Source organism: Rhineura floridana, chromosome 18, assembly GCF_030035675.1.
Source record: "Rhineura floridana isolate rRhiFlo1 chromosome 18, rRhiFlo1.hap2, whole genome shotgun sequence".
NCBI lineage: Eukaryota > Metazoa > Chordata > Lepidosauria > Squamata > Rhineuridae > Rhineura > Rhineura floridana.
In genome coordinates this window covers 7,033,079-7,147,355 of record NC_084497.1, presented here as the reverse complement: position 1 = coordinate 7,147,355, position 114,277 = coordinate 7,033,079, and the positions used below count along the sequence as shown (strand labels likewise).

General features: G+C 49.2%; 3 protein-coding genes and 1 long non-coding RNA gene across 6 annotated transcripts; 1 reads left to right on the top strand and 3 right to left on the bottom strand.

Moving 5' to 3' along the window:
* Positions 1-18,751: 18,751 nt before the first annotated feature.
* On the bottom strand, positions 18,752-30,573 carry LOC133372773 (proteoglycan 4-like). Its single transcript, XM_061601836.1, has 4 exons — positions 30,545-30,573; positions 29,019-29,120; positions 27,051-27,532; positions 18,752-21,638 (listed from the first exon to the last, which is right to left on the bottom strand). The coding sequence occupies exons 1-4, from the start codon at positions 30,571-30,573 to the stop codon at positions 19,012-19,014; spliced, it is 3,240 nt and encodes a 1,079-aa protein (XP_061457820.1). The 3' UTR covers positions 18,752-19,011.
* Positions 30,574-38,599: 8,026 nt separating this feature from the next.
* LOC133372355 (uncharacterized) lies at positions 38,600-41,369 on the top strand. Its single transcript, XR_009759479.1, has 3 exons — positions 38,600-38,715; positions 40,165-40,211; positions 40,817-41,369. It is a non-coding gene; the product is annotated as an uncharacterized LOC133372355 (long non-coding RNA).
* Positions 41,370-51,701: 10,332 nt separating this feature from the next.
* On the bottom strand, positions 51,702-92,704 carry REXO1 (RNA exonuclease 1 homolog). Of its 3 annotated transcripts, none has more exons than XM_061600920.1 (16): positions 92,237-92,702; positions 78,692-80,427; positions 76,683-76,787; positions 73,946-74,174; positions 70,988-71,145; positions 67,710-67,847; positions 66,075-66,198; positions 63,837-63,950; positions 62,282-62,419; positions 60,706-60,819; positions 59,905-59,978; positions 58,510-58,620; positions 57,394-57,509; positions 56,070-56,208; positions 55,618-55,738; positions 51,702-54,386 (listed from the first exon to the last, which is right to left on the bottom strand). In XM_061600920.1, exons 1-16 carry the CDS (start codon positions 92,433-92,435, stop codon positions 54,298-54,300), a joined length of 3,705 nt encoding a protein of 1,234 aa, XP_061456904.1. In that variant the 5' UTR covers positions 92,436-92,702; the 3' UTR covers positions 51,702-54,297. The 3 variants fall into 3 exon arrangements, with proteins under 3 accessions (XP_061456904.1, XP_061456907.1, XP_061456906.1); XM_061600923.1 differs by lacking the exon at positions 92,237-92,702 and adding an exon at positions 86,419-86,517; XM_061600922.1 differs by having other exon boundaries at positions 54,294-54,807; positions 92,237-92,704.
* A 1,844-nt stretch (positions 92,705-94,548) lies between these two features.
* KLF16 (KLF transcription factor 16) lies at positions 94,549-110,700 on the bottom strand. Its single transcript, XM_061601835.1, has 3 exons — positions 110,599-110,700; positions 105,575-106,184; positions 94,549-98,522 (listed from the first exon to the last, which is right to left on the bottom strand). Exons 1-3 carry the CDS (start codon positions 110,698-110,700, stop codon positions 98,257-98,259), a joined length of 978 nt encoding a protein of 325 aa, XP_061457819.1. The 3' UTR covers positions 94,549-98,256.
* Between the last annotated feature and the right edge of the window lie 3,577 nt (positions 110,701-114,277).

The following is a 114,277-nucleotide window of genomic DNA, read 5'->3' as shown; positions in this document are numbered from 1 at the left end:
GCAGGCCTGACTAGTCTGAAGGTCATTGATATCAATGGGTTAACTGCAAGTCTGGCTCTCCAGTGCAATCCTAGGAACGACAACTCAGGAGGAGTGCAGAGGGCTTACTCCAGGTAAGAAGGGTTAGGATTGCAGTCTCAGCCGGGTTACAATCCCTTGTTTCTGATATGGGATTCTTCCACTGCTTTGCCTTTTTCTGGATTTTAAGCAGGATGCTATGTGTTTGATTAAATTTACATCCCCCTATTCCTCCCCAAAGGAGCCCAGAGCGGCAAACACAGAAAGGATAAAACAATTTAAACATCGAAAATGTTTCTAACAAGTGATTCCAATATAGATTCAGACTGGAAATTTTTTTTACTCAAAAGGCATTATCATAGAATCATAGAATAGTAGAGTTGGAAGGGGCCTATAAGGCCATCAAGTCCAACCCCCTGCTCAATGCAGGAATACAAATCATCATCATGTCCTGCTCTAATTTCTTTCTCCCTGATTTTATAGAGGATTCTATGTCTTACATTATTATGATGTGTCCAATGTTAGGCCTACTCAGAGTAGACCCATTGAAAGTAATGGACACATCCAGCTTAGGCCTGCTAATTTCAATCGGTCTACTCTAAGTCAAACTTAATTGGATACAACGTATCATCATCTTGTTCTGCTCTCATTCCCCCCCTAATTTTCCTTCCTCCTCCAAAAGCTGCCCAGGGCTGCTCTCAATAGTAAAACTAAAACAATGCAAAACAGCCCTCTAAGCCACGCTAAAAGGCGGCAGTTAATGATACCGCCATGTGGAGTGTATGTGTAATTTGCCATAGCTTACAATATGCCCAGCCCACTTTTTTCTTTCTGTCAATGATGCAGAAATGAGAATTGTCAAAGCATCCCTCCCCAAAAAGCAATCTTGATATGATTGCAGCACTTAAGACTGCGGGTTTCCAGACAGGAGAGGGTTAATGGAGCAGAAGACTCCCATAGGCAGACAATGCCAAAGGTGCCAGGCACAGCCAGTGGTCCCCAATGTAATATAGCCCAGCCTCTGCTGATGCAGGCCATAGCTACTAACAGGATCCCTGATAGGTTGGACACCCAGCTTCTGCTTAAAAACATCTAAGGAACAAGAGTCCCTTGCTTTCCAAAGCAGCCTCCTTCAATGTTGAATAGCTCTATTCCATCAGGTTGTTCTTTCCTAATTTTCAGTCAAAATCCTTTTTCTCTTAAGTTGAACCAGTGGCTTCAAGTCCCACCCTATCGAGCAACAGAGAATAAATTTGCTCCATCACCTACGGGGCCAGGTCTTCAAATACTTGAAGGTGGCTGTCAGACTTGCATCTTCCCCAGGCTAAGGATCCCCCTGGTGAGGTCTGGCTAAAGCAGAATAGAGTGGCACCATTACTTGTTGCAACATGGACTCTGTACTGCCACTATGAGTGCAGAATGACAGTAGCTCATAGAATTATAGAACAGTAGAGTTGGAAGGAGCCTATAAGGCCATCAAGTCCAACCCCCCCTGCTCAATGCAGGAATCCAAATCAAAGCATTCCTGACACATGGCTGTCCAGCTGCCTCTTGAAGGCCTCCAGTGTCGGAGAGCCCACTACCTCTTCAGGTAATTGGTTCCATTGTCGTATGGCTCTAACAGTTAGGAAGTTTTTCCTGATGTCCAGTCGAAATCTGGCTTCCTGCAACTTGAGCCCATTATTCTGTGTCCTGCACTCTGGGACGATCGAGAAGAGATCTCAGTGGCACAGCATCTACTTTGCTTGTGGAAGGTCCCAAGTTCATGCCCCAGGATCTCGAGGTGTGCTTCTATTTTAATGGCAGACTCCAACCCCCCCCTACCTATATGTTTCCGGGCCAGATTCAAAGTGTTGGTTTTAACCTATAAAGCCTTATACAGCGCGGGACCACAATACCTCCTGGAATGCCTCTCCCGATATGAACCTGCCCGTACACTACGTTCAACATCGAAGGCCCTCCTCCGAGTTCCGACTCATAGAGAGGCTCGGAGGATGGTTACAAGAACCAGGGCCTTCTCAGTGGTGGCCCCCGAATTGTGGAATAGTCTTCCCGTTGAGGTGTGCTTGGCGCCGACATTGCTATCTTTTCGGCGCCAAGTTAAAACCTTTCTCTTTGCTCAGGCATTTTAGTTTAATATGTTCAAATTGGTTTTAGATTTGTGGATTTATATATATATATGTTTTTGTACCGATTTATGTGATTTTATTGTATATACTTTTTGTTGTACACCGCCCAGAGAGCTATGCTAGTGGGGCGGTATAAAAATTTAACAAATAAATAAATAAATAAAGATGACAGAAAATGAAGCCATGTTCCTCGCTGTAGCTGTCAAAACTAGGGGCTGCCCCAACTAAATCCTGCTCAGAGTAAACTCAGTGATTTTCGTGTCACGTCCTTGCATTCCAATGAGGCTAGTCTACAGATGGGTGAGAAATCCAATTCAGGTCACATTTCAAGGCGAATCTATCCAATGCGCACTTTCCAAAACAATATAAATCAAATAATAAATAAATAATAATATGAAGACAGAAACACAGCCATCCTTTGAAATTCTCACTTATTTGAATTCGGCAGTGCAGTTTGCCAACCAGATGGTGTTTACAAAAATGCATAGGTTAGGGAAAGGGTGCGTCAAAAGGAACATACGAGTGAAAAGAGCATACAAAAAAGGCCATCTGTGACAAGGAATTGCTTGTGTTATATTAGGAGAAATGGCTTGCAAAAAAGTGTACATTAGTCAAAACGGCCTGCAAAAAAATGTGTGTATTAGAGGAGAAATTCTCATTAAAACGCTGGAGAATTCTCATGAGGATTTTTTAAAAATATCTCAAATAGCTGCAGGCATGTGGAGAACTGAATTTAAGATTGGAAGAATGGAAAACTGACAGAATTGAAATTGACAGATCTTTCCATCATTAACATGACTAAGGCTGGATACAACCCCCAGACACTCAGTAAAGGGAGATGAATTTGAAGTCACACTTGTCTGCGGGTTACAGAATTCAGAGCCATTTCATGGAGGCTTGGGACATTAATCTGGGCTTCCTGCTTTGCAGATTGAAATAGCTCCAGATGATGTTTTGAAAAGAGGGGGTATCAATTCCAGTTTAGGGACAGGGAAACATTTTGGAACCCAAGGGCCGCATTTCCTTCTGAGCAAGCTTACGAGGGCCACATGCCTGGACAGCAACTGCTAATCAATCCTCAAGGTTTCAGGCAGGGGACATTACATGCCCTATCTGGAGTTGCTAGGGTTTGAACCTGGGACCTGAGCTACAGCCCTATCTGTAGACAGCACGGTCTAAAGTCGAGTGGCTGAGCACCGCAGGTCATAAACAGACAAGTCCTGAGATCCCAGCAGACAGACACCCAGCCAATAAGATTGCAAGGGCAAAGTGGACCCACACCTCAGCCCCACATCCTGCCTCCTCCTGGTCTCTCTCTGCAGTGATGGGGCGTCTAGGGAGAGAGCCCCAGATGCTGTAGGAGTGTCCCCCAGGAGACATCGTAGAGGGGGTTCCGCGCGGCCCTCGGTCACGGAGACGACATGCCGTTTTTTTCCCAGCGTGGTGCTCTTCGATGCAGGCCACATCCAGGGCATTTCCAAATGGTGCTGGTCTACTGATGCTCCTCCTCCTTCTCCCCCAAGAGCCCCAGAGGGGTCAGTTCTGGAGGGCCTCTTCGGCAGGCCACGCTGGCTGTTACGGAATTTGGCTCGCCGGTTTTTGAACCATACCTGCAGGTCAGGGAAAGGAATGAGATCCACAGTTTAAGACTAGAAGGGTTGAAGAAAAGTGGTACAGTCCTCCTTGGGACTGTACTATCCGTGAACGCAGGCCACCAGCAACCATCCCTGTCTTATAGAAAGCTAGCAGCTCAAGAAGTAGTGTAGACCACAGACATTTCCCTGGCATGCAATGTGTGTTGCTTTTTTTTTAAACAAGAAAAGTCTGCATTCTCTTTGGTGTCTGTGCTAAAGTGAATCACTTTCCTGATTATTAAGTGATTTAGGTTGCAATCCAGTACACGCTTAACTCCCATTGAACTCAATGGAGCTTACTTCTGAGTAGACACGTATTGAATTTCAGCCTTAGTTCTTATTTGACAGCAATTCCATGGCCCCTCACAACCTGGGGTCTCTGAGCGGCTTATAGCACGTGTTAAAATTCTGCACGAAGACGGCGAAAATAAAAATGCAACATAAAAACAAATGACAGCAGATTTCCCCCCCCCTATTAAATCAATGGACAGAATAAAACTTGCAATGCACAGACAGAACTTAAAACTGCTCTTGTGATAACTTTATTGTCTATTTTAGTTTTGTTATGTTATGCCCAGCGCTGAGATTTATTTTAACGAAAAGCGGCTTATAAATTACTTCTATAAAACAAAGAGTTTATGTTAAAACAGGGGTGGGGAAGGCTGTTCACCTTCAACTCTCAGCAGCCAGCATGCCCAATAGTCAGAGATAATGATGGGAATTGGGGACCAACAACATCTGGAGGAGCACAGATGTTCCCATCCCTAATCTAAGAAGAACGTCAGGAAAAACTTCACTATGGGACGATTGAGAACTCACTTTTATTCTCATCGCATTGACTTGCTTGTACACTGCTTAGGGACAATTGTAATCAAGTGTTCAAAATAAATAAGGAGAAGTGAGCTTTGGTAAAGGCTCTGTACAAAACCAGAAAATGTAACAATGGAGGATTATTAGTAGGTAAAGTGGTAATCGAGAACTCCAGAACCCTCACAGAAATCTGGATGAGGACTACAGGTGCATTCCTGCTTCAGGAAGAAGAGTCCTTATGTCAGGGCGAGAGGGTAGATGCATCATGCATCTCATTGCGCATGAGTGCATATGCCCGTGGGCGCAAAACACAGTGGGCTGTTGCACGACCCTCTTCAGAACTTCTTTCTCCAGCTTGCCAGACATTTTGTTTGCTTGTTTTGTGTCAGAGAGATGCAACCAGATCTGTCAGGAGATTAAACATTCTTGAGCGTAACAGAAGCATGAACTAGTATAGCCAGTGGAATAATACTCCTTTGCTGATGCTGGACTAGCCGCCCCAGGGCAAACAAAAAACGACAGATGAAGAGACCTTTGGAGATGTGCCAGATGAGGGCACCTGGTGTAGTTTTGCCTATACTATCAGGGTCTTACACATGGATACCGGAATGCCCCTATTATAAACTGGGAGGAATGCAGACGGAATGGCACAAGCCTTCCATTAGAGTGTTTTTTTAACAACTTGAACCCTTTAATCAAGCAATTTCTCCTTCTCTCTCTGGGCATGGTATGCCAGCCATGTTGCTGCAGGCAAGTGCTCAAGTTATGGGGTGGAGGGTGAGGGACAGGGAGAGGTCAGGGGCTGACCTCACCGAAATCTGTCCCATGCTAGACCATCGTGCAAAACGTCTAGCTCCTCAACAAACCGGTTGCGTTGCTCGTTGCTGGCAAGGCATTCAAACACAAGCCAGTGGAGCAGGTCTACATTGCAGTTCGATGCACACTTGCCCATAAGCAAGTCCCATCACCAGGGCTTACTTCTGAGTAAGCACAAAGACGATCAGGCCAAAAAGAGGACGGTGCATCAACAGAAGGTGGAAGCATTTGGGGTTCAATGCATCAGCAGTCTAATACCCAGCTTTTCCATCTGGGTTGCAGGAGGCACCCCAAATGTCATGGTGCAGAGAGCCAGTCTCCCTCTGCCACGAAGCTCACTGTGTGTCCTTGGGCCAGTCACTGCCTCTCAGCCTCATGAAAACCCTATTCATAGGGTCGCCATAACTCGAAATCGACTTGAAGGCAGTACACATTTTCCAAAACACGATGAGAATTGAAACACAGCCCTCCTTTGAAATTCGCACTTATCTGAATTTTGTGATGCAATTCTCCCACCACGCAGTGTTCACAAAAATGCATATATTGGAGGGAAAGGTGCATAAAAATGAATATATTCGTGGGAATAACATAGTAAAATGCATTATGTTTGGGGAAACTGTTTGCAAAGGTGGGTACATTAGTTAACATTGAAGACGAACATGTGTTTATTCAGAGAAATTTGCACTAAAATGCTGAAGAATTTTCGTGAGGATTTTTTTTTTAAATTCTGCAGAAATGTAGAGAACTGAATTTAAGATTGGGAAAATGAGAAGCTGAGAGGACCAGAGGACATTGAACTTGTCAAGGACTATCAATACCTTGGCACAGTCATTACCCAATAGTCAAGAAATCAGAAGAAGGCTAGGACTGGGGAGGACCGCTACGAGAGAACTAGAAAAGGTCCTCAAATGCAAAGATATATCACTGAACACTAAAGTCAGGCTCATTCAGACCATGGTATTCCCGATCTCTATGTATGGATGTGAGAGTTGGACAGTGAAAAAGGCAGATAAGAGAAAAATCAACTCGTTTGAAATGTGGTGTTGGAGGAAACCTTTGCAGACAAATCATTGGGTGTCAGAACAAATTAAAGCAGAACTATCACTAGAAGCTAAAATGATGAAACGGAGGTTCTCATACTTTGGACACATAATGAGAAGACATGATTCATTGGAAAAGACAATAATGCTGGGAAAAACAGAAGGGAGTAGAAAAAGAGGAAGGCCAAACAAGAGATGGATTGATTCTATAACGGAAGCCACATACTGAACTTACAAGATCTGAACAGGGTGGTTTATAACAGATGCTATTGGAGGTCGCTGACTCATAGGGTCGCCATAAGTCAAAGTTGACTTGAAGGCACATAACAACAACAACAGTCTCTGCTGAATTTTGTTAATTTCAGCCCACTTTCTTGTTCTCTGATGGGCATTTTGATTATTATTCAAAATCACTGCTTAGAGATCTTTTTATATATTAAGCGGTATAGAAAAAGTCTAAATAAATATTGTTCCTGTCTTCTGGATTTGACTCCTGCCTTCCTCCCAGTATTGTGCCATCCACAAATTTGGTAAGTTTTCCCACCAGCTCTTCATTTGAGTCAGGGCTCTCATGCGATGCATTTTCGACTGTTATTTCCAGTTAAGATACGCATTCCTCTACACACTTTAGCTAAGCAGATGAGTTTTGGTATGCCTAGCTGGAGAACCACCTTTCCAAATGTGTGGAAGTACAAATGGCTTTCAAGAAGTGTAAATTTGGAAGGATGGCTGTGTTGTGGGTCTCGTATGGTTTCGAGAAGTGCCAGTTAGGTGGGCTGGCCTTCAAAAGCCAACTGAATATGAATTTCTCTACCTTTCGTTGTCATTACACAGTCTGCCAAAGCGCTATGATTAACCTGGAAGCTTGCTTCGTTTGTCCCGTAGTTGGTCTTCACAAGCACCCCCAAATTTTATCCTGCTGTTACTTTGAGATTTCCCCCCCTTCCTAATAGACTGGCACATAAAGGTACGGCTTGAGAAATGTCAGACGGCACTGAGCACTTCGAAGTATGCAACTCAAGGCTCTCGCTTTGAGACCCCTTCTGGGAAAACAGGCCAAGTTCTTTTTCATCCCCCAGCTCCTGATAAGAGACAATAGGGGCTGATCCCTGATTACCTGCACCCGAGCCTCGGGCAGATTGACGAATACGGCCAGCCGCTCCCGGGTGCCCACATCCGGGTAATGGGTCTGTTCAAAAGTGCTCTCCAGCACCTCCAGCTGTTGTTCGGTGAACGCCGTTCGGCTCCGCTGCCTCCTCTGCGGGAGACCATAGCTCAGGTCCAGAAAGATTTCTGAACATGTGTAGAGGGGTTTGTGGGCGTGGCACAGGACAGGCATGGAAGGAAGGAAAGGCAGGATTGAGCCATCATCGGAACATTGAAACGGCTGTCTACAGAGTCAGACCGTTGGGTCCATCTAGCTCAGTATTGTCTACACTGACTGGCAGCATCTCTGCAAGGTTTCAGGCAGGGGACATTCCCGGCCCTACTTGGAGATGCTGAGGCTCAAACCTGATAACTTCTGCATGCAAAGGGGTGCTTCACCACTGAGCTACAGCTTTTCTCCATCTGGGTGATGCAGAAAGGAATGGTTTGAGCAGGGGGGTTGGACTTGATGGCCTTATAGGCCCCTTCCAATTCTACCATTCTATGATTTGAAATTTTCTCCAAACCTCCAGGAAACTCCATCGGCTCCCAATTCCACACGCAACTCTTATTTATTTATTTATTATATCTTACAAATTACGGCAGCGTGGGAGGGATTGATCACTTATTTCAAGTCTGCAACCAGGTTTAAGGGAGATCTCAGCCAAACGGGCCATTTTCTACCACAGTTGGGACCCACCCCCTCCACACCTCCAAGCAGGTTTTCCCGGGAGCGAGCAAAAACAGCACTCCAATGGCGTTCCATTTTTATTTCCCACAATGCTCTGGAACGACAGGGAACCAGGGGCGTTCTGGGAAATCAAAATGGCCACTGAGCGCCTACTGGCATTCAGAAGGGAGGAAAAAAGTTTGAACACTTGGACCCTGACAGGTGGCTGAAGTTGTTGCCTGAGGTCACAGCACCTGATCTTTGAAGTTTTAAGAGCATTTGAATCCCTGCTTGTCCAAGCTGACATGCCCTCCCGCTGTGACACAACCACTCTCTGTTTATTGCAGGGATGGAGAAATCCGTGCCCTCCCCCAATATTGCTGGACTCTGACTCCCATAAATGAGGGGTTGGAGTCCAGCAACATCTGGTGCAGCCTTTCCCAACCAGTGTGCCTCCAGATGTTGTTGGACCACAATTCCCATCTTTCCTGACCATGCTGGCTGAGGCTGATGGGAGTTGTGGTCCAACAACATCGGGAGGCACACTGGTTGGGAAAGGCTGATCTGGTGGGTCACAGGCCCCTCATCCCTTATCCAGCATGCAAACAATGGAGGAATGCCTCTATTTCTAATTTTATTTATTCATTTAGGTTATTTATTTCGGTCATAATACCCACCAAAGCTGTTTGCTGAGGGGTGGGATCCACCAAAATCATAAAGCAGGCCTATGAAAATTCATCAATATTTTCGTGCAACTCTCTCCTAACAAACACAAACATTTTTTTCCTGCATGCAGTTTTGAGCAATCTACCTTTGTTCAGGCGTTTTCCCCTAACATCAATGCGCTTTGGGCAACCGTGAAATGGACGCGTGCATTTCTGTGCATCCCCTCACGTATGCACCTCTTGTGCACATTTGGATGGAGAACCGCGCCGCAAAGTTTGGAGAAGAGGGAATTTTGATGGAGGGCTGTGTTTCAGTTTGTGTGTAGGCTTGAAAAGCACGAATTAAGGAATGCCTCGTTAAAATGCAAACACAATCAAAATTGCCCCCCCCTCTACATCAGCATGCTCAGGGATGATGGGGTTATAGACCGCCACAAATGAGCCCCCCCCCAGTTCTATCACAATAATAGCCCATCCTGCAGGGCGGTCCTCTGTCTTCCCCTGCCCAGCGCACCATTCCGCCTACCTGCCAGGTGATCCATTGCAGGGAGAGAGCCGAAAGGCGAAGCCTGAATTGTGGGGGCCGAGGGCAGGGAGCAACACCCCAGCGCCTGTCGCGGAGGCTGCACAGCATACACCAGCGACGGAGAAGGGAGGAGCGGATAAGCCATGCCCCCACTGAGATGGTACATGGCGATGACTCCCTTTGCCTGGAAGAAGGTGAGAAAACAAGAGATATAAGCAAAGCCGCCTAACATAGGCAGCTTAAAGCTGGCGCAAAACTGCCTGTGCAAATCCTGTCAGGGACAAAGACCTTTGCATCTGACCGACGGCCGAAGCTCAGTGGTCAGAGCACCTGCTTTGCACATGGACGGTCCTCGCCCCTCTACCAACACTGATAGGTCACCCCATCCAACCTCCCGGCCACTGCACGAAATCTGCTGTTACAGCATCCCTGATAGGTTGGGCCATCCAGCGGCATCTTAGAATCCTCCAGCGAAGGAGAATCTGCCTGGCAGGCCCAGGTGAACAGCTCATAGCATCAGAAAGCATCTGCCTAACCTCTGCTCAAAATCCTTTTTTGGGGGGGGCAGGCACTGATTTATTTAGTTTTGCAACAAAATGGAGAATGTCAGAAAATCATCCGAATTTGGCATCTTCCAAAGCAGCCCTTTGCACGATGCTTAATCCCTGTTTCGAGAATCCCCCCCAAATTACTCACCAGCTCCAAGATGTCTCTCTGCTTTACCCACGCGTCTTCGTGACTCTAACTCTCTGCTTCTGCTGTCCTCTGATATTTAAGAGCTTGGGGATTGAGGGTGGGTGGGGACATGTCAAACTCTCACCCTCATTTCATGCCCCCCCCAAAATAGGAATTTAGCCAAAGCTCAGCCAGATTATTATGTTTCTCTTTGCCCTCTAGGGGGAACTGAAAAGAGTTAAGCTGATCTGATTGTTGGGGTGTGCGTGTGTCCATTTTCCCCCATTCAGAGCATGGATTAACTTTCAGCAGGGGTAAAAGAATGCTAGAGGCTGAAAGGACACAGGAGCACACAGGCGACATGATAGAAGTGTACGAAACAATGCGTGGCACAGAGAAAGTGGGAAGAGGAACATTTTTCTTCCTCTCTCATAACTCTCAAGAACTCGTGGACCCCCGATGAAGCTGAACGTTGGACGATTCAGGACACGCACAGAAAGAAAGGAGCTCTCCACACAGCGCCAAGCTAAACGACGGCCTAAACGAGGCACAACTTGGATGGCTTTTAAAAAAGGATTAGATGAACTCATGGAGGAAAAGGCGTTCGATGGCTGCTAGCCAGGCTGCACAGTCGGAGGCAGCATGCTTCCAAAAACCAGTTGCCGGAAGCCACAGGAGGGGAGAGTTGCTCTTGTGCTCAGGTCCTGCTTGTGGGCTTCCCAGAAGAGGCATCTAGTTGACCGCTATAAGAACAGGATGCTGGACCAAATGGGCCACTGGCCTGACCCAGTAGGCTCTTCTGATGGTTCTTCTGTGCATTCTTCAGCCCACCCAAAAGCCGATTTGGCAGGCTGAGGGGAAGGCGATGGCAACGGCAAGGAAGGGGTGCAGGAAGAAATCAAGCACCCTGCAGCCCCCCAAACCGCTGTTCCCCGAGATTAGGGGAGCAAGCAGTGATTGCCCAGGATTTCAGAGTAGGAGTCTCTCCCAGTCCTAGCTGGACATGCCAGGGATTGGACGGGGGCCCTTCTGCATGCCAAACAGTTGCTCTGCTACTGAGCGATGGTCCTTATCCTTGGCATAAGTGCGGTAGTGTAGTGACAACTTCAGACGTGCAGGGTCCCTTCATGATCGTCCCACAATGCCCCCTCATAGCCACATCCCGTCGTTCACTTGCTGTCCGTCATCATCTCTGCACTTCTCAGTCTTTCCCACATGCACCTTCTCCCAGAACAACAGCTATCCATAGGAGATATTATGCAAGAAGAGTGTATTAGCTACTGTGAAGAGTCTTCTCCTTTTACTCTGATTGGCAGGAAAGGACAAGGAACCATGTAAGAAGATTCTTCTCAGTGGCTAACACACTCTCCTTTCATGATGGTTAGCTCATAGGATGCTGGAGACATAGAGACCCTGCTGGGACCCTGCTCCCAAAAAAGTAAGGGGTCTAAGACCCCCCTCCCGAGACCCTGGACCACTACACACCTGCTTAAATGGAGGACCACAATTTGCCAGGCAGCAAAACATTTTGGGCCAACCCCGTGCATACTTTTCCTTCCCTCCTTGTGTCAACTGGCAGAGTCCTAACATTGTGTTCCTATTCTGGAAACTGTCGCATGCAGGGGTGGTGTAATCAAGGCAATGATCTTTGGGCAGTTAACATGCACTTCCTTTCAGAACGATGCCTGAAAAATGTGTATTTTTAGAGGGTTGCCCAAATGAAGAGTGACTCATACAGAGATACAACAGACAGCCTCCACAGCAGGTGAATCAAATCTGCACAGGGAGTGACTGACTGCTTCAGTGGCGCCCACTGTCTGAATTCTCCACCTCCCCAGAGGAAGGATGACTGGAAGGAGGCAAAGTCAGAGTGGGATATCCTACAGAGATACAACAGTGATTCTCTGAGCTCACAGAAGCCTTTAAACAGAGCAATCCTGAGCATGCTTACTCAGAAGAAAGCCCCAGCCTTGGGCTGCAAACACTGGGCTTTCCAAGGGGTAAAGCTCTCCGAGGGCATAAAATAATCATCATATATGTAATATACCTGCATTCGTCCCCCGAAAATATTTGGGTTTGGCAGTGTTCAGGCAATGCTCAGGCAAAGTCAGCCTCTCTCGCTCACTCTCTGCCTCCCTGCTCTCCATTTAAAGAACATCTCCCCCCAACTAATCCTCCTGGGTAGATAGCAAAGCCTCCAGGCCCCTAATCCTAGCTCACCCCCTTGGCCAACGGGATTTTGCATGGGGGGGGAGGAGAGGAGAAAAAGGAATGACTTATTTGCTGAGGATGTTAACAAGGTATGACAAGCATACAGAGGGCTTAGGGGGAGGACTTCCTCTGAAGCCAGCATGGGGTGGTCAGAGTGTGAATTCATTGGGGTGAGGTGCAGAGACACCTGGCTGTACCAGACGTGCAAGCAGCTGTGAAGACTCACCCTGGTTTGGCCGAGGGTGACTCAAGGGCGCCCTTGTCTTGTTGGAAGGTGCTCTGTATACCTAGACAGATCAGGGCTTCCCAAACCGTGAGCCATACTTCACCAGACATCCGCGAGCTTCCTTCAGGTGGCCCATGCCGCGTCGGCCGATTTGTGGTAGGAGCCCACACACCCATCGCCTTAAATATTCACGTTGGTTCCCACGTGTGTTGCATACGGCTTCTGCCATTCCTCAGGTTTTGCATTTTCCCATTTGAATTCGGCGGACTTCAAATCGTAATGCAACAGAAAAGAAACAGCAGCAACAGAAATCCAGTGTCAAATAGCACCTAGGAGAGGGCACGGCGATTGCTACCAGAGGCAGAAACATCGTTCGGCCATCTGCCAAGGTTATCAGCGATTGCCGTGGTCTGGGGTGAAAGAAGTTTGGGGATCACACACACACAAACACACTCACACAGACACACACACGCAGAGAGAGAGAGAGAGGGTGGATGGGAGGGCAGGAAGAGAAGGAGACAGAGGGAATGAACCCATAGATTATGCAGGGGGCATCTCTCTTATATTTAGAACTGTTTGCTGTAAACAGATTCCACGTACTATAAACAGAACTCTTCTATTTCTTGAACTACAACTCAAAGAACTCATACTCGAGCGTGCTTTTCTCATCCTCCCTCCCCATCCCTTTTTCCTCATGTGCCATGTCTTTTTAAAAAAAGAAAGAAAAAGATTGTGAGACTGAGGACAGGGACCTCAGAACTGATTTTTGGTTTTGGTAAGTGCCTTTTTTGACTACAGGGAGGAGGTATAATAATAATAATAATAATAATAAACAAGCAAAAATGTGTAAAATGCCTGTGTAAAAATAAAGGAAGCTACAGAACTGAATTTACAAGATCTGAACAGGGTGGTTTACGACAGATGCTCTTGGAGGTCACTGATTCATAGGGTCACCATAAGTCATAATCGACTTGAAGGCACATAACAACAACAACAAAATCATACAGCACTCAGAAATCAAGCAAGGGATATTCACATGCAAACAAGTGTCTGGATGGAAGAGAGTCTGCCTGAAAATTTGTAAAATTTTTGGTGCTTTTTTCTCCCCGGATTTATATCTTTGCACGTGGTTTTGGGCCAGTAGAAGCACTCGCTGTGCCCTTTCCTTACTTCTTCACAGAGGATCTGGATTTTGGCACACGTCTTTGATTCAGGAGGCACAAATTGGGAAAGTTCACATTGAAATGAACAAATATCATCCCTGTCTCTTTTGGGGTGCAAAAAAACAAACAGAGAGCAGATGTGCCCAGAGATGGCACCAATCAATGGCCGTGTTGTTGGGTGTCGCTCTCTAAAGGGCTTACCTCCGTCTTCTAAACAGTCTTGATTCCTGATCTATGCTCGCTAAAGCCCCTTTCTCATGCCGCACATGTTTGGCCAAATAGGTCCCCCTCTCCATTTGCCTTGGCTGTCGCAGGAGAAAACAAAGCTATATATATGAAAGGTTGCCTTTCAAAAAAGGCAGGATCGATCATTCCTGATCACCCCTGACCCCAAGAGTCTCACGGCTGTATGGAGAGGGGTTAAGCTGCACAGACGCCCCATGAATGCCTCGCGGCGGGGTCCCTCAGCCTCACGCTGGGATGGCACTCCTCAGGAGGTCCCAGGCCAGAGAAGGATCCCTCTCCCTTCTCTCTCCAACTGCCTTCTTCTGATGCAACAGCCTCCCCTAAGTTATGGGTCAAAGGAAGGGCGATCAACATGATTGAGGGGCTGGAGCAACCCCCCTGCGCGGAGCAGTTGCAACATTTGGGGCTTTTCAGTTTAAGAAGGGAGCGAGTCAAAGGGGACACGATCAGGGAATGGAAAGATCTGTCAATTTCAGTTCTTACAGTTTCTCCTTTTCCAATCTTAATTCAGTTCACCTTTCTGCAGCCATTTACGAATTATTCTCAGAAAAACTCTCCAGCGTATTAGCTCTGATTTCTCGCAACACACTGTTTGGTTTGCAGTTTTGGCCAAAGAACACGTTTTTGCAAACAGTTTCTTGTCATATAATGCACCTTGGGATGTTCTTTCCACTCATATATTCATTTTTTTGTGCACTTTCCCCTAATCTATGCCTTCTTGTAGACATTGCTTGGTTGGCGAACCGCGTTGCAAAATCTGAATTAAGCACCAGTTTCGAAGGACGGCTGTGTTTTGGTCTTCATATTGTTTCAGAAAGTGCTGATGTGATAGCTTTGGCTTGAAATGCAAACTGAATAAAAAATGCTCACCCCTGCCTAGACAGGATAGAGGTGTATCAAATGCTTCCTGGTTCAGAGAAGACAGACGGGGAAGTTTTTCTCCCTTTCATATTGGAAGATTCTGCACAGACAAAAGAAAAGGACTTCACACGGTGCAGAGTTAAACCGTGGAACTCACTCCCACAAGAGGCAGCGATGGCCACCTTGGGCTCCTGCTGGGAGGAAGGGCAGGATTAGTGGCTGCTAGCCATTAGGGCTACATTCTCACTCCACCAGCAGAGGTGTGTGCCTCTGAATCCCAGCTGCTCGGACTTGGAAGTGGGGACAGTTGCCGTTGTGCTCAGTTCCAGCTTGTGCGCTCCCCATCAGGGCATCTGGTTGGCCACTGTGAAAACAGGAGGCTGCCCTAGATGGTATTAAGACTTATGCTCTTGAGGTCATGTGGAGATTATAGAATATTAGAGTTGGAAGGGGCCTATAAGGCTATCAAGTCTGACCCCCTGCTTAACGCAGGAATCCAGATCTGCTGGCAAGTCCTGTTCCTCTTTCTCCTCTGAGATCCCAGATCTGAGTAGTTCTGAGTCCTGACACAGAGCGCCTCTCCCTCGCCCCCCAAAAAAACTAATTGGAAAGAGGCAAACTTGAGCTGTGAACTCAGTCAGAGACACACAGTACTTAAAGGCCAACTCCACCTGATCGGAGGCTTGTGTCCGGACTTTGTGGCCTCAGACAACAAACTTAAATGTAATTCTAGCAAACCAGCCTGCCATTTTATGGTATAGATGTGAGTTTGGCCACTAAAGGATTTATATAGATGTTGAATAATAGGGGTGCAAGAATGCACCCCTGTTTGACACCCTTAAAAGTAGAAATTCGTTTTGTTAAGTGGCCTTGATTATTACAACGAATCTGCAGGGAAGTGTTATGATATAAGCCCTGTATCAAGGTTAAAAGACGCCTATCAATTCCCAAATTTTGCATTTTGAGCCAAAGTCTTGATCTGGATATAGAATCAAAGGCCGCTCTTAGATCTACAAAGGCCGTATATAGAGCATGGCCGTTGGTTTTACTATATTTGGTGATAAGGTGCTGAAGAACCAGGACATGGTCAGACGATGATCGTCCTACCCGGAAGCCAGCTTGTTCAGGTGCTAGCAAATCAGTTTGGTTGACCCAGTCTAATAATTTCCTATAGAGGTAAGTGGTGTATAACTTACTTATTATATTAAGCAAACTTATCGGTCTATAGTTTGCTGGGTTCAACCGAGAACCTTTCTTATATATTGGAATTATTATAGCAGCGCCCCATCCTTGTGGTATAACCATGGAAGAGTTGATATTGGTAAATAGCGCAGCCAAGGTGGGGGCCCACCACTTTGCATTTGCTTTAAAGACCTATGGAGGGATATTGTCTGGCCCTGGTGCCTTGTTTGATTTAAGGGTGGCTATAAGATCTAAGACTTCAGCAGAGGTAACAGGTGACCATACAGGGAATTCTATAGAAGGGTCTGCTAGGGGATCATCCATAATATAATTTCCCTGATATAGAGTAGTATAATAGTTTTCCCAAATGGCTGGGGCAATGGCACATTCTAGTTGGAAATTAGATTTAGGCCACTGTTGGGCTATTATGTGCCAGAACATAGTCGAATCCTTTAGTTTAGAAGCCTGGAGGAGATTTTGCCACGTTTGTCTTAGGGCAATAATCTTCTTCTGTTTGATTAACTGTTTAAACATTTTCCTAGCTGCCCTAAATTTTCCTAGATGTTCATGAGATCTATGCAAGTTAAATGCTTGATGTAGGGATTTGACTTGTGTTCTTGCCTCATAACATTCAGAATCAAACCAAAGATTCACCTTATCGGTAGGCCTTCTCATTATCTCCCTAGGATCTCGTCTTATCAAATCTTGGATTTTATTTATTAGATGATATAAGTGATGGTAATTTACGGAACTATAACTGGCTGTTATAATTTGGTTTTTAATGGTCTGTAATTCAAAGGAATTTAGACCTTCAGCGATCTTTTCCTGAAGTTTAGGGATCCACTTAATCTGCGCTGGACGTACCTCAACATCCGTCACAGCGAATGTTCGTTGTTCTAAAAAAGGGGATTTATTTGTACCATGGACAATAGAAGTTATCGGAAAATGATCGCTTTCAGGACGTGCCAAGACTCTGCAGCATTTAATTTGAGCAAAAAGTTCCAGCGAGACAAAGATCATATAAATAACAGATACTCCCCTGGGCCCTAAATAGGTTAACTCTCCCTCAAGGTCACCTCTTATACGGCTATTGTGGAGGGATAGATTTAGTTTTGCAGACATAAGCATTAGACACAGACCCGCATAATTCATACCTCTGTCCCTAGATTGCCTTAAAGGGATACTTGGTGGATCATCTATCAACGGAGGTTCTAGGTGATATTTCGAATATAGGTCGTTATCTGATGCGCCCATTCTGGCATTGAAATCCCCCGCTAGGATTAAATTGGCTTCAGGAAAAGAGTCTGTCAAGGTTGACAGATAAGACTCTAACTTCCTAAATTGTTTTTTGATAGAGTTTTTTCTTTTGCTAGGGGGAATATAAACATTTACTATGATGTAAACAAAAGCTGAAAATTTTAACAATTTAAAATTTAGCGATCACAGTGATGGACTAAGACCAGGGAGACCCAGTTTCAAACCTCCCAACGTCCATGTAGCTCACCAGGTGTTCCTGGGCCAGTCACAACCTCTTCGCTTAGCCTACCTTACAGGGTTGTTGTGAGGATAATATGGGGAGGGCAAAGAACTAATATTTGCTGCCCTGAGCTTCTTGGGGAAAGGATGGGTTGATTTTTCCCCCCAAATGGTTTATTTGGTAAGTGAATCCACTAGTTTAGTTGATTAATTGATGGATGAGGACAAAACTTAATAGGGGAGGGTGCTAGTTAAGGGTGGGCTGATTTGTTGTTAGCCTGTTTTGATTCTGGCAAAAAAAAAAAAAAGGAGAGGGCAACCAGGCTACACTATAGTGGCATGTGTTCAGCTGCAAACGTAGTTTTACCTGGATGGTGTGAAATGTTTTGACCTGATTGCAGCAGAGGCTGGTCCACCATGATGCATGGGGCACTGCTCCACCAACCTCAGTCTGCCCTCAGCCAGTCCCCACTTGCCTGCTTTCTTACTGACAACCAATCAGAGGGTGGCGCTGCCTGCCATCGGCCTCCCTGCCTCCCGCCCTGCCAGTCCTAATGGGTACGAGTGTGCTCGTGACTTAACTCCAAGCAAGCTTTCGCCTGGGGATATTTAATAAGTGCTTTTTCCTGTTGGTTATTTTCTGTAAAACGTACAGTGTACCCATACATGCATATGGCGTGGTGAAGAAATCTTTTAGGGTTGTAGTTAGGGATGGGAGAAAAAGGAGATTCAGTTCTCATCTAAACGTGAGCCTACCCAATTCAAGCTTTCCAAAACAAGATAAAGCAAATATCTATATTGTCAAATCGATAACTATGTGAATGAAAACGCAGCCGTCCTTCAAAATCCCTCCGCCTTTTGAAATGCAGTTCTCCAGCCAAGGAATGTGTACAAAAATGGCTAGACGAGGGTAAAGTGGGCATAAAAATGCACATATTACTGAAAATGGCATTCAAACATGCAGTATATTGGGGGGGAATGTGCAAAAATGTGTATATTAGGCAGAACTGCATACAAAAATGTGTAAGGAGAAAATTGTACTGAAATGCTGGAGGATTTTCATTAGGACTTCCCCTAAAATAGATTCGTCACAAATTGTTCTGGAATTGTGGAGAGCTGAACTTAAGAATGGAAGAATGAGCGAGTGGGAGAAACCAACATGGACAGATTTGCCCATTCCCAGTTGTAACGCACACCTTGACAGAGCCTCAAATACAACATATTTATTTTTATAATATGAAAAATCCCCTCCCCTCTTCTGTAATATTATGCCTTGATTTGCAGCAAGGGGGCAGCCTCTATCGAGTCATCTAAGGTTCCCCAGCAAAGCGGTAGATTGGGAGAGGGGGCAACCACTCATTTGCTGGCAAGGAACCACACTGTCTTTGGTGTCTTGGGCGATGCCCTTTTGGTCCGGGGACCTCCTGCTATCCTGGTGGTCGCAGGGAAACCTTTCTTGGTGTGGACCGTTCCTGTTTTCTTTGTACTCTGGAAGGATGTGGGAAGAACAACTTGCTTCATCGGGGCCATCCCTGCATTCCTGGGGGGTAGCGGAGGGGGGGTTGGGTTGACAGTAAGCCCTGATTTCTGGGGTCCAGCAAATGCAGGAGTGGTTGGGTAGGCTCCCGGCTTCCCGGGGCTTCCTCTATGAAGAGAGGAACGTCAAGCTTGGAGAAGGCTTGTTTGGGAGGCTTTGCAGAGGTTGCTGAAGCTGCACACGTGGACATGCTGGAACATCTGTAGGAGGAAGCCATGGTTGACGGAGGCCCCGGTTTTCTACAAGGGCCAGCCACAGCCGGCTTGTCGGCATGCTGGCCTGCGTTCTCCTTGATGCCTCGGATCCGGGTCCAGGCTTGCTTCATGACGCGCAGCATCCTTTTCATGGGATTTCTGGTTGGCTTTCCCGTAGAGGGCCATCGTTCGGGGCACTTGGCCCAACGACCCCTTGCTCCTGGTGGCACCTGCTGGGGTTGGTGCTGCATGCTGGATGGTACGGGGCCCTTACAGTTGCCCGCTGGCTTCTTTTGAACACTCAGCTGGACTGAGGAGGCGGTGGCCTGGATTTTGGTCCCCACGTGACGATGATGCACCATCAGTCTGGAAGACTCATGAGGGGCCCTGGAGGCCAGATCGGTGGGGACACTGGGTTTCACGATGCTGACGCATCGCTCTGGAGGTTGTTCCTGCACCTTGTCACCCTCCACAGTTTCCACCAGCCCCCATTTCTTGGCGTGGGTCCTCTTGATTTTCAGGTGGAAACCCAGGCCCATATGCACGTGCCCGTCACGTACGGTCAGCCGTGGGTAGACATGGAGGAGAGGGTCTTGCTGAGTGCGGGGGTGAGGACACCTCGCACTGCAGCTGCCGCACAGCCGGCACACGGGGTACTCTGCCCTCAGCTCTCCGTGGCCCATTTCCAGTGCTTGCACTAGACTCAGCCGGAGGTCCTCCACAGTTTGCTCCACGCTTAGGGAGGTGAGGATGGAGCGAATCAGCTGCAGGCGGGAGGGAGGTTCAGGGGATCCCTGGAAGCTTGGGGGAAGCTTGGCCACGATGTCCCTGCTATGGTCACCTGGCATCTGCGGCACTGCTTGCGAAGATGCAATCTGTCTTGCTGGCTGGGGGCTAGCCAGTGTCTTTTGACCTGGCCTGAATTCCCTCCCAACCCCGGCACTGCCCATTGGTGTGGTTAGGACTGTGCTTTCCTTTTTACCGGAAATGGGGGGTGTTGCTCGGGGAACCTCCTCCCCTGCAGTTGGGAGTGCAGATCCCGGTGAGGGGGCCTTTGTGTGCTCTGACATCCTACCCTCCTCCTCAGAGGTCATGAGTGGTATAGCAAGGGATGGTTCCTCTTCTATGTGTCGTGAGGCATCTTGACTTTCACGCCAAGGAGCCATGGGGGGAAGAGGCTTAGGCAAGGTGGGCTGCTCCTTTGGCACACTTTCTACTGTCAACATTGTCATCTCCAGAAGCTTGGCCTTGGTTTTCACGCTGCTTTGGTGGGCACTCGTTGGCTCAGGCTGTCTTCTCCCCTCCTTCTCAGCCCTCTCTGGGGGGCTTGGGGTGGGGACTGGGGAAGGGGAGTAGGGAGCCTGGCATTCCATCTTGGCCAGCGACTGAGTCAAGGGGGTGGGCTCCCCCCAGACCTCTGGGATCTGTTTCCTCTTCCCATTGAAATCCAGGCATTCTGCGGTGTCCGGGCCTACTGCTTTGTAGGGACCACGATGGGGGTGGTGGGCCATGGGGGGAAGAGGCTTAGGCAAGGTGGGCTGCTCCTTTGGCACACTTTCTCCTGTCAGCATTGTCATCTCCAGAAGCTTGGCCTTGGTTTTCACGCTGCTTTGGTGGGCGCTCGTTGGCTCAGGCTGTCTTCTCCCCTCCTTCTCAGCCCTCTCTGGGGGGCTTGGGGTGGGGACTGGGGAAGGGGAGTAGGGAGCCTGGCATTCCATCTTGGCTAGCGACTGAGTCAAGGGGGTGGGCTCCCCCCAGAGCTCTGGGATCTGTTTCCTCTTCCCATTGAAATCCAGGCATTCTGCGGTGTCCGGGCCTACTGCTTTGTAGGGACCACGATGGGGGTGGTGGGCCATGGGGGGAAGAGGCTTAGGCAAGGTGGGCTGCTCCTTTGGCACACTTTCTCCTGTCAGCATTGTCATCTCCAGAAGCTTGGCCTTGGTTTTCACGCTGCTTTGGTGGGCGCTCGTTGGCTCAGGCTGTCTTCTCCCCTCCTTCTCAGCCCTCTCTGGGGGGCTTGGGGTGGGGACTGGGGAAGGGGAGTAGGGAGCCTGGCATTCCATCTTGGCCAGCGACTGAGTCAAGGGGGTGGGCTCCCCCCAGAGCTCTGGGATCTGTTTCCTCTTCACGTTGAAGTCCAAGCGCTGTGCGGTATCCGGTCCTATGGCCGTGCAGGGTCTACGGCAAGGATGCAGAGCCCTCTTGAAGGGGAGCTTGTGCAAGACGGGCTGCTCCTCCGGGGAAGTCATTCCCTTTGACATCATCATGTCCTCCAGAAGCAGGGCCCTGATTTTCACATGAGTTTGGCTGGTCTTCAGTGACGGCAAGAGCCTGCCCTGCATGCTGCTGGTTTCAGGAGGAGTTAAGGGATGAGCAGAAGGTTCCCAGGAGGTTGGAAGATTGCAGGTGGGACCTGAGAGAGGGGGGGGAGAGAGAGAGAGAGAGAGAGAGAATCTGGCTGAGTCTTTCACCAGGATGGCACAGCACCTCAGATAGATTGACACGGTGAGGGTCCAGGAATCAGAGTAATCCTGACCTGCAGGGGTGTTGCTAGAGATAGGTCCAGCAGCAGTCAGCAAGGAGGGGTGTCATTGCTACCTGACCTCCTGTCACCAGCATCGCTGCAGATTACTGGGAAGGAGAAGGGAGCGAGCAAGACAGTGGGGAGTGTGGTGCAGTGCAAACATATTGACAGGAGTGCCAGATTAGCTCTGCCAATGTGTTTGCACCACACCAATTTCCCCAGCTTGTCGTCGTCTCACCCCTCCCCCTCTACCTCCCAGTAATCCACAGCAATGCTGGTAACAGGAGGTCAGATAAGCAGTGCTGTCTCTCCCTGCTGGCTGTGACTGCGTAGGTTTATGGGGTACAGGTCCCTTTTTTTTTTCTGATTGCCCAAATTGTTTCTGGGTGGGTAATGAAGTTTGGGGAAATGGAATGGGGGCGTGATCTGGGTTTATTGGGTAGGATGTTAATTTGGGGGTAAAATTGATTTCAAATGGCTTTTAGAGATTAGTTGGGGGTAATGAATGGAGGGAAGTGAAGGAGAATGGAATTGCTGGGAAATGAAGCACAGGCAAATAAATGAAAGAGGAACTTATTTTGGGTGGAATAGGGTGCAAATTAACTGACGAATTTATCTGGGATGATTTGGATGGGAAGTTAGTTGCCTTGCCGTCTGTGACATTTACATTCAAAATTTGAACCTACACATTTTAAATAGCTTCAAGATGTTTCATAGGAATCAGTTCACAAATGGAATGCTATCAATAAATCAGCAAGTGCAAATTTTATGCCGATTTGTGCCTATAGTCACCCACCAAATGTTTTAATCACCTAGCAGCAGCCTTGCTGACTTTGGTCCTGACCTTATCCCTAAACTCCAATGTGTTATTATTTATTTAATTCCATGTATGAATTGCTTCCTGTAAAATATCTGGAGCCGATTTCACAATAAAACAATCCCGCAAATCCATATATAAAAACAATTAAACATTAAAAAAAATCACTTTCTCATGTAGAAACAATTTAAAACAATTTCAGATCTAGTACAGACGCAGAGTGGGATAAAGATCTGAACTTAAAAGACTTGTTGAAAAAGGAAGGGCTTCAAAAGATGCCAAAAAGACAACAGAGTTGTCACTCGTCTGACATGTAATGGGTGTTCCAAAGGGTAGGTTCAACCACACTAAAGGCCCAATTTCTATATTGTACAGAACGGACCTCCTGATGAGATGGTATCTGCAAGAGGCCCTCTCCTGCAGTAGGGTTGCCAGGTCTCCGTTTTTTGGCCGGAGTTTCAGGGAAAAAGGGGCCGTCTCCGGCCTCCGGCAATACTTTGCTTAAACTGGATGATCTCCGGCTTTTCATTGGCCGCCTTCCCGCCCTTTGTCATTGAAGCAGGGAGAGCTGGTGCCGCCGCCGGGGCCAGGCTCTGTCTTCCCAGGCAGCAGCCTGTCTTGGACAGGGGCGGGCAGGAGCGGCAACGAGGGGCTGGCCCTGGGCGCACGAGGCGGGCGCTGCTTAAAAGGCCAGTCGGGCAAGCGCGGCGCTGTCATTCTCCCTCCTGCTGTGGGTGCCGCTGGGCGGGAGTGGCCGCGATGGAGCTCGGCAGTGGCGGCGGCGGCGGCGTCTCTGGCTGGGGAGCGCATCGCGGCCGCTGCTGCCCAGCGGCGCCCACAGCACAAGGGGTGAAGCGGCGGCTAAGAAGGAGCTGGCCCCGTCCGGCGTCCACTGCTGCTGTGGGTAGCAGGCTGGAGAGAGAGAGAGAAAGAGAGAGAGGCTGGAGAAAGAGAGAGAGGCTGGAGAAAGAGAGATAAAGAGAGAGAGGCTGGAGAAAGAGAGAGATGCTGGAGAGAGAGAAAGAGAGAGATGCTGGAGAAAGAGAGAGATGCTGGAGAGAGAGAAAGAGAGAGAGGCTGGAGAAAGAGAGAGATGCTGGAGAGAGAGAAAGAGAGAGAGGCTGGAGAAAGAGAGAGATGCTGGAGAGAGAGAAAGAGAGAGATGCTGGAGAAAGAGAGAGATGCTGGAGAAAGAGAGCGATGCTGGAGAGAGAGAGAGAGAGAAAGAGAGCGATGCTGGAGAAAGAGAGAGATGCTGGAGAAAGAGAGAGATGCTGAGAGAGAGAGAGAAAGAGAGAGATGCTGGAGAGAGAGAGAGAGAGAAAGAGAGCGATGCTGGAGAAAGAGAGAGACAGAAAGAGAGAGAGAGAGAGAGATGCTGGAGAGAGAGAGAGAGAGAGAGAGAGAGAGAGAGAGAGATGCTGGAGAGAGAGAGAGAGAGAGATGCTGGAGAGAGAGAGAGAGGCTGGAGAGAGAGAAAGAGAGAGAGGCTGGAGAGAGAAAGAGAGAGTTTGGCCCTACTCCTCAGTTTCTTACTATTTCCTCTGGATAATTGCACTGCTGGAAACGGACAGAATCATCATGTAATTGTCTTTTCTTGACAGGATGTGGGAGTGAGATTGAAATGACAACAAATAGGAATGTGTGCCATTGTTCCATTTTTCTGCACATTTCCCATCTCCCCAAAGCAGCCTTCCCCAACCTGGTGCCTTCCAGATATCTTTGGGCATACAGCTGCCACCAGCTAACATCTGGAGGGCACCAAGCTGGGGAAGTCTGCCCTAAATTGTCAGCTGCTTCAGGTCTATCAGATCTAAGCATATGGTCACCCTGTTGTGGGAAAGTTCCCATTAAACTGACTCGTGTTGTCTCATTAAGTCTCTAATGTGGCAATTTAAGCGAACAGACCTGATCTTGTTCTGGGTTTTGGACTTCCAGCAGGGGCTTAGACTAGAAGGACTAAAAGGCCCCTTCTAGCTCTGTGATTCTATGCTACATGTAAGTGTGTGTGTGTGTGTGTTACACACAAACGCACAGGCACACACACAAGCATACTTTTTTTCTTTGATCAATTTTGCTTAGAAAAAAAGTGTCTTGTTCTTGTCAGTTGACTTCCTTTTTTATTCTTTGTATGTACTTAAACAAGCTGGTCTGTTTTAAAAGAAAAGCTTGGAGGTGTTTGTGAGAGCCCACGAAAGAGCAATTTCAGGTAACTGCCACAGCCAAATGGTTAAGAATTGGCCTTATGACATAATGTGTACTGGCTGGTCTCTACAGAATTCCAAACACCATTTCAGACTTAAGGCTGCCATCTATTATCCCAAAGGCAGCCAAAGTAGCATCCTCCAGATATTGTACTAAAACTCCCATGAGCCCTATCCTGCTTGGCCAGCAATCACAATAAAGTCCAAAAACTTGACTGCATCTGTTTAATTATATGCATGGAAATGGAAATGGACTGCCTTCAAGTTGATTCCGACTTATGGCTACCCTATGAATAGGGATTTCATGGTAAGCAGTATTCAGAGGCGGTTTACCATCTAAGGCTAGTACTCCCCACCTGGCTAGGGCCTGCTCAGCTTGCCACAGCTGCACAAGCCAGTCCCTTCCTTGTCCGCAACTGCCAGCTGGGGGAAACGGCTCCTTGCGACTATGCACCTTGCCCACAGGTGGCAGGGCACATAATCCCTGAGCCACTCACTGTGGGGGTGATCTTTAGCTGGCCCTTGACATCCAGGAGACACGAGCGGGGATTTAAACTCATAGACTCTGGACTCCCAGCCAGGCTCTCCTCCCCACTGTGCTATACCATCTGTTGCATGAGCATACAGTTAACATACAACTGACTTCATAGCACCATGCAGATAACAACTGGCTCATTCTGCATTAGCATAGCTGCTGCAAGCACTCTTAGTTCATTTTTACAAGATAGTTCAACATGCTATCTTGTTCATTAAAAAATGCATTCATTCCTGACTTTACCTCTTACCACTTCTCCAGGCTGTAAAAAATAAAATAAAACACCTTCCACTTTCCTTTTTTGTATCTTTAATTCAGTTGTTGTTGTTAATGTGCCTTCAAGTCAATTTCAACTTATGGTGACCCTATGAATCAGCGACCCCAATAGCATCTGTCATGAACCGCCCTGTTCAGATCTTGCAAGTTCAGGTCTGTGGCTTCCTTTATGGAATCAATCCATCTCTTGTTTGGTCTTCCTCTTTTTCTACTCCCTTCTGTTTTCCCCAGTATTATTGTCTTTTCTAATGAATCATGTCTTCTCATTATGTGTCCAAAGTATATGTGTCCAAAGTCAGAGGAAGGCAATGGTAAACCACCTCTGAATACCTCTTACCATGAAAACCCTATTCATAGGGTCACCAAAAGTTGGGATCGACTTGAAGGCATTCCATTTCCATTTTCCATCCATACTCCCTAAGATGGTGAGAAGGAATGACCTTGTCACTTCAGCTGGACCTCTTTTAGGTAAGATTTCTATTTTAATTTCCAATCAGAAATTTTTTTTTGAATGGTATGCTGCACGCAAGCGTGGTTGATACAATGTATCATGCTTCATGACGTCACTAGGGCCCGCCCCATGATGTCACTAGGGCCCGCCCCATGACATCACTAGGGCCTGCCCTGTGACGTCACTAGGGCCCACCCCGTGATGTCACTAGGGCCCACCCCGTGACGTCACTAGGGCCCGCCCCCATTTTCTCTGGTTTTTGGATGGTTCCGACCTGGCAACCCTATCCTGCAGAGTGCAGCGATTGGTTGGGTATATAAGGGGTGAGCTGATCTTCCATTTTGAAGAAGCCCCATATGTTCAAGGAACAGACTCATGGCCCATTTGGGGAACCCAAGACTTGGCGAGGCTCTCTGTTTGCTCACCTGGTGGTCGGGTTCAAAAATACAGGCAACAGAGGCTGGCGGACGTGGGCATTTTAAGTTGCTGCTCCCAAAAAGATAACACTGATTGTACAGTCCTTATGATCAAGGGTAGAAGCAGATGTTCCCAGGGGAAAAGGTTTCCCAGCCCACATCTCCCTTACTGCGCCGCTACTGCAGGGGATGGGCTCTGTGCAGTGGAGACTTGTTGAGAGGGAAGGGCTTCACACTGGATGCAGCACAGGGACGCTCATCCTCTGAGGCCCTTCTAGGGGAAGTGTGGAGGACAAGCAACATTTGAATGGGACTTTTTGGTGATGGCTCCCTCACTGTGGCATGCTCTTTAGAGAGATGCGCCTAGCCCCATCATTATGAAACCTATAAGCGCCAGGCAAAGATTTTCCTGTTTACCCATGCGTTGGGGTCTTAACTGGGATCGTATGGTATGAGTGTTCATCTTTTAGTAAGGTGGGGTAGGATTCATCCTCGTTCCATGCACATAGAAAGCTAAGACAGCTGGAAGACGGGTACACTTCAACCCTTCTCCCTCATTGCATTCAGTGAGACTGGGGGGAGAACAGGGGCCTGTTACTCACAGCTCAAGGGCCTGGACACGGCGGAGATCATTTCTGAGGAGCTGCTTTGCTGCGGGTCCTCCTGGGCCCTCTGGGGCGGACGCCTCTCCTCCTCACTCAAGGCCTCCCCTCCGCTGCTGGTGCTGGTGTCAGCCTCGCTGGTGCCCCGGGACGCTTGCTGGAGGTTGGGTGCCTCCGGGATCAGGTCGGTCAGGGAGTCCAAGTGGGGAGTGAGGCCTCCCCACAGCTCCTCCAGCAGCTTTCGGCGGATGTTGAACTGGACCGGGCGGCGGGACGCGGGCTCTCTGCGGGGTCGCTTGAGGCCAGCGGCAAGGGGCCTGGGAAAAGGCAGAGAGTACCAGCCATCTTCCTCTGGGGCTGACGGCAGTGGGGAGACGGCTGTGTCCAGGAGGCTTATGTCCTCACTGGAGGAGGACAGAGACCAGCTGCTGCTGATGGAGGTGAGGGAGTCCAAGGAGGTGCTGGACAGGCTGGACAGGACTCTGGGGGGGGGCATAAAGACATAATTGGCATGAGACTCATGGCTTGGTGGGATACATCAAGGCCTCACCTGCACTATACCTTTAGAGCGGTATCATGCCACTTTAAACCATCATGGCTCCTCCCAAAGGATTCTGGGAACTGTAGAAGGTGCTGAGAGTTGTTAGGAGATCCCTTGCTCTCCTTGCAGAGCTGCAGTGCTCAGAGTGGTTTAACCATCAGTCCCTCTTCCCGGGAAACTGAGCATTATAGCTCTGCGAGGGGAATTCTCAGCTCTCCGTTCCCTTAGCAAATGACAGTTTTCGGGAATCAGGTTTGACCCCTAGCATCTCCAGGCCATGCAGGCCTGAGAAGGTTGAGATCAGAGCGGGGAGGGGGCCTGCAAGGCGCGAAAAGTGACGAAGCTTCGGGAATATGATTGCATCAGAAGCCCCCTGATTGGCTGATTCATCCTGAACTGTTGCTGGGATTTTCCCCTTAAGTATAGGGGATGAGACCCATAGCCTTTGTTCCCCGGGACGTTCCTTGAGCGTTCCCCTGGATTCCATCTGGAAGGGTGGTTGTCCATGTGGGGTTCCACTGCTTCTTACTATCCTGATGTTATCTCTCTGAGGAGAGATGAGATTTGCCAACAACTACCTCTTCAGTAAGTAGAATAGGCTAGTTAGTTTATCATTTTCCGGTTGTGTTTGAACTCTCTTATGTTATACCTGAACCCCTGGTTGGGTGTGGTTTTGAGGAACTGCATTGCCGCTATTAATTGTGCACTTACATTTTATTAATAAAGTTACTTCTTATTACTTATGTGTGTTCATTGAGTGAGACCAATTTGGTTCTGAATCCAGCACCTTGACCACTGACCACAAACTACCGAACAAGAGTGCATTTTGGTGTTACCAAAGGCTTCTGGACAAGGAGTGCCTGTTTGGCTCTTGTCTTTAAGAATCTTTGGTTTACCTATATCTGGGCTCTGGGTCTCCCCTAACTCAGAGTGGAACCAGTTGAAGGAGTGGTGGCAGCCTATCTTCTACCTTGCAGGGTTGGCGTTGATTGCATAACCTTGGCAAAGGGGGTATTGGGTTCCAGATCAATTGCCCAGGTGGGGAATTTGGTCTGAAGCATGCATTTGGCACCTGCGGGGGTCAAGAGCGTGACGTGGCCTTGACTGGGACTGTCCTGTGATCTGGAGCCCCGGAGAGCTGCTGCGGTCAGTGTAGATAATATTGAGCTAGATAGACCTATGGTCTGACTTCGTGTAAGGCATCTTCTGGGCTCCTATAGGACTTCATTTTGGGGAGTGCTGCAGCTCAGTGGTAGAGCGTCTGCCTTGCATGCAAAACGCCCCGGGTTCGATCCCCAGGTAGGGCTGGGAGAGAACCCTGCCTGAAACCCTGGAGAGCCACTGCCAGTCAGTGTAGGTATTACTGAGCTAGATGGACCAACAGGCTGACTCAATGTAAGGCACCGTCCTGTGTTCCTAGGACTTACGAGTCAACATCCCTGTCCAGCTCCTTGGGTTGTGGTCGAACGGTCACACTGGTGCAGCTCAGTCTATGCTCCAAGGTCAGGATCTCTGGTGGCTCTGGAAGCCTGGTGGGAAGAGGACAACCTGGTCAGGCCTCCTTTGCAGTTCTGTGTGGCAGCTGACTCTGCTGACAAGACCTGATGGGGACTGCACATGGCCAGACCAGAATAACAGGAGCCTAGCATCAGGGCCAGAGCCTGGAGCAGCATCCTGCAGGGCAGGTAGAAGGTAGCTCTTTGGGTGATTTTCAGTAGATCAGCAAAGGGTTCTGACTTCCAGTTGTTATAGCAACAACTGCAAGGCGTCCCCCCTCCCAATACAGTGGATCAGGGGGTGGAGCTTAAGAACATAAGAACATAAGAAGAGCCTGCTGGATCAGGCCAGTGGCCCATCTAGTCCAGCATCCTGTTCTCACAGTGGCCAACCAGGTGCCTGGGGGAAGCCCGCAAGCAGGACCGGAGTGCAAGAACACTCTCCCCTCCTGAGGCTTCCGGCAACTGGTTTTCAGAAGCATGCTGCCTCTGACTAGGGTGGCACAGCACAGCCATCACAGCTAGTAGCCATTGATAGCCCTGTCCTCCATGAATTTGTCTAATCTTCTTTTAAAGCCATCCAAGCTGGTGGCCATTACTGCATCTTGTGGGAGCAAATTCCATAGTTTAACTATGCGCTGAGTAAAGAAGTACTTCCTTTTGTCTGTCCTGAATCTTCCAACATTCAGCTTCTTTGAATGTCCACGAGTTCTAGTATTATGAGAGAGGGAGAAGAACTTTTCTCTATCCACTTTCTCAATGCCATGCATAATTTTATACACTTCTATCATGTCTCCTCTGACCCGCCGTTTCTCTAAACTAAAAAGCCCCAAATGCTGCAACCTTTCCTCGTAAGGGAGTCGCTCCATCCCCTTGATCATTCTGGTTGCCCTCTTCTGAACCTTTTCCAACTCCATAATATCCTTTTTGAGATGAGGCGACCAGAACTGTACACAGTATTCCAAATGCGGCCATACCATAGATTTATACAACGGCATTATGATATCGGCTGTTTTATTTTCAATACCTTTCCTAATTATTGCTAGCATGGAATTTGCCTTTTTCACAGCTGCCGCACACTGGGTCGACATTTTCATCGTGCTGTCCACTACAACCCCGAGGTCTCTCTCCTGGTCGGTCACCGCCAGTTCAGACCCCATGAGCGTATATGTGAAATTAAGATTTTTTGCTCCAATATGCATAATTTTACACTTGTTTATATTGAATTGCATTAGCTTAATGGTTTGGGGCAGCAGAGGGGCGGTTGTGGTCCTCTGAGTACAGTGGAAAGGGGTCTCTCGACTACCACTTACTTCTTTACAGATGTTCCTTTGTGTTCTCTATGAAAGAAGCCGTAGCATGCTGTAAGAAAGGGACACAAGGGGGTTGTGAAAGTCAAGAACCCAAGAACTGTCTATCTGCCCCCAAGGTCCCAAAGTAAGAGACTAGCTCCTCACCAATCCATGTCTCCTGCATCTTCAACCATCTGGTCCTGGGACCATCAGCCTGTAGCATAAAAAGTAAAAAGAATAAAGCATTGGCTAGGTCTACGCACAAAGACCCTCAGCTGCTTCCTTTTCTGTACACCTGAGATCACAGCCACTCCCACAGGCTCTGCCTCCTGATATGCTAAGCCCCACCCCTTAGGCTCCCAGACTCCACCCCCCATATGTCAGGCCCAGACCCTCAGTAGACCTTGTTACTTGAGTCAAAAGTGACCTCAAGTGACATGGGGTGCCCCTCTACCAGCTCTGGCTCTGACCTTCTCTGAATGGGGATAGCATGGCTTCAGTTGTCCATGCTCTAGTAACCTTCAAGATAGACTACTATAATGTGTAGTAGGCAGGGCTTCCTTTGAAGAGGGTTTGGAATGCACAGCTAGAGCAGAATGTGGTGGCTAGGTTGTTAACTGGGACAAGCAGTTGCGAACATATAACACCAGTTCTGGCCTGTCCAGGCCCAAATTAAAGTGCTGGTTTTGACCTGTGAAGCCTTACATAGCTCAAGACTTATAATTACAGGACTGGCTTTCCTCATATGAACCGGTCTGGACTTTGAGGTTGTCATCTGAGGGCCTTTTCTGCATGCCACATCCAAGGGAGGTCCAGAGGGTGGCAACAATTTTAAAAAAAGGCCTTCTCAGTGGTGGCTCCCCATCTATTAAATGCTCTCCTCAGGGAGGCCTGTCTGGCACCAAATTTGTCATTGTTTCAGCCCCGGGCAAAGGATGTTTTTGTTTTCCTGGGCATTTGGGCAGCAACAGTGCATAGATGTTTGAATATGTTCACATATTTTTATTCTTGTGTTTTATGCTTGTAAATCACTTTGTAGAAAGCGATCCATACATTCAATAAACCAAAACCCAGACCTGGAAAACCCACTGAATGGACATTCTGGATGCTCTGATCCGCCACGGCAATTCTGACTTTCCCAGATAGACTGCCTGACTGGGCAGGATCACGTCACCCTCCTCGTATGAGCCACTTTCAGACCTACCGCAGGGACCGTGAGGCCAGGCTGGGGCTCATCTGTGCTCCTCCACTGGGGACGATCTCTTACCCACAAGGCTGCAGCCACCCAGAAGACCCAGACAGTGATGAAGGCCAGGAAAGGCAGCAGCTCAAAGCACCAGTTGCACCAGTTCATTTCCAGCAGGAATATGAAGCTGCCTTTTGAGCTGGAGAGCAAGAGCTGCTTGGGCAGTTTCTGGGCCCAGCCTGGCCTCTTCCTCCTAGAGTCACTCCCACATCACAAAGGCCTTTTTTCACCTCAGCCCTCCTTGGCCCAGAGTGGTGGTGTTGTGCTCTGGGAACACTGACCAGACATCACAATGCGGCTGAGTTGAGTTGAGTTTATTTACAGTCAGATTGACCCTTCAATACAAAATAATATTACAGTATAAACAAGTATAAATGGGATCATTTTGATTTAACAGCAGAAAAATATATACTCAGGTAAAAACAGTATACAGAAAGAAAACATTAAAACTAAATTATTGCACCTTTATTTTCCTACGTTTAATAGCAGCAGCACTAAATTTGGCAACAGCAAGTGTCACCTCCGGTTTATAATCACCTAATAAATAATCTAGGTAGAAAGAATCCGTTTTAGCTGGAAAAGGCGACAAAATAGGCGCAATTAATTCATTTATTTTATTTATTTTATTTATTTTATTTATTTTATTTAATTTATATACCGCCCTAAGCCAAAAAGGCTCTCTGGGCGGTGTACATAGAGGATATCTTATATCATGGTAAAATATACAACGAAGAAGAAGATGTTCATTCGATTCAATTTCTCCATCAGCACAGGGGCAGATTCTCTCAGAATATGGGGTTTTGTTATATCTGCCAGACAATACAGCAGATGGGAGTAATTAGGGTAAAAGCCCTTCTATAGTTGGGGAGTTCCAGAGTCGAGAGGTATGACATTAAGGTGAAAAACTTTGGATTATGTCTTTGTTTCCTCACAAGGAGTAAGTGATGCTGGAAATCGATGTCTCTAAGTCGTGTTTGATTATCACACGAGCAGAATCATAACCCAGATGGAAAATATAAGGCAGAGAAAAACCTAGGTTTAATAGTTTATCGTGGATCATTTTTTCCCAAGGAGAACAAAATTTATCTGAAAGTACATGCGGAGCCAGACCTATGGGACTAAAAATCAATTTCAGCCATAATAATATTCTCAATTTCCATACACAAGACTCAATAGATTGAAGACCACATTCTAATCTCAATATGTAATTTGGGACACAAGTAGGAACTCCTAATATTGATCTTAAAAAGGAGTTTTGAATGGCTTCTAGTTTGGAAAAGTTAGTATATGTACTAGTTTGGGCCCCATATAAGAGTTGTGGGAGAATTTTAGCAACGAATACTTTTATGGCTGGAGAGATGATTTGGCCCCCTTTGGTATAAAAGAAAGATAGTAAGGCCTTTGTTGTACGTCTGGCAGTTAGCAGGGAGGAGGAAATATGCATCTGATAGGAACCTGATGCTTGTAATACAATACCAAGGTATCTGATAGTTTTCACTTGCTCAATCGGCAGTTTATCGATCCTCCAAATGTGTTTTGTCTTTTTTTTAGTAAAGACAAGAACTTTGGGTTTTTGTTGATTAACTGTTAGTTCTTCTTCAAAACAGAAGGATGTCAGAGCTGCCAACAGTCTTTTAAGGCCAATGGGTGTCTGTGAAAGAAGCAGTATATCATCTGCATATAACAGGCAGGATCTCGGGATAGATGATAAGATTGGAGGGTGTGGGGGGGGGGGAGAAAGACCCTCGGCAGGAAGCTTTAACTCGGGGACGTTTCCATGCAAACCCCACACATCACAAGGCGCAAATGGGTTCTGACAGATCTGTCGATATCTCAGCAGGACACTCTTGGCCGGTCGGCCAGAAAGCCATCCACCATTCTGTTGGAGCCCCGTGCCCTGAATTTGCCAGCAGAAGAGCTTACACCGGAAAATTAACTTGGGAAGAGCATTTAATGAGGCTCAGGACCTTGGGTCAATACCACAGACAATGAGAGGCTTGGGGTGGGATCAGCGACTGACCCCCACATGGAACCAAGAGGGGGGGGAAACACATACACACACATTAAACCAACAGCTTCTCCATTACAAAGGCCAAGTCGGCTCTGCGTCCCCTTTGACCCCTCCCCACCTCCCAAACACGGGATGTGCCACAGTCAACGGCTGCAGCCGCCCCAGTGGATTTCGTTCAGATTTCATTCGCTCTGGTCTTTTCTCAAGCCTCCCATGAAGGCAACATCCTTTTCCCATGAAGGGGATGGAGCAACTCCCCAGTGAGGAAAGGTAACACCTTTGAGGGCTTTTCAGCTCAGAGAAAAGAAACTCGGAGGCAACATAAGAGGTGTATAAATGATGCACGGCCTGGAGAAAGGAGAGGTTTTCTTCCTCTCTCATCTTAATGTGTGCGTGGGGTTTGCATGGAAACATCCCTGAGTTAAAGCTTCCCACTGAATCTCGGACACTGGGCCAGAGTTTGCCTGTTTCACCGAGGATCTTTCTTCCTTTCCCCCCAATGAAGCCAAATGTTGTTTTATTTATTTGATTTATATCTCACCATTCCTCCCTGCAGGACCATATTGTTGTTACACGCCTTCAGGTCGATCCCGATTTATGGATACCCCATGAATAGGGTGTTCATTGTAAGCGGTATTCAAGGGTGGTTTCCCATTGCCTTCCTCTGAGGGTGAGAGGCAGTGACTGGCCCAAGGTCACCCAGTGAGCTTTGTGGCTGTGTGGGGATTCGAACCCTGGTCTCCCAGGTCGTAGTCCAACACCTTAACCACTACATCACACTGGTGATATATATATATATGAACGTAATTGTGATTAACCAAACAGAGGTTTTTATTATACTAACAAAACGTTCCGGCTTCTGGCTTCATCAGCTGCTAACATCCCAATTTAATACTTTTTTAACATTTAATATTTTAGTACTGAGTTTTGTAGCTGCATATGTGTTTAATTATGTTTAGGTTTTCTGGTATAATTACTTTATTTTAAGTTGTTTAATATATGTTTTAATTGTATATTGGATGTTTATTTGTTGTGAACTGCCCAGAGAGCTTCGGCTATGGGGCGGTATAGAAATTTAATAAATAAATAAATAAATGCTGTTACCAAGGTGGCAGTTACAGAGCTTTGAGGATGGAATGCTCAGAGGGGCTTCCTTTGCAGAAGCTCAGTGACGCTGGTGCTGTCCTCCAGGTTCAGGCCATGTGGTGCCAACGTGTCCAGAGAGTATATCCAAAGGTTCTCCCTCTTAGTCAATGCTGCTGGATCTCTTGGCATCTCTATAGCAGTTACAGGCTGTGACCCTCAATGCTGAAATGTTTTCAAATGGCTGCTCCACTTTTTTTGTTAAGATTGCCGATTTGTGGTTTGTTGTTGAAATGTGCCTTCAAGTTGATTATGACTTATGGCGACCCTATGAATCAGCGACCTCCAAGAGCATCTGTCGTGAACCGCCCTCTTCAGATCTTGTAAGTTCAGGTCTGTAGCTTTCTTTATGGAATCAATCCATCTCTTGTTTGGCCTTCCTCTTTTTCCATTATTGTCTTTTCTAGGGAATCATGTCTTCCCATTATGTGTCTGAAGTATGGTAACCTCAGTTTTGTCATTTTAGCTTCTAATGACAGTTCCGGTTTAATTTGTTCTAACACCCAATTATTTGTCTTTTTCGCAGTCCATGGTATGCACAAAGCTCTCCTCCAACACCACATTTCAAATGAGCTGATTTTTCTCTTATCCACTTTTTTCACTGTCCAACTTTCACATCCATACATAGAGATTGGGAATACCGTGGTCTGAATGATCCTGACTTTAGTGTTCAGTGATACATCTTTGCATTTGAGGACCTTTTCTAGTTCTCTCACAGCTGCCCTCCCCAGTCCTAGCCTTCTTCTGATTTCTTGACTATTGTCTCCATTTTGGTTAATGACTGCTCCAAAGTATTGATAATCCTTGACAAGTTCAATGCCCTCATTGTCAACTTTAAAGTTACATAAATCTTCTGTTGTCATTACTTTAGTCTTCTTGTCATTCAGCTGTAGTCCTGCTTTTGTGCTTTCCTCTTTAACTTTCATCAGCATTCGTTTGTGGTTTATATATATATACACACAGACACACACACACTCTAAGCCCTCTCCATGCAACAGCCTGGCCTGCTTTGCAGGGTTGTCATGAGCCATTCTTGACCTGTGAGCTCTCCTCCTGCAATAGGGACCAATCCCAGAACTGGTTTCGCTCTCCTGGTATGCGAAACATTGGGAAAGGAGCTTCAAACTAGACATGCAAATAGACAGGTGACCCCCACTCTGGAAGCCTCCACCCCCACGAGGAATCTGCTGCTTGGGGTTTTTTGGGGGGGCACACAGAGACATCCCCCTTGCTGCTGAAGGTCAAACAGCGGGTCCTGCTTTGGATTCCTCGTGCCTGGTTTGAAGCTCCTTTGCCAATGCTTCGCATGCCAGGAGAGTGAAACCAGTTCTGGGCATTGGTCCCTATCTCAGGAGGAGAGCTCGGAGGTCATGAGTGGCTCACGACAAACCCGCAAAGCAGGCCAGGTTGTTGCATAAAGAGAGAGTGTACGTACGACAGTCCTGCAATGTGGGACGATATAAAAGCCGGGAAATGGAAAGGGCCCTTTATAAAAGAAATGGATGCTCCCAAACACTAGGATGTGTTAGGGACAACTTGAGAAGAAGCAAAACCCTTCTGATATTGTATTTTGTTGACCCTTTCACAAACAAAATGCCATCCAGAACAGAATGGCTGGTTGGAGCCAATCAGAGTGAAAGGAGGCGAGTAAGCCAGTGAGAAGACTCTTCTCGGTAGCTAACACTCTCCCCCATTTGTGCTTATTGGCTGCTAGGGACGTCTGCTGTTGTGGGAGGAGGCCTTCACAATTATCTCATTCACACCCAGCAACAAAAAAAAGAGAGAGTGGCTGTAAAGGGACCCTGCACTTCTAGATTTGCCGCCATAGCGCTAATGTGAGACATACAGCACCTTCGCGAGGCCATCTTTCTGATTTGGACCATCTCCTGGGGGACACTAAGAAACACCTTTCTTCAGTCGCGTGTGTGCATGTACCTGTGTGTGTGTGTGTGTGTGTGTGTTAACTGCAGTACGTTTTGTTCCATCGGATAGGTTTCTGCCCCTCTGAATGAGTTCTAAGTCTCCCCTGTTGCTGCTGCTGCCGGTGGCGGCGACTTTAAAGGTTTTTTTCTTCAGAATAAAAGAGAGCGACCCTTTTCGACACCCTCCACCCTCTTCCAACTTTCCATTTTTACTCCTTGCAAAAAAATGACAGATTAATCTTTCGGGAAGTGCACTGGGAAACCTTGGAGCACCCTCGATATAAAGCCCTCGAGCCACTGTGGCACAGCTGTGAGGGGGTCGGACTATGAGGACCTGGGAGGCCAGAGTTCAAATTCCCCCACAGCCGTGAAGCTCACTGGGTGACCATGGGGGCCAGTCAGCGCCTCTCGGCCTAACCTACCTCACAGGGCTGTTGTGAGGATGCAGTGGACAGGCGGAGAACTATCCATCCCACCTTGAGCTCCTTGGAGGAAAGCCGGGATATTGATGCAGAAAGACAGAAAGCTCCAAGCAGGTGAGCTCTTGTCTCTTCACGAATGGAGCATCCACCTGCCTCCTGCCTCTGCACAGGCTATATTCTCCCTCTTAATAGGTTCCTTTGTTTTAATGTATTTTAAGCTTTGTTTTTATGATGCAGCCTAATATAACATTTGCCATTCGCTGCCTTTGCTCTGCCTTTCCCTTCTGTAATTGTAGTTGCATAAAATCCCCACCGGAGGGAGCCCTTTCCCTGCTTTGGCATTGTAGTCGCATAAATAAGCACCTTGCCCTGCTGTCATTGGAATTACATAAAATCCCCACCGGAGTGAGTCTTTTCCCTGTTTGGCCTTGTAGTTGCATAAAATCCCCACCGGAGGGAGCCCTTTCCCTGCTTTGGCATTGTAGTCGCATAAATACGCACCTTGCCCTGCTGTCATTGGAATTACATAAAATCCCCACCGGAGGGAGTCTTTTCCCTGTTTGGCCTTGTAGTTGCATAAAATCCCCACCGGAGGGAGCCCTTTCCCTGCTTTGGCATTGTAGTCGCATAAAATCACCGCCGGAGACGGCCCTTGCCCTACTGTCATTGTAGTTGCATAAGATCACCACCGGAGGGCACCCTTGCCCAAGTACAAGAACCCAACAAGGTTGGGGGGCGAGGGGCAGCGGGACTGAATTGTTGCGGACGGCAGGGAGGGTGCCCCGCATTGTAGTTCCGCGTCGTCTGCCAGATGACAGCTCGCAGGAGGGGAATGAGGGTGGCTCACAAGAACCAAGCAAGGTCGCCCGGGCGAGGCCTTGTCGGAGTGGCGCAAGCGCAACGGAAGCGACGAGCATGAGCAGCAACAGCCTTCTCAACTTAACTCTATGGGTATTCCCAGTCGCTTTAGGAGCGTCGCTGTCGGTGACGATAGAGCGGGGCTTGCTGGGAGTTGCAGTCTTCGTCCGGCGCGGCGCTGGGAGCTGTAGTCCTCCCGCCCTCTTTCGTCATGGCGCCAAGCGCATGCAACGCCGTCCAATGAGCGGACAGGGAAAAGGGAGCCGGTGCTTTTGCCAACAAGACCACACTTGCGTGTTCCTCTATGGAGCAGATTCCCGCTGCTTAGCAACCTGCGAGATACGATTGGGGGGCGAGGGGCAGCGGGACTGAATTGTTGCGGAGGGGAGGGAGGGTGCCCCCCACTGTAGTCCCGCGTCGTCTGCCAGATGACAGCTCGCAGAAGGGGAACGAGGGTGGCTCACAAGAAGCCAGCAAGTTCGCCCGGGCGCGGCCTTGTCAGAGTGGCGCAAGCGTCCCGGAAGTGTCGGGCGGGGACGCCCCAGCCTCCTCGCCTCTTGCTCTCTGTCCCTCCTCCCTCGCGGCGCACGGCGCATGCGCTCCTGCGGGCGGCGGCGGGGATGGCGGCGGTGGGCAGGGGGGATTTCGGGTCGGGGTCGCGGCTGGACCCCGCAGCGCTCATAGAGCAAGTCAAAGTACGGGTCGCCGTGGGCACCGCCCAGGAGCTGCTGCAGGTGAGGGAGGGCGGAGGAGCTCCCGCGTGCAAGCGCAGTCTACCTCCCACTCGCACATAGTCGTGGGCGGGAGGGGCTGTTGCTCCTTGCAGGGAGGACGGGCCGGGGAGAACAATTGAGAAGCGCTGACGTAAGTCCAAACGGAGCGCTCCCGCCTGGTAGGCTCAGATGCACCCCCCGTCCCCCCCGGCCTTGGGGGCTAGTCAGTGGCTCTCAGGCAAAACTACCTCACGGGGTTGCTGTGAGGACAACAGTCGTGGGCTAGAGGGGCTGTTGCTGCTTGCCGGGAGGAATGATGGGGAGAATAAGTGAGCACCGCGGACAAAAGTTGTGGCAACTTAATATATTTTGGGGTGGCTAAAAAACATGGCAAAGCAGCGAAAGTGCGCCCTCGTGTGGGGACAATTTTTAAAGCGCTTTGGGGGGATAAAAAGCTTGCCAAGACAGCGAAAGGGCGCCCTCGTGTGGGGACAGTTTTTAAAGCGCTTTGGGGGGATAACAACCTTGCCAAGGCAGGGAATGGCCCCCCGTGTCGCAGCCTTGAACAGGAAAGACCGCGTGTGTGGCTGAGTGTGGTGTCCGGATGCTTAACGGTTGACGTGCAGCTTGAAGCTTCTTTGGATGCGGACAGCCACTCAAACCGAGATCATGTTCAGGCCGAGCAGACGTCGGCAGGGCAGGGCTGTGGGTGGCAAATGCATCCCTCCAAATGGAGCCTTCCCTTTCAGAGACAGTCTGCCGCAGAATTGCCAAACTCTGGGGGCAAGAACGCAGGCAGAGCCGCTTTTGCAGATCCGGGCCGCTCTCCCTGGCGCTTTTGCCTCTCCCCGGGCTGCACACTCCCTGGCCCTTCTTCACAACCTCCTTGGCCACTTGTGCCTGGCCGGGTTGTGTCTGGATGGAGGATGCTTGGGGGAGGGTGTGTGGAAAATCAGCTACTGAGCGTCACTAGTCCTAGGTGGTGGAACGCTCTTCCAACAGAGATTCGGCAGGCACCCTCTCGCTTTTGACTGTCAGGAGTTTCTTGAGGACCCCTTCTGTAGACGTGTCTATGTTTTTAATCAGCCAGTCACTTTAATGCTTTTTTAAACTGTTTTTATTATGTTTTGTATTTTATTGTATAGATCATTCAAAAGTGAATCGGGCCTCTTTTCGGGTGGGAGGCAGAGATGGGGGGGGAGTTGTGTGTTTGTGTGTACAAGTGTGTGTGAGCGTGTTGGCTTTCTGGAGAGGGGAGGCATGGGAAGGGGGTTGGGGAAATAGTTCGCCCAACAAAAACTACGTTCTAGAAACTCATTAGTAAATGCTAATTCACGCAGACGTCATGCAAGAAGAAGAGTGCAACTCGGATCACATGACGTTTTGTTTGTGTGTTTTCCCCCCAAATAATAATAATAATAATAATAATAATAAAGATAACAACCACTTTTTTTGTTTTTTATTCCATAGGATGCAACTTACAAGGGGGCGGAGCCACGTCTCCCGCGACAGCGAAGGTTGGCTTAGCGACAGAGTCGTCTGAAGATACGATTGGAACGCCCTGCCGAGGGAGGGAGGGAGGTGGGCGTGGTTTCGAGCAGCAGAGAAAAAAATGGGAATTTGGTTTCTTTTCCACTTTTTTGCTGTTGTGAGGAAAATTGAATTTTAATTTCATTTCACATTTTATCATTTCAGTAAGGGTTTTTTAAAAAAGGACATTTAGTCAAAGCAAAACAACACCGCTTACTTAACGCGTTGAAAGAGACGAGACAAGAAGGCTTTGACCCTTGCCGTTTTAAACTCCCGGCATCCTTGGGGGTTGGAGATAAGGTGTTGCGCTGTGACGGCTTGATTTGGGGGGGGGGCTGGAAGAAGGGTGTAGGGCCAGGGGTGAGGAACCTTTGGCCCTCCAGAGGTGGCTGAACTACAACTCCCATCGTCCCTGGCTGTTGCTGATGCTTGCTGGGGCTGACGGGAGTTGTAGTTCAGCCACATCTGGAGGGCCAAAGGTTCCCTACATCTGGTGCAGGAGGTAGCTTATCAAGGCCCTCCTTCAAGGACTTTCCAAGCAATGCCAGAGTTGTACAGTTGATAACCTTTAAATTTCTTGGTTGCCTTTCAGACTACGGAGACCTCTGCCCGCAAGACGGAGGGTCACCCAGGTGCGATGCTAAGCATCTGAACAACAGCTCAACCCACCTCTGTAATGTCCCGGTAGAACTTACTTCCTGTATGACATTGTATTTATTTTATTTCTTGCATTTACATCCCAGTTTTCCTCCAAGGAGCTCAAGGTCGTGTACAGGGTTCTTCTCCCTCCCCCCCCCCATTTTATCTTCACAGCAACCCTGTGAGGTAGGTGAGGCTGAGAGTTAGTGACTGGCCCCCAAAGTCACCCAAAGAGCTTCATGGCTGGGTGGGGATCTGAACTCAGGTCTCCTAGGTCCTCATCCAGCGTGACTAAAGCCAACTAGATAGTTTGGGGCTAGCCAGCCCCTCTCTTTCTCCATCAGGCTAAACTACCTCACAGGGTTGTTGCGAAGACAAAACAGGTAGGGAAGAAAGTGTTTTAGCCACCTTGAGAGGAAAAAAGGTTAGAATATATATTTAGTACTCAGTCTGGGGTCCAGGAAATCCCCCAAAGTGCTTTTGGAATAAACTCACTTTGTACAATTCTACCGACGTCCAGTATTGTTGAGGGTTCGGGGTGTGTGTGTTGTATTTGCACATACAGAAAGCGGCCCAGCGCTTATTTATGGTGACACAGAGTTAAACCCTTAAGTGGGGACGGGGTGGGGGTGGGGACACGGTCAAACCACAGCTCATTCATTCTACGTCTGTGTTGGATCTTGGTAGGGGCATACAACCCCCCCTTTTTAAAAAAATCATCTTCCTTTGTTGAGTTACCAAGCAGCTTTGCAAACAAATGTCACTAATCTTCCTTTAAAAGAAACAAACCAACCCCGCCTTACCTGTCCAAATGTATTTCTCTTAGCAATGTGAAACTCAACCACTTTTCCTTTGAAAGCAGGGGTTTGGAGGGGGCAGGGATTGAGCCAGTTTTAAAAATGCTTTCCCGGCTAATCAGCTGGAGATGATCCTTCCTTGCCCCGGGCAACTAGGCCACATGGCTGTTTACAATACCGGTTATAAAGCCTTGGTTGCCCCTTTAAACCGTTGCCAACCCCTTGGGGTAGAGTCCTCCCTACTTAAAATGCCCTAACGGTAGAAGATGGGCCATAACTAGTGGCAGGAAGAGCCCAGAATCGCCTCCTGAAATTCAAACGTACTGGGAGGAAAAGTCTCCCCCGATACTCGGATCGGAGATTGCAAACTCTGTCTCTCTTGAATACGCAAAAGATATTGCCTTGGGAAATTTTTTTAAAGCAGAAGGGTCACCTAGGACGATTCGCTACACAAAACCACCGCCACCGGCGACAAACATGACAAAGAGACTTTGCACCTGGAGAGATTTTATCTCGCGCTATGGGTGGGAAAACACACACATACGCACACGTGAGAGAACACAACAGTGAATCAGAAGAGAGGGAGGATGGCAAAGGTCGTTCTGCTATGTCTGGACGCTCATGGGTTCCCCCATACCCCTTGTTTCATGCAAGGCTCCACTGAGCCTCTGGCCCTAAAATATGGCCCTATGAGTCCCCTCAGCCTCAGCAAAGGATGATGGGGGTTGTAGTCCAGCAACAGCTGGCGGGCCATCGTCGTTCCCCGCCTCGTTGCTCTAGAGCCCCGGCTGTCGACCCCCGCTGCCATTTCGGAGAAGGTTGTTTTCCTATGGGTTTGTTTAGAGAGAGATCTTTCCATCCCACCTTTCTCCCGGTATGGGACTGAAGGGCGGCATGCGTTTTATTTATTGTATCAATAAAATGCATAGATAACTGTAGGATTTGCAAGTGGTCGACCATCCAGGGAGAGGCCAGGCCAGACCTTTCAGCTAGCCACTTGCTGCCTCTCACTTCCAACCGCACCCTGAGGAGACAGGTGAGACTGTAGAATCTACTCATATAGAGCACCTGGAGCAGGTGTTTGGAGCCAAGGCCTCAACTATGACCTCTTGGGAGGCTTTTCACCAGCAGCCAGGGTGGCCTAGTTGGGAAGAGCTGTGGGTAGCAGAGCCAAAGGTTGCAAGTTCAAATCCCACAGTGAGATCTTTTCTTTTCTAGTGGCCGCCCAGGAGGTCTGGAGCCTCAAATATTAGTTCCGAAGAGTTCCTCCCAATGGCTGGTGTAGCACAGCAGGATGAGAGCTTGGCTTGGGAAGCCAGAGTTTGAGAGTTCAAATCCCCGCTTGTGCCTCCTGGGTCTGAAGGGCCAGCCAAAGATCACCCCACAGTGAGTGGCTCAGGGGTTACGTGCCCCGCCACCTGTGTAGCCCTGGGCAAGCTGCACAGTCCCCAGGAGCCCAGTTGCCCCCCAGCTGGCAGTTGTTGCGGACAAGGATGGGGGTGGCCTGTGCAGCCGTGGCAAGCTGAGCAGGTCCTGGCCAGCTGGGGAGGACAGCCTAAGTAACCTGGGAGCAATAGTCAAGCTCCCAGGTGAAAAAATCTTGGGACTTAGTCTCTTGGCACAAGAATACAGGCCGCCCCAGCCGCAAAACTCTACTTTTCCCCCCTCTTTGCTGCCCAAGGCTTCCCCCACCCATCCTTCCAACGACAGGGAGGGGGCACTTCGCCTTGGCAGGGAGGGGTGATCTTTGGCTGGCCCTTCAGACCCAGGAGGCACAAGTGGGGATTTGAACTCTCAAACTCTGGCTTCCCAAGCCAAGCTCTCATCCTGCTGTGCTACACCAGCCGTTGGGAGAATCTCTTCGGAACTAATATTTGAGGCGCCAGACCTCCTGGGCGGCCACTAGAAAAGAAAAGATCTCACTGTGGGATTTGAACTTGCAGCCTTTGGCTCTGCTACCCACAGCTCTTCCCAACTAGGCCACCCTGGCTGCTGGGAAAAGCCTCCCAGGAGGTCATAGTTGAGGCCTTGGCTCCAAACACCTGCTCCAGGTGCTCTATATGAGTAGATTCTACAGTCCCACCTGTCTGCCCAGAGTGTGATTGGAAGTGAGAGGCAGCAAGTGCCTTGCTTCAAAGTAAGCAAGCTCTGGCCTGGCCTCTCACTGGAAAGGAGACCTCCTAGGCATCATTGTTTGATGCGGCTGCATTTATTTATTGTCAGCCTTCTCATTTAGTTAGTTAGTTAGTTAGGTATTCGATTCATATCCCACCTTTTCTCCAAGAAGCCCACGGCGGCATACGTGGTTCTCCCCCTCCTCACTGAATCCCCAAAACAACTCCGTGAGGCAGAGTAAGCCGAGAGGCCCAAGGGCACCCACTGAGCTTCCTGGATGTGTGGAGATTCAAACCCCGGTCTCCCAGGTCGTAGTCCAACACTCTAACGGCTACACCACACTGGCTGAATTTGCAGAATTTCAGTCTCTGGAGAGGCAGGGCCCCCAACCTCAAGGGTCTTCAGTTTAACGGTGTGTGTCACTTCAGGTTGTTTTGGGTTACCAGAGATGAGATGCAGACAAGAGGTTTGCTTACAAAGAGTTAAAATTTATTGAGTAACTTACAAGCATACAGCCAAGTAGCCCAATAAAAGTGGAACAGCCGCACAGCTCTGCAGTAGCTGGCTGGGACTGAACACCCCATTGGGCACACGCAACACTTTTATAGTATTGAAGCTAGCATGTGGCATTGGCATGATTACATACAATATTGGCAGGGTTACATACACAAATGATATTTTTCATGCATTGAACATTACAGCATAACACCAATAACTGGTTATTTGACCTTCTCACAAGACATCTTCAAAAGCCAACTAATTGCTAGAAAACTATATGGAAACTCCCTGGCACTCCTTTGGCAAGCTATATGTTGGCCATATCTTCATCTCTATCTTTGCTAACAAGTAGTTGGCATACTATCTTTCTCTTGACCGTCCTTTGACTCGTCCATCCTGGCTTCACTAATAAGCACCTGCTCATTAATCTACCTTTTGGACTATAACCTAGGCTTAAATCATCTATAAAACACCTTACTGATAACATATTCTTGAATATATGCCTGATTGGGCTCCTTTGATGCCTCTCTCTTACTAACAAGGTACATTCCCAGCATTATACTGGGCAGGTCATCATGCCCTTTCCTAGCTTAAGTTTTCAGATGATTATGGAATGCAGGGGCCTGAAAGGGGAATACAAGCCTTCAGGTTCACTAGCAAATACATATTGAATCTATGCTTAACATAAGGCTCTAATATCTTGCTATAGGCCTCTACTTGCTTGCTGGAAATAACAGACTGGTACAGGGTACACACGGTGGTGCTTTTTCTTTCCAGTCGGTTGCCTCGTAAGAACTGGACGCAGGATGCCCAGGAGAGCATTAGATCCTTCTGTGAGCAGGGTAAACTAGAATTGCAGCTATTTACCAAAATTGTGGCAAAGACTTACGATCTAAACACTGTTCCTATGGAGATCAAAACTCAAACCTACCACCAACTGAAGTCCTTATGGGTCCTCCTCACCCCAGTGCTCCCAAGCGAGCCCTACTAGATGCAAAAACCAAACTTTAGAATGAATCTCTTGAAAACTTCACATCCAAGCCAGCGGGAAACATTTAAGCAAGGCCCACAGAGGAGAAGTTGATCTGCTAGCTGGGGTTTTATAGTCAAGACGCCTTAATCCCTCACACTTAGGGAGCTTACGTCCAATTTCATCCCCGCAACAACCCTAAGAGGTAGGTTAGGCTGAGAGACTATGACTGGCCCCCAAGGTCACCCAGGGAACTTCACGGCTGAGTGGGGATTTGAACCCTGGTCCCAATGCAACACTCGTGTAACCACTACACCACCACTGGCTTTCCTTAAGGACTACCTGAGCACTTACATCCCGGCCTGATCGCTGAGATGATCCGGAGGAGGGCTGTTAGCTGCCCTCCATGTTACAGAAGCTCAGCTGGCCTCAACCAGAAGTCGGGCACTGAGCGTCACTAGTCCTAGGTGGTGGAACGCTCTTCCAACAGAGGTTCGGCGGGCACCCTCTCGCTTTTGACTCTCAGGAGTTTCTTGAGGACCTTTTTCTGTAGACACGCCTATGTTTTTAATCAGCCAGTCACTTTAATGATTTTTTTCCAGTTTTTATTTTGTATTTTATCGTACAGAACATTGTACACCGCCACGTTATATCGTATGAGCTGGTAGCACGTAAACACTTTCACAACAAACAGACAAGCCAAAGTGAAGTGGCTCCCACCTGGCTCCTCTGGGAGGATTTGGTATGGTGCAGGGCTGTGAGTGGCATCCGTCTCCCTTGGGATCTGCAAGGAAAAGAGACCAACAGTGACGCTTGCAAGAGAGGGCGCGAAGATCTGGAAATACTGGGTTGCACTTCCAACCATCTAGGTCAGCAGTGCCTGTACTAACCGGCAGCAGCTGTCCAGGGTTTTAAGCAGGGAGTCTCTCCAGTCCACCTGGAGAGTCCAGAGATCAAACAAGGGACCTTCTGCACGCATGCAGATGCTCTGCACCTGAGCTATAGCATTAGCGCTCTAACCGTTCAACCCCTTCTAACCGTAAAAGCACAGGGAAGTGCATTTTAGTGTTGGCTTGCCCCCCCCCCCCCGCCCCAGAGTCCAAACACACAACATACAGTCTCATACCAGGGATATCGTGAGGAGGTGGTCTGGACTGATGTGCGGCATGGTTGGGCAAAGAGAGGGTGGGCTGCATTGACCGCACACAACTGGGAATGCCCCTGAGGCAAACAGAGGGGAAAATCTGGACCTACGACTGGCAAAGGGTCCCAAGTCATAGATGACTTTTCTATTTCAGGCCTGGGGACTTTTTCAGTCCCCATTGCCTTCTGGAGGCCACATGCAAGTGGTGTTCAGGGACAGAGGGAAGAGTGGGCGGAGCAAAGGGGATACAGATTACCTTTCACGGTAGCTTATTTTCTACACACCCTCCCCCAAGTATCCTCCATCCAGGCACAACCCGGCCAGGCACAAGTGGCCAAGGAGCTTGTGAAGAAGGGCCAGGGAGCGTGCGGGCCGGGGAGAAGCAAAAAGGCCAGGGAGAGCGGCCCGGATCTGCAAAAGCGGCTCTGCCTGCGTTCTTGCCCCCCGTGTTTGGCAATTCTGCGGCAGACCGTCTCTGAAAGGAAAGGATCCATTTGGAGGGATGCACAGCTTGGAAAAGTTACTTTTTTGAACTACAACTCCTATCAGCCCAATCCAGTGGCCATGCTGGCTGGGGCTGATGGGAGTTGTAGTTCAAAAAAGTAACTTTGCCAAGCTCTGCATTTGCCACCCACAGCCCTGCCCTGCCGACGTCTGCTCGGCCTGAACATGATCTCGGTTTGAATGGCTGTCCGCGTCCAAAGAAGCTTCAAGCTGCGCGTCAGCCGTTAAGCATCCAGACACCACACTCAGCCACGCGCACGGTCTCTCCTGTTCAAGGCTGCGACACGGGGGGACATTCCCTGCCTTGGCAAGGTTTTATTCCCTCAAAGCGCTTTAAAAATTGTCCCCACACGAGGGCGCCCTTTCGCTGCTTTGCCATGTTTTTTAGCCACCCCAAAATGTATTAAAAGTTGCCACAACTTTTGTCCGCGGTGCTCACTTATTCTCCCCATCATTCCTCCCGGCAAGCAGCAACAGCCCCTCCCGCCCACGACTATTGTCCTCACAGCAACCCCGTGAGGTAGTTTTGCCTGAGAGCCACTGACTAGCCCCCAAGGCCGGGGGGGACGGGGGGTGCATCCGAGCCTACCAGGCGGGGGCGCTCCGTTTGGACTGACGTCCGCGCTTCTCAATTGTTCTCCCCGGCCCGTCCTCCCTGCAAGGAGCAACAGCCCCTCCCGCCCACGACTGTGTGCGCGTGGGAGGTAGACTACGCTTGCACGCGGGAGCTCCTCCGCCCTCCCTCACCTGCAGCAGCTCCTGGGCGGTGGCCACGGCGATCTGTACTTTGACTTGCTCCATGAGCGCTGCGGGGTCCAGCCGCGACCCCGACCCGAAATCCCCCCTGCCCGCCGCCGCTATCCGCGCCGCCGCCCGCAGGAGCGCATGCGCCGTGCGGCACGAGGGAGGAGGGACAGAGAGCGAGAGGCAAGGCGAGGAGGCTGGGGCGTCCCAGATACTTCCGGGACGCTTGCGCCACTCTGACAAGGCCGCGCCCGGGCGAACTTGCTGGCTTCTTGTGAGCCACCCTCGTTCCCCTTCTGCGAGCTGTCATCTGGCAAACGACGCGGGACTACAGTGGGGGGCACCCTCCCTCCCCTCCGCAACAATTCAGTCCCGCTGCCCCTCGCCCCCCAATCGTATCTCGCAGGTTGCTAAGCAGCGGGAATCTGCTCCATAGAGGAACACGCAAGTGTGGTCTTGTTGACAAAAGCACCGGCTCCCTTTTCCCTGTCCGCTCATTGGACGGCGTTGCATGCGCTTGGCGCCATGACGAAAGAGGGCGGGAGGACTACAGCTCCCAGCGCCGCGCCGGACGAAGACTGCAACTCCCAGCAAGCCCCGCTCTATCGTCACCGACAGCGACGCTCCTAAAGCGACTGGGAATACCCATAGAGTTAAGTTGAGAAGGCTGTTGCTGCTCATGCTCGTCGCTTCCGTTGCGCTTGCGCCACTCCGACAAGGCCTCGCCCGGGCGACCTTGCTTGGTTCTTGTGAGCCACCCTCATTCCCCTCCTGCGAGCTGTCATCTGGCAGACGACGCGGAACTACAATGCGGGGCACCCTCCCTGCCGTCCGCAACAATTCAGTCCCGCTGCCCCTCGCCCCCCAACCTTGTTGGGTTCTTGTACTTGGGCAAGGGTGCCCTCCGGTGGTGATCTTATGCAACTACAATGACAGTAGGGCAAGGGCCGTCTCCGGCGGTGATTTTATGCGACTACAATGCCAAAGCAGGGAAAGGGCTCCCTCCGGTGGGGATTTTATGCAACTACAAGGCCAAACAGGGAAAAGACTCCCTCCGGTGGGGATTTTATGTAATTCCAATGACAGCAGGGCAAGGTGCGTATTTATGCGACTACAATGCCAAAGCAGGGAAAGGGCTCCCTCCGGTGGGGATTTTATGCAACTACAAGGCCAAACAGGGAAAAGACTCACTCCGGTGGGGATTTTATGTAATTCCAATGACAGCAGGGCAAGGTGCGTATTTATGCGACTACAATGCCAAAGCAGGGAAACGGCTCCCTCCGGTGGGGATTTTATGCAACTACAATTACAGAAGGGAAAGGCAGAGTAAAGGCAATGAAAGGCAAATGTCTATATATTAGGCAGCATCATAAAAACAAAGCTTAAAATACATTAAAACAAAGGAACCTATTAAGAGGGAGAATATAGCCTGTGCAGAGGCAGGAGGCAGGTGGATGCTCCATTCGTGAAGAGACAAGAGCTCACCTGCCTGGAGCTTTCTGTCTTTCTGCATCAATATCCCGGCTTTCCTCCAAGGAGCTCAAGGTGGGATGGATAGTTCTCCGCCTGTCCACTGCATCCTCACAACAGCCCTGCGAGGTAGGTTAGGCCGAGAGGTGCTGACTGGCCCCCATGGTCACCCAGTGAGCTTCACGGCTGTGGGGGAATTTGAACTCTGGTCTCCCAGGTCCTCATAGTCCGATCCCCTCACAGCTGTGCCACACTGCCTCGAGGGCTTTATATCGAGGGCGCTCCAAGGTTTCCTAGTGCACTTCCCGAAAGAGTAATCTGTCATTTTTTTGCAAGGAGTAAAAATGGAAAGTTGGAAGAGGGTGGAGACAGCCACTTTTACAAGCACTAGGACAGGCAGGACATATTACATCAAACACAACATCACCTGCAGGTCCTGCGATATGGTTTATGTCATTGAATGCAAAAGACCAGGATGTCAACTGACCTACGCACGAGCTTCAGGAACCACAAGTCGGCAATTTTGACCAAAAAAGTGGAGCAACCAGTTGCAAAGCATTTTAACATAGAGGGTCACAGCCTGTTGGACTTTTCCATTACAGCGATAGAGATGCCAGCAGATCCAGCAGCATTGACCAAAAGGGAGAACTTTTGAATTTACTCTCTGGACACATTGGCACCACATGGCCTGAACCTGGAGGACAGTACCACCAGTACTTAGCTTCTGAAAGGAAGCCCCTCTGAGCATTCCATCCTCAAAGCTCTATAACTGCCACCTTGGTAACAGCATTTGTATGTTGGCAGCTGATGAAGGTGGAAGCTGAAATGTTTTGTTAATACAATAAAAACCTCTGTTTGGTTAATCACAATTATGTTTATATATATATTTTAGGTGATTAACGGAATCCTTATAGGGATCCAGAGCAAGCTTGAGTGAAGTTCTGTTTGTTGCTTTCAAAACTGTATTATCTATCTATCTATCTATATGAAAAATGGAAATGGACTGCTTTCAAGTCGATCCCGACTTACGGCAACCCTATGAATAGGGCTTTCATGGTAAACAGTATCCAGAGGGAGTTTCCCATTGCCTCCCTCTGAGGCTAGTCCTCCCCAGCTGGCCAGGGCCTGCTCAGCTTGCCACAGCTGCACAAGCCAGCCCGTTCCTTTTCCGCAACTGCCAGCTGGGGGCCATCATGGCCTCTTGGCCTCTCTGCACTGTGTGAAGAAATCCTCTTTTCTCTGTCCTGAATCTTCCAACATGCAGCTTTATTGGATGACAACCTCCCCCAAAAAAACTGGATTCTAGCATGAGTGAAAACAAGCGATCCTTCTTCACAACAGGCACACTTTTACACACCTTTTGAAAATGGAACAGCAACTCTCCACCCCTGCGATCCCCCCCAGGACTGGCACTCAGAGGCATTTACTGCCTCTGACAGTGGAAGGAGAAGATAGCCATTTTGGCTAGTAGCCCTTCCTAGCCTTATCCTTCAACAGCTAAAATACAGGGGCTGTAATGCCCATTTTGTTGTTCTGGGCTGCCTTCAAGTCAATCCCGACTTATGGTGACCCTATGAACAGGGTTTTCATGGTAAGAGATATTCAGGGGTGGTTCGCCATTGCCTTCCTCTGAGGCTGAGAGGCAGTGACTGGCCCAAGGTCACCCAGAGCTGTGTGGGGATTCCAACCCTGGTCTCCCACGTCATAGTCCAGCACTTTAACCACTACACCACACTGGCTCTCTACACACCTTTTCAACACCATAATTTTAATCACCGTAATTGTATACACCTCTGTCATGCCCGCCTTACCCACCTTTCCTCTAGACTACAACGCCCAAAATGTTGCCAACTTTCCACATAGTTGCTCCAACCCACAGAGTGCCCTCTTCTGAACCTTTTCCAGCTCCAAAAGATTCTTCTTGAGGTGAGGCAACCAGAACTGTACAAGTGTACAAATCTAACCATCGTAGCAGCAGTTTCGTGCTATTTGGCAGAGGACGGCTGGGAAGCAGAATCTTGCATCCACTGCAGGCCAGCACTGGTGTCCTTTTATTTACTCGTCTCCAACAGCCAATCACCATAAGAGCTGACACACTGCAGCCCAGAGAAAGGAAACTCTTTTCAGTCCAAAGGCCGCATTCAGTTACAGGGATTGCATGCTAGCGGTGGGAGTGGCCAAAGGAAAAAGTGGGTGGAGCAAAGCATGCATGCCTCTTACCTTCAGAGTAGGATACACCCCAGCCATGCAAAAAAACCCATGCCATACACAGGCATTCCTCCCACCCAGCCAAAAAACCCACAGAACATTAACACACTTCAAGGACGTGTTCTAGCTAGGCAAAAGCACTTGAGGAGGGTGTGGGGCACAGTCAGCGAGGGCCAGATGGAGAGGTCTGGAGGGCCACATTCAGGTTTAAACTGGACAAGGGGTCTATGGGCCACGGGATTTTAGTAAATAAAATGACTGATGAAGTTGTAGCCTTTTAAGAGGACTCAACCAAATTCCGAGTCCTGTCTCTGATACGCCCTCCAGCAAGCACGATTTTGGTTCGTTTGGTGTGTTTTTTTACAACCGTCACGCTTCCGACAACTGGTTGAGAGTTTTTCTTTTTAATTTAAAAAACATTTACAAAATAGTGTTAACAGTTATACAGTTGCGCATATACAAAGTTGACAGCATTTAATTAACTATACAGTGTTATAAACGAGAGGTGTGGGAATCGCCGTCGGACAGCAACCGAGGAGGAACCTGCACTCTTAAATTATTATTAAGGGGGCCAGAGAAGAGAGAAAGGGCAACTCGCTTCATAATCTTGTCCTTGAAGGAAGGAGCAGAGGGCAGACTGAAAGCTGCTTCTAGCTGGCAAGGCAGCAAAGGCCAAACCATGGCAGCAGATATTTAAAGGGAATGAATTAGTTTTAACGGCCTCTGAATCCCAGAGGACTTTTAAGTCCCATTGGTAGTGGGGGGAAATGCCTGAACCTTCAGAGAGAGGATTTTAGGTGCTCTCCTTAAATCACAGTTCCCAGGTTCTTTCGGGGTGGTGGTGGGGAGGTAGGGCAGCAAAAAAAGCTTGTAGTGCAGATATGCCCCCTTGATTAACAGGTAACTCCAAAACGCTTCCCCCTCCTGGTATTCTAACTCATTCCATCCCTAAAAACATTTACACTCATACTGAGTGTATATATATGCATGGTTTGAGAAGGACGTTGGATGCAACCACCGCCTTTTCCTTTTAGACACCGGGGCACAGATTCTCACTCCTGTCTTCCCAAATCGAGCTGGGTCACGTTTTCCCATGGCAAAAGCAGCATTAAGGAAAGCAGCCAGTGTTAGGAATACTTCCTAGTGCTGTAAAAAGTGCCACGGCTGAGCTTGAAATGAAAAGTGGCATGCTCTAAAGAGTGGGGGAGGGGGCTGAAAGACTTAGAAAGGAGTGCCCAGGCTAAGGCCCACAAGGGTCTCGTGGGTTTTCAACCCTAGCCAGGATTCACACAACCACCAATTCCAGGTCATGTGGCAGGTGGTGAACACGGTTGTACGAATGGCTCCCTCTATGATCCTGGGCTGCTGTGGGGCACGCACTTTGGGGAGAATTAGTATTATGGATGTGACAGAGAACTGACACCCAGAGGGGAACCCCTTTGGGTAAATGGTATTTGCATGAATGAGCGCAGGCACCACACGCAAAATTGAGATTCGTTTGGGAACTGGCTGTTCACACAGCTCAAATCTGCTGCGCTTGTACTTTTGGTACAGGGAGGTTCCTACACCTGCAACCCTTGGCATGGTCAGCCCTGCCATCATCTTCCCTCCAGGGTGCAACACAGGAAGACCGCTCCCCTCTCCAAAGCAAGCTGAGTTCCAGCTATCGCCTCTGGGCCCTTGGGAGAAGGCGACTCAAGAGCCTCTCCTCTTTCCTCAATGCCATTTTAATCCAAAGAGGCAACAACCTGGATGGTTCTCTACTGGGGAAGAAGTGGTAGTTGTATGTGTTCTCCCCGGCCCCCCGGTGGCGGCACTTTCAGCACCAATCAGAAAGCGAGCTGTGTGCCAAACGGTCCCTGATGTAAGAGGCAGCCGGGGGAGTGTGAAGATGGCAAAGGCCTGAGAAAGGGGTCAGCCCTCGAAAGTGGACTCCTGCAGGGCGGCTGGGAAAATATTTCCACAAGTTGAAAATCCGTCACCTCCGTTGCAAAGCCAAAGGTGACCTGCTGCCGCTAAACGGCTGCACGTCCTTCCCTCTCTTGGCAGCTGCAACAAGCTGCAAGAGGGCAAACGAGGAATCCGCAGGGGCTGAGGAAAGAGCTACAACCCAGCCTGAGCTTTTGACAAGGGAGAGGCGGCAGCTAGTGAGTTTCCCCCATCACTGCCCTGCTGCTTCCCCCACCCCGCAATTTCAGCATGCACCAACCCCCTGCCCATCAACCAGTTTCACATCAGCTGCTACACTGAAGTTGCAGAGAGATGGGAAACGCTACGGGAGACCACATGCACCCCTTTGAGGCTGGACTGTTTCCTGTGGCCCCCTACCACCTGGCTTCACAGAGGCCCTCCATGCCCCCAGCACCAACAGGACGTTCCACTGTAACCATGTCCCAAGGCTCAAAATCCCTGTTCCTGTAGTCCTATCGCCTGGCCAACAGACTGGACCTCAGCCCCCAACCCCAAGGCCTCTCCACCAGCACTACAAATGAGCTGCTCTCCCCACAGCACAATCTAAGCCCTTCACAGCTTGCGTCTCTCTCTCTCTCTTTCCTTCCCCGCAACCACCACCACCCAGCGTCTTCAATTCCCATGTGTCCAAATGCCACAGCCTACGCAAAGCGTGAGAGACCATGTTTCAATCAGAAGCCGAACTGTTCCAACGTTCGTAAATAGGGAGGGGATTTGGGGGAGGTGTTGGTTCTTGACTCCTCCGACGGGTCTACCACGTTGTTTGGGTGAGGCCATGGCAGAGCCTCGCGGGGGTCATATGCTTTCCGTCCTAGCCGTGCGCCCACAGAGGGGAGGTGTCCAGTGATGACGCTACTACCAGCTCCGTAGGGATACCTGCAAACTCAGAGCGGGGTGGGGGAAGTCAGGGGATGTGCCTGCTACCGGTTACAGTTTCCCTGGAGGGTTTGTTGTTCTTATTATTGCACTTTGCTGGAAAAGACACAAAGGAGAAAAACGGCAGGCCCCTTTTGTCACCGCTTCACTTTTGCGTCTTCCTTGATCTTCCAGATCATCAGCTCCATGCAAGCGCGGGCGTCCTCGCTGGAATCATGACCTTCCACTATCGAGGAATGAGAAAAAAACAACACATAATCTGTTCCCCTGGACGATCAACGAGGACCTCCAGAGACTGGGAATATTGGGAGAAGCGATGGGAATATATATTAGGCTGTCTGTCCATGCAGACGATGGGCAGGTGGGCTGGTCTCGTGTGCAACAGGGCAGAGGTTATGTCCTGTGTGCACATTACCCCTTTGAAAGAGATTCTGCGTTCACGCAGCTCAGGTTTAAAAACAGATCAGGCAACTCTCACCCAGAGCGGGCTTTGCTTTACATTATTTATACTTGGTACAACTGTTCAGAACGAAGCACAGAGCCTCCTTTTAATAAACAGAATTATATACGAGGTCTGCAAAGCAGTTGCGAAAGAAGAGCCTCAGAAGTGGGAGCTTGTCTTGTTTTCTCCTCAGAGAGATCAGATGCTGGAAGATAAAAATGGGAAGGCAACGGGTGCGACTCCCTTCGGTGGCCTCTCCGTGATTGCTCTGCCCAAGGGTTTCGGGGAGGCCTCTCAGCTGACTACATTTAGGATGCAGCACTGGACTAGCCATTATGTGGGTCTTGGCAACCAAAGTTAGCCTTACTTCCTGAACAGGAGGGCTCCTGTTCAGGGATCGAGGAAAGCCAGCTACGCCCTTTTCCAGGATACTCCATTCCACCATCCCCCCCTCCCTAAAAAGCCAGGCAGCCATTCCATGGCCACTGAGCATGCTTAATCCTCACTGGGTTATTTTTTGGAGGATTCCCCCTCCCCCTGAAGTATTATGTGGTTTTCCCAAGTCAGCCAAAACCTGAGTGGGTGATGCTGTTTTGGCTGCATAAAATGATCTTGAAGATGACTAACAGAGGGAACTATGTCTTTATGGAATCCCTAAGTTCAGAGGCAGATTTTACCTAATACACTAAGGAGATGGTTATTGCCTCCGCATCCTGCTGGGAGCAGATGGGCCTTTTCGGGGTCTAATCCTGCAAGGCAGTTCTTACAAAAAAAAAGGGAAGGAGGAGGGGGGAATCAGACAAAGGATAAAAGAACTCCTTTCCTACGAAGGAAAACTAGCATTTGAGGCTTTAAAGCAGCCTTCGCTGATCTGCTAGGCTGGGGTTGATGGGAGCTGTAGTCGAAAACCATCTGAAGGACGCCGGGTCAGCAAAGGACACTTTACGATTTAGGACCAGAGAGGGTTCCTCTCCATCTTACCCCGCCCCCCCACCTCCCAGCTCCGAAGTCTCACCGCTGTCCTGGATGATGCGCTTGAGGTAGTCAGCCATCAAGGTGCGCAGCGCCCGTTTGTAAGGCAACCCCAGGCGGTGAGGAAAGACAACCGCTGTGTCGACCACCGTGCGGTGCATGAGCTGCCAGAAAGAAGGAGACGTGACCCGGTCGGATTATTTTTCCGTTCCCTTGTCATTTAAAGCAGCTTTTCGGATTGAGGGTACGCTTCGGAAAGGTATCGCTTGGGAAAGATACTGGGGGACGGTAATGGGGACGGGGTGCCCACACTAGTGGGGGATGGGTGGGCAAAACGGTGGATTTGCATAAACTAGCAGTGGCCAATTTGCTCAGCCTGGACAAGCTAGGGAGGGGGCATATTCTCCCCCGTTATGCTGCTCAACTCCCCCACCCCAAACAAGCAGAACACCCTGGCTCACCAGGACACGGTGGCTGCCCCCCCCTTTTCTTTACCTTTAGTGCAAACAAGTCGCTTTCCAAGCTGTGCCCTATCAGGATCGTGTCCGTGCTGAACATGCTCAAGAGGACCGCTTGGACGTCCCGGAGCGTTATGGACGCCGTCTCCAGGTCCGCCTCCGTCACGCCTGAAAATCTGCGTAAGAGAAGATCGGCATCACTGAGCAGGTCCGAACCGTCGCCTTTTGGACACATCCTTTAACTCTTAGGCACACGTACCTCACCCAAAACATCCCGTTTTCAACTGATATACAATTCTTGCTGATATGCAAAGCAATGAACAACTTGAGCCCAGGATATTTTAAGGATCGCCTGAGCCCCGATATCCCCATCACTGAGATCATCCGGAGGAGCGCTGCTGGTTTCCCCCAGCATTACAGAGGCCTGACTGGCCTCAACCATGCACCAAGGCACTGAGTGTTGCTGTTGCCTGACCCACGCTGCAGAACACTCTTCCGGCAGAGATTCAGCAGGCACCCTCGCTTTTGGCTTTCAGGCATCCCTTGAAGGCTTTGCTTTTGCGCTGACGAGGCCTCTGCAGCTGTTTAAAATGTGTTTTGGACGGCCAGCCACTTTCATGATTGCTTTGTATTTCTTGGAAATGTTTTTATGTTCCTGTACACCTCCCTGATGTTTTTAATTAATTTATTAATTAAATTTACATCTCGCTCGCCTTCCCAAAAGGAGCCCAAGGCGGCATGCTTTGCAAGACGGCAGTATGTAAAGATTTTTATAAATAACTAAAACAAAACTTCCTAACGGTTAGAGCCATACAACAATGGAATCAATGACCTAGAGAGGTAGTGGGCTCTCCGACACTGGAGACCTTCAAGAGGCAGCTGGACAGCCATCTGTTGGGAATGCTCTGATTTGGATTCCTGCATTGAGCAGGGGGTTGGACTAGATGGCCTTATAGGCCCCTTCCAACTCTGCTGTTCTATGATTCTATGAAAGTGGATAGAAAAAAGTTTTTCTCCCTCTGTCATAACTACATAGAGGCATCTCTCTCTTTTTTTGCGCAAGCAATAGGAAATGCTACTTCTTAGAGCAGGGATATGGGGAGAGGTGTTGGAAGGCTTTGTCCCTAGACGCTGTTCGTGCCTATGTAGCTCGGGGAGCATCTGATGTGGATGCTGGATCTGTGCGCAAGGCCAGTGACAGTTCAAGCAAACCAAGTTTTGTAAGCCAGCAACAAACCACAGCTTCAGATCATGGATTGCTGGCAGTAAACAAACCACAGCTAAGCAAGAGCAATGCTAAACCATGTTTTAGATGAACCACGGTTTGGCGCTACATGCAAACTGGGTCTCTGGGTCCTTACCGGGTGTTGTAGTCCACAACCTTGTGGTCGGGCTTGACAAAGGTGTCGTAGATGACCTTCAGCTCCGAGTTGATCACGGTGACTCGAGTCAGCTCCAGGCCTAGCTTGGTGTAACACTGTGGATGCAAAGGAAGAAGGTGGGTGGGTGGGTTACAGAAGGGCTCCTGTCATCTCATGGGCAGCTGATCCCTGTTCACCAACCTAATTCTGCAACCCAAACACTTGGCAGATTTGGAGTCTAGGTAGGTAGGAATCAAGAGGACAAGACATTTCTTACAACGTTTAAGGCTGTTTCTTTCATAGAATCATAGAATAGTAGAGTTGGAAGGGACCTATAAGACCATCAAGTCCTGCCCCCTGTGCAATGCAGGAATCCAAATCAAAGCATTCCCGACACATGGCTGTCCAGCTGCCTCTTGAATGCCTCCAGTGTCGGAGAGCCCACTACCTCTCTAGGTCATTGGTTCCACTGTCATATGGCTCTAACAGTTAGGAAGTTTTTCCTGATGTCCAGTTGAAATCTGGCTTCCTGCAACTTGAGCCCATTATTCCATGGTTATTATTTCTGTGGTTATTTCCCCGTGGTTGAGGAACAGACCTGCCCGCTGGAAGAAGTCTTGAGAGAAAGGGGAATGCCTCTTCGAGCAGGTGCGGGGAACACCTATGGCCCTCTAGCACCCAGCGTGGCCAATGTTCAGGGAAGATGGGAGTTGGAGTCCAGCAACATCTGGAGGGGGGCACAGGTTTCCCCAGCCCTAATCCAAGAAGAGGCACTTCCCCCTCTCAGGAAGGGAATGCCTCTTCTAAATAGAGGCATTCCTCCATCTCTTGCGCAGAATGAGGATTGATGCTTCTTACTTCAAGGATGGGGAACATGTGTAGCCCTCCAGATGCTAATATCCTCCTCCTCCCTGACCATTGGCCATGCCATCTCCTGAGGCTGACAGCAGGTGCGAGTCCAGCAACATTTGGAGGTCCCCAGGTTCCCCACCCCTGGTATACCTACGTTTCAAGTTGACAGCGGCAGTATATTTTGGATTGCCTGAGCACAGGGTTTCAATTATTATTATTCAAGCCTCACACACGCACATATCCCCGACGAACCGCTCCACCCACCATTTCACAGTCTAAGGCGTAGATGCCCGGATTGCCGTCCGTGTTGGGCATCTTCTCAAACGTCTTCACAAAGCCTTCCAGGCTATCCTTCCGGCCATCGTGGACGTGTTGCTTGAGGAGGAAGGGAGAGGAAAAAAAAGATGAGAGGCAGAAGAAGCCAACCAATTTCAGGAGAAAGCTTTGCCGCTCAGCCTCGCCCGTGCTTAGCGGACCATCGGCTTCAGCCTGCTCTGAAAGGGGACAGGGCAAACTCATGGAGGACGTGTCTCCGTGGCCGTTCACCATGAGCGCCCTGAACTTTCCGGGTTTAGAGGCGGTCTCCCTTCTGAAGAGCCAAATGTGGGGAGGGTGTACAGGCCTCCTAGGACTGTCTGGCTGCTGCCCTTTAGGGAAGGGTGGGAGAGACATTCAATTAATAAATAAAATAAAATTGCTGGGACCGAGGATGCTAGACTAGACAGAGCTTTTCGTTCCGATCCTGCGGGGGCGCTCCTCATGTGGTTGAACCTTCGGGGTATTCAGAGGGGAAAAACAAGGTGGATAGAGCTATTAATAGCTACAAGCCATGAGGGCAATGTTCACTGCTGTTCCTATAATGGGCATCTGGTTGGCCACCGTATGAACAGGATGCTGGACTAGATGGGCCCCCTTCGGCTTGACCCGGCGGCAGGGCTCTTCTGATGCTGTTATACAGACGCGGCTGAAATCTGACACAGAGCGAGAGCGAGCGACCAAGTGAGCGAGAGCCAGAGAAAGCGCACTACTGCCAATCAGAGTGGTTCGACTCAGTCATATACTGACGGCATTCTACCAATGCCATCGAGCTCAGTATTGCCCATAGAACCATAGAATAGTAGAGTTGGAAGGGGCCTATAAGGCCATCAAGTCCAACCCCTGCTCAATGCAGGAATCCAAATCAAAGCCCACACTGACTGGCAGCAGCTCTCCAGGATTTCAGGCTAAGGGGTCTCTCCCAGCTCTACCTGGAGTTGTCAGGGCCTGAACCCAGGACCTTCTGCGTGCAAAGTGGATGCGCTGACCGCCCAGCTGCGAGCCTTCCCTTTGGGGACCTAGGAAGTTGCCTTATGCTGAGCTGGGCCACTGGTCCATCTAACTCAACATTGTCTACACTGACTGGCAGCAGCTTTTTTCCAGGGTTTCAGGCAGGGAGTCTCTACCAGCCGCACCTGGAGATGCCACTGGAGATTGAACCTGGGACCTTCTGCACGCAAAGCAGTTGCTCTGTCCCTGAGCTGCGGCTCGTCCCTGCGCCTACGTCAATACCTGATGAGCGACTGCCTGGAAACGACATGCACAGCACCTTGGGTTCCACAATGAAAGAAAGGTGGCATTTGAATGTCACAAAATAGAACAGAGTGAGCTGAAATTACTTACTTTTGCGACTTGGCACCCAGGGGAACCCACTGCTCCCGAACAACAGTTGTAATGGGTTTCCCAGCCACCTGGAACTGAAAGGGAGAGGGCGGCACTGAGCAGGAGAACGCCGCGGCCGATGCATCGTGGCAGCGCTTCCAAGAAACAAACGCTCACGGCCGAACAGAGGCTGTCCTGGTGCAGCGGATCGCTTGCTTACAACATTTACATCCTGCCTTTCTGTCAAGCACTCAAGGTGGCTTATAGATTTTTTGTTAAAAAAATAAAAACAAAGGGACACGATACAAAAGGGAAAGGCGCTGGGGAGGGAAGAGGAAAAAGCAAGCCGAGTTCAAGGAGCGGTTCTGCCACACTGAAGCTGCGTAATGACTAGGTCAGGGGTGATGCCTTAAATTTGGCCTGGTATGCCTTTATTCTAAAACATTTGTACCTCCCTTCCAAAACACTTGCGGCGGCATCTGCGCCTCTCCCCCGCCTTCCTCAACCCATTTAAGCCTTGCACAACAATCCTGCGCATTAGGTCAGGCTCAGAGAATGCGGCTCAAGCGAGCTTCAGGGATCTAAGCCCAGGCCTCTCGGATTCAAGGCCATCATGTGTCCTCCCACTTTGCTGCCTGCCAAAGAGGGTGTGAACGGAGCTCTGGGAAAAAGCAACTTTGCCTGGCCTCATGGAGTGTTGTGAACATAAAACGGAGGGGACGGAGAAAGGAAAGGATCGTATATACACTACCCTAAGCTCCTTTTGAGGAAGGGTGGGCATGGGATAAAATACATGCAACAAAAATATATAAAATGGGTTACCTCTCTGTTTGCGCAATTTCCCCCAGTGGTGGATGCACTCCTCCTTACGGACACAGTTCCCTGAAGGGGTCACCATGTACTCAGTGCCGCAGCGACAGCAAACTCTGCAGGAGCCTTGAAAGTGGGGTGGGGTGGGGGGAGAGATGTGCATGCATGTCACCTTTTGCTCCATCCAGGAACCTGCCTCTGGCGCTCATATTCATATCCTCTCCTTCTGAAAACCAACTATCTCCCTGTCTTTAAATAAACGGTAGGTGCTTTCTAAAGTTCCACAGGTTGTTCTCCTAACCCCATGTAAAACTGGCTTAAAACAGGAAAGAATGTTGCATTTTACTTTGCACCAAATCAAACTACAGCTGCGCCCCCTCATGGCCCATGAGAGCACTGCCACGGAGACTTGAAAGTTAGAAAATAAAAATTACTCGGGCAGAGCAAAAAACAACTCTAATGCCAGCTTCCTAACTTGGTTCAGGAGAGGAAATTCGCTTCTGATGCCCGGCAAAGGTTGGACTGAAAGTTGGCATCCATCTATGCCGTGAAAATCTGACTGGGCCCCAAGAGATTTCACTTGAATCGCAAGAGCCTAGTCACATCGAAACCACACATTTAAAGCATTCTAATACCCCTTTAATAGTCATGGCTGCCCCCAAAGAATCTTGGGAACTGTAGTTTGTTAAGGGCGCTGGGAGCTGTAGGTCTGTGAAGGAGTCTTCTGACAACCCCCAGCTGGTCGAAGACGGCTGTATATTACTGCCAGGGCCAAAGGCAGTCTATCTCTGAATACTAGTCGCTGAGAATCCCAAGCGGGGACTGAGCTGTTGCCATGTTCATCTCCTGCTTGCAAGTTTCCCACAAGAGGCATTTGGTTGGCCAGTGTGAGAACAGGATGCTGGATCCAACACTGGAGGCATTCAAGAGGCAGCTGGGCAGCCCCCTGTCGGGAATGCTTTGATTTGGATTCCTGCATTGAGCAGGGGGTTGGACTGGATGGCCTTACGGGACCCTTCCAACTCTACTATTCTATGACTAGATGGGTTCCCTTTAGCCTCATGCAGCAGGACTCTTCTTGCAAACAACAGCGAGAGAGAGGCTCTTGACTTTACGCCCTGCCTGTAGGCTCCCTGGAGGAATCCCACTGGCCACAAGCAAGGACACGACGTTGGCCTGGTGGGCAGTGGCCTGATCTAGCAGGGCTGTTCTTACAGTCAGCTTTAAAAAAAGGGACTAGACAAATTCATGGAAGAGGAGACTATCGATGGCTGCTAGTTAGCGATGGCTGTATGTTACCTCGAGTATTCTGCTTCTGAGTACTGGCTGCTGGGAATCTCAAGAGGGAGAGAGTTGCTGCTGCGCTCCGGTCCTGCTTTGGGGCTGCCCAGATGGGGAATCTGGTTGGCCACTGTGAGAACAGAATGCTGGACTAGGATGGGCCCTCTTTGGCCTGATCCAGCACTGCAGGGTTCCTCCTGATGTTCACACCCTCTTAGTCCCTTCCACCATGCTGGTTCGGAGCAGACGGCTCCCAAGGTAAGACTCGCTAGGCCAGTAGCAGACCCCCCCTGCCAGCACAACTTACCTTCCGTCGTTTTCTTCTCTTCCAAGGTGAAGACAACCGCACGGCCCGACACCTCAGGACACGGCAGGGGGTAACCGTGCTCCTTCAGCTCCTCCTCTGTCAACACATACTCCTTGAGCCTTTGGTACAAGGAGGCTCCTACGAATGACAAAGGCGAGGGGGGCATTGGGTTGTTCGAATCAATCCCAACCAAAGCGGTGCGGTCAAGGCATGTTCTCCCACACTGCCTTTTTCAGAGGCCCGGAAGCACGGGGACCCTCAAGTCGGACCTTTAGTCCATCGACTATTATTATTATTTATTAAATTTATATCCTGCTCAGCATTGACTACTACAGGGGTTTCCAAACTCTCCCCCGCTCCGCTTGAAAATTGATGAGGGCCTTGGTGGACCACTTATTCATTTTTTTCTCTCTCTGTGTTGATTGCACCGTGCTGTGTTGGGTGTGGCGTGATTTGTCACTGCATGTCTACAGACACGCTACGGACCACCTGAAAGAAGGTCACAAGACCACAGTGTGGGAACTGCCTCCTTTGCATTGACAGGCAGCAGCATTCCCGGAGAGCCTGTCGCAGGCAAAGGTATAGTTGTCCAGGGTTGTGGAGGGGTCAGACTTCTTACTTTTTTGGGAAGCAGAGCCCCAGCAGCGTCCGTATGTACAAGCGAACCAGCATGACTCCCAGGAGCCCCCACATCACAGTTTACCATCAGTCAAGCATGTTACGGACTCTTCTCCCTTGGCTAACAACATGCTTCTTTGTCTTTTCGTGCTGATTGCAGCCAATCAGAGTGAAAGGAGGCAAGTCAGTCCCTGAGAAGACTCTTCTCAGTAGCTAACACACATCTCCTCACTTGCGCCGATTGGCTCCTAGGGCACGTGAGGCACGAGCTTTGTGGCAAAGTACCTTGGTCTCCCAAATCCCAGCCCCGCGCTTGGCTTCATTTCAGAGTTCTTAAAATCGAAAGGTTTCTGGCAACGTTTAGTCCCCAGACCCAGAGACGGAGTGGGAGGAAAGCCTATGCACGCAGCAATTCTGTTCTGGTTCTACAGTTGCAGAAGAGAGGGTGAATCGTGGCCATGTGGCTGCGAGGGGGCGTGGTGCGACTATCAGGAAGGGACCCCGGATGGGGAACTTTCGTAGCCCGGGGCCCGCATTCCCATCTGGACAACCTACCCAGAGCCATGCGCTGGTGGTGGGCAGGGCCAGAGAAAACTGGGCAGAGCAACAAAAGTACGTTTACCTTTTGTGCAGCAGGCTAGATTCTACACACACACACCCCTCTCTCTGCCCTCCACCCAGGAGGCATGACCAGAGTTCAAGGATGCAAATCCCAGCCAAGCAAAACGCACTCCAGGAAAGGGTGAAGCAGGCCTGCGAGGGGTGTGTCCTGAAAGGAGGGGGTGTGGCCACGGGAGAGTCCCCAAGAGCCAGACGGAGAAGCCTGAAGGGCCACGTTCCAGGGATACGATCATTTCACGTTAACCTGCCCCTTGAACAGAAAGTAACAAAACCACACCCCCAACGAAGGAAAATGCCCCGAGCCGCTGCGCGCTACCTGTCAGGTCTTCCACCCGGAAGGTTGCCGAGCGGTTCAACGTGAAGCTGGTCTTGGCTGCCAGCTTGCCACCGAGCATAGCTTCGTGAGACACCATCTTCCTGTTGCCGGCCCCTGGAAAGGAAACGGAAGTGGTGGGTACAGGAAAGAGAGACACAAAACAGGAACACTGACGAGCATTTTGAAAGCAGGTCTCCGATCCAGGCTGAACTGATTCGGGTGCGCATGCGCACAGAGTAATACGCTGATCGGGATGTAGCTAAAATGAGCAGATCCAGAGCAGAGCCATTCCAATTGATGAGCATGGCTAAGATCCATTAGTTCCAATGGGTCTACTCTGAGTATTATTATTATTATTATTTATTTATTAAATTTATATACCGCCCGACTAGCAATAGCTCTCTGGGCGGTGAACATAAAATAGCATAAAAATACAATGAATAACAAAATAATACTAAAATACAATCATCAATCCAATACAATAAACATTTTAAAAGTAAATCAGTGTAACTTAAAATGCTTCAGAGAATAGGAAGGTTTTGACCTGGCGCCGGAAGGAGAGCAGAGTCGGCGCCAGGCGTACTTCCTCGAGGAGACTGTTCCATAGTTCGGGGGCCACCACTGAGAAGGCCCTAGATCTTGTCATCACCCTCCGGGCCTCCCTATGAGTTGGAACCCGGAGGAGGGCCTTCGTAGCAGAACGTAGTGCATGGGCCGGTTCATATCGGAAGAGGCGTTCCGCAAGGTATCGTGGTCCCGCACCGTATAAGGCTTTATAGGTTAATACCAACACTTTGAATCTAGCCCGGAAACATATTGGCAACCAGTGCAAGCTGGCCAGAACAAGCTTAGCTGGCTACACCCCAGTGTACTTCTGCGCTTCTTTGAACCGTTACGGGGCAGTACTCAAGACTGTGATGCATAAAGTCAGAACCCATTACAGGTGGCAAAGCATCTCCTCTTGTGCTGCAGCCTTGATGCACCAAGGGTTTAGGTCTGGGCGCAGACCTGTGGATATGTGATATGTCATAACTGCAGAAATATCATTTCAGGCTGCAGTTATTCGAAGGCCCAAGTGCGTTCCCTCTGTGCCAGGGTGTTGGCATCAAACTGCTCAGATAAACGTGCGTTTTAGGATAAAACAAATTTTAAAATATGGAAATGTGAAGAAAGTATGTACCTAAACATAAAACCTTAAGAACATAAGAAGAGCCTGCTGGATCAGGTCAGTGGCCCATGTGGTCCAGCATCCTGTTCTCACAGTGGCCAACCAGGTGCCTGGGGGAAGCCTGCAAGCAGGACCCGAGTGCGAGAACACTCTCCCCTCTTGAGGCTTCCGGCAACTGGGTTTCAGAAGCATGCTGCCTCTGACTAGGGTGGCAGAGCACAGCCATCATGGCTAGTAGCCATTGATAGCTCTGTCCTCCACGAATTGGTCTAATCTTCTTTTAAAGCCATCCAAGCTGGTGGCCATTACTGCGTCTTGTGGGAGCAGATCTTTAAAAAGAACTTGCAGGTTAATGTGCAAAAAGGGGACTGAAGGGATTTAAGAATGAAGCCATGTTACTGCTGTTGAGATTTTTTAATGTTTTAATGTATTTGTATGTTTTTATTTTGTACGTCGCCCAGAGTGGCTGGACAACCAGCCAGATGGGCGACTAATCAATCAATCAATGTGACACTGACCTGGCTTAGAAACAGAGGCAGCCACCCAATATCTAGCAGGAGTTGCTGAATTACAACTCCGGTCAGCCAGTGCAAGCATGGCAGAGGCAGGGCAAGGGATGAGTAGGCGCAGTAGCCGACACTCCATTCATGCAAAAACCAGAGTTTCTACACACATGCCCCTCTCCATCCAGCAAGCAAGAGGCATTATGGCAGGCCCCAAGGGGTCCCCCGTCTAGTCCAGCGTCCCGTTCTCAAAGTGGCCAACCAGACGCCCCAAAGGGAAGCCCACAAGGAGAACAGCCACCTGTTGGGTACACTTTAAGTAGGATTCCTGCATTGAGCAGGGGCTGGACTAGATGGCCTTATAGACCCCTTCCAACTCTACTGTTCTATGATTCTATGACCCTGAGCGCAACCACAACTCTCCCTGCTTTGCGATTCAGAGGCCGGCTGGCCGCCTCCGGCAGCGAAGGCGAACCGAGCCGTCAAGGTTAGTAGCGACTGATGGCGCAATTCACTTTGTGGCGAAGGCCAAGAAAGGAATATTATTAAGAAATTGAAAGCGCGTACTGTGTGCATCCTGCGTGGGGCTGGGAAGCAAGCTCCTCAGCTTCTTCAGGGTGTTCACCGCCACGTTCAGGTAGATGTTTCGGCTGGTGCTGCGGTCGTACACCACCTTCTCTTCTGCCAGAGCCTGTGGACGGCAACGTTTCAGCAGACAGTTCTCTCGACTGCAGTGACGGCGACAGGGACGGGGGAACCTTTTGCAGCCCCAATGGCTGAACTCCCTTCCGGGCAGCTTTGCGAGGGCCACGTCCCAGTGGTGGGCGGGGCCGGAGAAACAAACGTAAACGTCGCCTTTGTACAGCAGGCTAGTTTCTCTACAATCACACAGCCCTCTCTGAATTTTCCATCAAGGCAAGTAGGAGCCCTGATCAGAGTTCACGGACACATTTCCAGCAGGGCAGAATCACGGCATGGGGAGAGGGCAAGACAAGAGCGTCCTTGAGGGCCGCATTCAGTTCGAGGCTCTCAACTTAAGCCACAAGAAGAGGGGTCGCCGGCAGCCCAGCTCGACATCCTGAATTCGGGACTGGTGAGTGCTTCCGGGGAGGAACACAAGCCCAGGTTGCCTGGCATTTAGCTTTGCCTGGGGCAGTAGCCCCCCTCATTCTTACCGGCCGCTGACTGCCCCTCCATTCAGTCTGCCTGAAAATATTAGGAGATGGTGTGTGCGTGTGTGTGAAAGCTGACCCATAAGGATTTCCTCGAGATCTCTTCCTGCATGTGGAATGATCCCAACTGAAGCCCCCGCAGCAGCCGAGGCAACTGGCAGGAGGTCCCCCAAAGTGGACCGGCACACCATCTCCTAAGGTGCGCAAATGGGATGGGGAGGGGGGTGGGTGCGTGGAAGGCTCCACCACAGACATTTTACAACAGGACTGGCCCTCTTGTGGAGATCTTCATCTTCAAGTGTGATTAAAAGACACCAGATTAAAAAAACAAACAGCCACTGAGCGAGTCGCTTCTGGCGAGAGAATTAGCTCCACGCGACTGGCTGAGGCTCTTACTCCCTGGATTTTATTATTTATATACAGCACCTTTTGATTGGCAAGTTCTGCTTCAAGAGACAGCTTTGTGTGCATTTGCATGTGTGTCTGAAAAGCAGCATTAATAAATAAAACGTCAGTCAATGTGGGTGGAGTGTGGGAAAGTGACTGCTGTGGATTTAGCCGCACGGCTGGGTTGAAACGGTGTGTAAATACACCATCGCATTTACACGATTTTCAAGGTTTTAAAACCCTTGAGGTGGCAAACCAGTTTTCTGGACTGTACTCCCCTCTATACACACACACAAAGTTAAAATCCCTTTATACACCTCCCCTCTATACACATCTCTATACTCCCCTCTATACACACACACAAAGTTAAAATCCCTGCTCTCAGAAAGCTAGAGCACCAGGGAGAATTTCCTAGAATTCTTCTCCCTGAGATGCTAGCTTTCTATGTGCAGGGAGGATCTGATGGAAGCTGTGGTCTGAAACACCCAAGAGGCACCAGGTTGGGCAAAGAATGATCTACCCCTTGGGCCTGCAGTTAACGTTAATGAGGGGCAAACTGCTAAGGATTCAGAAATGTTGCCCCACCAACAACCCCGCCCCCATGAACGGCCACTCCTTCGCCCGCCTCCCGAAAGACGCAAACCTTGTCAAATGCTTTCTGCTGCAAGGGGCACGACTTCAGGCACTCGTCGATGAAGAGGTTGAGGTACCTCTGCCGGATGTTGGTGGGGACCTTGGCGCCGAACTCGGTGGGAATAACCGGCCTTTTTAAAGCCGCACTCTAGAGAAAGAGGAGCAGGGTGGCCGGGGGAGGGGGCAGCAGGAGAGAAAAAAAGTTTGAGAAATTCAGTCACTGCAGCACCTTCCTTCCTTCTGAGATGCTATCCACCTAGACCAAGGAGAAGAAAAGCTGTGTACCCTCCAGACAGATTACAGCCCTCATCAGCCCAAGTCAGCAGAGTCAATGGGTCGGGGATGAAATGAGTTTTAGTCCAACAACATCTGGAAGGCCACAGATGTTCCCCATCCCTGACCTAAGAAGTATCATTCCCTACTGCATGCAAGAGATTGAAGCATACCTCTATTTAGAAGAGGCACTCCCTCTTGAGGGGAATGCCTCTTCTCTCGTTATCACCAACATCATGTCACCTTCCCCCCCCCCAAGAATGATGTCAAAGCAACTTACAGATATAAAAACAACCTAGAATACTATGCATAAAAAGCCAAATCAGCTCATCCCTACCCCACTAAAAATATGCAGACACATAAGCTTTGAAGACCTGGGTGAATAAAAATATTTTTGCTTGGTGTCTACAAACAGGCAGAGATGGTGCCAGGCATCCCTCCCTGGGGAGAGCGTTACACAACTAGCGGGCCACCACCGAGAAGGCCTGTTCTCGTGCCGCCATCCTCCGCACATCCCTTGGAGTGGGGGAGGGCAGGCACACAGAGAAGGGCCCTCAGACGAGTGCAGGTTCTGGGTTGGTTCAATGTGGGGAGATGTGGTCAGGGCTAGGGAAACTTAATGCCTTCCAGATGTTGCTGAGGCTCCCGTCAGCCCAAGCCACCATGGCAAACAATCAGGGACGATGATGGAAGTTGGAAACCGTCAGTGGGGCGGGTGGGGGCATGGCACAGGATTCCCCACCCGCACCTCTACAGTGCACTAAAATAATTAACGCCAACAGATAGGGTTGTATCCATCATCATCTAAATGTATATCCCGCCGACTTCCGGGAAGGGTGACTTCGCTTGTGCCTGCTTTTGGGACGGGCTCCCGCCTCAAAAGAAGCTTATTCAGATATAAATCAGTCAGAACATTTTTTTTTTTTTGACTGATGAAATTTCTCCCGGGCAGGGAGAAACGTAGAGATCAACCTCAAAGCCTGTTTTTGTTGGGAGGACTGGATTTCATTAATTTATGAGATAAGGTCCAGCCAACAATGCCGGACGGACTTCCTAACAAGCTCTATCTGCTTAAGCGATACGTTTATCTTTTCTTTAAAGAGAGAACGGACTAACAGGCAAGCACCCTTCTTTCTATTATTTTTTTTACTTGGTTTAAATTGTTGCAGCAAAAGGAGATTTGTCAGATTGATCGGCTTTGGACAACTTCTGGGTGAGATATAGCTCTTCTCTGTTATTCACGAAATTAACAGCTTATCTCTGTTTCTGTCGCAAAAAGCTGTCCTGGAAGTGCATTCTAAAGATAATAAACAGAAGAGGGATTTCTATTCCTGATTTCTATTCCGAGGAATATTATATTGTCTGGGACTATTCTCTTTTTGGTCTATTTTATTTTGACGAATCTGCTTCTTCACGACGCCACTAACTGTTTTGATGCTGGGAACTAAATTTGTTTTGCATTCTTGAACATAGAGAGATAAGGCAGGTTGCTCTGTTTATACTGTGATGTCATCAAGCCTGGAATATTAACCCAATTGTTGCTGAAATAAGAAGTGGTTCTTCTTTATTTTTGTTTTGCTTTGTTTTCGTGGTTTTAAAAATGGCAATCAAGAAAGTGGCTGAGAATCTGGAAGTAATTATGTTTCAGAAAATAATGGATGAGATTGAGATAACGAAACAAACCCTGCGACAGGGTAGTAAGGAGCTGAAAATTGAACTGAGCAAAATGACGCAGGAGCTTAAAGAAATAGGGGATCCTGTGAGAGAGGAGAATGAGATCAGAGATGAGAAAAGAAAAAATAAAGGGAAGATACAAGCCCTGGAGATTGGAACAAATGTGGAATTGGAAAAAGATCTGGAGTTTATGGATTTTAGAAATAAAATCTACTGTTTGGAATTTAATGTTATCTCTTAAGAAATTAATGAAGATATTAGCGATAAAGTTATCAATGGCTTGGATAATCTTCTGGACTGGAATGATGTGATGGAGCTTGATATAGAGAAAATCTATGGAATTAACTGCAGCCATGTGACAATGGAAAAACTCTTAAGAGATGAGCCAGTGCATTTTGTAAAAAAGAAGAACAGAGATATGACTTTACAACAGTATTTCAGCAACTTATTCAGAATGGATGGCAAGAAAATATTTGGGATAGAGGAAATTCCCATCAGACTCTTATTATATGACTATGGCTACAACAGCAAGATTATTATGGAATACTGATAATGGAAGATTGGACACTGAAATTACTGGACTTAACAGGACTACTGAAGATGGAAGATGGAATTAATAGGGATAATGGAATAATGGCTATTGAAATTATTGGACCTAACAGATTCTGATGGATTAATCGAAATGTTTATTTGGACTATGGTTATGACAATAAGATTATTATAATTATTAACGAGATGGATTAATTGACATGTTTATTTGGAGAAAAATTGATAGATATATTTCTTAAAGAATTGAAACCTCTCTTTGACTTTTTGTGGAAAGAATAAAGTAATGTTTATGAGATTTGATGATTAATTAAGATAACTACTGGAGGAAAGTGATTTTATAATATGATTTAAGAGACAGGATTGTTATATATTGTAGACCTATAACTGATTTGATATGTGACAAATGGGAAGTCAACATTTTATTTTTTTTTGTTTAATCATTTTTGTTTTGTTTTGTTTTTTGGTCTTTGAATGTTTTATGATTTTGTTTTCTATGTTTTATGAAAATTTGAATAAAAATTATTGTAAAAAAAAAAAAATGTATATCCCGCCCTTCTTCCCAAAGGAGCCCGGGGCATTAGTCCTAGTCAGAGAAGACCCGTTGAAATCAGTGGACACAACTCACTTAGGTCCATTAATATCAGCGGGTCTGCTCTGAATAAAACTTAGAAGGACGCAACCCTGGGGCATTCTGCATACACAGAGGTCTCTGGTAAGACAGAGTTAACACTCTGCACATGCTCCACGCGTTCTCTTGCCAAGGGATTCCAGGGGAGGAGCGGGAGGTTATACCTGCAGTGTGGGAGCATGTGCTACCCTTTTCGGGACGCCTGTGGTCGTCGTCTTGGACGCCATTCCGGCAAGCGTGCGAGCTTTCAGGGACAGAGCCTCGGCGCCGTTGGAAAATGTTACACTCCCAGGCAGACCGGTTTTCCGAAGACTTCCGGGGCCTGGAAGCACGCAGGGGGGGAAAGGAAGAAAATGGTGACAACATGGAGAACGAAACCGAAGCTTGCCCAAGACTCAGGAGCAGGACAAAGGCAGGCGCAGCCAATTTGTCACGGACCTTCCCAGCGATTGCCCCAAAGAAGACCAGAGCAGGTGGCCCACCCCAGATCCCTTCAAGCTTCTCCTTATGCTCTTGAGCTAGCGTGGGGGACCTTTGGCCCTCCAGATGTTGCTGGATGACAACTCCCCATCATTCCTGGCCATTAACCATGATGGCTGCTGGGAGCTGTCAATCAGCAACTTCTGGAGGGCCAAAGGCTCCCCACAGCTGCTACCGAGCAAGCGCACAATATTCATGGTCGTTGAAAAATGAACTGGACTGCCTTCAAGTCAACCCCGACTGATGGCTACCCTATGAATAGTGTTTTCATGGTAAGCGGTGTTCAGAGGGGGTTCACCATCGCCTCCCTCTGAGGCTAGTCCTCCCCAGCTGGCGAGGGCCTGCTCAGCTTGCCACAGCTGCACAAGCCGGCCCCTTCCTTGTCCGCAACTGGGCTCCTTGGGACTCTGCAGCTTGCCCACGGATGCACAGGTGGGCAGGGCACATAACCCCTGAGCCACTCGCTGTGGGGGTGCTCTTTAGCTGGCCCTTGACACCAGGAGACACGAGCGGGGATTTGAACTCACAGACTCTGGACTCCCAGCCAGGCTCTCCTCCCTACCATTGGACTCCCACAGCCAATGGCCAGGGACAGCAGGAGTTGCAATCCAAATCTGGAGATGGGCTGGTAACTAACTCCACCTTGAGAGATCCCAAGTTAGGACACTCTTTGGCTTACTGCTTCGGCTTCACTTCCACTGCCATTTTCCTTCCCCTGACTTGATTGCCCGTTTGGATTTCATATTTCTGGGCTTCTTCCGAAGGATTTGTACATTTAATTTGTATTTTATGCTGTTTTACTTTTATGTACACCGCCCAGAGAGCCTTTTGGCTTTGGGCGGTATAGAAATTAAATTAATTAAATAAATAAATAATAAATAAACATCTATTGCTGGTGCACATAAGAACCCCGAAGGCTGGACCCTGAGGGTGGATGGGGCACTGCCCGGTCAACCTCAGCCAGCCCCTAACTGCTTGTCTTCTTACTTACAACCAGTCCGGTGGGGAGGGGGGCTGGCTGTGAGCTGCTGTACAACTCAGCAGGCAGCAAGGTGGGGTGACCAGAATAAAACGAGTTGGCTCTGCCTGCCATTGGCCCTGGCTCCATCTAATGTTGGGCTCCCTGCTTTCCGCCCCACCAGTGGCACCAACCAGATGGATTCTGATGACAAGATACACCGTTATTGCATCCCTCCGATGAAAGGCACTCAAGGGTTTGTGAATCAACTAGGTAATTCTCCAGTACGTTCAGAACTGGTCACTGCTGTAGAATTTAGCCACTGTCATGTGGGGCATTCCCTAAACCAATCAAGGATTCAAAGCAGTTCAAAGTGCTGTTCCCCACCCACCCCAGTGTACAATAAGCCTATTCTCATGCAAAAGTAGAGTTGCGCTACAAATTATTCACCTTCAGTATTTTAGGTAGAAATTAGAAACTTTTTTTTTATTTAATTTTTTGTACAATGTATTGCCTTGTTGACGTATTTTTATATTCCTGTTTACTTTTTCTGTATAAATAAACATTAACATTAACACTACTGCCTCTCCGGACTCCTTCTCAGAGGAAGGGCGGTATATCAATTTAATGAATTAAATAAAGACGGCATAACAACAACCGTGGCCTAGCTCTGGTGCAGCTTGAGCAACACATTGCAGGACAAGCTGGGGGGAATCAGTTCGCTCAACGCAGCCAAAGAGAATCGGCAAGGATTTCAATCAGGCGTCATTTTAAGCTTTTTGCCTTATCCTGCAAGGCGCTTCTCACGTTGGCCGGCCAAGATAACCTTGGGAGGCCCCCAAGGGAACGTCCCTCTGTCGTTGTTCTTCCTTAATAACTGGCATTCAGTGGTGGTCTGCCACTGAACCTGAAACCTGCACAGAGTCATCATAAATGGCCAACCAGATGCCTCCAAGAGGGAGGGGCACGGTGGAACAGCCGTTGTCCGGTTGTTTTGCCACAGCCTCTTGTATTTGCAGGTAGGCTGCCCAGGGCCAGAGAGGCTCCATTTCGTGTGGCTACCGTTCATGTCCTTGACCAGTCCTTGAAGTCAGAGTTTAGACCAGAGGTGGCCCTCCAAATGTTGCTGGACTCTAACTCCCATCATCCTCCATTATCGGCCATGCAGGCGGCTCGAGCTGAGAATGTCTAGAGCAGCCTTGCCCAACCAGTGTGCCTCCAGATGTTGTTGGACCACAGTTCCCATCTTTCCTGACCATTGGCAATGCTGGCTGAGGCTGATGGGAGTTGTGGTCCAACAACAGCTGGATGCACACTGGTTGGGAAATGCTGGTCTAGAGGGCTGCAAGTTAGGATATCCTCAGTGAAGGCTCATGATCCAACTCAGATCTGGTATGTGCAGGATCTCAATGAGACATTCTGAACCAGGGAAGAACATCCAATGGGTGAAAACAATGCTCAGTTCTGAATACACCCAAGTGTTACAAGCTGGGCAAATCCTGAACCAGATTAGTTTTGAAAGTGATCGCTAGTTCCCAACGACTAAAGAGGGCAGGGAGAAAAAGCATGTGTGGACGGTCTCCCCCCACAAACCAGGCCCTCCCTGATCATCGCTAACGTTAAAAACGCAGCACAGTAATTCTGTTGCTCCAACAGAAAGTCTCCCTCTCCCCCGCCAACTTACCGCACTTGGAGACGGCAGGCAGAGCCGCGTTGGGCACGTGGGCAATCCGCTTCTTTTCTCCTTTGTGCGTCGCAATGGAGCCTCTCGGCGACAACGAAGGCAACCGCTGCTGGGCCAGCTGAGCCAGCTGGGCCGCCTGCTTCTGGGCCAGTTGGATCCGCTGGTAGCAGGCCTCTTGGGCAGTCGGGGGGCGGTACGGACGGACAACCGGCTTGATCAGGGCGTCAGCCTGCATGGAAAGCAAGATGCTTGGTTTGAATCGGTGGCACGGGGCCTCGCGGGTTCAGCCCCGCAAATGACAGCCTGACCTTGAACCCACGAAGAGAAGGGCCAGAAAGATTGGCTCCATCCACCGACTCACTCCGACATGCGATAAAAACACCAGCTAAAGTGACTACAACTTATGGCGACCCTATGAATCGGCGACCTCCAAGAACCACCCTGTCCAGATCTTGTAAGCTCAGGTCTGTGGCTTCCGTTATGGAATCAATCCATCGCTTGTTTGGCCTTCCTCTTTTTCTACTCCCTGCTGTTTCTCCAAGCATTATTGTCTTTTCTAGTGAATCAGGTCTTCTCATGATGTGTCCAAAGTATGATAACCTCAGTTTCATCATTTTAGCTTCTAGTGATAATAATATCACTAGAATAATAATAATAATAATAATAATAATAATAATAATAATAATAATAATAATAGCAGCATCCAATCTGCCTGTTCTCCTCTCCGACTGTCATCAAGACTGAGTAGATGCGGAAGCTGGTCTGTTAGGGCAAATGGAACACTGCCCTCCCAACCTCTATGTACCTTCAAGCCAACCTTCACCTGCCTGGGTTTTTTTCCCTCCTCCTTACAGCCAGTCCAGGGGTTGGCGCTGCCTGTCACCTTCCCCACCCTCAGTCTCAGTGTTACCTTTGTAAAATTCAGCACAGAGGAGGAGGTAAAACTAGAATGAGTTGGCTCTGCCTCTCACTGGCTCTGACTCCGCCTACTGCTTGGGCGCCCTGCCTAGCGCCCCACCAGCCACTACTGGCTGCCTTGGGCCTCCAGGTTCTCCTCTCCGCTACTCTGCCTCTAACTCTCTGGCAAAGCAGCTTGCGAACAGCTGCAAATGTTTGAGTTTCGGGATTTCCAACCCATTTCACCCTCGCCCCTTATCTCTTCAGTGGTGGTGAGGACTTAACGGAGGGATGGGCAAAGGACACTCCGTCGGCCAGAATGCCACTGGCGAGGGCCTCACTTGTCAAAACAAAGCGGCCGCAGACTTGCGGCAGGGTGAGGAGGAAAGGGGTGAGCGCACGCCTCACTTGAAAAGACAACACGCGCACACCTAAGTAAATTCAAGCCATGAAGAGCCCCCAGAGTTTTAGAAAATGTTGCCTTAAAACTCTGGAGTCAAAAATTCTGTGAAAAGGAAATTGGAGGTGGGGGGGAGAGAGAGCACAGGGTTTCTGCAGTGGAAAGGATGGAGAGGAGGCATTCTGCCGAGAGAGGGGGACCTTACTTCTCAGAGCAGAGTTGGGGAATCTGGTGCCTGCCGTTATGTTGCTGGACTCCAACTCCCATAGCTCCTGAGCATCGGTCAGGCTAGCTGGGGCTGATGGGAGCTAGAGTCCAACAACAACTGGAAGATCAAAGGCTCCCCATCCATGGCCTAGATGCTTATCTGATTATGCTTATCTGATTGTGTGCGTGTGTGTGCATATATATATATATATATATATATATATATATATATATATATATATATATATATATATATATATATATATATGCATGAATGTGCAAAATTTTGGCAAAGCACCAGAGTTCACAGGTCAATGCTAAGAATACCAGGCAAATCTGAATATTCAGAAGCTTCAGAGATATCTACCCAGGGGTGTAGTCATCCAGGGTCTCGGGGGGGGGGGAGAGGTCTAAGACCCTTTCCTTTTCTGGGAGCAGGGTCTCAGTAGGGTCCCTATATCTCAGCACCCTGTGAGCCAATCAGCATGACAGGGGGCATTAGCCACTGAAAAGAATCTTCTCGCATGCCTCCTTGTCCTTTCCTGCTGATTGGAGCCCGTCGGAGTGAAAGGAGGTGAGTTGGCCACTGATAAGACTCTTCTCAGTAGCTAACACTCTCCCCTTTCACGCTGACTGGCACCTAGGGACAAGGATCTCATTCTCAACCCCGCAGCAAAAAAGGGGGGATGGAGCATGGCTGTGACTAACATGAAGGACCTCTGCTCTTCTCAACTGGCCACTGCACGGACGCTTCTACCTAAACGTGGTCGCTTGCATTTACTTGTGTTCCAACAAAACGGTGGAGGTAACAAAACAGGTTTGGGGGGAACCCCCCGCTTCCCCACCCCTTCAAATTTCCCTTCGGGGCATCTGGTTAGCCGCTGTGAGAACAGGGGGTCAGGCTAGACGGGGCCCTCTTTGGCCTGATCCAGCTGCCGAAGGGCTCTCCTGGCGTTAAGATGAATGGCTTTTAAAAGGGGTCAGACAGATTCATGGAGGATAAGGCTATCAACGGCCACTAGCCAGAATGACCACCTCCAGCGTCGGAGGCCTCTGAATGCCAGTTGCTGGGAATCACATGGGGAGGGGGGACAACCGCGGGGGCGCTCCGGTCGTGCTTCCCGTAACGGCCGCCTCGTTGGGCACTTCCAGCTTTTGCTGGCCTAGATGGGCCCCCTTCGGCCCGGCTGCAGCCAGGCTCCCTTGAGGCTCACCGCTTCGACATCCACTTACACTTCCTTGCTTCGCGACGTGAGAGATCCTCCTCTTCTGACCAGGAAAGAGCGTGGTTAAACTGTCTCCCGCTGCCTTTTCCTCGGTCTCTTCCTCCTTTGATGGCTGGGGGGGGGGGGAGAGAGAGACAGGAAGCAGTAACTTTCGGCTCTACAGGTTGCCTTTTGTGGAGTCTTGCCCCACAATAAGAGAACCACAAAAGGGAAGCCGCTTAGAAACATGGGAAGCCGGCTTGCACTGAGTCAGGCCGCTGACCCATCTTGCTCAATAATGCCTGCACTCACTGGCAGTGGCTCTCCTGGGCTGCAGACAGGGGTCCTTTTCAGCCCTCCCTGGGAAAGCCGGGGACTTGAACCTGGGGCCTTCTGCACGCAAAGCCGGTCTCTGCCACTGAGCTACAACTCTGCCCCCTAAAGATAAAGAAAGGTTCTAGTCCTCATGGCAGAGAGAGGATTGAAATAGGAACGTAGGAAGCTGCCTGATACCAAGTCGGGCCTTCTAGCTCAGTGTTCTCTACACTGACTGGCAGCAAGCCTTCAGACTGCGAGGTCTCTCCCAGCCCTACCTGATGATGCCAGGAATTCGAACCTGGGACCTTCTGCATGCAAAGCAGATGATCTACAAGATCCAAGCTGCTAGGGGCTGCTTCACCAAGGACAATACGGTTGGCCTTGGTGGGCGCAGGGGAGAGAAGAGGTCACGTCACAGAAGCCTTCATATGAGGAAGCAGAAGCGACCACAAGACCCACTTGCCCTCACCTCATAAATCTTCTGTATGTAATTACAGCCACTTACCAGTAACGTCGAGGATGGGGCAACCTGCGGCCCACCAGATGTTGCCGGACACCAACCCTCATCAGCTGTGGCCAGCATGGCCCAACGGTCAGACACGACGGGAGCTGTACGCCGGCAACATACGGAAGGCCCAAGGTTCCAATCTAACCGGCCTGAGAAGAGGCATACCCCGCTCTTAGGGCAGAATGCCTCTTCTAAATAGGGACTTTCTTCCAATTCTTGCAAGCAGGAGAGGTTGCTGCTTCTCAGATGAGGGGTGGGGAGCCCGCGGCCCTCCCTATGTTGCTGGACTACAATTCCCATCAGCCCCAGCTAGCATGGCCAATGATGGGGGTGATGGGAGTTGGGAATCCAGCCAAAGTCTGGAGGGCTACAGGTTCCCTGTCTCTGCTTTCTGGTATACTCGGCTTCACCAAGGTTTCATTAATGTATTGGTGCAACAGATAAACTTCAGAGAAAGTTCGGGGCAAATGAGGATGACTATAGTATTCCCTTCAAGTCGATCACGACTTATGGCGACCCTATGAATCAGCGACCTCCAAGAGCATCTGTTTTAAACCACCCTGTTCAGATCTTGTAAGTTCAGGTCTATGGCTTCCTTTAAGAAATCAATCCATCTCTTGTTTGGACTTCCTCTTTTTCTACTCTCTTCTGTTTTTCCCAGCATTATTGTCTTTTCTAGTGAATCAATGCTTTGATTTGGATTCTTGCACTGAGCAGGGGGTTGGAATTGACGGCCTTATAGGCCCCTTCCAACTCTACTATTCTATGATTCTATGTCTTCTCATTATGTGTCCAAAGTATGATAACCTCAATTTCATCGTTTTGGCTTCTAGTGATAGTTCTGGTTTAATTTGTTCTAACACCCAATTATTTGTCTTTTTCACAGTCCATAGTATGCACAAAGTTCTCCTCCAACACCACGTTTCAAATGAGTTGATTTTGCTCTTATCCGCTTTTTTCACTGTAACTCTCACATCGTCTGAATGATCCTGACTTTGGCATTTGAGGACCTTTTCTAGTTCTCTCCTAGCTGCCCTCCCTAGTCCTAGCCTTCTTCTGATTTCTTGACTAGAAAAACTAAACTCCAGGAACGGCTAAGGGCGTGCGACCCCACACGCCGTTAGCCGAGAGCAAGTCCCGCTGAAATCCGAGGGACTGCCTCCCAAGGAGCAGGCTGCGAGGCTAGGCAACTCCCCCCCAAAACCTTTTACCTGCTTTCCCAGCCTGCCTTTGTCTTCCGTTTTGATGTCAGTCGATTCGTTAAAAATCCGAAGGCACTCCTCCATTGGGTCAGACTCAAAGTCCAGGTCGTTCTCGAGGACCGAATAATCAAGCTCATCAGAAGAAGAGGAGGAGGAGGAGGAGGGAGCAGCTTTGGACATCTTTGCTTGCTTAACGCTTGTCACCCCATTGTCCTGAGGTGAAAAGAAACAGCTATCATCTCCGTCCGAGTCCGAACTCACATCCGCGAACACGGCAGGAAGAGGCTTCGCTGCCTGCCCCTCGTCCCCACTCTCGTCGCCGAAGAGGTCAGCGTGGCTCAGCGCCCGGCGTTTCGCCTTGCACGTGATGTCAGAGTTCCCTTTGCCTGAGGAGATGGCCAGCTTCTCCTTGGGCCTCTTTGAGGCTGGCTGCTTCCCTTTCCGGTCTTTGCCTTCGGCCCGCCTAGTCTCGGCCTTGATTTTCGAGTCCCTGGCCTTTGCCTTCCTTTCTTGCTTGCTATTGCCTGCTTTCTCGGCGCTGGATCCTTTGACGACGTTCCCGCTTGCGCCCGAGTTTCCCTCACTTCCAGCTGCCTTGGCAGATTTGGGGTGTTCGTCCCGCTTCTTCACATGCCCGTCGACATGGGGCTTGGTGCGCTTCTCCTCTCTCCTCTCCCCATTTCTGCGCTGTGCGTTCGTCTCCACCTTCTCCTTGTCTGCAACGTTGCTGTGTTTTTTCTTACCGTCTGCTGCATGGTCATCGGCGTTTTTCTTTTTCGTCTTGTCCTTCAACCCCCCTTTGCTTTTCTCTCCCTCACTTGTGTCCTTGCTGGGGGGCCCTTTGGACAGCTTGGCATCCTTCTCCGGGGAGTCTCTGACGACACTCTTTTGAGGGCTCTCGATGTCTCCCATATCGTACTGCACTGCCGTCTCTTTCATCTGCCGAGAACCAGAATCCATCCGCCAAGTCCCCTTCTCTCCGGCGATCGCCCCGCCCATCAGCTTGCTTTCCGAACCCCCTTTGGACTTCAGAGGGAGGATGGGAGCCGCTTCACGCTCCTCTTCCGAGTCGGAGAACCTGGCGACCGGCTCGTGGCTGCTGCCCACATCGCAATGCTTCTTCAGCGAAGGCGAATACGCCTCCCCGGGATCGGGGGCCCTTTTCCGCTTGGTCCCTTTCTCTTCCTTGGCTTTGCTCAAGAGCCTAGCGGAGTAATTCGAAAGAGGGTCGTACTCCAAGTCCGTCGAAGGTTTGGAGTTGTCGACGGTGTATTTGCTATTTGCCGCAGGGCAGCTGTACCTCTTTGGCTGCGTGACTATCGTGGGGACATACTCCAGCGAGCTCCCCTTGCATTTTGCTTTGTCAAAAGAATCCAGGGTGTACTTGCTGGAACGGCTGCGAGCAGCCGCTCCAAGCGGAGTGGGGTTGTAGTCGGTGTTACCGCCCGGATTGTAGCCAGCTGGGGTATATTCCAAGGCAGGAAACGAGGTGGTTGCTGCTGACCCGGCAGCCTTCGTAGCGAGCAAAGGGGGCTCGGACGAGCTGTACTCCTTGGTTGTCTCCAAGAGCTCCTTGTACTTTTTCTGCTCCCGCTCGACTTCATTCTTGACGGCCTCGATGGCCTTGTTGACCAGCTCGAGCTCCAGGATGCCGGGAGCCGCCTCTGCGATCTCCTCCAAGGCGCCATTCCGGCTTCGCAGCACGGGCTTGGGAAGTTCTGGGTTGTACGGGTCATAGCCGCAACCTGCAGAAAGGGGGGGGGGGGAGAAAACATTAGAATCAACCTCATTCCTAGTATTCTGCCAGGCTGCATCAAAGAGACCTCCTCCATTGGCCTGGCTAGGGTCAACTGCTGTATGGCTCCTTCATTCTCAGAACACCCTAGGCAGCAGCCATTCTCCCTCGCTGTATCACAGGGAGAGGTGAGCCAGCCAGAGCTTCTCCATCAGCCTGGTGGGCTCTGAAAACTGCCGCATCATCAGCCATTCCCCCGGGCCTATCAGAGGAAAAAAGTGAGTTGGTGAGGTCCCCTCCATCGGCCTGGTTGGGACCCACTCCGAAATGGCTCCCCCACTCCTAGAACGGCTTCGCCAGCAGTCGTTCGGCTGGGCCGCTATGTGGCTTTGTTATGTAGGAGTGTGGGAGAGCTGGTGCCTGACTTTGCTTCCTCTGGGAAAATTGACCACTCTGCTGAATCTGTAGATCACTGCTCTTTGTGCACTTCTAAACTGTGATCCCTCTCTCTCAGGAAGATCATCAGGGCAAAGGGGAGAGCAAGGTGATCCCATCCATCAGCCAGTGCAGAAGCAGCTTGCTTTCCTCTTCCCTCCCCATTCTTTTTTCCTTTCGTATCACACCTATTAGACTGTGAGAGAGCCAGTGAAGGGTAGCCGTTAGAGTGTTGGACGAGGACCTGGGAGACCAGGGTTCCAATCCCTGCTTGGGTGACCTCCGGCCAGTCACTGTCTCTCAAACGCACGCAACCTACCTCACAGGGTTTTTTTTTCTGTGCGAGGATAAAATCAGGAGCGGGAGAACTCCCTGGGGGAAAGGTGGGACATAAATATAATAATAAAAATGAATAGGCATGGACTGTCTTCCCTAAATGTGCACACCTACCTACATGTGCACGATCTTTACCATTATACTGTACGCTGCCCAGGGAGTTTTACAGAGAGGGTGGACTACGTATCTTTTACATATCTAAAAACAGCTCAGTGGTAGGGCACGAGTTCTGCACATGGAAGGTTCCAGGCTGAATCCCCACACAGGGAAGGAAGGACCCTTGTCTGAAACCCTGGAAGGCTGCTGCCAAGACACCCTATATGGTATGGGGGCCAGGCTCTGACTCTGCAGAAAGCAACATCCTAAATAAAGTTAAACCAAGTGCTTTGGCAGAAAGGCAGATTAGAAATGTTGAAAGTAAATCGAAACAAAAAATAAACAAGGGATGCACAACCATACGTATTCAATTGTATTCAGCAAGGGGTTGTTATTATGTGACTTCAAGTCAATTTCGACTTATGCCGACCCTATGAGTCAGCGACCTCCCAGAGCATCTGTCGTGAACCACCCTGTTCAGACCTTGTAAGTTCAGGTCTGAGGCTTCCTTGATGGAGTCAATCCATCTCTCGTTTGGCCTTCCTCTTTTTCTACTCCCTTCTGTTTTTCCCAGCATCATTGTCTTTTCTAGTGAATCATGTCTTCTCATGATGTGTCCAAAGTATAACCTCAGTTTCGTCATTTTGGCTTCTAGTGACAGTTCTGGTTTAATTTGTTCTAACACCCAATTATTTGTCTTTTTCGCAGTCCATGGTATGCGCAAAGCTCTCCTCCAACACCAACAGCCACGCAAGGTGGGCCAGCCCAAAGCAAAATAGGTAAGTTATGCTTCCATCTGCCTTCATAGAATCACAGAATCGTAGAGTTGGAAGGGGCCTATAAGACCATCAAGTCCAATCCCCTGCTCAATGCAGGAAGCCCATTGGGGCTCCATTTCGAAAGCTTGGAGGGGGCAGTCAGTGCTGAAGTGTGTGTGTGTGTGTGGGAGGGGAACCTGCAACACTTCACCTGAAAAGCTGGCCTTCTCCTTACGGGGGGCATGGTGGGATTTCCCTGCTTTCTGCAACATGAGGGAGTTGCATGCCATCATGGGGCGGGGGGTGCTCAAGGGACATAGATCAGAAAGGAGGCATATTCTGGCCTCTGCCATCAGCCAAGCACCACCAGGAGGCTCCCTGCAAGATCACCACAAAGAGACTAAGCCGGCTCCATGCATCGGCTAGAGAAAGAGCGGGCTGCAGGGAGCTCACGCTTCCCATCGCTGCCAAAAAGCAGACTCTGCTCCAGCTGCCAGTTGCGCCGAGACCGCAGAAGTGGGGTGGGTGACCAGTGATGTGAGGCGGAAAAACTCTCAGCACTTTATTGTTCCACGAAAAAAAAAAATCCCATTTCGTAAGTTCCTTGGTAACGACGAATGGATGCCAGCTGCAAATGGAGCATTAGGCAAGCTTCGCCGCTGGCAGAGATGTTCGCTCTGTGCACTAAAGCCATGCAACAGAGGCGTGCCAAAGTGGAACACCCTCTAGGGCGGGGGAGCCTTATGTAAAATAATAAGCAGCCACATTTCCCTGCTGTGTACAAGAGATGGAAGAACGCCTCCATTTAGAAGAGGCATAAAAAACTGAACATTTCCACCATGGAAATTACCCTACTTTGTAGGGGGGGGGGGAAATCCCGAATATCTTCCAACTGAAAATTTTCTGGAAAAGCCACAGTGCTGGAAAGGCCCTGTCCATAGGCCAAAAGCCGCCGTCTGCTATTCAAGCAAGAGCATCCGCCAGGGAAGATCAGGCTTTGCCGGAACAGCATATAAATGCTGGCTCATGGCTTTAAAGAACTCCTTTCCCCTTGTGTCTTCTGAAGCCTGACTCTCTTTCTCTCTCCCTCTAAAATCATGTGATTTGCTTTGGGAGACACTAATTATCTGAAAAGCGGGGGGGGGGGATGCAATGTAATAGATAAATGTAAAGCAGAAGTGGATACACCAATCCCCACCATCTTCTCAGGCCTAATTGCTCACCCAGCAACCAACCTGCCCTCACCCTAGAGAAAGGGGCAAAGGTTGCTTCAAGAGGTGAGCCAGCGCCCATCGCAGCTACTCAGGGATGCTGCTCCGGACGCATTTGGCAAGGACCGTTGTTAGCTGGAAATAACTGCCCAAGCTTGACTGGACAGGCATACATTCATACCTGCATTCTCAGACAGAAAGAGCCAAATGAGGAACGAGAGTCCAATTTCACGCTCAACCAAACTAGTAGCCTTTTCAGAGGAGACCAAAACACAGCTAAAAGACTTCTAGGAAAAGATCTATTATACAAGGCGGCATCTTTTCTCTTTTAATCAGTTTCTTAAGTCTGTCGCTTCTACCCCCCCTTGAAAAGCAGAGATAAGGCCCAGCTTAGGGAAACCACCCTACCTTCCACCCAAAGATTGAGAGAAGAGCAGCCTGGCCCCAAACCGATCAAAATCTCTCCACCGCCAGTCCAGCCAAGCTTTGGAGTCGATGTACTAGCAGAATTTTATTCATTTATTTAGCCCTGAAAACAAAGAGGATCTCTGAACTTCAAATCTTAAAAGTGAAGCTTTGGGAAGAGTGCCCTTGCTGGGGGTGGTTGGTGGTGATCTCCCCCCATTTTTAGGCCATGTCTTTAGCCAGGGGTAGCCATGGTGGTGCCTCTCAGATGTTCCTGGACTCCAGCAGCCAGAACAGCTACACGTTCCCCAGCATAAGAGCAGGTGCAGCTTCTCCTATACTGAGTCAGACCAGCCAACTCATCTAGTTCCCCTAGCTTAGTACTGTTAACACTGACTGGCAGTGAAATCTCCAGGATTTTGGATTCAGGGGTTTCTCCCAGCCCTATCTAGAGAGGCCAGGGACTGAACCGTGGGCCTTCTGCCTGTATAGGTGCTCTACCACTGAGCTACAGCTTTCCCCCATCCTTCATCTCCTGACTGCACACAAGAGTCGGAAGAATGACTCTGTTCAGAAGAGGCATTCCCTCCTGAAGAGTGAAGAATGCCTCTTCCCCACATAAGGGATGAGAAAGCAGTGGCCCACCCAGGCACCGCTGGACTCCAACGGCCAGCATGGCCAATGGTCAGGGATGGCGGAAGATGGAGGTCAAGCAGCATCTGGGCACACCACACCGGCGACCCCCAATTCCAGGCACTGTTAAGGGCACAGGAGCCTCGCCAGGAGAAACAAGATCCCCGCCTGTCACAAGCTGTAGCGAGTCGAGAAAACGTTACTGGAAACACAACTGAAAAATTGCTTTAACCACCACACGAGTTTCATTGAAATCTGCCTTTTTAAAAAAGAAAAGAAAAAAAAGACTTTCTGAACACCTGCAGTTCAAAGCTTAACACAACCATCTATAATTAGCAGGGAAAGACCTTCGCAGGCATAGGACACTTGAACGTTCGCCAACCTCCTCCCCACCTCCACACAAGACACGAGTCATTTTAGGGCTCTCTTTAGAAAAATTAAAACTCTCCTTTCTAACGAAGGACGTGGAGAACAGCAGCTTGGTCCCAGCGGTAACAGACAACGTGGCAATGCTAGGATTATTCATTAATTTCCTATCCCACCTTTCTTACTGGGGTAAATTCAAGGCAACTCTACCGCAGAAGTTGAAAACCTGTCTTGAAGACATGCAACAGCCCAAATTCGGGCGACGTAGCTCAGTGGCGAGGCCCATGTGCTTGGGGCCAAAAGGCCCTAGGTTCAACCGTCGGCACCTCCAGCTAGGGCTAGGAAAGTCCCCTGCCTGAAACCTTGGAGAGCTGCTGGCAGTCAGAGTAGAAAATACTGAGCTAGATGGGCCAATTATCTGACTATGAGGCAGGTTCCTGATTTTCTAGCCCTCTGAAAAAGACATGGGCTAAAGCATTGCCTAAAGTGTTTTGGTCTGGTTTGGCAGCTTCTGACGTTCCTATTGAAATCAGCCCTTTTATTCAGAACCCTGAGGACTGGAATCTTAACTGCACATGTAAGGGGATGGATCACAGCTCAGCTGCAGAGTGACTGGTTGACATGCAGAAGGTTCTGGGTTCAAACCCCAGTATCACCAGGTAAGGCCCGGGGGGGGGGGGGGAAATCCCCGATCTGAAATCCTGGAGAGCACCGGCCAGTCAGAACAGACAGCACTGAGCAGGGGTTGGACTTGATGGCCTTACAGGCCCCTTCCAACTCTATTATTCTATGATGCTAAAACCAACGGTCTAGCTAGCTAGAAGGGAGATCCTTATGCCCCACCATGTAACCCTTTGAAAAAAGGAGTGTGCTGACACAGACTTCATGCATAATGCTCTACGCATGAAAGCTTCTTCCATACGACCCGAGACCCTGATCTCTGCCCAAGACCCTGCTTTTTAATTTTTTTTAAAAAAAAGAAATCTTATCAATAGCTATTACATTTCTAGCAACATCTAGAGATAGCCAAATTTTAGAGAGTTGAAAAGTATTTAAATTGTCCTATGATTCTGGTACTTTCATCAACACCAAAGGAGTATTTTTTATAAGATACATATATGGCCACTATACCTCTGTTCTTTGTGTATTCTCCTGCAATAAAGGGGTCAATTTTTCCGTAGTGTTTCAAGCCCCCCAATTTTAGCTGCGATGGTTTCACTAAGTAAGGTTTAGGGTCACTAACAGCACAGCTAAACTGAGGAAAATAAAATTGCTTTCAAAGGTATATGGGGGTCCAGCTGATACAAACAGGGTGAAAACTTGTGCTTCATAACACAATCACTACTTAATCCATCAGTTAAGGTTAGAGAATGTTAAACTCTGAAAACAAAACAAAAAACATACCTCCAAGAGATTTAAGTCAAAATTGGCTTAAAATCCTGTGTGTGTGTGTGTGTGTGCCTGGGTGTACATTTATTTGACCCAATACTCAATTAGCAAGTGCTTTTTATATGCACAGGAGGGCTTAAATTAAAACAAAGAATATCAAGGAACACTTTGCAAGTAGGTGGCAAAGGGCAGTTGCAAAGCCTACGAAACAAATTCACCAACCCCACTATAGGCTATTCACCTGGAGGGGATCAAGATCACTCACCTCAAGCTAACAGCCAACAGCTATTTTATTTCCCCCCCAAAGCATCTCTCTCTCCGAACAGCAAAGAAAAAACACAAGGATGGGAGGATTTCTTAAAAATGTTTTACCTGGGCTCTCAGGTGTCAACAAGCAACGAAGGTATTTGTTCATGCTTTCCCCCCAAAGGCCTCTTCCTCCCCCTTTTTTTAACATCTCTTTTGCAGACTCCAGCACAAGAGGATGTCACAATAGCCAGCCATGACTGCCTAACTTTCTGGGGCAGCAGAGATAACTCAGCCTGAAGGAGGGCAGGGAGGAAACTCTTCAGGGTCGGCACATGTGGCTTTTAAAGAGACACTGCCCTCTTTAAAAGGGAAAAAAAAGCACCATTATTTTTCAAGCAAGTGGATTCTTTGACATTTAACTTCCTGCGACACACACAAATCCCAGAGTAGGTAAACACGAAGGCTGCAAGCTTTTTAGATTGTGAGAGTCACTAACTAAAAGTGTGAAGAAAGGCCACTTTTTGGTTTTCTAAGGCTCTTTTGAAGCAGGGGAAGAAAAAGGGAGTATTTGCAGGGGACGGCGCTCACATTTTCTTCTAAAATCTCTTCTAAAGGTGTCCGGTGTGGCTGTTCTTGTCCTGAGGAATAGCTTTCCTGTGGAGATATAACAGGAGTCCACCAGCTGCACTTTCTACAAACAACTGAAGACATTTTTTCTCTCTCACGCTTTCCCAGCTGGACCAGAACCCCAATGGGTCTCTGCTGTGGGTGCATAATAAATCGCTACTTGGGTTTTTGACCTTGTAACGTACAGCAAAGAAAGAACTGGGTTGTGCACCCCAAAGTAAACCTTAAGAACTTATAGCTTGGATCAAATCCCCCTCCCCCTTTTAAAGCCATCATCGCATCTCGCGGCAATGAGTCCCACAGGTTAACTGTGCCTCATGGGAAGGTTTCTCACACACACACACACACACACCTCCCAGTGGGCCACCCTCCAGATTATATACATCAGGGGCTTAGGTGTGGTGGCTCCCTGACTCTGGAATACCCTCCATGAAGACATATGGCTGGGACTGGGCACTACAAACTTTTCAGTGACAGAACAAGACCTTTTTCTAAATGCCCTGACATTTTAAAGGATTATGGGGCCTCAGTTGCATCTTCCGTTGCCTGTCAATACTGTAAATTACTACGAAGGATATTACTGTGTTGCATTTGACCTCTGAATAACTTTTAAGGGTCGTATTCAACAGTTATCCAACACAGAGTAGACCCATTGAAGTTAACAGACCTGACTAACTTACGCTCATTCATTTCAGTGGGTCCACTCCAAGCAGAAATTAGTTGTGTACAGCCCATTGGACACCGCCAGATTAGAAATAATGGGTTATATTCAACTAAATTCTACTCAGAGTAGCCCCTCTGATATCAGACATCGTTAGTCATGTCCATTCATTTCGGTGGGTCTGCAGCGAGTATGACTTAACACTGGATCCAGCCCATTGGGTGAAATCCAACTCATTCATACTTCAGGACCCACTGAAATCAATGAATATGACTTAATTCCATTGATTTCAATGGGCCAGCTCCCAAGCATGAATTAGCTGGATGCAACCCATTTTTAAAATAAAATAAAATGAGACGTTCCATAACAGCACATATTACTGGGTTGTGTTATTATCATCATTAATAATAATAATAATAATTAGATTTGTTAGCTGCCTCATACAAAAAAAAAGCTCAAAGCAACTGAATACCAAACAGACAAAATCAATTAAAAGCCAGAAAGATTAAATATGTACAACACAAACATCCTAAAATGCTCATCCAGCGATACAAGCAATACCAGCTAAACTTGTATCCAGCTTAATCATCCTCGGAGAAAACACATTAAGATCAATGGACTGCATCCAACTAAAATCTCCTTGGAGTCGACCCACTGAAATTAGCAAATCTATGTCTGTCCTGTCCTTTAGTCTCAAACAGGTCTAACTCTGAGCATGACTTAGTTGTTTTCGTGATTTGTGCTTTCAATGTTTGGTGTTTAATCAGTATTTTTCAGTATAAAAAATAATCCCTTAAGCTAAGGGCAGATCCACACCAGACGTTTAAAGAACATCAAACACACATTTAAATCGCGTAACTTCTCCCAAAGAATCCTGGGAACTGCAGTTTGCACCTCACAGAGCTACAAAATCCCAGCAACCTTAACAAGCTGTGGTGCCAAGGATTCTTTGGGGGAAGTCATGTGCATCAAAATGTGCCAGCCCATAGCTACATAAAGCTACATAGCTACTACGGGAGAGAACAGGACTTTGTATTGATGCCGCTTTGGGCCAGGCACACTGTTACGGCAACTCCTAAGGCACAACACACCGGCAGCATCCGTTGTATGATTTGTGGGTGGTCTGCGGTTTATTTCAGAGTGCAGCGGTATTATTGGTTTTATACTAACTTTTCTATTTGGCTTGTGCAAATTAAATTAATTAAATAAAGAAATAAACATTATACCACTGTTTTATTTATCCACAGTATTTATAGCCTACGCTTCATTGCATGTTTTCAATCCCAGAGAAGGGAACAAAGGAAATAAACAGACCCAGCAGGACATACAAACCAAAACAATATGCCCCAAAATTGCAAAATCGTATAAACAGGTCCCAGTCAGCAACAAACTAACAATTCTGTCGTAAGGCAAACAATCAAAAACAGCGAAGGGGGGGAATTAAAAGAATTCCACTTCAACCTAGGTTTTAAAAAAATCAAAGGACATTAAAATAGATTAAACCGCAATTGGTGCACATGGCGACGAGTGGACCAGTCCCTGTAGCTGGCTTGCTATCTTTAAAATCAATGGACACATTTAAAGAGAGGAATATGAAGACAACGGCGCTCTCTCTTTCACACTCACACACAAAGTTGGTTCCCAGCAACTGTTACCCAGAGATAGACTGCCCCAGCCTGAGGCTCTTTTTAGCTAGCACAGCATTTATAAATGCACACAACCAGCATCATGTGTCAGAAAGCTCCGTACCTTAAAGTGTGCCTTTTTATGAAATGGTACCTGGTTCGTTCAACAAAAACGCCCCAAAGTCCAACAATTACTAAAAAACCCACAACAACCCCAGAACTGGTAGGCGCAGAAAGGATCTCAACGGTGACTCTTCTAGATTCTAAGGGCTCATCCAAACAGAGCAGGATAATCCACATTTTCCATATCCGATTTGTCATCTGACAGTCCTCACTTTGCCTGTTTGTTCGCTCTTTCCCAATAAAAAACCCGCTTTTTTTGCGCCCACACACGCGAGAGGACCCGTACTTCTTCTCGATTTTTCCCAGCTCCGCCCATAACACTCCCCCTATCAGCCAATTGGTCCACAAAAATATGACGTATGCTCCTCTCCCCCTTTGCAACAAAGCACAACAAGGCGCATGCGCTTGAACGTAAGAGCGCGAAAGTTTGAATTTCCTGATGGTTTGATAGTAGTGGCTGTAATGGAGTTCCTTGTCGCTCACTACTCTGGAGCAGCGCTGGCCGGGGTGTGTGTCTCCAGGTGCCCATGACCATCCAGGGGGATTGTGGGCAGTGCAAGGGATCAGCGCTTGTAATCGCCGGCCGAATCCCCCCCGTAACCCTTGGGCTCATTCACTGCAGGGTTCAGCCCCAGACCGTTATGCGGCTCAGCAGCAGGAATGCTGCCCCTGAGGGAAGCAAACAGCCCCCCCCCACGGGTGGCCACTCTTGGCTCGGGCAGGGAATGCGGGCAAACAGCTCCGCGTGCTGCTGTGTCAATCTGCGCTGAAGCGACCAGCACAGGCTTTGCGGTGTTCCCTCTGATATAACAAACATGCAAACCACTTATATGCCAATAATTCCTGTGGGTTTTTTGCTTGTATTTGCCATATTTCGCAAAAGCGACTGTATGCTTTTCAGCTCAGCTGGGCTGTGGAGAACCTGCAGGCTGTGGTTGAAATTGATAAGACTCAAAGAGAGTAGCCTTGCAGGCAGGAAAGCGAAATTGACTAACGGTGGGTGAGTGTCTGTCATCCAAGAGGAAAGCCTCTATTTCTCTTCTGCCCCCTTCTCCCTCGACTCTGGATGCCTGGAAGCAAAGACCAATACATTCAAGAAGGACATCTGATGCGGGGGGTGAGGGGTGGGAGGTGGAGGTTAGGCAAAGATAAATATTTTCTCCCTTGAAAAAGTTTACAAACAACCACAATTGCAGATCTCACCCTGAGCGGCTGCCCAGTTTGCAGGATGGCTAAAAATTAACGGCTGGTTGCTGCTTCTGTGCAAATGTGCTTTTTTGCATCTGCTCAGTAGAAGTTGCAGGGGGGCCCCCAACACCACACCATTGCTCTGATAGGTTCCTTTTTCCGGGCTTTGCCCGGACATTCGCGCACATGCGCAACAGTGGAAATACGTGATTGGCTGAGAATGAGGAAAGGGATATAGGGAACCGCCCATCAAACGCCCACAGCTGTAAAGTCAGTGGTATTGCATCCGAGCGCCTGAAGGTACAGCGGATGATTCCCGGTTTAAAAAAGCAAATCGCATGATTTGCGGTACTGCAGGAGCGGATTTAACCGCGCGAAAATGCGCAAAAACGCGCGGCATCATATGGATGACTGAAAAATAATGAAAACACAAAGCGATCGTGTCACACATTTTACAGTCGTCTGGATGAGCCCTAAGTTAGCATTAGCAGAGTTTCCGGGCACATACAGATTTCTTTGCCATCTTTTGATGGGGTGTGAAGTGGCATGGGGGAGGAGAACCCTCTATGCGTCTTTGTCCTCCCTAATTAGAAGAGCTACTGAACATGTGCAGAGTGCTTCCTCCACACTTCAACACAGACAAGGGAAATGTAGTGCTGCTTCAAGAATACAGAAGAGACCTCTTCATTTCCTTCCGCTATCCCCCAAAATTAGGACAGCTCCTGCACACGCGCAGATCACATCCTGCACTGTCCCCTTTTCGCAGGTGTTTAAGGGAAGACACATCTTGAATTCCTTGCTTCCCTACCCCATTTGCAAATTCTCTGAGCATGTGCAAAGTATCTTTACCCCAGGTGAAGGGTGGGGAGGAGGCTTTTGATTGTGTTCCTTCACAAGCACTCCTAAAGTAGAAGTACCTCTGAGTATGTATTTATTACAGGCGAAGGAATGGGTGGAGGGTGACTCCTTTTCGTTACCTCCCTTCCCAACCTCCACCCCAAACAGATGCATCTGTGAACATGTGCAGAGCACCCCTTATCACATGCTAGGGTGGATAAGAACCCCTCAGTGTATGCAGAGGATCTTTACCATAGCTGAGATGAAGGGTGGGAGGAGACCTGCTTTCATGATCCTCCCTTCCTACACCCCACATCCTATGGTGCCTGTGAGCATACACAGCATGCCTCTCACCACCGGAAAAGAGCCCTGAGTATAAGCAGAGTGTCTTTACCGCAGCCAAAGTGAGGGGAGGGCAGAGACCGCCTTCCATTACCCTCCCTTCCCACCCCCAAACAAGAAGTGCCTCTGAACATACACAGAGTACCACTGATTACAGAAAAAGGGCGGACAAGAGAATATGCAGAAGATCTTTATCACGGCCAAGCTGTGATTGCCACCCAATCTTTTCATTACCCTCGTTTTCGACCCCCCCTTCCCTTAAATCAGATGCAGCTCTGAGCATACGCAGAGCGCCTCCTCCCGTCCCAGGAGAGGGCCAAAGAGAGCCCCTGGGCGCACACAGAGCATCGTTATCACCAGCCAAGGCGAGCGGTGGGTGGAGGCCCCTTTTTGTTACCTCACTTTCAACCCAACCCAACCCAAATCAGAAACGCCCTCTGGGCATATGCAGAGCGCCTCTTACCGCAGGCAAGCGGGCGGGGCAAGAGCCCCTGAACACAGGCAGAGCGCGCCCCCCTCGGCGGCCGACCCCAGTTACCTGCTGCCGCGGAGGGGCTCCTGCCGCTGCTGAGGCCCGGCCGGGCGGAGAGGCGCCGCGGAGGAGGCGTTGGCCCGGAGAGGAGGAGGGCGGCGGCCTGTGGAGCCCCCGGCGGGTGTCGGAAGTGGCAGTAAGGCCTCCCGCAGGCCGGCCCGAAGGGGCACTCGACGCCGCGGAGGAAGCCGCTCGAGCGGAGCATCCCGGCGGGGCATGAGAAGGGAAAAGAGGCCGACCGTCGCTTCGCCTCTGCTTTCTGCCCCCACCTAACTCAGGCCGCCGCCATCTTGGCTACGGGCAAAGGGGCGGCCTCTGTTCACAGCACTGCGCGTGCGCGGCAAAAGGAACGTGGCTGGGCTGTCGCTTTTCCCCCCCTTAAAAACCTCCGGCTGTCGCCATCTTGGCTACGGGCACGGGGCGGCCTCGGCGCGCCGCACTGCGCGTGCGTGGCTGGGCTGTCGCTCCTCGCCTTTCTCCCCTTTCATGCCTCAGGTCGTCGCTATGTTGGTTGCGGGCAAAGGAAAGGCCTCGACTCTCAGCGGTGCGCGTGCGCAGTTCCATGTACGCGGAGGAAAGGCAATGCGCATGCGCGTTGGGAGGGGAATCAGGGAAGCGGCCATGTTGGTCAAAATTAAGCCGGCGGTGGGGGGGCAGGGGCGAAGAGAGAGAGAGAGAGCGCAAATGCGCATGCTCCTTGGGGAAGAGGAGGATGGAGATTTATCACAGATCAGGCGCTGATGAGGTAAAGGGTCCGCCGCCATCTTAGCTAAGGTCAAGAAAAAAGGGAAACGATGTTGGTTAAAGCGCATGCTCTTAGCATAGGGGTCCTCAAAACCCAGTCTTCCCCAGTCAAGGTTATTAAAGGTAGTTAAGGAAGTGCCTGATGGAAAGTCAAAATTGGCAGGAGGAGAGGGGAAAGAATTATTCCGAGTGTGTGTGTGTTGGAGAGGAATATGGAAGAGGAAATAAACAATAAAGGTTTGGGAGGGAAGGCAGGAAAGGGCGGAGAGGAAAAGGTAGCAAAAGTTTAAAAGTTGCCAACTTCCACGCCAGGAAAAGCTCCTGCGCCCTTAGTACAGCCACATTTACTGTTTGGGGTGTGTCCAATCCCCTGCGCCCGAGACGCAAATCTCGGGAAGAGGAGCATTTCACCGAAATCTAAAGGTTGCCAACTTCTTTGCCAATAAAAGCTCCTGTGCCCCTTTAAAAAGCCTTATTTACTGCTCGGGGTGTGTCCCTCCCCTTCCACTGCCCAAACAGAGACGCATCTATTGTACATTCCTACCTGCTGCACTTTGAGAGGCACAGGAGCCTTGCTATCAAAATGAAGTGGCAACCCTCAGCAAACGGGGTAAAAAAGTGGCAGTGGTGGGTTTAGAAGCTGAATATGAGGCAGGTGGGTCTTTAAGACTGCTGCTGCCCCAAGCGGAAAGCCTCTGAGCATGTTGAAAGCGGTTCTCCTCTCCAATTATTACGGAGGTGGAGAAAGGCCTTGCGGCTGGGGGTAAACTCTTGCACGGTTATTCAGCAACACGCCCCACGGCTTTGTGGAATTTACTCCCACATAAAACTGTGCAGAATGTGACAGCCGTCCCAGAAAAGCTATGAGGGGAAAACAAAACCAGAGGGGTGGCGTCATGTGAGCGTTTCGGGGTCTTCCAGGATCAGCACGCCAGTTCTGATGTGCGCTGGTGAATGTTAAGAGTCCTGCTGGATCAGGCCAAAGGAGGTCCATCTAGGCTAGCAATTTGCTGTCACAGTGGCCAACTGGATGCCCCAATGGGAAGCCCTCAAGCAAGGACCTGGGTGCAACAGCAACTCTCTTCCCCTGTGATTCCCAGCAACTGGTATTCAGACCTGTATTCTGTCTCTGACAGTAGAGGGTGAACATAACCAACCGTGCTTCACATTCTTATGCTTTGCCACTATGACCGCTGGAAAAAACAAAATCCAATCAAGCTGAATCTTGGAAGACTCAGGACGGACAAAAGGGCTTCTTCACTTGTTGCACAGCCGAAACTGTGGAATTTGCTCCCACAAGAGGCAGTGATGGCCACCAACTTGGACAGCTTTAAAAGATTGGCCAAGTCATGGAGGAGAAAGTGACCTACCTCACAGGGCTGTTGTGAGGATAAAATCAGGCAGGAGAGAACTTTTGTTTGCGTGCCATCTCACGTTCCTTGGAGGAAAGCGGGCGTATAAATGAAATAAATATGCTTTCTATGGAGTAAGCCCTATCAACACACCGTGAGACTCTTTTCTGCGCCAGCATGCATGGGATTGCGGGCTGCAAATCTATTTTAGACATCGCACAGACGTACGGGTGAAGCAGAATTTGTTTTGTTTTATTGTAAAACGGCACAACAGTAAACGCGCACACAAGCCTCAGTGCTTATTAAAAAATACAAATTTGAGAAAGGAAAGCAAAACTATTAACCGTTTTTCATCTCTTCCACAGCACCCCCAACACGATGCACGGATATACCAATCAAGAGACTGGGTTTTAAAACAAGAGCTCTGTTAAGAGAATACAAATATATAAAATAAATCCCATCATTTATACACATGTGAGGCAGGGATTGCCAACCTTATTCAGCCCATGAGCACATTTAATTTTTGAGCCAGTACTGTCCCGCCACCCTCACTGGTCATTTTTCTACCTTGTCTCTCAGTTCAGTCCCCTCCACACAAGAGACAGGAAAAAAAGTGCATTCACACTGTCTTTGATTTTCCAAGGGATCTGGATAAAAGTTGAATTAATCCGAGCCTTGAAAAGCACATAGAGCTGAAAGAGAAGTGGGAAAGAGTGTCACTCTTCCAACTTCCTCCTTCCGCTCTCTGCACGTTTCTAGGGGGGAAAAGGTACCCACCCTCAGCAACTCATGACAAAGGGGACAGTGACTAGAGGCCTCAGATGTTTCACGGGCACCAGGGCAGAACTTAAGGGGACCCACTGTGCCCATGGATGCCTCGTTGGCGATCGCTGCATCAACCTGTGGCTCAAGCAATGGCAGACACAGCCAGGAGCAACTCTCACAACTAGAGTGACTTTTTTTTTTTTAAGTGTTTTAATTCTCGTGATTGCCATCACACAAAACAGAAGGAAACCATCTCGGCCAAATTCCCCTTTCTCCTGGACGGACGCAAACGGGGGACAGATAGGCCTCGATCCGCGCAGCCAAGGCACGGACAACAGGCTGCGTCGGGCACCCAACAAACTGGATTTACATTTCCCCAAAATAGCCAGCACAGAAGGAAACGGGGGGCGGGCGTTAGAGGTGACTCCATCACTCAAAATGCAGCAAGGCACCAACGTTCAGCTGCAAAACCCCAAAACGCACACGTACACACACACCCTGAAATACAACTGTGCATAGTAGTTTGCCACAGACCTGTGGGAAGGAAAAAAGTGCTTTCAGATGTGCCAAATTGTACTTGCAAAACACTCACACGGACATCAGCAGCTGCCTTATAAACAGACAGACCGTCGGTCCATCTAGCTCAGTATCGTCGGCACTGACTGGCAGCAGCTCTCCAGGATTTCAGGCAGGGGATATCTCCCAGCCCTAGCTGGAGACGCCATTGGGGACTGAACCTGGGGCCTTCGGTATGCAAATCTGCTGCTCAGCCACTGAGCTGTGGCCCTCCAAAAATAAAGACTCCAGTCCTCATGGTTCTGCATGAACGAGTGCTCCATCTAGCTGGGTATTGTCTACACTGACTGCAAGCTCCAGGGTATTGTCTACACTGACCACTGACTCCAGGATTTCAGAAAGGGGACATTTTTGGTTCGACCTGGAGACGCCATTGGGGTTTGAACCTAGGGCCTCAGGTATGGAAAGCTTGGGCTCTACCCACAGAGCTACCCGAAGGCAGACATGGAGGATAAAACACTCAGTGCCCACCACCACCACCAGCTTGTCTCCCAGTTCAATGCGGATAACCCATTTTAAAAATATATATATATAAAAAAATAAATTACATTTCATAAAAATAAAACAGCCACGCCCATAAAAAAGCAGGGTCTCAACTTCCTATAAACATTAAAAAGTTTTGACCGGGGGGGGGGTAAGAACTATTTACATCTGGTCATTATCACATCCCATGTTTCTTTATAGATCACCGATTTCCTCCTGGGGTGGAAATCTGATGCTCGACAAAGTTCTGGGGTCAGAAGGGGCGGCATCAGAATGAAGACTCCCCCAAACCGTTGCGCTCAGAAGAGTTTTGAAGAGCCTTTCCCCCAAGCTGGGGCCCTCAAGATGCTGCTGGGACTCCCAAACTCCCATAATCCCGTTGGCTATGCTGGTTCCTGGAGGGCGATGGGAGTTGGGAGTCCAGCAATGTCTGGTTTTTGGAAGAAGGCTGGACTCCGCTTCTGGCTGGAGCAGGCAAGTACAGCCTTGGGAAAGCAAATGGGGCGTAGAAGGAGTCCAAACCCTCTTTTGTTTATTCCTTCATGCCATGTATAACCATCCTGTGAAAGTCACTGCATAGACCACATGCAAGAAGGATCTTGGGATTGTTGCTGATCACAAGCTGAATATGAGCCAACAGTGTGACGTGGCTGCAAAAAAGGCAAATGCTATTTTAGGCTTCGTCAACAGAAGTATAGTTTCCAAATTGCATGAAGTATTGGTTCCCGTCTATTCGGCACTGGTTAGGTCTCATCTTGAGTGCTGTGCCCAGTTCCAGACAATGCACTTTAAGGACAATGTAGACAAACTGGAATGGGTTCAGAGGAGGGCAACGAGGATGATCTGGGGACTGGATACAAAGCCCTATGAGGACAGACTGAAAGAACTGGGCCTATTTAGCCTTGAGAAGACTGAGGGGAGATATGACAGCACTGTACTTGAAAGGTTATCACTCAGAGGAGGGCCAGGATCTCTTCTCGATTGTCCCAGAGTGCAGGACACGGAAGAATGGGCTTGAGTGACAGGAAGCCAGATTTTGGCTGAACATCAGGAAAAACTTCCTGTTAGAGCAGTATGACGATGGAACCAATTAGCTAGGGAGGTGGTAGGCTCTCCCACACTGGAGGCCTTCAAGAGGCAGCTGGACAGCCACATGTTGGGGATGCTTTTAAGCTGGATTCCTGGACTGAGCAGGGGTTTGGACTCGATGGCCTTATAGGCTCCTTCCAACTCTACAATTCTATGATTCTATGACTGGATGCAGCAATTGCTGCCAGCAAATATGGCTGTTTGTAAAAAAAAATAGTAATAATTACATAAATTCACACAAAGGCAGGCTCCGATTAATTACCATTAGCCGTAACAACAAGGAATGGATCTTCCTTATTCAGGAGCAGTCTACCTGTTTACCAGATGCCGGAAACAAACAACATTGGATAGCTCTGCCCATTGTACCCTGTTTATGAGCTTCCTAGAGTCATCTATTACCGGTGACAGCAAGGAACTGATCCTCCCTATTCAGGGGCAGTAAATCTCTGCCCGTCGTACCCTGTTAATAAGAATTCTGGAGTCATCCATCTGACTATAGTCAGATTTGATGGACTCTAGGCAATGTTTTTTCTGTTCCTGAGTATTGAGAGAGAGAGTGAAAATCCAGTCTGGCAGTTACTGAATGTGACAGGGAACGGCAGTGCAGAAGTCCGCCTTCCCGCAGATACAAGTCAGAGATGGTCGCTTTGCGTTGAGAACAGAGGCAAAGCGATTGTGGAAGGGCCCACCCCTTTTTTTTCTGACTTAGAACAGGGAACCCAGAAAAGCAAAGCACCAGGCGACAAACAAGAGGAAGGGAGATGTTACATCTGAAGGTGCAACGGATGGATTTAAGCGAGTCGGCTGGTACGATTACCCCGATCACTGATTGAGATCTTTTCTGGTGTTGGCCTTCTGGGGGTATGGACGCAGGTAAGAGTTGGTCCCTGACAGGAATCACAAAGGTCCCCCGGAGTGGTACAAGGGGGAGCACCAGGCAAACAGTGTCCCGGGAAGAACGAGCTTTTGGCCACGTCTCTTTTATACTAAAGCAGGGCTTTTTCAGGGGTAGGCCCATCAGGGGGCAGGGCTGTCAGGGGTGAGGCTCCCAGCCAAGCTGCTCGTCACTGAGTCACTCGGGGAAGCGCTGTGGCAGTTGGGCTGGAAGGCAGGATGGCGGCGGACGTGCTTGGTCAGGTGGTCGCTGCGCATGAAGCGCTTCTCGCAGAGCGGGCAGGCAAAGCGCTTCTCGCCTGTGTGGGTGCGGACGTGGCGGGCCAGCTCGTCGGAACGGGCAAACCTCTTCTGGCAACCGGGCCAGGTGCAGGGAAATGGCCGCTCACCTGCAGATAGACACATACACACAAAACAAAAAAAGGTGGTCAAAGTTTGTTTTGTTTGTTCCTTTCATTTCAGAGTCTCTTTCGTCCTAAAGCTTAACGCGGCGGAACCTCCATGGACAGGAGCAGTCTACCCGTGAATGCCAGATTCTAAAAGCGCACACCAGCCTTCTGGGGTCCGCATGCTGATGGTGGGCGGCGCTAGAGGCAAAAGCAGGTGTGGCAACAGATGCAATTTTTACCTTTGAGCAAGAGGCTGCGTTCTAGCTACGCAAAAGCCAGAGGTTTACACGCACAAACATGAATGCACCTCTCTCCCTCCAAGCAACCCTCCGTTTTGATACTCTTATGGGTACTTAAAATATTTCTAAGCCACTTCCTATCGAATACAAAAAAATGGCGCGCGAAAGAAGCACGGAAGAAAAATAGTCCTTAATGTCTTTTCAGTGTCTGTCGAAGACTTTCCTCTTTCAACAAGCCTTCCAAGCGGACATTTCTTTGTCCTTTTTATCCCAGGTGGTATCAAAATTTATTTGAAATTGTTTTTAGACATGCAATTGTTTCAACTGTTTTGATGTATGCTATTGCTTTGCACATGGGTTTTTAAAAAATTGTATCATGAAATCCCTGCATGATGCTTCACTGGAAGTGACCCATGAATTAAATGTCTTCTTAAGCTTACAAAAGAAATTGTATGTGTGTGTGTGTATATATATATATGTATATATGAACAAGATTGTTATGAACAACAAAAGCATCCTTAAAAAGTAAAAAAAAAATTATTACTGACTACAGTCCCGTTTGTAAAAGGTGCAAAGAACGGGAACCTTCTGAAACTTACAAAAGACATTGTATGTTTTGTACATACATGCATTATAAAATAAACTATTTATATACTGATGTATATAAATATTTCCCCTAAATATTTTCTGAGGGAGCATTGCTTAGATAGATAAATAAATAGAGCATTGCATAAATAAATACTAGCAGAAGCCTGATGAATGCAGATGAGCCAGTATCAGAAAGCCTCAAATGTTATGTCTCTCTCTGATATTTATTTTATTATATGTATATATAGCATTTAGTGGCTGAATGTACTTTACCATGCTAGGCTGCAAGCACAAAGCCAAGCCAGCAACAACAGACTCTCTCCCACTTAACATGATACCTCTACCGATCCTCACAATCATAGAATCATCGAGTAGTCAAGTTGGAAGGGGCTTATAAGGCCATCAAGTCCAGCCCCCTGCTCAATGCAGGAAGGCAAGACAAAGCATCCCTGACAGGTGGCTGTCCGGCTGGCTTTTCACCTATCTCCCTGCCCAGGGACGGGGACTATCTATGGCACTCTCCAGATGTTGATGGACTCTGACCACAACTAGGAATACAACTCTAAGAAGAGGCATTCCCCTCTCTCTGCAGGGCATGCATCTTCCCTTCTAAATAGGGACATTCTTCTAGAGAGCACTGGGTCCCAAACCTTCCCCCACCCATGGACCCCTTGAAAATTGCTGAGGTTCTCAGCGGGCCATTTTCGTATTTTTGGCCTGTTGTAACAATTGCAATGGGCCGTGCACACTTTTTAATTGCATTTTCACAGATACGTGCTGGACCGCTGAGCAAAGCCCGTGGACCACAGCTTGCAAACCACCTCCTCTAGAGGCATTCTACCCTCTCTTGCATGCAGTTAGGCAATGCTGGTTCTTAAGAGCAGACAGGAGGGATACTGGTGGCCTTCCAGATGTTGCCAGACTCTCATCGTCCCTGACCTCTGGTTGCCCACTGGGAGAACAGGATGCTGGTCTAGACGGGCAGTTGGCTTGATCCAGCAGGCTCTTCCCGTGTTCTTACGACCATTGGTCTTGCTGGCTGGTGGGAGTCGCAGTCTGGCAACATCTGGAAGGCCACAGGCTCCCCCACGCCTGGACCTTGCAAACAGGGAAAAGGCCATCGCTCAATGTGTGCGGAAGGTCCTAGGTTCAACCCCCAACGACATTGCTAGGTAGGTGAGTAGCCGCTGCGGGTCAGTGCAGACCAGCGTTCTACGTGATCCCTTGGCCAGTGGCTATGCTGGTTAGGGGTGATGGGAGTTGCCGTCCAAGAGCATTTGAGGACCCAAGGTTGAAGAACAGTGGTGCAGGAGATCCTGAGCCAGATTTATCACAGATCTGATTCAGGGTAAGGCAGGTTCCTACTTCCGACGGCACTATTTAGCATCGCTTTGTAAACTTTGCTGCTATAAAGCGCCTGTTTCGTTGCCCCAGCCCGGGCTAGAAAACCTTTCTTGCCAAACCCATCAACGCCAATGCAGAGAAGAGTCCCCTCTTCTAAAGGCCGGGTGGGATTGGCGTCCCGATCCGCAAACCCTTCCGCGCACGCAAACGCGCGGCGATCTCTGCATCCCCACCCATGCAGAAGGGGCAGCGCTGGCAAAAAGGGGGGAAGAGGTCTGCAAGGTGTTTAAAAGGCCTAGCGGACCGACCGACACAAGGCAGCCTTGGACGCGTTTTAACAACCACCCCAAATGAGAGTTTCAACCGGGTTGCGTCTGAGGAAACGGAACCTCTGGAAGAGAAAGGAAAAAACAAGCTCAGCAGCCTCCGCATGTACGATCCTGCCAGCAGCCTGCCTGGCGTAGCCGCCCGCCCACGAGGAGATTAAGGGCAGCACTGGAACAAGCCAGTCAGCAGAGACACCTAATCCTGGCACGCCCGACAGAACAGGGCCGAAGACAGAGGCCGGCTGTTTCCATCACCACCTTAGGCGCATTTATTCAGGAGGAAACGCTGCCCAAGTTAGGAATGTAGGGAACTGCCTTCTACGGACCCAGGGCCCTGTGCCGTCTGCCTCCACACTGAATCGCAGCAGCTCCCCAGGGCTTCAGACAGGAGCCTTCTCCAGCCACTACTAACTGGAGATGCCATCGGGGGAGCAAATGTGCGACTTTCTGCCTGCATCAGCAGCTGCTCTGCCAGTGTGCTACGGCTCTTCCCCTTCGAAGCAAAGTAAGGTTCTAGTCCTCATGGTCCTGAATGAGAAGTTGGTTTAGCTGAAATATCGAAAGCTGCCTTACATCAAGCCAGGCCATTGGTCCGTCTAGTTCAGTGTTGTCAGCACTGACTGGCAGCGCCTCTCCAGGATTTCAAACAGGGCACATTCCTGATCCTACCTGATGATCAGGGATCGAACCCGAGATCTTCTGCATGCAAAGCAGGTGCTCTGCCACTGAGCTACAGCCCCTTCCCCTAAAAATAAGATTCTAGTCCTCATGGTCCTGAATCAAAAGTTGATTTAATTGGCATATAGAAAGCTAAAAATAGAGTAAGATTCTAGTCCTCATGGTCCTGAATCAAAAGTTGATTTAATTGGCACATAGAAAGCTAGAAACAGAGTAAGACACTAGTCCTCATGGTCCTGAATAAAAAGTTGATTTAATTGGCATATAGAAAGCTAAAAATAGAGTAAAGTTCTAGTCCTCATGGTCCTGAATAAAAAGTTGATTTAATTGGCATATAGAAAGCTGCCTTATACCGAGTGAGGTCATTGGTCCATCTAGTTCAGTGTTGTCTGCACTGACTGGCAGTGCCTCTCCAGGGTTTCAGGCAGGGGGCATTCCTGATCCTACCTGGAGATGATCAGGGATGGCACCTGAGACCTTCTGCACGCAAAGCAGGTGCTCAACTACCGAGCTAGGATCCTTTCCTTAAAAACAGAGCAAGATCCCAGTCCTCATGTTTCTGAATGTAGGCCGAGTTTCAAAATAGGAGCTTAAGCTGCCTCACAGTGAGTCAGACCATTGGTCCACCTAGCTCAGTAGTGTCAACACTCTCCAGGGTTTCAGACGGGACATTCCCAACACTGGGGTTTGAACCTGGGCCCATCTACATGCAAACTGTGCACTCAACCACTGAGGTGGGACTTTTCGCAGGCCACACTCCCCAACGTGAAGACATCTCCAGATCAGAAGTGTGTCCCCCCACACCCCATTTCTGCTCCATCCCATTTTGCTGGAATGTAGGAATGCAAAGGCCCTGTCTGCACTATATATTTAAAGCAGTTGAGGTGCTGGAGCGGTGCTTGGGGCCAGTGATGGGCTGGATGTGGGCCAGTAAGTTGAGGCTGAATCCTAAAAAGACAGAGATATTCTGTGTCCTGAGGTCTCATGCCCGGGCGGTGTGGAGATGGCCTGTTCTGAATGGGGCTGCACTCGCTTGGAAGGAACAGGTCCGCAGCTTGGGGGTACTCCTGCATCCAGCATTGTCCCCAGAGGCTCAGGTGGCCTCAGTGGCTTGGAGTGCCTTTTTCCAGCTCTGGCTGGTTTGCCAACTTCCGCTCCTTTTGGGCACGGAGATGACTTGGCCGCAGTACTCCATGCTCTGGTAACTTCCAGACTGGATTACTGCAGGGCGCTCTATGTGAAGACGACTCGAAAACCTCAACTGGTCCAAAATGCAGCAGCCAGATTACTAGCTGGGGTTCCCTTTTAGATCTCATGTAACCCCAGTTTTAAAAGAGCTGCACTGGTTGCCAGCTTGTTTCTGGGCCCGATTTAGGATGCTAGTATTTAAAGCCCAAACGATTGAGGTCCCAAATATCTGAAAGGCCTTCTCCTTCCCTACAGACCCTCTTGGGTGTTGAGATCGGGGGGGGGGCTTTTGGTAGTTCCGCCACCCTCAGAAGCTCTGGGACAGGGGGTGGCCTGCGAGATGGCATTCTCGTTGGCAGCCCCTAAGTTGTAGAACTCTCTCCCCACCGAGGTGAGCTTAGCAATTTTGCTGTACACTTTTTGGCGGATGCTGAAAGACACCTCTTTACTCAGGCCTTTTGACACCCGAGACATGTATTTTTAGGACCCATCTGATTAGGTTGTTCTTAAATTGTTTTTAATGTCATATTTTAAAATTGTAGGGTGAAGGGCAGGTAAATATTATTACTGTTGTTGAAAAATGGAAATGAACTGCCTTCAAGTCAATTTATGGCAACCCCATGAATTTCATGGTAAGCAGTTTTCAGCGGGGGTTTACCATTGCCTCCCTCTGAGACTGAGAGGCAGTGACTGGCCCAAGGTCACCCAGTGAGCTTCGTGGCTGTGTGGAGATTCGAACCCTGGTCTCCCAGGTCATAGTCCAACACTCTAACCACTACACCACACTGGCTCTCATTATTATTGTTATAATAATAATAATAATAATACTTTAAACACCCATGTCTTCCCCCAAAGAATCCTAGGAACTGTAGTTTGTTAAGGGTGCTGAGAGTGGTTAGGAAACCCCCATTCCACCTCCCAGGGCTACAATTCCCAGAGTTCTCTGGGGAGATGGACTATTAAGCCATTCTGTGAATTATAATTCTGTGAGGGGAATAGGGGGTCTCCTAACCACTCTCAGCACCAAACAACAAACTATCGTTCCCAGGATTCTTCGGGGGAAGCCATGACTGTTAAAGTTATTGTCTGCTGCTGTATTGTTCTTATATTGTTTTTATATTGTATAATTGTATTGTATTTTATCATATTATGTTTTAACTGTTGTACGTCGCCTAGAGTGGCCATTGGCCAGTTAGGCGACACAGAAATTAAATTTATTATTATTATTATTATAAAGAGATATCATAGTGCTTTAAATGTGCATGCAGATAGGACCTAACAAGATATGTGAAAGCCCAGGAAAAAAGACCAGAAAAGTGGCGGGGGTCATTTTTCCTGGGGGTGGGGGACAGAAAAATTGGGAGCAAAGCAATCTTCCCCCGAAAGTTTTTCCTGTTGGTTTTGGGCCTTCACCTCTCCAGGCCTAATTCAGGGTCATTAATCTCAATGGGTCTACTCTGAGTAGGACATAGCCAAATACCACCCCATGTTCTTGGATAGCAACCAGTTTCCTGGAGAGTCACATTCTAGGGACGGCAAGGCGATCTTTGCCCCAACAACATATTCATCCCACTGCTGACCTCACGTGTGAAGCCCACCCATCCACCAGCACTTAAGATTTTTGACTTTTCTTCCTCCCTTCCTCCCATGAACAGGGTGGTTCACGACAGATGCTCTTGGAGGTCGCTGATTCATAGGGTCGCCATAAGTCGTAGTCGACTTGGAGGCACATGACAACAAACTAAATGTTGGGGAAAGGGTTGTGTTGTATTGTGGGCGTGGGTGGGTGGGTGTGGCACACAAATGGGGCTAGACCAAGAAACCAACAGACGCACACATCCAGCCCCTCCCCAAATTAAGGCCACCCAGCATGGCCCCCACTCAGTAGTGGCTCCAGAAAAAAAGAAATCGGGAAGGGGGATCATTTCCAGGTGGGCAAAATATACGAAAGGGGTGACCTCCTTGATGGGGGGGGCACCCAATCGGGCCACTCTGGCTGGCCACACCATCTTCCCGGTTGTCCCACATGGACAAGAGAAAGTCAGGCTCTTCCACACAAGGTGTGGAAAGATGTGAAGCCAGGAAAGGGTCTCCAAGAAACTTTTTTTTTTAATGTAGGGGGCTGGCACAGAAAGCACGAGGAGGTGCCCCCTCCCTCGCCAAGCCCCACCCCATCAGACTCCTCCCCCCAAAAGCGCTCCAGCGTGCTCGTTGTGTTTTCCGACCACAGAGGCAGACTGCGTCTGACCACGGAGGCTCCACCGAGCCGCGGATAGATCCTCTGATTTGGCTCCCCCCCCCCAAAAAAAGTCACCTGAATGACAAAAAATGAGGAAGAGGGCAACGAAGTCTGCTGGGCTGCCACCCACCCACGCCGCTCTTCAATACTACTTTCGCTTTCGGAGCACGTGGGGCCGGGATCGGCCAGCCCGGGGGTGGGAAAGGGAGAAGCAAAGAAGTCCTGATCCGAGAAGGGCGGGGGTGATCCTCCTCACTAAGCCCAGGAAATCCGCGCGCCGAGGGTGAGAGCGAGCAAGGCGCCGTCTCCACGCGGATGGAGCCGGCGGAGAAGAACCGAGGCGGGAACCCGGGGGGGGGGACTGGGAGTGGCCGAGGAGTTACTGGGGTGCAAAGGGAGCAAGATCGAGGCGTGTTTGGGGGGGCGGAAGCGGCGAGGCGGCGCCCTTACCGGTGTGCGTCCTGAGATGCGCTTTCAGATGCGAGGATTTGCCGTAGCCTTTGGCGCAGCCTTGGAAAGGGCACCGGTGCCTTTTGGCCGTGGGGCTGGCGGCGGCAGCGAGGCTGACGGGGGCTCTCCGGAGCGGCTCTCCCGCTTCCCACGCGCCCTCGGGGAGCTCCGGCCCCTCGGGGCGCGCCAGCTGGTGGGCGCAAGGCGCGGGGACACTCGGGCGCCCGCCGCGCTCCGCGGCGGCCGGGTGGACCAGGGCGCCGCTAGAGATGGACATCAGGCACTCAGCGGCCAGGTAATCCAAGCCCGACATACCGCCCCTTCTCGCGGTCTCCCTCTCCCCTGCAAGCCGTCGAGGCGGCTCAGCCGCTTGCCACCGATGGCGAGGCTTGACCAACCGGCCCTCGCCGCCGACGCCTCCCGAGCGGGCCGCCGACGCCTCCCGAGGGGGCCGCCTCGCCCTGGCGCAACGTGGAGAGGAAAGCCGGGCCCGGCTCCCAGCCCAGGCGCACGTCAGCTTGAAGGGCAACTGAGGTTCTGACCCTCCTCCTCGGCGAGTCTCCGCCTCGGCGCCGCAGATGCCGAGGAGGGAGGAGCGTGGGGCGGGCGCCTCGAGGAAGGGCCGACCGGCCACCCAAGCTCTTGTCGCGCACGCTGCGGCGCATTCTTACCTCTTCGGAGGCTGGCCGGAGCCTGTGTGGTGTCGTGGTTAGGATGTCGTGCTCGGGCCTGGGGGAAGACCCGTGTTCGAATCCCCTCCCAGCCAGGAAGCTCGCCGGGTGGCCTTGGGGCTAGTCACGGGCTCTCCGCCTAGCCTACCTTGCAGGGTTGTGGCGAGGATAAAATGAGGAGAGGGAGGAGAACCATGTATGCCACCTGGAGCTCCTGGGAGGAAAGGGGGGATATGAATATAAAAATAAATCAATAACATCGGCCTTGCGTGGAGATTGTCCCAGTTCAATCTTGGGTAGATCTGGGGGAGAGTCCCTGCCTGGAATCCTGGAGAGAGACTGCCAGTTAGTTTGGACAGTACTGAGCTAGATGGACCAAATTATTTATTTACTTATTTGTCAAATTTATATCCTGCCTTTCCTCCCAGAAGGAGCCCAAGGCGGCAAACAAGAACCCCTACAAGAAAAATCACTAAACAGAGGCATTCCTCCCATCTCTTGCAGGAGCAGGGAATGCCCTCCTGACGCTGATGGACTCCCAGCTCTCATCATCCCTGGCCATTGGCCATGCTGGCTGGGGCTGATGAGAGGGCCACAGGCTCCCCACCTCTAACTCTGTCATAGTTCTCAACCTCCTGAGCGCTCCCTGGTGATCTCGATGTGACGTTTATCATAGGGTTTGCTCCAGTGTGCTTGATTTCAACACAAAAAAAGTTGGGGAGTGGAAGGAGGGAGGGTGAGACCACAGCTTGGAAAAGTTACTTTTTTGAACTACAACTCCCATCAGCCTCAGCCAGCATGGCCACTAATTGGGCTGATGGGAGTTGTAGTTCAAAAAAGTAACTTTTTCAAGCTCTGGGTGAGACAGACAGAATGAAAGCATTACATATCCCCCGCTTCAGGCAGGCTAGAGCGTGCAGCTATGAGGGAGCTGTTGCACCATCAAGGAAACAGTGTAGAGCTATGAGGGAGTTGTTGCTTCAGCAAAGAAGCAGCTTGGAGCTATGAGGTAGCTGTTGCTTCAGTAAGGAAACAGCGTGGAGCTATAAGGGAGCTGTTGCACCACCAAGCAAACGCCACAGCTTAAACTATGTGCTGTGTGATGTGTTCTGGATTCATGAGAATTTTAACTTTTATTCCTTTTGTCTTCAAGCCGCTAGTCCTCATGTATAAAAGAGGTGTGGTCTTGGGCTTTTTAATTGCTCTGCCTGCCTGCCAACGTGTGGGTGCTTACCTGAGAGTAAATCCCATTGAATTTATTTATTTATTATTTGATTTATATCCCACCCTTCCTCCCAGGAGGAGCCCAGGGCAGCAATTTAGTGGGACTTGCTTCTAAGGGAGCATATTTGGCTTTGTGCTGCCAATTACTTTCTTTCCCTCACCCCCCCCCAAAAAAAAATCCATGCCCCTCCTCTCTACAGTTGCACGGTGACTTACAAAACAGCAATGACAATAGCCCATCATTTCAAAATAAAAATATGCTCATAGATAGTCATATACAAATTAGAATGCTAAAAGGACTATATCTTAGTCCTTACATTTCTTTTTTTTCCAATTGCATCCTTCCTGTAAGGAACTCAAGACCACATATAAGTCTCTTGGCTTCTGCAGTGTAGGAGCTGAGGAAAATGTTTCCAATGATAGAATGATCTATCAGTTTCAAGTTTCCCAGTTTCTCATTTTTGTAATCTTAAATTCGGTTCCACAGATTTCTGCAGCAATTTACGATTATTATTTTTTTTAAATCCTCAATAAAATTCTTCAGCCTTTTAGGGCGAATATCTCCTAATAAATGCATCTTTTGTCTAATGTACACAATTTTTTGCAAGCAATTTCTCCTATTATAAAGCATTTTTGTACGTTATGTTCACCAATATATTCATTTTGTGCACACTTTCCCCTAAGATACACATTTTTTGTAAACATTGGTTGGTTGGAGAAGCCGCGTTGTAAAATTTGGATATGTGCAAATTTGGAAGGATGGCTGTGTTTCAGTTCTCATATTATTTTGAATATGCAAATTTAATAAATTTGGCTTTAAACTGGGGACTGAATCTCCCCTATTCCAGCTTGAGACAGCCTCTGCCAGTACCAGCCAGCATCGTCGGGCTTAGAATTTCGTTTCCTTGAGGATTTTCCCTGATGTTCTTTTCTTTCTTAAAAAATGAAGCTTCTAGTCCTCAAGATCTGTATAGAAAAGGGCTGTGGGTGATGGCTGCTGAAATCTCTAGAGCTACTGGCGTGGCTTGACTCCAGCCCAAGGGACGTTCAACAGCTTTCGGATGTTTCCCAGTCTCCGTGGTCCACAGCTCTGTGGGCTTCCCTTTACCATCCCAGCCTCCCAAGAATCTCCCAGGCATAGGATGACAAAGGGAAAACCACAAAGCCAAGGGGGAAGGTGCCCTTCGGGATATCCTTTGAGGGAGACAAAGCCCATCGTTCACAGGAGGAAGGGGCCTTCAACAGAAGAAAGTAGGAAGGGGACGAAAAGGAAGGCCTCAGGAAGGAAGGATGTGTCGATGAGATGTGGAAGATGTTTGGGCACCCTGTGAAAGGAGGAAAAATTGGGGGATAAAATTAATGAGGACTAGAAATGTTCATCTATCCATCAACAGGCTAAAGCTGCTTTTGCCAACCCGGTGCCTTCCACATGTTTTTCGACAGCCCCTCCCATCAGCCCCAGCGAGCTGCGGTCCAAAACATCTGGAGCGGCACTGGGTTCGAGAAGGCTGACTCAGATGACAGGGTGTGTGGCATGGGGAGGTTTCCTTCTGTTGCAAACAGCAGCCCACGGCACACCAGCTGTGGCCACCATTTCAGATCCTGCCCTGAGTGGTGGGGTTGCCCCACAAGACCTTCTCTCGGTCCCACCAGTTAAGACAGCTAGGCTGGTGCGGACCAGAGGGCATTCTCGGTTGTGGCCCCCACCCTCTGGAACTCTGCCATACGACCTTCGCCATGCCCCCTCCCTGGTAGGTTTCCGCCAAGGATTGAAAACTTGGTTGTTTCAGTGGGCATACAAGTCTCCTAGATAATTTTAGTTTACAGCGTATAGATGTAGGTTGGTGGATTATAATTGTTTTATATGTTAAAACTGTATTATATGTTGTATTTTTAATTATGTACGCTGCCTAGAGTGGCCGTTCATTCGGCCAGATAGGTGGCCTAAAAATAAATTTTTATTATTTTATTATTATTATTATAGAAGACCTCTTAGAGCCCTCCTGGCTTGATGATTCTTATTATTACTATCTTATATCATTAAAACAGCACCAGCCAGCCACATGTGTAGAGGTTTGAAGGGGAGGTGGGGAACTTCAGTCTTGGGGGCCAAATATGGCCCTCCAGGCCTCTCTCTCTGGCCCTCAGTACTGTTTCCAAGCCACACCCTTCAGTGGCCTCACTTTGCCCCCTGTTCAAGTGGCCTGTCTGGGAGAGATTGTCGACTCTAATTAATGCCTCTCGCTTGCGTGGATGGAGGATAAAGAGGGGTATGTGTGAGTGTGTGTAGAAGCTAGCCTGCTGGACAAAGGCAAAATTTAAGTTTGTTGCTCCGCCCACTTTTATCTCTGGCTCCACCCCTATGGGCACATTCCCCCCCCCAAAAGAGAATGCGATCCTCAGGCTGGAAAAGATTCCGAATTCCTGCTTTAAAGGGTTAGTAAAATTGACAGATACAGCTGGTATAGCACAGTGAGGAGGAGAGCCTGGCTGGGAGTCCAGAGTCTGTGAGTTCAAATCCCCACTCGTGTCTCCTGGGTGTAAAGGGCCAGCTAAAGATCACCCCACAGTGAGCGGCTCAGGGGTTACATGCCCTGCCACCTGTGCAGCCATGGGCAAATTGCATAGTCCCATGGAGCCCAGTTGCCCCCCAGCTGGCAGTTGTGGACAAGGAAGGGGCTGGCTTGTGCAGCTGTGGCAAGCTGAGCAGGCCCTAGCCAACTGGGGAGGACTAGCCTCAGAGGGAGGCAATGGGAAACCTTGCTTGTGGGCTTCCCCCAGGCACCTGGTTGGCCACTGTGAGAACAGGATGCTGGACTAGATGGGCCACTGGCCTGATCCAGCAGGCTCTTCTTATGTTCTTATTTGTAGGGTCGCCATAAGTCGGGATCGACTTGAAGGCAGTCCATTTCAAAATTGACAGGGGAGCTCACAATCTAAATCTGAAGCTATATTCAAGTTGTGTGTCTGTGTACATGACATCCAATAAATAAACTGGACTTTTGGTACAGTGGAAATATTCATTCGTTTTTAGATGAATGAGCTGAAAGAACAAGCAGTTAATCAGCCCCCCCCCCCAATACGAATAGGCAGCTTGAGAATTAAAGGCCAATCGCTTCTTAACGGCACCCAGATGGTTTGGGCATAATGGCCGGTCAGGCTTTTGAGCAGCACAGAATGCTTCACCGGGACCCGAGCGTCACACCCCTGCTTGTTGTGGGCTGCGCCCATTGAATCGGGAGCTGCTTGAGATCTTTAGCGCAGGTTTTGCCACTGCTGGTTGGTGCTGGGCATGTTTTATTTATTTTTCTTTTACTTGTTAAATTTATATCCCCCTCTTCCTCCTGAAGGTGCCCAGAGTGGCATATGACATGCAAAGGAAACTCCTGGAGCAGTTAAGACTCCCCCCCCCTGCAATTGCCAATAATAATAATAATAATAATAATAATAATAATAATAATAATAATAATAATGTTGCTGTTGTTATATCCCACCCTTCCTCCCAGTAGGAGCCCAGGGCGGCATCAATGGATATCTGCACTTTTTAATAGTCAAACAAACAAAGTAAAAAAACCCTACATCTCTTTTAAATCTTGTTGGTACATTGTAAATGGCACAGAGTGTCTCCTGTGTGAAGCACGTTTCCCACCCTCCCTCCCAGCCAAACTGACCTTTTCCTTTCAGAAGCTGCACTGTTTGTCCACATTCTGTTGCTGATGGCTTTCTCCCTGAGGTCATGAAAGGCTCGCAACCTGTCCTAGGGTTATGTATGCATTGCTAATCCTATACCATTAGACCACAGTACTGACTGTCCTGAGAATCATTATTTTCTGTTTGTTAAGTTTCTAGCCCTTACCACTGCAAATATTGACAGGGGGTGTGGCCAGTTCCAGCTGACAACTCCAAAGCCAAAGGGATAGTCGGATCCAACGTCCAGCAGCTTAAGTGTCTCGCATTACACCTCCGTGTGAGATAGATAGATATTCTGTAAACATTACAGAATAAACAACAATTCAAAAGGAAATATGGTTTTACATTGTTCTGCTGGTCCCAGAACCCAGACTTTTCCTGGCGCAGAAATTAGTCTAGCTAAGCACACAGATTTTTTTTAAAAAAAATCTACAATGGAACACAGTAAGCCTATGCTTTTGGTTCTTTAACCTGTAGAACAGGATACTAAACATTTTCTCCATCCCGTTGCACCTTGGCATGACCAACAAATGCACATTCTGCTTGGAAATAAAACTGCCGATTTCATAACTACTGTCGTATGAATCAAGGATGAGGCTGCGCTTGGAATACTGTGTCCATTTCTGGTTCCCTCCTCTCAAAAAGAGATACTTTAGAGCTGGAAAAGGTCCAGAAAAGGGCAGCCAGAATGATGAAGGGCAACTCTGCCACGAAGAAAGGTCACAGCATTTGGACCTTTTTAGTTTAGAGGAAAGGCAAGTGACGTGAGCGGCATGTACAAAATTATGCATGGCATGAAAAAAGTGGATAGACAGAAGATTTTCTCCCTCTCTCTAGAACCCAATGGAGTCAACCAATGAAGATGAATGTTGGAAGACTCAAAACAGAGGGCAGTATTCCATGCTAATCCTACTCAGAGTAGACCCAGTGCAGTTAATGAACATAACTGACATAGGTTTATTAATTTCAGTGGGTCTATTCTGAGTAGGACTTAGCTGAATACAACCCATACAAAAGAAAGCTCAAGCCCACCCTTTTTTTATATACATGAGGACTAGCGGCTTGATTTTTTTTAAAAAAGAAAAGGAGCTAAAACTCTCAGGAATTCGGAACAAGGAAGGACGACTTAACACAGCACATAGTTTTAAATTGTGGGATTGGCTTTCACAAGAGGTAGTGATGTCCAACCACTTTTAAACTGCCCAGAAAGCTTTGGCTATGGGGCGGTGTATAAATGTAATAAATAATAATAATAATAATAATAATAATAATAATAATAATAATAATAATAATGAAGGTGCCTTATCCCGAGTCAGACCCAGTATTGCCTACACAGACTGGCAGCGGCTGTCCAGGGTTTCAGGCAAGGAGTCTCTTGAGCCCTACCCAGAGATACTATCGGGGGATTGAACCTGGGGCCTTCTCCCTGCAGAGCAGACCCTCTGCCACTGAGCTACGTCCCTTTCCCCATCCTTGGATACATCCCACATTCTCTGTGCCATGGGGAAGGAGGGGGGGAGCTCCCACCTGAACTGCCTTACCATTGCCAGCATGTCTCCAGGCTCAGGAGGGTCCTTTCGGGCAGTGGCTGGGTGCCCCATCCTGCCTACCAATACCCAAGCAGGCTCTCTCACCGTCATCCTCTTCTTTCCAGACAGTGGGATCGGGGTCCGCCCGTGGTCCTTTTATGCTTTCGCCGTTCATGTGAGAAGCACGTGAAAAGCAGAAGGGAAGGAGGGTTGGGAGCGGGGATTGAAAATCCACTTAAGAGGACTTAATTTTTTTTCCCCTCGTAGTGGATGATGCTGTATCCCATGACCGGCCTGCAAGAGGTCTCATGATTTCAGTGCGCCAGGCCTAAAATTTCAAAGGGCCTTTTATTCTTTTTTCAGGGACCTCCAATCAGTCGGGCAACTTGCCCGTCAAACGAGGGCCATTGATGCCACCTCCGTTCAGGGGGCCGCGGAGGACTGGGCAAACCATCCCACCTTATGAGGGGATGGGTGGTAGAGCACCCGGTTGGCATGTAGAAGGTCCCACATTCAGTTCCTGGAATGTCCTCTGTCTGAAATGCTGTGGAAGTCATTGCCAATGCAGACAATATTAAGCGAGATGAACCTGTGATCTGATTCAGTATAAAGCAGTTTCCTCCCTTCCTTTTCAAAATCAGCTCTTTATTCAGGGCCATGAGGACTAGAATCTTCGTTTCTCTTTAGGGAAGGTTCATAGCTCAGTGGAACAGCACCCACTTTGCCTGCGGAAGGCCTCGGGTTCAACCCACAGCATCTCCGGACAGGGTTGGGAACATTTCCTGCCTAAAATCCTGGCGAGGTGCCACCAGGCAGCTTTTTTAAAGAGAGACCTTTTGGTTTAAAAATATTTAATAATGTTTTGTTTGTTGTTTTTAGATGTTTTATAAATGTTTTTAGTGTTTTTGTCATTTGCTTGCTGCCCTGGGCTCTTTCTGGGAGGAAAGGCGGTATACATATATATATTATATATAAAGATATTTATATTCACCTTAATAAATAATAGCAATAAACAATAAATAGTGAGCTAGATAGACCAATGATCTGCTTCTGTTTCCTGTTGCTGCTTCCATCAGCTCTTTATTCAGGACCATGAGGACTAGAGCCTTATTTTATCTTTTGGGGAAGGGCCCTGGCTCTGTGGGAGAGCACAAGCTTTGCACGCAGAAGGTCCCAGTTCCAGTCCCTGACATCTCCCCCTTCTGAAACCCTGGAGAGCCACTGCCAATCAGTGTGGGCTGAATTGAGCAAGATCGGCCAATGGTCTGAAGCAATATAGGACAGCTTAGCGCCCCATAAAATGGTGACTGCTAGAGGCCTATGCAGTATACATTCTTGTGGCCCTCCAGATGTTGTTGGAGAGAACTGATCGTTGCGGCATTCGAATTTTCGCATGACAGGTGGAACCACCAATCATTGCTGATCAAGCCCCAAAAGTTGTGAGGTGCATCTGGCCCGTTTAGTACGGGGCAGGGCCTATTTCAGCAGGTCAAGAAAACACAGAAAGACCTCTAGTCTAGAGATCGTCGCACCGAGGTCTCACTCACTGAAGGAGAATCTCTGATTGGCAGAGGATACTAATAAAACTT

Excerpts from the sequence above, each read along its gene's own strand:
- LOC133372773 (XM_061601836.1), bottom strand. The coding sequence starts at position 30,573 with ATGGTTGAAGATGCAGGAGACATGGATTG. Across the intron at positions 29,121-30,544 it reads GATGCAGGAGACATGGATTG|GCTTCCAGAGCCACCAGAGA; the intron begins GTGAGGAGCTAG and ends TCTTCCCACCAG. Across the intron at positions 21,639-27,050 it reads CGTGTCCAGGCCCTTGAGCT|GTCCCACCTGCAATCTTCCA; the intron begins GTGAGTAACAGG and ends CCCCTCTCTCAG.
- KLF16 (XM_061601835.1), bottom strand. The coding sequence starts at position 110,700 with ATGGGCGCAGCCCACAACAAGCAGGGGTGTGACGCTCGGGTCCCGGTG. Across the intron at positions 106,185-110,598 it reads ATTATGCCCAAACCATCTGG|GCGCCCGCCCCACGCTCCTC; the intron begins GTGCCGTTAAGA and ends CCCTTCCTCGAG. Across the intron at positions 98,523-105,574 it reads GCATCTCAGGACGCACACCG|GTGAGCGGCCATTTCCCTGC; the intron begins GTAAGGGCGCCG and ends GTCTATCTGCAG.
- REXO1 (XM_061600920.1), bottom strand. The coding sequence starts at position 92,435 with ATGCTCCGCTCGAGCGGCTTCCTCCGCGGCGTCGAGTGCCCCTTCGGG. Across the intron at positions 56,209-57,393 it reads GTTGTGGACTACAACACCCG|ATTTTCAGGCGTGACGGAGG; the intron begins GTAAGGACCCAG and ends TCTCTTACGCAG. Across the intron at positions 54,387-55,617 it reads GCGCATCATCCAGGACAGCG|TGGAAGGTCATGATTCCAGC; the intron begins GTGAGACTTCGG and ends ATTCCTCGATAG.